The sequence below is a fragment of the Nyctereutes procyonoides genome, unplaced genomic scaffold (genome assembly GCF_905146905.1).
Source record: "Nyctereutes procyonoides isolate TBG_1078 unplaced genomic scaffold, NYPRO_anot_genome, whole genome shotgun sequence".
NCBI classification, from domain to species: Eukaryota; Metazoa; Chordata; class Mammalia; order Carnivora; family Canidae; genus Nyctereutes; species Nyctereutes procyonoides.
In genome coordinates this window covers 6,734,102-6,878,280 of record NW_026575117.1, presented here as the reverse complement: position 1 = coordinate 6,878,280, position 144,179 = coordinate 6,734,102, and the positions used below count along the sequence as shown (strand labels likewise).

The window sequence follows — 144,179 nt, the reverse complement described above, 5'->3', positions numbered from 1 at the left end:
TCTCTAGAATTCCATCACCCACCACCACTTCCTGTCCTCTCCTCACTTTGTTTATCCCACTAGCACCTATTACTATACAACATGCAGGTTTTTTGCATACTTGTTTATCATCTATTTATCTATATATAAGCTTCGCAAAGGCAGAGTTTTGTCTTATTCCCTGCCTTATTCCAAGGCCAAGAACAGTGGCTGGCACAGAGTAAGCAGTAGCTAGAAGAATAAAAGTGACTCCATTTCCTTTCCTAGAGACTGTTCTGGGAATGAATAGCCATTCTAGGCCAATTTGGGGCAATGAGATGTGAGGAGATACTTGCTGGAAAGGAGAAGCCAGTCTCCCTTCTGTTAGGTTTGAACAAAGAAGCATTTGTTCAGGTTGCTTCTGGCAACAATCTCATGACCAGGAGGAAAAGCAGTTTCAACATGAAGACAATACAAGGATGACAGAGCAGAAACATGGCAAAAGCCTGGGTCTTTGTTGATCTTTGAACCATTGAATCAATCTGTGAGACCTCTCTACCTGTGGTTTGTGTTTAAGCCAAAGGATTTTCTATCACTTGCAAAGAACCTTATCTGTTACCTTAGTTCTGCTGGACACCTGCTGTCTTAGGAATCCTCCTCACTGCCTTTCTGAACCTGAGTCATACTTCTGTAGATCTCATGTTTTCCCCTTTTTGTTTATTCTCTTGTTTTACTAGAACACATGCTGGACAACTTTCTGAGAAGTCATTTTTTTCTAAGTTCTTAAATGTCTTAAAATGTTTTAATTTCTCTAATATACTTCACTGATGAGTATATCAGATCTAGAAGGAAATCATAATATCTCAGAATTTGAAGATTTTAATCACTCATATTGCCTTTTACCATCCATTGCTGCTGATGGGATATTTGGGTGATCTAGCTTTATTCTGGAAAACAGGATTACTATGTTTAGCAGGCAAAAATACAGAATATCTGATTGAATTTGCATTTCAGATAAACAAGGAAATATTTGGGACATATATATTCTAAAACATCCATTGCTTATATGAACTTCATATTTAATTGTGTGCCCTGTGTTTTAGCTTTTAAATAAAGAACTGGGAACTCAATCCCAGGACCCTGAGATCACAACCTGAGGTGAAGTTGGACATGCAACCAAATGAGCCACCCAAGTGCCCCTCACAGTATTTCTCGTTGTGAATCTTTTTTAAAAAACTCATCATATTAATGCTAATTGAGCCCTAAGAAAGAAGATATAGTTCTTGTTGACATGTTTAACTGGTGAGTCACAGCCACTTCCACACCCAGCCCTCTGTCAGATTGGATTTGAGGAAATGGAGCAAGAAAAGGAGCTTTGTCAAACTTAGAGTTTAAAAATCTTTAGAGAAAGTATTATCAGAACAGAGGCATAAGAAGACTATGGTGTACTCCATAGAAAGCCTCGTTTTCCAGTTAAATTATCTGGTTTGAAGCCTGGCCACCCAATCATCATGTCACACAGCATCAGTGAACAATCTTAGGAAAGGACTCAGAATTCAGGCTGAAGAGACTTGCTTTGTAAGAGCGAATATTCTGAACACATCCTGAATTTACCATGTAATTGCTCTGCTGTGAACATGGCATAGAGATATATTATCTCCAAAGGAAAAGACGATTTGCTTGTGAGATACATATTTCCTGGGGTTATATCTAAGTGAACTAGCCAGAAAGTAAGTGAAGAGGCAGAGAGATAGGAAGTAATCACTTTGGAAAGTAGTGGTAAAATCAGGCAAGGTAAAAAAAAAGGTCAAAGAAATTAGGAGGAGAGCTGTAGAGTCAAGAGAGAGGAGATTAAAAAATAACTTCAGAATCATTGAACAGGACATGACCTTATAAATCACCTGGGCCAGCCCCTCCTCTTACCAGTGACAATACCCAGGCTGAGGGAGCAGAAGGGGCTTGCCAAGAGTCACAGAACCTAGCAGACCAGTTCTCCTGATTCCCAGTCCAGTGTTTATTCCACTCCATTGACGCTGCCTTTTGGGACCTATTGCACAACAGCCCTATTTAATCATCTTGACAGCCTCCGAGAATGATAAACTTTCTCCGCAATGATCTGACTCAGCTCAGAGTAGCAGCTTCACCAAATGCACCATTAAAATGCAGTCAAGTCCAAGGGGGTGGTAGATCTCAGGGGGCTTGCAAAAGGTTCCTCTGACCAAAAATATTGCCTGCATCCACCTGCCTGTGTGTCTGAAATTAAACTTTGAAAATATCTGTTGTAATGCAAATGACTACATTTAACATTTTACTTCTAACAAAGATGAAGGTCTTGATGGAATGTGACACGGACAAATATGTCTTGATTGGACAGAGGTAGAATGATTAGGCAATGGCCTGAAATGTATTAGGACCCATCAGGTACAAATGGAAGCAGGTGCCTACTTCAGCATCATCATTTCATATCAGAACAAAGCAACAGATTGCTTTGTGCTCTAATCATTTTCCTGTCATCAGATTTCACTTTTGGTGTCTGATGTCACAGTAAGATATTTTAGTAGACCTAGTTCCCTTGATTACTTGAATAATTCACATTTTGTATCTGAATATAGGATGTTTTCAGCAGAACAAAGTCCCTTTAAGTGGCAATTTTGCTTTCAGCGACAAGAATTGCTGTGTCTGGACTCAAACTTTAAATTGTATTTCCCACATGTGAAGGTCATTTGCCTTCTTCTCCTTATGGCCAAAAGTTAAGGAAGATGAAGATTGAAAGATGGCCACTGGTTTTTGCCAACAAAGAGCAAGAGTAATAGAGTGATAGAGGCCAATGACAGGTTGCATGCCTTGTTAAGAAGTGAATGTAGGTGGAAATGTGGAGGAAATTAATGTAGACAACATTTAGAGAAGCTTGACATGGCTACAAAGAGAAAATATTTTATTGAAATATTTGTTTGATATTGATTGGTTAATTGGTTGGTTGATTTTAAAGGTGGGAGAGACTTAAGTGTTCCTATTATCTTGGGGGAATGAGGTAGGGCCTCAGCTTCTTCAGCTGTATATTGGAGAAATGTTAGTACCACCATAAATAAGTCTACCCAAGGTCACCTGGCCAATTGGCCAAAGTATCAAGATTAAAATCCTAGTCCTTTAACAGCTTGTTCTCTTACGTACACGATGTCTCTCCATTTTACAAATGTTATTTTCAGTGGGTCATGGGAGGATGTAGATGGTTATTTCTTTTTTGTTGTTTTTTTATATGTATTTTTTATTGGAGTGGTTATTTCCATACAAATATATTTGGAAAGAGCTATTGTTAGGTCCTCTTGGGCATGGCAGGGACAAAGAAAACAAATACTTGACTAAATAAATGCATCCTATTTGTCAGATACTAGGGTAATCACTTTACATATAACAAGTTATTCAATCCTCATAGCAACTGTACAAAGCAGATAAAGTTACTATCCTTATTTTGCAGATAAAGACATTGAGGCTCAAAGAGATGAACTTGCCCCAGATCACACAGCTAGTAAAGGGCAAATCAAAGAGCCCATGTCTTTAACCACTAGACTATACTATCTCTCATGGGAATGCAAAGTAATACTGATTTATACCACAAACTAGCAAATAATATTTTAAAATGTCACAACTATTTTTTTCTAGGCAGAGTCATATTTATTGTCCTATTTTACCTTATTTTACTTTCAGAGCAACCAGTTGTGAGACAACTAAGGCAGAGAATATCATCTGCATTTGAGAATAGCGTCACTGAAGTAATTCTCTCTCACTCTCTTGCTCTCTCTCTCTCTCTCTCTCTCTCACTCCAACCCCAGACACACACACACACACACACACACACACACACACACACACACACCGAAGTAATGGGGCCTAGGCTGGCTCAGTGCCAAATTCGCTGCAGAGTTGCCAGGACCCTTAAGGGAAGAGATTCAGTCCTCTGCTGTTTTTAGCAAGTAACACCTGGTGTCCAAGGTAGAGAAAATAAACCCATTCCATCAAAATGCCAAAACATAGGCCTCAAGCTACTTTATCAGAGAACTAAGGTGAGAGGGTTCATAAGTAATAACTGTTATTAGTAGTACAAACTCTTAAAAAAATAAATGAAGAGTGTCTTGACCCCTTCTAGACGTCTTCCTCCTTCCAAGTGACCTACAGTGAATTTCTTGGCATTATAGAGCTCTTTCATGAGAGGGTGATTTGTGATTAGCTTTAGGAATAAAAGAGTAAACACAAGTTGGCCCCACATGCTCTTCACATATAACAGACCATTTAGAAAGGCAGTATCATCAGTTATGGAAAGTAATCACTAGTGTGAAGAAGAAAAGTCAGCCCAGGTGTGATTTGTTGATAATGTGGAGGAAGCGCCATGTCTTACTCATATTTGCACCCTGGACACCCAGCACAATGTTTGGTGCACAGTCAGTGCCCAGCAAATTTCGTTTAATGATTGGTGAACATTAGCCAGCATATGACGATGGCCATGTCCACCACCATGATCTGATTCTCAAAACCCAATGATTATGCTTGTAAAATCTACTTAGTTGGGTAGAAGAAAAATCAAAATGACATCAAACAACTCAGATCAGGGGATCCTGGGTTGCTCAGTGGTTTAGTGCCTGCCTTTGTCCCAGGGCATGATCCTGGAGTCCTGGGATCGAGTCCCGCATCAGGCTCCCTGCATGGAGCCTGCTTCTCGCTCTGCCTGTGTCTCTGTCCCTTTCTCTCTCTCTCTCTGTGTGTCTCTCATAAATAAGTAAATAAATAAATAAATAAATAAATAAATAAATAAAATCTTTAAAAAAAACAACTCAGACCGAAAATTCATAGGGAATTGCCTCAACTTTTAACTTGTTTGACTTGTAGCATTCTGACTTTAATGAAAGCAATTCTATCATCGATGGGTAAGTTTCTAGACCAACTATAAAATTCTTGTATCCCAGATGCAGTGAAACGCCGGGACACCTGCACCCTGATGTTTATAGTAGCAATGTCCACAATAGCCAAACTGTGGAAAGAGCCTCAGTGTCCATAAAAAGATGAATGGATAAAGAAGATGTGGTCTATGTATACAATGGAATATTATTCAGCCATTAGAAACGACAAATACCCACCATTTGCTTCGACATGGATGGAACTGGAGGGTATTATGCTGAGTGAAATAAGTCAATCAGAGAAGGACAAATATTATATGGTCTCATTCATTTGGGGAATGTAAAAAATAGTGAAAGGGAATAAAGGGGAAAGGAGGGAAAATGAGTGGGAAATATCAGAGAGGGAGACAGAACATGAGAGACTAACTCTGGGAAACGAACAAAGGGTGGAAGGGGAGGCAGGCAGGGGGTGGGGGTAACTGGGTGACAGGCACTGAGGGGGGGCACTTGATGGGATGGGATGAGCACTGGGTGTTATGCTATATGTTGGCAAATTGAACTCCAATAAAAATAAAAATTAAAATGAATAAATAAATAAAATAAAATTCTTGTATCCCAATGTAGAAGAATAATAGTACTCAACAGCAGCATAGAACTATATTCCCATTGTAGTTGTGTTTATTTGGCAAGATTTATTTGGAGCTCCAATCTGAGATGGCAGAAAGACACATTCTTCTGCTGGAGTCCCAATTTCAGATTTGGGAACTCCTTTTTAACCCCCTTTTAACTCTATTTTACCTTCCATTACCTTTACCCACCTCATCGCTCTGCTCTGCATCCAAATGGAAGGCTCTTCTCTTTTTATTTCCTGAATCTCCATGAATGGCACCATCGTCTACCCAGGAACTCAAGTCTCACACTTTGGAATCATCCTTACTCAACATGCCCCTCATCGCCATGACACACATCCAGAGCCACACATCTTAACAGGCTACCAGGCACCAGTGATTCCACTTTAGCTACTACTTTAGTTCAGGACATTATCTTTCTGAACTACTGCAAAATGTTTCTGTGTTCCAGAGAGAAGAAAGCCATAAGTGCTGTAAGTCTTCTTGCCATTTCTATGCATGTAAAATTAGCTGAGTTCGTAGATTTGTAAGTGTACTCAGGTGAGTACAACACTGAGGTAATAGATGAGACTGTAGAAGGGGATTAAACTCTCCTAAAAGGGCACACTCATTCTTCAGGACCTTGGAGAGAACCAGTGAAGGCAGCAGATAAATACATGTAGGCAAGGGCTGTCAGAACCAGTGCTGTGAACAATGCCAAATGCTGGTAAGAACTCAAGTTAGATATTCCAGTCACAGACTTTCTTTCTGGTTCTTGAAACGTCACATCCATTCCTGTTTCAGAGCTTTTGTGCTAGATGTTTACCCTGACTGGAACCCTTTGTCCTCCTATATTTGCATTGCGGTCTTCTCACCTTTCAGGTCTGCATCTCACCTCAGACGATTCTGCAGTAAAGCCTTTCTTCACTCACTCTTACCCCATTTCCTCATAACAGTTATCACTATTTGAAATTATCCTATGTATTCATTTGTTTACTTGACTGTTGTCTCCCTCGCCTCACTTCCCTAAGCTCCATGAAAGAATGGACCATGTCTATGTCATATCTGTAGTGTTTAAAACATATCCACACCTAGAAGGCACTCTGTAAATATATGACAGATGAGCAAATGAAATAAGACAAGCAATGAGAGCAATTAGATTTGAAGTTGGGGAGACTATTGAGGACTTTGAACTGAATGGTTGAAGCTAATTCCAGACACTTATTATTGGGTTTGGAGAAATAGGACCCAAGATGCCATGTGTAGGCTTGTGTTAGCATGGCATCTGACAGACTCATTTGGTGTAGAAATGGGCATCTGACAGACTCATTTGGTGACACTGCCAACACTACATTTTCATTTCTAGAATAACTAATACATTGTGAAGTAATAAAAGCAAGACAATTCCATATTTGGATCTCTGCAAAAGCAGAAGGGAATGAGAAACATTTCCCCATTTACTTCCTCTAATAAGATATTTTAATTTTCTCACTGACATGAAGTGGAGGCTGACCAAGTAAATCACTGAATGGGTTGTTTAACTGCTCCACGGAGGTCAATGAGTAGAAACTGTTGCCCCTGAGCCCTTATTTAGAGAAGTCTTAGGAAATGAGAGTCTTTTGGCCAGGGAGTTTGGATCCTGCCATCTCTTCCAATGAAGAAGGCAATACCAGGGTGGTGGGTATGTCTGCCCAGGATTTGAATTTGGTAAACAGGTTTTATTTGGCCCACATGGCACTTTTAAGTTTTTTAAATTAACCACCAGCATTTCATTTCATTTTTATTTTTAAAGCAGATTCCACACCCAGCATGGAGCCCAGTGTGGGGCCTGAACTCACAGATGTGAGATCAAGACTTGAGCTGAGATCAAGAGTTGGAAGCTTAGCCAACTGAGCTGACCAGGCACCTCTCGCCAGCATTTTAAAAATCAGAAGAGTTCACATAAAATAAAGATTTCTAGTATATCTTAAAAAGGCAGAAGTTCTAGAAATACTAGCCTTTGAATTCCTACATGACAAAAATCACCTGACACAGCGTCACAGCTGCCCTCTTTAAATGGGATTTGTAGTTTCAGTGCTACCACAGTCGCCAGCATTCTCCCCATGCAACACTGAGCTGCTCCATTTATTTACCTTAACTATGTGGCCCTTGAATGCATTTGAAATACAAGTATCAGACAGTTCTAGGTATTGGGGACATGAGATAAAGGATATCTATAAGGAATCAATGTGTCCGGTTTTCAAAAAAAAAAGCAAGCAAGCAAGCAACAAATCTGTGATACATTGCCATGGGCATGGATCTTGCAACTGAATGCACTATACAGATATTTATGAGGATGTTGTAAACTATTTTGCACAATGTCTCCTTAAAATAAGATCAGATGAAACACGTATATGTGTACATGCTTCCATACAGGGGTGCAATTGGGAGACACTCAATAAATATTTACTGAATAAATTAATGAGACACTCAAGAGTGTTCATCAAAATCCTAAACCCTAGGGGCACCTGGGTGGCTCAGTCAGTTAAGTGTCTGCCTTGGGCTCAGGTCCATGATCCCAGGGTCCTGGGATGGAGCCCCACGTCAGGATCCCTGTTCAGTGAGGAATCTGCTTCTCCCTCTTCCTCTGTGTCTCCCCACCACCCCCACTCATGCTTGCTGTCTCTCCTCTAAATAAATAAATAATCTTTTTAAAAAAATCCTAAACCCTAAAAAATATTATGATCTACTGCTGTACATCTTAAAGCTTCTGAATCCACTGTGCTACCTTTTTTTCTTATTTTCCCCCAGTTTAAGTCCAGAACTAGGAATAGAAGTAAAACCCATTAATTAATTATAAATAGAGCTGATTGATCAATCCCCAGTCTGCTTGCATTCGTGTGATGTGGTTTGATGGTGCCTTCATTACATTAGTGAAGCCAGGGCTTCTCAATTTGGAGATACAAGTCCTGGCCCTGGCTCTGCCACTGACTGGCTGTGGTTCTTTGAACAAGTCACTTGGCTCTCTGGCCAAAGTTTGCTCATTCGTATAATTATATGATCTCCAGGGCGCCTCTCTGCTTTAAGGTCTTGGTGTATGTGAAAAACAGACACACACGAGGTAAGAAGCTGGAAAGTCAGAGGAAACAGAGTCTATCAAGGAAAGACCAAGACGAGATTTTTTTTTTCTTCCCCGATAATTAAGGCAAGGAGGCCTCCAAATGCCTGGGCAGCAATCCGTGGAGGGACAAGAGTGGAACGTGAACTCATTAGCAGGATGTTGAGTAAAACTCAGAGAGGAAAAGAGTAAAGGGGAGGGAGTCCAACTGGAGACTGAGAATTCTAAAGGAAGAATGGAAAAGTACTGCTAATTAGGTCATTTAGAAACTCAACAACTGAATGTAATTCTTGCTGAAGCAATAAGAAAACAGCCAGGGGATGCATAATAGGAACAGGAATACATGCTAACAGACAAAAACAGGATCCCCAAGTAACTCAGGACAATAAGCCCCAGGCAAGCTGAGAGACGTCAGGTAGAAAACAGCACCTGAATTTCAACACAATGTTTAAAACTATCCAGAGGAAGCACATAGTAAGTGCTCAGAAAATATTTGCTGAATTAAATTATGTTATCAGAAGCCCAACTGTGCTTCACTATGTAAAAACTCTGAAATGAAGAAAATAAAAAATATGAAAAGCCTCCCAGTAATTACTCCTTTTTACAAAAGGATTCACTGCCAGGGCACCTGGGTGGCTCAGTGGGTTGAGCTTCCAGCTCTTAGTTTTGGCTTGGGTCATGATCTCAGAGTCATGGCATCAAGCCTCATGCCCCTAATTGGGCTCCATGCTCAGTCGGCTTGGGATTCTCTCTCACCCTCTCCTTTCCCCTGTCCCTCCCCCTACTCATGCACACAAGCTCTCACTCTCTCTCTCTCTTTCTTAAATAAATAAATTAAATATTTAATTTAAAAAAGGACTCACTGCATGTATGTTTAAATGAAACAAATCTTTCACCTTTGAAATGTAAAATTAAACTATTTCTACTTACGAAGATAAGAGTTCAGAACCAAAGCTTTATTTAATTTTGCATCCACTTTTCCTAACAGTACCAGGCACAGAAGGATAGTTAAATAGCTTTAAGTGAATAACCACATGCATTTTGTTTATCTACAGCTGCATATCAAACCTCCCAAAGGATTGGCTTAAAACAACAACCTCCTGGGCAGCCCCAGTGGCCCAGCAGTTTAGCACCCGCCTTTGGCCCAGGGCGTGATCCTGGAGACCCAGGATCAAGTCCCACAACAGCCTCCCTGCATGGAGCCTGCTTCTCCCTCTGCCTTTGTCTCTGCCCCTCTCTCTCTCTCAGTGCCTCTCATGAATAAACAAATAAAATCTTTAAAAAACAACAACAACCTCCTTATATTTCACAGTTCCCTAGGTTGACTAAGATCAGTGAGAAATTCTTCTTATTGTCTCACTTGGGGTCTCTCGTGTACTTGCGGTCAGACACCAATTTGACATTGAGTTCTCCGGAGGCTTCTCTCCTTCCTGGTGTAGTCTCAAGCCTCTCCCTCTCTATATGGACTCTACCTGTGGTCTTTGCAGTAGGGCAGCCAGACTTCTTAGAGGGTTGTGGCTCAGGGATCCCCAAAGTACAAAATCAGAAGCCTCCAGAGCTTCTTAAAACTTGAGTCTAGGGCTAGGACAGTGTCCCTTCCGCCATAGTCCATTGGTTAAAGTAGGGCCTGGGGCCAGCCCATCATCAGTGAGTGAGGAAACAACAAAAGGATAAGGAGGTGTGGCTACTGGGGCAGTGTTTGTAGACCAGCCACACCAGCTTGCCCTCTTTCTGGCCTGTGACTTCCAACAAAGCAGGAAGCAGGCTTAGAGCCACATAGCTGCAAACACGGGCCATTCTTACAAAAAAAGGAAGAATGACTCAGAACAAGAGCCCAGAGGATGAAACCAGGAGCTGAGGAGAACCATTCCTAAAAAGCAAAATTGTGCCTTAATCAAGGAACATTCCCTGCCTGGAGTCAGAGAAATTGGGACATGTGCCAGGCTGGATTTTTCAGAATTGCTATAAATCAGTGACTGCTCATATCTCCCTTTCTCTTTCTTTTTGAACAAGGCGTCAACTGTGGTTTTTCTGTCTCTTTTATTATTATATGATGGGTGGGTGAGGTGCAGACAACCTGTCCTTTGCTGTTTTTTGCCATCAGAAGAAGGACATTTAAGGGAATTTCCCCAGGGAGTCCCATCCATACGAGCACCTGGTTCAGGGGACAACATCCTGGGCTTTAAACTAATGCCATGTTGGGCTGAGATTTGTAGGGGTGAGTGTATTCTTCATGTAGAAAGGACATGAATCAGGGCCTCTGGGTGACTTAGTTGGTTAAGCATCTGCCTTCATCTTGGGTTATAATCCTGGAGTCCCCAGAATCAAGTCCTGCATTGGGATCCTTCCTCAGTGGAGAGTCTGCTTGTCCTTCTCCCTCTGCCCATCCCCTCAGCTCATGCTCTCTCTCAAATAAATAAATAAAAACATAAAAAAAGATGTGAATCATTAAAAGCCAGAGGATGGTAGCTTGTCTCCAAAGATGGCTCCCAATGAACCACACCTCCCTGCATCACACCATTGTGTAGACCCCTCCTTCACTGAAGCTGGGCTTCCCTCAGACTTGATTTAACTAACAGAATATGGCAGAGCTCATGCTATGCCAGTTGGGGCCTTAGTTTCATAGGCTTGGAAGCTTCCACTATTTCATTTTTGGAAACCTTGAGTTTCTCTGGCTCTCCTTCTGGAAAGACCACATGGCGAGATGACATGGAGAGGCCACATGGAAAGAGAGAGGTAAGACCACTTAAAAGGAGAAGAGGCCCAGCTGTGCCAGCAACCCAGCCAAGCCTCCATCTAAGTACACCTGTAGGAGACACTCCAAGAGAGACCAGTAAAAGAACTGGCCTGCGGAGCCCTGTCAACCTACAGAAATTTGGAAGATAATAAAATGGTTTTTAGCCATTAAGTTTTCTCTTTTTTTTTTTTGCCATTAAGTTTTAAAGTAGTTTATTTGTGCAGCTATAGATAACTAAAACAGCATCCATGGGTGAATATGGGCAACTATCTAAGGAAGTTACATCTTCATATGTTATCCATAAGTTTCTTTTCTCTATTTAGAAATATTTGTTGAGCCCCAACATCAGTCAACATATCCTTCTCGTGCATGGAGGAAAATAGAGTCTCCTTTGCCCCAGTTATGTGTTCTGTCCCTCAGAAACCAAGCTTAGATTTAGACTGAGGAAAGCATCTTCAGTTGAAAGTTGAAATGCTTACTTAAAAATATTTCATGTTTGTCACGGGCTTGAGTGTCCTCAGGCCCACGGGGAAGTGATTATGATGCATTAGCCACAGGAAACCATCACAGATTCTAGGGGGAGCAGTGACATGATGAAGTGGTGTTTGGGAAAGTTCATGTGGCAGCAGTGTGAGACAGGTTTTAGGGTGTGCGAGTGGGGTAATGAGGCATGAGCTCACATAGAAGCTGACCTGAGTCCAAACCAAGGTAGATACGAAAGAAGAGAACTTAGTGAACTATAGAAAATGAAGGAAACCATGCCAAAGATTACTGAGACTGGGAGAATAATGATGCTAATAATAATAATAATAATAGAGAAAAAGAAAAAAGGATGAATGTGGGACAAGTGAAATAAGAGTCATTTATATATGGGAAGAACAGATCCATCCAGATTTGGATTTAATCATTTGGACAAGAGGACAACTGAACACAGCTATTTGAGAGGCAGTTGACAGTAAAACAAACAAACAAGACTGGAGCAGGAGACTATGGGTAAAAGAGAGGAAGGTAGGGATTCAGGGCTTCCATGCTTGCCCCACTTGGGACAAATATGGCTTTGCCTCACCAGCCAGTAAACAGTGTGGTCCAGGCCACAATTAATGTCTGGATCTGAGTCCTGGAGTTCTGGTGTCCTTTCTAGTCATCCTCCTTCCTAAGAAGATCCCAGTATATCACAGTGGAGGTAGGAACCCCAATGGAGAGTGGGGTCCTGGCAAGGAAAGGTTATTAAAGACCAATCCTCAGTGGTGGGGACAATGACTAAGCTAGTGAATTTGAACCCAAAGTAGATAATTTCCCGACTTCCCCCAAATTATCTTCAAAGTAGCACAATGTCATTACTTCTTGTTATGGACCGAATGTCTGTGTCTTACCTCAAATTCATTTGTTGGAGCCCTAACCTCAGAGTGATGGTATTAGGATGTGGGGCCTTTGAGACATGATTAGGTTGCAGCGATGTCACCAAGATGGAGCCTCCATAATGGGAGCAGTGCTCTAATAAGAAAAGGAAGAGACATTAGAACTTCCTTTCTCTGCCATGTGATGACATAGCAGGAAGACCATCATCTGCAAGTCAGGCAAAGAGCCCTTACCATGAACCAAATGGTCATTACTTTCACCTAGGATTTCAGCCTCCAGAACTGTCATAAATAAATATCTATTGTTTAAGCTGCCTAGTCTATGATGTTTTATTACAGCAGCCTAAGCTGACTAAGATACTTAACTTTTAAATGGATAGTGTGTTCTACATGAAAGTGGACTTGGTGAACTCCCAGGAAGCTCATTGTGTTTCAGAATAGTTCAAGTCCCCTGGTGAGCAGCCTGTGTCTCCAGTATCCAATACTAGATATTCCTGAATTAAAGCCATAAAGTAAAAATAAACAATGCTTATGAAGACGACAGAACAGAACTGGAGTTACTTCCATTCTGTGACCACTTGGAGCTTTTTATTCATATTGAAAAGTTTTTAAACAGTAAAACACAGGGGCTTAGAGTGATAATTTGAAAATCTGCTTATGGGCCCTCAACTCTATAGTCAACTAATATTCGAAAAGGAGGAAAGACTATCCACTGGAAAAAAAGACAGTCTCTTCAATAAATGGTGCTGGGAAAATTGGACATCCACATGCAGAAGAATGAAACTAGACAATTCTCTTACAGCATACCAAAGATAAACTCAAAACGGATGAAAGATCTAAATGTGAGACAAGAATCCACCAAAATCCTACAGGAGAACACAAGCAACACCCTCTTTGAACTTGGTCACAGCAACTTCTTGCAAGATACATCTATGAAGGCAAGGGAAACAAAAGCAAAAATGAATTATTGGGACTTCATCAAGATAAAAAGCTTCTGCACAGCAAAAGAAACAGTCAAGAAAGCTAAAAGACAACCTACAGAATGGGAGAAGATATTTGCAAATGACATATCAGATAAAGGGCTAGTATCCAAGATCTGTAAAGAACTTACTAAACTCAACAGCAAAGAAACAAACAATCCAATCATGAAATGGGCAAAAGACATGAACAGAAATCTCACAGAGGAAGACATAGACATGGCCAACAAGCACATGAGAAAATGCTCCGCATCATTTGCCATCAGGAAATACAAATCAAAACAGCAATGAGATCCCACCTCACGCCAGTGAGAATGGGGAAAATTAACAAGACAGGAAACCACACATGTTGGAGAGGATGTGGAGAAAGGGGAACCCTCCTGCACTGTTGGTGGGAATGTGAACTGGTGCAGCCACTCTGGAAAACTGTGTGGAGGTTCCTCAAAGGGTTAAAAACAGATCTGCCCTAGGACCCAGCAATTGCACTGCTGGGGATTTACCCCAAAGATACAGATGCAGTGAAACGTTGGGACACCTGCACCCCGATGTTTCTAGCAGCCATGTCCACAATAGCCAAACTGTGGAAGGAGCCTTGGTGTCCAACGAAAGATGAATGGATAAAGAAGCTGTGGTCTATGTATACGATGGAATATTCCTCAGCCATTACAAACAACAAATACCCACCATTTGCTTCCATGTGGATGGACCTGGAGGGTATTATGCTGAGTATAGTAAGTTAATCGGAGAAGGACAAACATTATATGGTCTCATTCATTTGGGGAATATAAAAAATAGTGAACGGGAATAAAGGGGAAAGGAGAGAAAATGAGTGGGAAATATCAGAGAAGGTGACAGAACATGGGAGACACCTAACTCTGGGAAACGTACAAGGGGTGGTGGAAGGGGAGGTGGGTGGGGGGTTGGGGTGACTGGGTGACGGGCACTGAGGGGGGCACTTGATGGGATGAGCACTGGGTGACATGCTATATGTTGGCAAATTGAACTCCAAAAAAATTTTTTTTAGAAAAAGAAAATCTGCTTATGAAATCTAGATGCCTCTAAAAATACATTCTTAAAACCAAAGTGTAAGGCAAGAGCTTGTGTGTTAGGACTCAATTGTGGCTATGCATACCATTAATATTGTTACTCAGTAGTAACAATATTTGTTTTTCCAATCCATGAGCATAGAATGTTTTCCCATTTCTTTGTGTCTTCCTCAATTTCTTTCGCAGTGTTCTATAGTTTTCAGAGTACAGATCCTTTACTTCTTTGGTTAGGTTTATTCCTAGGTATCTTGTGGTTTTTGGTGTCATTGTAAATGGGATCGATTGAACTAGAGGGTATAATGCTAAGTGAAATAAGACATTCAGAGAAGGATAGATACTATATGATTTCACTCATATGTGGAACTTAAAAAACCAAAACAGATGAACATAGGGGAAGGGAAGGAAAGGAAAAACAAAAAAGATGAAAACAGAGGCAAGTCATAAGAGATGCTGTATTCTGGGAAACAAACTGAAGGTTGCTGAAGGGGAGGTGGGAAGGGATGGGGTAACTGGGTAACGGGCACTAAGGAGGGAACGTGATGTGACAAGCCCTGGGTGTTATAAGCAACTGATGAGTCACTAAATTCTACTCTTGAAACTAATAATACAGTATATGTTAGCTAAACAGAATTTAAATAAAGAATTTTTTAAAAAAATCTCCATAGTAATGCCATCATTGTTTAGCACTTAGATAACAATTTTTATTTAGGAAGGAGTATATTATTATTATTATTAGTGGCACATGATAATAATTTTCAAAAGATCAACTTCCAGTTCATTTTATAATTTTAAAAAAAGTCTCCACAGAAAATGCGCTAAGGGGCGCCTGGGTGGCTCAGCTGGTTGAGCATCAGACTCTTGGTTTGGGGTCAGGTCGTGACCCTGAAGTCCTGGGGTAGAGCCCCGCATTGCTCTCCGTGCTCAGCACGGAGTCTGCTCAAGATTCAATCTCTCCCTCTCCCTCTGCCCTACCCCTGCTCTCTCTCTTTCTCTCTCTCTCTCTCAAGATGGGTAAATACAATCTTGAAAACAAAAGGAAAAAAAAGAAAACGCACTGATTTATTACCTACACTGAGAGTGGATCATTCCCACTGCCTTGTCACTGGTATTTCAAACAGAGCTTGATTCTGGAAAACAACAGCATAGGATGTAGCACTAACCTACCTCAGTTCCTCCAGTATGAATGACCACGGACCAGGATGGAGACATAGATTGGAGCAAGCACCTTCTGCATAGATTGCACAACCTACGTGGGACTGTTTGTCTGAGAAATCAAAGAACTTGCTCAAGTACGTAAATGAGTAGCTACATGAGTCAGGCTTCTGGAACTCACCAATATCTGTCTTCTGTCTTTCCGTGGCACACTGCAGGGTTATGTTCCCAGTCCCCTTGCATTCAGGTGGGGTCATGTGACTAGCACTAAATGGAATAAGGGCAGAAGTGTTTTATGCTACTTCCAACCCTGGCCCTTAAAACAAGTCCTACCAGATGCTCCATGCTCTTTCTCTTTTCTTGTCTCCTGGCTGGATGTCAAGGATCCAGTGGAAAGCTCAGAGGAGGCCCTAGATGGAAGGAATCTGGGTCCCTGAGTCTCTACACGGTTATATTCCGGTATGATGAAACACAAGCTGGCGTGTCAGGAGATGAGATACCACACAGAGCAGAGACGAGCTATCCCCCCTGAGCCATCTTCAACTAGCTAGACCCAGCCAACTCTGCAGATTCCCATAGATGTATGAGACACCCGATATATAATTATATAAATGGGCTGTGACATGGGGGAGAAATGCATCTTTATGATGGGAAGCCACTGAGATTTTCATGTTATTACAGCTGTTACACGGCAAAGACACAGTGCCATAATTTGAATCAAGGCCAGTTTGACTCCAAGCCTGTGGTCCCAAAGGGCACAGAGCATGATTGATAACAGATCTTACCTCCTAGCCCAGACTGCCCAAATTACCCCTGGTTGCATGGAAAACTGTCCCTAAAATCCCACCACATACGATTTCGTCACTAGTACAAGACTCCAGGAGAACCCTAAGGAAAATATCTGTGGAGCTTTTGCTACATAACAAAGCACTTCAAAACCAAGTGGCTTACCACAACAATGAAAAGAGGAAAGCAAAGAAAAACATTATTTTAGCTCACAGTTTGGAGAGTGTGCAATTTGGGCCTCCCACAGCTGAATGGTTCTTCCAGCCTGGGCCAGACTTTGTTAATATCGGCTGGGCACTCATGTATCTGTGCTCAGCTGCAGAGCTGCCTGGCAGCCAGCTAGCCCATCATGGCTTGGCTGAAATGACTTGCCTCTGCTCCAGGTAATGTCTCTTCCTCCAGCAGGCTAACTTGAGCTCGATGGGTTGGTGGCAGCAGCAGAGGTCACAAGAACAGCAAGAAGAAAAACCTCAGTGCACGGGTACTTTCAAGCTTAGTCAAATCAAGATGCATGGCTATGCCAATGGTGATATGCGAGGGGCATTATCAATGCTTGGAAACAGGACGTGGGAGCAAACATGGTCATCATCACAAACAATCTACCGCAATAGCCAAGGATCACTGTTTGAAGACCAGAGCACAAAACAGTTGTGTCACTGACTTTTGAGCTCTGACCTCTGAACCCCCAGCAATCCAATAGTAATAGAGTCTGTGGGGCAATGGCATCAGTTGATTTTTTTTTTTTTTTTTTGGAGTTTACTGGGAACCAAACTTGGGAGGAAATGACCGATTCATTGTTCCTGTGGCTTGTTTGGCAGAACTCTGAAGGCAGAGAGTCGTCTTCATCTGACAGAAGGATGGTTCCACTGGGTGTGAGAAATCTTCTTCCTGTAAAAAGTGAGTCATGATAAGAATAGAGTGCCAGACCTCCCTCGTACTCGTCAGTGTGGCAAGGAGAATGTGACCAAATCCCTGATGAGTGTGCACTCCCCTTCCTGAGAAGGAAGGGATAAAGGAACCTGGCAGGAGAAAGAAAAAGTGCTGCTGGGGCAGCTGCCCCAATCTGCTCTCTGTTAACATTTCCCTTTGTCTTGATTTCTATGTTCAAAATCTTCTCCTTGTGGCTTACTGTTGTTTCTATAAAAATGTCTTTTACTTGGCAACATCCTAGCCAAGAAAAGGAAAATATCTAACAAGGAGAAACACAGCTTGTCTGTCATCTCAGGGACTTAGGGCCAGAACAATCCTTTGTTATTGAGTTATTATGGGTTGAATTGTGTCCCCTCAAAATTCATGTGATAAAGTTCTAACTCCCAGGATCTCGGCACGTGACCGATTTGCAAATAGGGTCATTGCAGATGCAATTAGTCAAGATGGGGTCATGCACACAAAAAGAGCAGACTTGTGATGATAAAGCAGAGATCATGGCGATGCAGCAGAAGCTAAGGAACCCCAAAGACTGCCAGCCAGCCACCAGAAGCTAGGAGAGAGGCATGGAACAGCCTTCCAAAGGAGCGAATGCTGCCAACACTTCGATCTCAGATTCTGGCCTCTAGAACTAAGACTGTACATTTCTGTTGTTTAAGCCACTCAGTCTTTGCTATTTTTTGTTACAGTAGCCCTAGCAAAATAATACATGAGTGAACAACTAACTACCCATGTCCTGAGCCATTTCCACTCGTTTTCTTTTCCATTCTCTGCCCCCAAGACTGTTCCAGATGGGAACACTGAGGCTGAGCCAACATGGTCAAAAGCCAGGCTCAAGCCCAGGTGTCCTGACCGTGTCTATGCATTTTCATTTACACAATGTTACTGCGTGTTGGTTACTGGCAAATGTTGATGGCAAGGCAAAGGCTGGAGCAGCAATTCTAAAGGTAGCTGCACCCCCACTGTGCCATAGAACAGTTGCTGAAAGAATTAGTTCTTAATTGATTCCTTATAGAATCAATGATATTTTAAGTGTTTCCAGGAGTTCCCTATTTAAAGGAGCCCTGTGGGAGACCCTTTTGTATAGCAAAGGGTCCTTCTGGGCTGTGAATGGTAACCTTGCCTCCCTCTAAATTCCTTTGCTTTGCAAGCCTAATTGGTTCTCATCTGAGAGGTGTTTGAGTAAGCGGGCCTGCCTTCAGTTCTGCACCTCTGCCTTGGCTGGCAGGGGCTCAGTAAATGCTTGCACTTGCCATTGTGGTTGATAGCAATGAAGGACGCCCACCAGTAGCACTGCCTTTTAAATACACGTGGTGTCTGGAATGATTTCCTCCCATTTCAAGCCACTTTCAGCATCCTCAACTTAAAAATCATTGCTTGGGTAGAAAAGGGGAAAAACATCATTTTGCTAAATGCCAACATTTAGCTATTAATTACTCCCTAACTATTAGTGAGCTTTGTGTTAATTACTATTCCAAATTCCTAGGTGCTTGTAAATTAGCAGATGCTTCATTCCCTTTCCTCAGTCTGTCTTTAGGCTGCCAGGGCAGAAAGACTCCCCTCGGGAGATGCATATGCCCCACCAGAGAAGGGATGGCTGTGGCCAGGGGGTTTAGAATCTTTTCACTTTCCTGACAAGCTCTATTGGGAATGCAGGGTGCCAATGTTTTAGATAACTTTCAAGCTTCTTTCCTGCAATAGCTCTTATTAGTTTGTTAATTCCCAAGCATCAACTGAGTATCTGCTAAGGGCCAGGCACTGTCCTTGACCCTGAAGATGCAGAGATGAACAGAGGAACTCAGCCCTATGGCTCACTCCTCACCATCAAATGGGAAGCTACATGTGTAAGTCAGTAACCACAGCAATGTGGTAAGTGCTCTCTCAGAAGGCACTTTAGGAGCACAGAAAAGAAGCGCCACAGTGCTGGAAATGGCAAAAACCATTTCCCAAGGTTGGTGGCATTCTCGCTAAATCTTGAAGGATGAGTAGGAGTGTGCCAAACGCATAATGTGACAAAGGACATTTCAAGAAGAGAAGAGTAGTACATGTCAGAGGCAGCTACGAGCACCTGGTGTTTGGAGACGGGTGGGTGGCTAGACACAGGAGGTGATGAGGGGGGAACAGGGAGTGAGTTTAAACCAGTTTTCAGGGGGTAAGATCACAAGGGAGCTGGGACGTTAGTCTGCAAGTAATAAGGTGCCGCTGAAGGTTTTATCCTAGAAGGAAGGGTGACACCTTAAATTTGGTGGCACGGAAGGTGGTCTGAAGAGTGAAGGGGCTGGAGGCAGGGAACTGGACGGACAAATATAGTGGATGAAGATCCAAGCTGAGGGAGCAGCAGTACAGATGGAGAGAAGTGCAATGATTTAAGCAATAGTAACAAGGTCAAATTCTAAAAGTTTGTCACTGGGAGATAGAGACAGGAAGAGTCTGGGATGACGACATGTCTCTGGCTTGTGATTCCAGCTACTCTAACCCAAAGTGGGTGATGTAGGCAGAAGAACATTCGTTCCCAGTACTGAGAAAGAGAGGAAGAAATTTAGAGAGAAAGAAAGAAAGAGAGAATGAAAGAAAGAAAGAAAGAAAGAAAGAAAGAAAGAAAGAAAGAAGACATGTAAAAAGAAAGAAATATAGAAAGAAAGAAAAAGAAATAAGCCCAGAATGGAGTCCTTTGCTCCAGTAATAGCAAACCAAGACTTAATTACAATTTTAACCTACCCCAGGGATGTGACCTTTTAAAAGTTAGTCAGAAATTTCCTGGTCAGCACTAGTGAGGTAACCTGCATGAAAAAATAAAGTAAAAAACGCTGCTGTTGCGTATCAACTATACTTCAATAAAAATATGCATTTTTTGAAAATTGTGTTTTTAGCCATAGCAAAAAAAAGGGGGGGGGAGAAAAGAAAAGAAAAGAAAAGAAAAGAGAAAAAACTGCTGTTTCCTTCCCTGAAAAGAGATGTCATGGCCTGAAACAATCCTTTCTCTCTCCCTCTCTCTCATTTTCTTTCCAAATAATTTCCTCACCCCACCCTCCTTCCTGTAAACACCTTCCATTTCAGGCAACTCCTCAGAGTATCTCTCTACTTGCTGGGTGGGATGCTGCCCAGTTCATAAATTGCTTAATAAAGCCGATTAGATCTTCAAATGTACTCAGCTGAATTTTGTTTTTAACAGTATGTTTGGAGTGCACACGTTGCAAGGAAGCTTCCCGAAGCGAGATTTGTGCTCACTCCTTCCAGTGTGGTTTAGGACCTGCTCGCTCATTCTGACCCAGCTCCTGTGGGGAAATCACACCTGAAGACAGAACAAGAGAGTCCTGCTTTCATTCACATAAGCCAGAAGTGTTAGCCCTAGGTTTTTCAATCAGGTTTTCAGGTACACATAACAGAACCCCCTTCAGCTGCCATAAGCAGGAAAATAATAGATTAAAGAATACTGGGTAACTCAGAAAATGTCTGGGAGGGTGAGAGGGCTAGGTCTAGGGGCCACATGACCCGCCCAGGTCAGACTAGAGCCACACTGTGGATGGCTTCTGAGGAGACGCTGCTGGGGGACCTGACAGCACACAGTTCACACTCCCGACCCTGGAAGCCCCAAACCCTCCTGCCCCCAGCAGCCAAGTGCCCCTAGGTTTCCTTCAACAGAATGCAGTTTCCAGCACCTGCTGCCAGAACTTGGATCTGTGAATAAATCCCAGCTACAAGGAAGGCTGGAAAGACTTTCCCTCTGGGGAGGGAAGGCTTGTGTTGCAGAAAATACCCCAAACATAAGAGGGGTTTAGGGCATGTGATTAGGAAACAGACAAATATTAGCTCTAGAAGGCTACCATGTGAAGAAGAAGCTGGAATTAAGTGATCTCTTCCTCCTGGGCTTTGTGAGTCAAGGATTTTGCAAACATTACCACTTTTTACTTTGTGCTATAGTTTTCCTCAGATTGGAAAACCCCCTGTGGCAAGTGAGATGTCATTGTTGGTTTGGGGTGCCACATTGTTGATGCCACACACCCAGGAGGAGCTCATCAATGTGTCTGTCTCCAATGACAACTCTAGAACTCTCTGTGCTTACTTGTTCAGAGAGTACTTGTTCAGAAAGTACTTACCGTGTCCTGATCCATGTTAGTCACTGCAGCTGAGTCAGCAGATGTGCTAGGCACATGGGTACCCACGTGCTGTAGTCCCTGGACCTTCTATGCAAAGTGCGCAGGGATGACGCCTGACGTTTGTCATCACTGTGGTCACCTATCATCCTTATAGGAACAATCACAGTTTGCCCTGGGAAAGAGGCCTTCCTTCATCATCCAGGGAGGTAAGAGCCTCCTGTGGCAGGGCCAACCAGGCTGCACCTTCTTGGCATTGGTTTCTACAGACACTGCCTCAAGAGAAAGAAACCAGAAGGAAGAAGTACTGGGTTCCAAGGATATGTAAGAAAAGCACCTTGTAGGTCACCTAGTCTTTGAAGTGAGGATTCTAGGCCTGGGGGAGAAGCTTAGCCATCTGATAACTCTGTTTCAATCTGTCTTTCTGAGAGGAATGCTGAAGGATGCTCAACCATCCATGCCACCGGTTCTCCTGCGGCCCAGGGAGCTGCCCAGCTCTTATTCCTCACCCCAGCAGAGCCGCTCCACCCAGGAGATCTGAATTACTATAGGGAAAGAAAGTAATTTATCACAACTCTGCCACAGAGTTCATCATAATCCCAAAGGGCAAAAGTGAGGCCCTGGGCAGATGGCTTCACTTCTCAGTCTTGAGTTTTTGTGTTGAGGGGTTAGGAGGCCCCGTGGGGTTATGGCCTGTTTCCCTGGAAACACAGGCAGAAATAGTCTTCAAGGAAGCCAAGCAAATCCACTGTGACCAGGGGCCCAGGCCCGACACTCCTCGCAAACTTCAATAACTTCCAGTAGATTTGAGCGAGTGCGTTCACTGGAATCAAGGGTAAGGTCAATGCCCCAGCTGCCAGTGATAGTGGGGACTTCTATATCTTGTTTGAGTTAAGCTTTCAGAAGGATAGAGCGTGGATTTCTGATCCGAGGCAGTGTAGAACCAGTTATACAGATTTTAGGCATTTGGAGATTAGTCTCTTGCTCCTTACCATACGCCAGGTGTTCATGCTCTAGGTTTTCATGACCATGGCACTATTTCTTTGGATCTGAGCTTCTTAAAAGTCAAGTCTTTAAACAATCTCATTTTAAGTTATTTCATGTCTACTTCAGCTTCCAAATAAGACAGAGTCAAAATGACTGAAGTTACTCTCCCTCCTTAAAACAGCTAAAAAACTGGACAAAGTGTATGGAACAAGAGGTTTCAGACATTGGACAACAGGCTGTAAGGGACAGGGTTCCCTGAGACAGGAGGAACAAATGAAGAAGCCCGATGGTGTCCCAGATTGATGTCTGGAAAGAGTTTCCGGGATATAGAACAAAGAGAAGAGACTCAGGCAAAGAGTCTCCCTGAACTGCGAGATGCAGTTGGGAGATTAAGGAACCCAAGACAGCTAGAGTTCACAGAATCAAGTGTCAGTGGAAACAGACCTGCACAGAGAGAAAACTGCAGATATCTTCAGAGTGTTCCCTTAGAATCTTTGGCTGAATACCGATTAGTGCTTACACGTGAGGAATCTAGCTAAAGCAGAAGAAAGATCCACCAGAAGAGAGAAGGAGAAATAATTCTCAAAACTCACACAGAGCCGGGAATAGTTTGCAACAATTAGAGTGGAGAAACTTGAAATATGTGGGATATCGGAGAGCAAATTTGAAAAACGATTGCCAGACTATCTCTACACAAAAAACTATCTGGTATCACTCAACAAAGTTCAAAAGCAAGCCTCAAAAGGACCATGCTGTTTTTTCTTAACTGCATTCCCAGGACAGAGCACAAAGGCATGTAATGGAGTATCAATAAATCAGCACCCAAAAACATAAAATGTAAATTTATCAGGCATACAGATGAGAAAATATGTATAATCTCTCACGAGGAGAAAAATCAATCAATAGAAACAGACCCAGAAATGGTGAAGATGAAAGAATCATTAAGTAAAGGCAGTTAAACAACTATTATAAATATACTCTATATACTCAAGAAGACAGCACAAATCATGAGCCTGATAAAGAGAGACATGGAAGATATTTTTAAAAGATCCAAATTGAACTTTTATGGGTGAAAAAAAGCACTTAAGATGGAAAAAATACAACTTAGATGAAATGGTACAAATTCCTTAAAAGGTATAATCTACCAAAGCTCTAGTGCAAAGAAGTAGATAACCTGAACTGTCTGAAAGCTATTAAAGGCATTGATTTTGTTACAAAAGATCTTTCAATGAAGAAAATTCCAGGCCCAGAACACTGCTCTGGCAAATTCCACCAAACATTTAAGGAAGAAGTAATACCAATTTGACACAAACTCTCCCCTCAAATTGAAGAAGAGTGCGGTAGGCAGAATAATGGTTTCCACAGATGCCCCTGTCCTAATCCCTGGAACCAATGGATGTGCTACCTCACATGGCAAAAGGGATTTTGTAGATGTGACCAGACTATGGGTCTTGAGATGGAGAGATTACCCTGCATTATCCTGGTGGGCCTAGTATAATCACAAGAGTGCTTGCAAGTAAAAGAGAGAGGCAGGAGGATTAAAATAAGAGATTGGAAGATGCTACACTGTTGGCTTTGAAGAAGGAAGACGACGCTGTGAGCCAAGGAATGTGGCAGTCTCTGGAAGCCAGAAAAAGCAGGGAAACCAACTCTCCCAGAGCCCCCAGCAGGAAGTCAGCCCTGCCAATACCCTGATGTTAGCCCAGTAAGATCCACTGTGGACTTCTGACCTCTAGAACTGTAAGATAATAAATTTTCATTGTTTCAAACCATTAAATCCGTGTTCATTAGTTAAGCAGCAAGAGAAAAATAATACGGGGAACACTTCCAACTCATCCTGTGAAGCCTATATTATCTTGATCCTGAAACCAGATGATGACATTACAATAAGCCACAGAATATTGACACTTTAGGTCATTAGCAAATTTAAGCAAATCTACTCTAACCATATATAAAGAAGATAATTCCTCCTGACCCAATAGTTTTACCCAGGAAAGCTATTATGGCTCAATATTCCATTGCTTTTCCAACCTGCTCCAAATCCCTTTAATAGATCTGGCCCCCAGCAAGCCATCCTATCTCATCCTCCACCTTTCCCCATTCCACTCTTCACTCTGGATTTATCTGCATCAGCCTTCTTGGCATTTCCTAAATATATAAAGTATCTCTGTATGCTCAGGCCTTTGCTCATGCTATTGTCCTGAAAACACTGTGCTCTCTAGTCTTCTCGCAGGGGACACTTATTCACCCTTCACATCCTAGAACAGATCTCTTCTTGTGCTCCGAGGAACCTTCCTCTTTGAACCTCAGGCTCTTGCACCCCATCTTCACCATCTCCCCACAGCACTCCAGGGGGCCTGTCTTATAGAACCTCACCTTCTGTTATAATTCTTTCTTTCCTCCCAGACTGTGAGTTCCATCAGGGCAAGAATGGTGTCCAATTCATCTTTGAATCTTCAATACTTAGCACAGTGCCTGCCACGTGTGAGGCCCTTCATAAATTACTGATCAATAGACACTTTAATAGAGAATAGTTGACAGTCACTTGAGACACAGCCTAGTGTTCTGTGGCACAGAGGGAACTAGTGCACAAGGAAGAAATGAGCCTCAGAGATTGGAAGGGTTCCAAAAAGAAACACATTGTCTTTCCACTCAACATTACATCATCTAATGGACATGTGTTCAGAGCCCTACCACGTTGAAGCGTTTATACATATGATATTCTTCTTGAGGGCCATAAGGAAGATGTGATTAAGCCCATTTTTCCAGGAGGAAACTGAATCTGAGGAAGGATAAATTATTCACCCAAGATTATGGAGTGAGATAGCGGCAGGGCAGTGAGATCCAGTCCCAGGTGGCTCGCAGTACCCCATGCTGTCTGCTCCTCTGAGCATATGCCACAGTTGCCCACCCTGACCTGAAGGAAGAGAAAATTAGTAGGGTCCTGGTGCTGGAGTGTAGGCATTCCACCTGCAGGTCTGAGCTGCTGTGCTCTGGATGATTTCCACTGTAGGTTAAGATGCTGGAGGTCTCCGCAGCCTGTCAGCAGCCCTGGTTACCCCATGACCTTTAGACCTTCTAGGTATTGCTCTTATCTCTAGCAAAGCACTTAGAACACTAACAAAAATGGAAAAGAGAGTATGTTTGAATTGAACATAAGAAGGAACAGCCAACAGCCCAGTGAGCTTCCCCATTTTACATCTTAGAAACCAGGGAATCACCCAGATACAGTCAGCCTGCTCCACAGCCATGGCATCTTCCACCTTCGGGTGTTAGGGGTCACCCACCATTCTAATATACCTGAGAGTGGTCCCTTTATTCTCACTTGACATGTTTTTTCTCACACTAACTTCCCTAGTTGGTCTTTTGGTTTTTACCATGTCTGCTCATATATCTTCAACTTTACATATTCTGCTCAGCTACGTCCTCGTCCCCGTGAAACTCAGGTAACGTAGGTAAAACCTCTTTTGCTTTTGTCTCTACTCCTCACCTTGGGAATCTCCTTTCCGTCCCCTCTTTTCAGGTCCCATAACTCTCTATGTAGAAAAGGAGCTGAATTCCTTCCCACTGTTCATTCATTTTTTCGTATGTCTAATGTAGTATTGTAATCTCTTCCTCTTTGAGGAGAAAATGGCTTAGTCTCCTTATACCTCTGCAGAATTATTCTGTTGTGCATTCATTTTATTTTTTAATTGTTTATTTATTTGAAAGAGAGAAAGAGCACAAGCACAAGCATGGAGCGAGATAGAGAAGGAGAAGCAGAAGTAGACTCCTCCTGGAGCAGGAAGCCCGAGGCAGGGCTCAACCCCAGGACCCCAGGATCATGACCTGAGCCCAAAGGCAGATTCTCAACCAATTGAGTCATCTAGGCACCCCTATTTTTCATTCATTTTAGTTACTACCATAGCATGCTCAGAAAGATGCTCTCCCTAGGGAGTGGCTCTGGATCTTCAACAACCAAAGAATAAACAATAGCCCTTGTGTAATGCTTTCCAGATTGGAAATTGAGTCACAACATTTAGAGGCACAAGCAGAGAGGGCTTTAAGTCCCTACAGTAGTAGTAGTGGTGGTGGTAACAATATCTGATGAGGACAAAGCTTTTCATACTCTCTGACTGCTGGCACTCCTCAACTTTTAACAACCACGTAAGTAAGCATGGCAGTCTCCAGCAATATTAAAATAAGTGCTTACTCCAATGGTAAATGCTCACAAATATTTCTGCCCTGGCATTGTGTTTATTTTTACCCTTTTGCATGTGACCTGGCATTCTCAGGTCTTCCTTCTTCTTGAGAAAGACTGGATTAGCTCAAATGTTTAACCCATGCCCTCAGAAAGTTCATTCACTCTTGCAAGATTTCAAAGCCTCCTCCGACTCTGACATCATGTCACTCCTCAACTGCTGCTCTCCACAATAACTCATACAGTTGTCTGCCTTGTAATCCACCCACATATGGAGCTCAGCATCATTTTTTTAATTCACATACACACATGGACACACACACACACACAGTCTTCATAAATAAGGGAGGCTCCATTAAAGGTTTGGGGACACAGAAGAATGGGTCTTTTACATGAAAAAAATTAATATGAATGAACCTTTTAAAATTGGATATTAGATTTCCCTGTTCTAATGGGTGGATCTCCTTAGCCATCTTGGTAGGCCCTCCACTCTTTCCTTCTCTGTCTTCTCTTCCTATCCCCCAAATTTACATTCATTTTTGTGCGGAAACCAACCAACATCTTTTTACCAGGTCTCAAGCTCCTTGTTGAATTCTCATCTTCTGCCCCAAGCAGTTTATGAAGGTATTTCCCAGAACAAAAACAGGAGGAAATCTGGAGTCAGTCCTGAAGATTGGCTTTTTGGAATTACCAATACAAGCAAGGAAACTGAAGTTCAAAGGCTTTATGTAACCTGCCCAAGGTCAGTGAGTTGATATCTCTTCCAATCTTCCATTAACTGAAACAGACAAAGCCTCAGAGACATAACTTTCCAATAAAGCTCCCTGTGCCAGGCTGTGAGCTTATTTTAAGATACAATCAATTGTACTTCGAACATTTTAGGGAAACGGTATGGTCCTCTTCACCCAGCTCCATGGAGGAGGTGCTGTGAAATGAAATTATGATGTGTGGCCTGCTCGATGCTTGTCTCATGTTGCTACAGGATTGTGGGTGTTGCCAACTGCCTCAGGAAGTGTAAACACTAATGTTATTTTGCTTCCACTGTGTGTGGTTCTTACTGAGCGATACAGATAGAATTAGTTTCTATTCCAGTAAACACAATACCCAATTTAAAGAGATTCTCAGGCTTTCTCCTTCCTTTTTGTACTGTTTTCTTCCTATACTGCTCATTCCCTTTATTATAATGTGATTTGGACTTGCTTTCCATTCATAAATCAATAGTTTCCAGCAGTAATAAATACAAGTACTCATTCCACTGGTAAATGCTCACAGAAATGTGTGCCCTCGTGTGTGTTTATTTAGCCTGGACTGAGGCCCAGGTTGAATTTTCTGAGTAAACACAACCACACACTAGAGTTCCTTACACAATCACTCCCTGGGGATCCTCACGCCAGCTCCTCACCACCTCCTGCTAGATCTCTAGACACATGTCTGCACCTCACATTGGATAGGGCAATCCAGGAGGGGTGGGACTTGGAGCTTAACATGAAAATCCCAAAGGAGGAGTGCCTAGATGGCTCAGTAGCTGAGCATCTGCCTTTGGCTCAGGGCGTGATCCTGGGGTCCTGGGATTGAGTCCCACATCGGGTTCCCTACAGGGAGCCTGCTTCTCCCTCTGCCTATGTCTCTGCCTCTCTCTGTGTGTCTCTCATGAATGAATGAATAAAGTCTTAAAAAAAAAAAGAAAGAAAAATCCCACATTGCTGAGAGAAACATGTCTGGTCCTCCAGGTACAGCACAGTGTCAGGAAGGCCTGACCTCAGGACGAGAGCAGCTCCTGAAGTGACACATGCGTCCTGGGAGGAGGCAAAGCTGTAACAAAGCAGAGAGCAAGATGGAAGTCTGTGAGCAAGTACCAGGTTCAGTCACCAAGGCAGAGTTCAGGGATCTCTCTCCTACCCCTGGGGCTGAGGGACTACTGGTGACATAGGGCAGCAACTCTAGAAGGACTGGGACACTGGGCAGGTTACCAAAACGAGGCTCCCAACTCATCCCACGAAGATTTGTGAATAGCCACGTATGTGTCAAATACTGCTCTGATGCCTGGGAAAACAGCGATAAAAAAATTAAGCATGGTTCCCACATTCATGGAGTTTATAATCTAGCAAGGAGGAGAGATCATAATAAAATAATCACAGAAGTGGTTAAGTAACTCCTATTGTGAGAAGGGCTGTGAGGAAGCGGTAGAGGCGCCGTCCAAAAGCACAACAGTGAGTCCTCGCTGGACCTGGGTGGTCACAAGCACTGCTGAGGGGGTTGGACATTTAGGTTGAGTCCCAAGGACTCATGCATTTGCTACATGAATGGCACCCAAGTGAGAGAAAAGGTAAATGCTGAGCCTTCATGCATTCGATATTTATTAGGTGCCTACTGTATTCTGGGAACCACAGTAAGCATTTGGGATACAATTAATGTATACATTAATGAACAAAAAGGTAAAGACCCTTGTCCTCATGGAGCTGGCACTTTTATGGGATGTGGGGTAGAAACTATGTGGGCCTCAATGTGGCTCCATGTGATGAGGAGAACTGCAGATCATGCTACAGGGTAGGAAGGGGCCAAATTACAAAGCCTTCTTCATCCCCAGGGAGGAGCCTCACATCCCGGTATTTGTGTCTCCCATGTACAATACCTGACTGATGGCTGTTGCTCAGCCCACAGATGAATGAATGAAACAATAAAAAATGGACGAATGGCTTCGGACAGGCCAGGGAACAAGGACAAAGGTGTTTTGGAAAGAGAATTCTCAGTATAATGTTGAAGAAGGGATTGACTGAGACAGGAAACCAGCTAGAAGTTGTAATTGTCTAGTTCAATGATGGCCACGCAGGTTTGCTTATTTACTTATTTATATACTTGTATATGTGAGCACCATGGCACTGATTGATAGGTCCATTAATACACCACACACAAAAATAGAAATTTTGGGGCACCTGGGTGGCTCAGTCGGTAGAGTGTCTGACTTTTGATTTTTGACTTTTGATTTCTTTTGATTTCAGATCAGGTCATGAGATCGAGCCCCACATCCGCCTCTGTGCTCACAGCAGAGTCTGCTTGTTCCTTTCCCTTGCTCCTCCTCCTGTGCTCTCTCTCTCTTTCTCACTTTCTCTCTCTCTCTCAAATACATAAATAAATAAATAAATAAACAAATAAACAAATAAACAAACACATACATACATAAACTCTTCTTAAAAATACAAATTTTAACAGGAAAAGCAGAAAACAGAAATTCCATTATTTTCTTCCTCTGCTCCAGTGGAGATCATTTTGGAGACCTGCGCACTAGACACTGTGGGTGGACGGTGGAGGTGGTGGAGATGAAGAACATTAGCACCTATAAGGAACCAGCGGTGGTTCTGCCCTCCACACGGCAGTGCGAGAACGGAGCAGCCAGCCCTGGGGAAGAGTACCCGCCCATACACACTGACCCTGAGATGCTGCCCCAGCACCCTACATCAAAACTCCACACTCGGACCCATGTGGAGGAAGGTAACACGCCTCATCCAACATTAGTCTGTGCCTGGCAGATAACCCAATGGTGAGGTAAGAAGGAGGGGAGAGAGGAAGTTGTCTAGAAGAAATGTGACTGAAGCCAGAACAAATCCAGAGAAGGTGACGCCTTTTGCTGAGGGTATTCACTGTCCTGGGTCTACCTGCAAATGGATATCCTCACCAGGTCTACCTACAAGTGGTTATCCTCACAGGGTCTACCTGCAAGTGGGTCTCCTCATGCGTGCAACCAATGTACGGCCTATCCCCTCCAGTCTTGAAACCAAAACAGAAAATGGAGAGGCTAAAAAGCCAGGAGCCCAACCACACTGATGATCTGTCCCCTCCTGAAGTTCCTACAGGCAGGGATTATGTTTAATCCATCTGCGCAGGTTGACCCTGGCATCCTCTTCGGTGCCAATGCTCACTGCCATTTACTGAACACCTACCATGCACTGAGCATTGCATGAGATTTACATTTAATTAATGATCACAGCAGCCCCACGAAGTAGACATTGTGTTCTCTATAATCCCATTTGATAGACACAGAAAATGAAGCTAAGGGACACTGAAATTTTGCAGCTAGTTCTGGTCTAAACAGAGATTAGAACCCGGGCATGTCTGACTCCAGCTGCATTAGTGCTTCACTATACCTCCCTCAGCCTCATATAGACCATGGGAGCTGCAGGCCCTGGTCCCAGCTTCCCTCTCTGGCTTCCTCAAACCCTATGCCCATATCCCAATGTACTATGTCCCACTGCCTCCTAAACACCATCCTTTCCATCATGCTTCATGAAATTGGATGCCAATGCTGAGGGTCCTCAGATCCCATTTTGAGTAACAAGGACTTAGAAACTCACTACAGATGCAGTCTCAAGCCCACCCAGACCTACTGAATCAAATCTGCATTTGATCAAGATCCTCAGGGGGTGCCTATGTATAATTTGAGAAGCACTGGTCTCAACCTGAAATGCCCTTTCTCTTACTCCTCACCAGGCCACCTTTTACTCAACATCACTTGAGCATTTACCACGTACCAGGCACTGTGCCTACAACCAAGGAGACAAAGTCAAATTAAATAGGAGACACAAACTCAAGATGATGATAATGTAGTCATGGGAGAGGCATGTAAGTAAATAGTATTTTTAAAAGTGTGAGTGCTATGAACAAAGTAGGAACAGGATGGAGGATCTCATATGCTTCACTGTCTCCAAGCAGCATCATAATACAAGGCACCAAGAGAAGGCTTAATGATATTTCTGGAAGAAAGTAAAGGAGGGAAGGTAATGCAGAGAAAGGGAGGGAGGGAGAAATGAGAAAAGGAAGGAATTGCACTAAGCTATAGTTTCTAAAACAACAACTCAAACAAGACGCTTCCATTGGTGACTTCCCCACTTGAACACTTGGATACCCTGATGTCAAGGTTGCCATAGCCCCCAACCCACCAGACTATCCCCTTTTCCTCTTCTCATGTTACCCACTTGGAAAATGGTGTTTTCATTCTAAGTAGTTAGTCTAATAATCTTAGATTTCTCCTTGACTCTTCCTTCTCCTTTCCTCTTTCGATAAAGCCATTCTAAAATCCTGTTATTCTGTTCATTCATGTGTGAGTTACTCAGTATCCAGTGTGTGCTTTGCGTAGGAGTTCAGGGGTGAAAAAGATCATTTCTGGCTGAAGTGCTCACAGTTTCTATGAGTCAGAGGGTCACAGTGTGTGGGCAGGCAGAGATCTGAATCTCGGCCCAGCCACTTACTAGTTTGACCTGGGGGCAGTCCCTTACTCTCTTTGCACCACCATCCATAGAGGAGGATCGCACCAACTCAGACTCATGTAAGGACTCAGTGAGACATACACGGTTGCCGCCATCATTGTCATCGTCATGGAGCAGGGTGGGCTTTGAACACGCAGTCAAGGACTGAGCTTAAAGAAAGACAGGGATTTGGAAAGGATGAAGCCCTGTTGAGAGAATGGCAAGTCATCTGCTCAGGCTGAGGCCTAGGGTATTTTGGAAGCAGAGACTAAGAAGTCTCAAAATGCTGCTTGGGGTGACATCATGGAGCACTTCAACACCAACCCATGAGACCCCTGGTGAATCTGCAACAAGAAGAGACTGGAAGTTTCTACAATAGGGAGAATCATGATTAAAATTTGCTTTTCCCTTGATGTGTTGGATGCTAGTAGCAAAGCTGGAGAGGGAAGAGCCTTCAGCCAGAAGTGGGGTAGTCAGGAGGACACACTGGCTTGCAGGGAGAGAGGTGCCAATTCACTGAGATAAAGAAGATGGAAGTACTTCTGAATGGAAACTACTAGATGGATGAATGCACTCTCCTTGAATTGAGGAAATGTTTGGGCTGGAGGGACCAACGTGGAAGACGTCCATGGAAAATAATAGTTAAAACCAACAGCATGGGTAAATACCCTGAGTGAGTTCATGTAGGGGAGGAGAAACCTTTGGTGAGACAGGGACGCAAGAGGTGTCAGAGAGGCTAGGAGGAGAGTTGTGGGATCAAAAAAGAGAAGGGAAGTAAACCCTACAGATAAGGACCGAGAAAAAGACTTTGAATATGGCAGACACAGTGACCTCCAACATGATGGCTGAGGAACTAGGGCATCCTTCTTCACAGTCTTTGTAGCCTAAGGTAATGTGAGACTGTTGGTAAAGGCTTGATAGATATTGGCTACGTGAAGCAGCTGTCACATCTCGGGCTGAGTGCCTTCTGCAAAGAGTCCATGGCTACGGTCCACCTCGTGTCAAGCTAAGCCTGCTCTGGAAGAGAAATTGGTTACTCTGACTTGAAATGGTGGAAGCTGGAGCTCACACCCAAAAAGCAGAGTTGTTTCTTTAACTCTGAACTCTTGGACCTGGAGGATTCATTTACCCTCTTGCCTGTCTTCAGGACATCTAAGCTAGGTGGAAATTAATCCCCATTTTTTACATCTCCCGAGGCAACAACTTGTGGTTGTCTGTTCTACAGTTTCTGAAAACTCTGGCCAAGGTCAACTCGAAAATAGGCCCTGGTAACCCAGAGTTTCTAAAAAGCACGCTTGACAAATTGAGTAATGAGTCAACCAGTAGGAAAAATAAAGTCAGAGATCGCCCCACTTCTGGAAATTCTGAGCATGGGGTCATCGGAGGCTGAGGGAGTGGACTGTAGAGGAGGTGCAGAGGCCAGGATCCCAGAGAGTGTGCTCTGGGGCTCTAACTTGGGGGAACTGAGGGTCTCTGTCATGTATAAGACCATCAAACGCATGACATACAAAGAAGCATTTGTGCTGTGCCCCGAGAGTAAACTCGAATGAGCTTATTCACAAGGAATGATTGTCATCAACGTCTTGTCAGTGAAGTGTTTCCCTTTCTTGGTGCCTAGAATGGATAACCCATGAACTGGTGTATAGTGCTCAGAGACAAAGGGTATCACTTACCACCGAGAAGGTGGATGGTGAGGAAAGTGGAAGGACAAAGAAGTACCACGCAGGAAGAATTAGGACAGAAATATACGCTCACTGGAGGGAAGGTGACAGAGCTCAGAGTTAAGTTATGGGAGATAATATTTTATCGTATTAAAAAATAATTTTAATCATTTAATCATTTGTTGAGCATCTCCTAGGTGGCAGGCCCTAGGCTGGGCAATAGGACATGATGGCACAATCCCTGGAGGTGTGACCAGCTTCACTGAAGGAGATCCGCCTGAGCATTCAACTGTGAAATGGCACAAAAGGGGCTAAGAGAGGCAGGTAGATGATGCTCATGGGGCAGGGACTCTCGCTATACCAGGAAAGAAAGAGGAACTTGGGAAAAAGAAAGAGGAATTCTTCCTTGGGAGAGGAATTTGGGAAAGAAAGAGGAACAGCACAGAGACCTCGCAGCACTTCGAGGACTTGCATTCATGCTCCGTGGAGTAGTCCGTTGGCGTTTGCAGACTGAATACTCGTGGATGAACAGTCTCCACTGAGTGGTCTGAAAGGTCCCCATCATGAGGTAATTGTTGAGACACAATTTGAATGGCCTGCCAGGGTGGTGGAGTGCACTTGCAGCCACTTAGCTAGTGAATGGACCACACCCAATGCTTTGCATTCATGTCCCCGCACGGCTTAGTTCTTCTCTTCTCCTTGACATCTGTGTAGTAATTCTCCTACTGTGGCTAACAATTCTTTTTTCTTTGCAGAGCCAGGGAAATGTGGAGTTAATAAGGTCCAGATGTAATGAAGTATGAGTTTATTTTAATGGCAAAATTTATTTAAGTCGCTTTAGAAATCACCTTGGTCCCATATTTATAGAACCATTAAGAGTCTAAGAGGATCCCTTACATTTTTCACACTTTACTGCTTTTTATAGTGGAAATGATATGTCATGGTGACATTCATGATTTTGGAGACTCATGAAGGTCATGGATGAACCCTTTGAGAATGTCAAGGGTCCAGGTCTATGAATAATGAGTTATATTTTACTGGCACTTGACTGGCTATAACAAGGCCTTGTTTTAAGTTTGGAAAGAAGGTATATTCTCCTCTATATGCTTTCCTATAACTTGGAGAAGGCAGCTGTTGCTCTGCCCTGTTTATGGAGGCTCAGCATGTGCTACCAGAAGATGAAGGATGCTACCTGTCCACAACACTACAGCCTGACTAGTCATTCAAACCAACAAAGATTAACTTAATTCCCCCAATTGAGTGCTTTTCTCTCAGTCTATTTCCTGGGGCCTCAAACCACTGAAACTCAAACTCTGGCCCCCTCCCCAAAATACCCTCCATGCACCTCAAACTTAGCATACCAACACACCACCTCAATCTGCTTCCAATTCAGTCTCGTTTTGACTATTAGAATCAAATGTATTTATTGCTGAAGCCAGGAAATTCAGAGTTGGCCAGACTCTTTCCCCAACATCTAATCAGTTACCAAGTAAATCGATTTTTACCTCTTAAATGACTCTCAAATGCAGCCAGGCCTCTCCAGCCCCATGGCACCACCCCAGCTCCAGGCGCATTGTGATCCGTCATCACAACATCCTGACCCCCTGCCTCTAAACTGTCCTTGCTCTATCCTCCAAAACGAGACCAGGTAATTTTTCTCAAAATGCAAATCTCACACTCTCCGGCTTCCCCTGAAGATCAAGACAGGTTCTGTCAATAACTGGTTCCTGGCCAGTGATTCAGATGCCCACGGTCTGTACAGAACACTGAGAAACACCTTGACCGTGAGCTGTTTATCAACCTGAACACGCCACGGTCTTTCATACCTCTACGCATTTTGCATTTGCCAGACTCTTGTCTTACACTGCCCGAACACTCTCCTCTCCCTGGAGAGCCTCTTTCAGTACCTTCAGCGTCCAATTCAAACGTCAGTACTCCGAGAGAGCCACGCACGTGTGCGTCTCTCAGTGGCTGCCTATCTGGCCTTCCCCAGTCCTGGATGCACACCGCTATCGAAGTATGTGTCACAGTTTACACTAACAACTTGTGAACAGGTTTGTCTTCAGTGATCCGTGACTCCTGCTCATCTCTGAATCCTAGTACGTCGTAGCACAATGCTTGGCTCCTGTCAGGAAGTCCGTGAGTGAGTGTTTCCTGAATGAAAGGACCAGTGATGGAGATCTGTAGCTCTGTGGTAAAATGACAGAAGCATATCATCAAAGGGCAAAAACTGCTTTTTGGTTAACTATAAAGTGAATCAAGGTGCCAGAGAAGTTAAAACAAGGATGAAGAATGCTTTTATGTCAACCGATTTTTAAATTACTCATCACATCTGTCCTAGCTGAAGACTAGCTGTAGTCAGCCTCCTGCAGCCTGTTGGTTGGAGTGTTTCACACTTGGGCACCGGATCCTGCAAATGTTCAATGATCACAGAAGAAATACTTAAAGAAAACCTATCGGCTTTTATTTTTTTAAAACTTTTATTTATTTATGATAGTCACACACACACAGAGAGAGAGAGAGGCAGAGACACAGGCAGAGGGAGAAGCAGGCTCCATGCACCGAGAGCCCAACGTGGGATTCGATCCTGGGCCTCCAGGATCGCGCCCTGGGCCAAAGGCAGGCGCCAAACCGCTGCACCACCCAGGGATCCCCCTATTGGCTTTTAAATGTAAAAAGATGCCCCGTAAAGGGCCTTTGTTAAAAAAACCTTCCTGTTTGGTACATTAGACGGCAATATCAGACACATGACTTGGGTCATACTGTACACAACATCCAGTATCTATGGTGGCAGTTTCTGCAGGAGTGACAGTGAGGCTGTTCTTTCTTTACTCCTTCCTTCATTCACAGACAACAGGCTGGTCAGCCCGGACACCCTGTGTTCTGGAGAAGCAAAGACCAGACTGGGCCCCGGAGATCCCAGGCTTCCTACCAGGAAAGTGGCTTACTACAAACCGGTGTCCCGGGCTTGTATCATTAAGCGGTTACTGTTTTGTTGTTTTGTTTTTGTTTTTTGCAGTATTGTCATCCTAGTAATCTAGTCTTTTTTTTAAATTTTTTATTGGAGTTCAGTTAAGCGCTTACTTTAATTTTATTTTTTTATAAATTTATTTTTTATTGGTGTTCAATTTGCCAACATATAGAATAACACCCAGTGCTCATCCCGTCAAGTGCCCACCTCAGTCCAGCCTAGTTCCACTGAATATTCTCCAGTTCCCCTGATACTTAGCAGGTCACAGGTTACCTTGGGTAACATGGGGGCGGGGGCGGCTAGCATTCTAATGCAGCTAGCCGGTCATGCACAATCAGCCTTCAGGACGCAGCTCCCTGTTCATGCACAGCCCTCCTGCAGGACGCAGCTCCCTGTTCATGCACAACCCGTCTGCAGGACGCAGCTCCCTGTTCATGCACAGCCCTCCTGCAGGACGCAGCTCCCTGTTCATGCACAGCCCTCCTGCAGGACGCAGCTCCCTGTTCATGCACAACCCGCCTGCAGGACGCAGCTCCCTGTTCATGCACAGCCCTCCTGCAGGACGCAGCTCCCTGTTCAGGCACAACCCGCCTGCAGGACGCAGCTCCCTGTTCATGCACAGCCCTCCTGCAGGACGCAGCTCCCTGTTTAGGCACAACCCGCCTGCAGGACGCAGCTCCCTGTTCAGGCACAACCCGCCTGCAGGACGCAGCTCCCTGTTCATGCACAGCCCTCCTGCAGGACGCAGCTCCCTGTTTAGGCACAACCCGCCTGCAGGACGCAGCTCCCTGTTCATGCACAGCCCTCCTGCAGGACGCAGCTCCCTGTTTAGGCACAACCCGCCTGCAGGACGCAGCTCCCTGTTCAGGCACAACCCGCCTGCAGGACGCAGCTCCCTGTTCAGGCACAACCCGCCTGCAGGACGCAGCTCCCTGTTCACGCACAGCCCTCCTGCAGGACGCAGCTCCCTGTTCGGGGGTGGGGGGTGGGGGGTAAGCCCACCTCGGCTCTAACTCTCCGGTGTGTGGGATTCTGCTGAAAGAGCATTTTCTAAGAAGGAGAGGGTCTGGATGAAGGTAGGCGAGGAGTAAAAGCTGAGCTGGGGGGGCTACAACCAAAACTCCTGGCATTTTGGTGACGTGGGGTGGGGTGGGGGTGGGGTGTTCTCTGGGCACCCTCCCTACGTAGGGGGTAGGGTGCTTGCAGGAAAAGCTCCCAGAGCAAATCGGGCGCATTCCGAGCCACCGAGGGAGGCTTCCTCGAGATAGGGTAGCAGGGGAGCCTAACTCTAACCCCACAAGCCACGTGACTAATCCCCGACCTGCCCGCGACGCGGCCGCCCTCCCCGACCCCGCGCAGCCCCGCCCCGCGCCGCGCCTCCCCACGTGCAGGGCCGCACCCCGGCGCCCGCGGCCCTTTAAACACCCCCACCCTTGCTCAGCCCCCCCCCCCCCGCCACCCGGACGGCAGCCGGAGAGGGACAAAACTCCTGGCGTTCGGCCAGCGCCCTCCGCGGACCGCGTCCCGGGCCGCCCGGCCCGCGGGGCCCTCCTCCCGCGGCCGCGGCCCCCTGGCGCCCCCACCGGCCCGCGGCGGCCGGGCCCGGGAGTGCGGGGCGGGGCCGGCGGCCGCGCGGGTCTCCGCCGCCGCCTCCGCCTGCCGCTCGGGCCGCCCGCTCGCCCGCCGCTGGGTGCGCTGCACGCGGGGGGCAGCCGCGGTGCAGAGGTTCATGCAGCGGCGGCGGCGGCGGCGGCTGCTGCTGCTGCTGCTGCTGCCGCCGCGGAGGCAGACCGACCGGGCGCTGCCGCCGCCGCCGCCCTCCCCCGGCTCCATGCCGCCGCCGCCTCCTCCCCGGCGAGGGGCGGGGGGCTCCGGCCCCGGGTGGGCACCGCTCCGCGCAGCGCCGCTGCCCGCTCTGCCCTCGGCGGGGGCGCCCGCCGCCTCCTAGGAGCGCACGCTCGGCGCGCCCTGCCCGAGAGAGGGGGCGGGCGTGGGCGGGCGGCGGGCGGCGGGGACCCCGCGCGGCGGCCGGAGGAGGGGGCTTCCCCGGAGGATGCCCGGCGGCGGCGGCGGCGGCGGCGGCGGCGCCCGGCTCCCAGGCGCGAGCTGAGCCGGCCCGGGAGCGGCGTGACGGGCGCCCCCGGCCGCCCGCGCGGGCCCCCGCGCTGCCCCACGCCGCGCCGCGCCGGCGCCGGGCGGCAGGATGGGCTGTATCCAAAGCATCACCTGCAAGGCGCGGATCCGGCGCGAGAACATCGTGGTGTACGATGTGTGCGCCACCATCGACCAGTGCCCCACGCGCATCGAGGAGACCTCGCCCATCGTCCTGCGCTACAAGACCCCCTACTTCAAAGCCTCGGCCCGCGTGGTCATGCCCCCCATCCCCCGCCACGAGACCTGGGTGGTGGGCTGGATCCAGGCGTGCAACCAGATGGAGTTCTTCAACACCTACAGCGACCTGGGCATGTAAGCGACCGGCGGCGCGGAGCCGGAGCGGGGTCCCCGGCCCTGGCCCCGCGTCTCCTCCCCACCGCGACCCTCCTCCTCCCCGGCTCCTTCTTAGCGCTCGCCCCATCCTCTTTCTAAACCTTCCTCCCGCCTCCTCTTCCACTTCCCTCCTCCCTGCGCTTTTGTTTCAGTGACAGGGCGGGTGTAGGGAGGCTCCTCGCGAAGGCATCTTCCCGTGGTTTGCTCCTGACTCCCCGTGAACGCGAGGAGGACGGTGCGCGGCGGCGAGAGCGCGGCGGGGAGGGCTCGAGACACGGGCGTGGGGGCGGCTGCCGAGCGCCCTGCGAGGTTTCGGGGCGCCGTCTGGGCTTCATGGGGCTCCCGGGGGCGAGCGCGGGGAGACTGCGGAGAGAGGAGCGCAGCGGAGCGCCGGGGGCGCACGGGCTGGTGCCGTGCGTCCTTTGGAAAAGCCCGGGAGGGCTCGCGGGAGACGGTCCCGGGCATCCGGGCGGGACTTGCTGGGTCTGTCCCGGTCCCCAGGCCGGGAAGCCTGCAGGCGCTTCCTTTCGGAGCCGCGCACCCGGCGGAGCCGCCTCCCGGGCCCGGCGCCCTCTGGCCGAGCTGCGCGGCGGTGGGGAGCGCGAAGGCACCTTGTGCGCGCGCGGCCTGGGGGCTGGCGCCGCGCGGGGTTTTCCTTGTGCTCGGGGAAAGTACGGGTCTCCTGGCTGTCCGGGGTCCTCACTCGCTCCAGAACTTTACGAGTTGCGGCGCTGGGAGGGATTCCCCGGCCCCCCCCCCCCGCCCCGCCCCGGCGAATCCAGGCGGCGAGCTGGGAGCTCTCCAACTTCTTTCAGCAGCGCCGCTCGGTGCGCGCGGGGCTGGGCGGCTGCGGGGAGACCCGGCATCTCGGCGACCCGGAGCCCGCAGCCTGTCGCTTCCAGGACTTTTTAGTTACTCACTGTTTTTTTTTTTTTAACTCCCTGCCACCCTCCTTGCAGAAGCCGACTCTGAGCAGTCGGCGGCTACAGTGGCTAAAAGCTTTGGGGAGGGGGGGGGCCCGCGTTCTCCCTGGGTTAGTGTTGATCTAGAGCACCCTAATTAGCCCACAGCCTATAGAGGAAACCCATTTCTGGAAATCCGGCCTCATTTCATCTATTAACGGAAGACTCTAGAGCTCCCAAGGTTCATCCGTTGAATATATGGGGCAAGGGAGTTTCTCTTTCGAAAGGCCAAAGTATCTTTTTAATGGCAGTTTTGCACGCTTTTTATTGCACTCTGTGAGCATGTAAGTTAACACTAGTCATAGGTGCTAAAAGAAATCTTGACAGGTTGTTTTGCCCGTGTCTCCCCCCCCCCCGCCCCACTTCCCCCTCAAGAAGTTCGAACTTTCCTCTTCAAGCATAAAAAAAGCTCAGTGCAGGAGAAAGCTCTTTCCCAGTGAAGATGTGTGAGAGCCTAGTTGCTTCCTATGTGACTGTTTGCTGTGTTATCTTTCTGGAAGACAGCTGATTGTAAGAAATGGGGGACGTGTTATTTTGGGTGAATCATGCCCGTTTAAAAAACAGACACACCCTCCAAAGGATGATTACATCTGCACACATGGGTCTCTCAAAGCTGTCTTTTACAAACCCCATTATTTCCCATGAAGTCGGAGAAAGCCCCAGACCAGGCAGAAGCCTTCCCTTTTGTCTCCCTGCCCTGGCCCTGGTGGCCGCGTGCACCTCCCCTGGGTGGGCCAGGGTGGGGACCCTGCAGAGGATGCTGGTGGAAGGGACCTAGCAGAAACAGCCAGGCCTCAATGTTGCTTCGTGTCCCTTGTGAATCAGTAAGTCAAAAACAAATACATAGATCATTTCTTTCCATAAAAGAAAATTTATTCTACCTCAGTTAAAAGCCAAGCTGAGAATCAAACAGACACAGTAGTTGAACTTCCTTAAGTTCCTTCCTTTGTGGGTGAGTGTGTCCACAGCGGAACCAACTTTAATGGGCATGAACTGGTGTTGGATCTGAGGGGCACTTGCTCTCTGACTGAATTCTTGCCTTTGGGGCTTGGAAAAGAGGTTTGCTTTTAAACTGCCACTATCCGTATTTTAAGATTCTTCGTGTTCATACTGATGCAGGGAAGCAAAATAGTGCCCAAGAAATCATGAAGCTTTTATTGTAGAGCTGTGTCCAGAGTCCACCTGTCTTCATGGTTGCAACAATTTCTATGTTTAAGGATACCCTGGAACCCAAATTTGATTGAACCAATTTCCACAAAAATGTTTATGCCCTGAAAACTTAGCCAGAGCAGACTTTTTAATGGGATGTGATAGTGCATAAAAGGCATCACAGTCTGTTAGTTATTATCCACTTTAGCCAGTATCGTGAGTTGGGGAGGTGGGCACTACAAGTTGAATTTTCATCCTGCTGCAATGCTCTTGTTACATGAAGCATGATATGATCACAGAGTATAGGTTAGAAAGCTGCCTTTTTAACATTTTAAAAGGGACTGCCAGGGGAAACCCACGATTTAAAATGGCAATAAACTTCTAGTGACAAGCTTAAAAGAAAACATGAGCTTTTGTGGTTTAAAGTTTCAACATTTCCAAGAAGGAGTAGGTTTCTGAAGGAGCATTTGAAATAGTTGGTGACCATGATGGCCAGAGCTTAATTTGAACTTGAACTCAAGTGACCTGGAACATCTTCATATGATTGCATAGAACCCAGGCTGGCGAATACTTACGTCATCTACTTATTTCTCCTTTGGCCCTGGTGAACCCTGCTGATGCAGCCGTGATGCAAGTCTTCATCTTTCAGGAATGAAGGGCCTCTGGTTTCTTTCCGTCATCCCATCAATAAACAAATATTTATCAAGCGCCTCTCTCTGATACGGGCGCCAGCAAAGAAAGCAAAGGACCCAGCAGGCAGCTTCAGTGTTCCTCAGTGTAGGGAGGAAGGACACGTGCAGAACCAGCCATTGCTCCCAAGTGGTGTAGGAGAGATCGCTGGAGAGACTGAAGGGGGGGAGGGGGGCGAGGAGGAGGAACAGGGGCAGGAAGGCGGGGTTTTCTAGAGGCAGAAGGCCTGGAGCTGGATGTGAGGATTGGATAAGGTTCAGCAAGACAGCAAGGGGGACTAGTTCTAGAGGGGAAAGAACAGCAAATATAAGGAGACAGGAAAATATAAGGTGTTATAAGAGAGCGTAGGTAGCCCTCGCGGAGCTTTCAAGTAGGAGAGCAGTGGGAGATGAGGTCCGAAAGCGGGCCAGGCTCTGTTGGGAAAGGACTAGGACAAAGAGAAGGGAAGGCTGAGGTCAGGTCTCCTGAACCAGACAGTGTCGAGAGGCTCTTGATACTTTATTCATACCTCTGGGGCATGTGGGGGCGTTTCAACAGAGACGTAAACCTCTGTGATGGGACACTTCGGAGTGCTACAGCATGCCACCCGAGAGGTTTCCCGTGTGAGGTTTGAACAAAGAATGGGGTTCATGTGTCAAGATGAATGAGGTGAAGCTGGGGTCAGGGGTAGAATGGCAATGGCTAAAGCTCCCCTCCACGCCAGCCCACGTACATCATCTTCTGGAACTATAAGGAGATTGTGGTCAACCCAGGGCTGGGACAACCTTGGCCTGAGTGAAACTTGAGGAGGTCAGAGCTCACTCCTGCCTGTCTCTACTCCTCCTTCAGAGCGAATGGTAATGAGGATTTGACTCTACTTACCCACCTTTGTTGCGTGTTCAGTCCAGTCCACGCTGGTTTCTATCCATTCCAGAATTGTTCTGGCTCAGTTTGTGATTTCCATGTTACCAATCCAGCAGATGCTTTTGAGAGACACTCACTCTTTCAGCAGTCTTCCACAGAACCGACGGCTTCTTCCATCTTGAATCACTCCCATCTTTTAGCCTCGTGCTATTCTTCTAGCTGTTTCTCTGCCTTACCTCGGAGTACAGTTCATCAGGACATTATTCATCTGATCCTCTCCCTGGGTAATTTTATCCATCCCAGTGGCAGTAGAGGCTCTGTGTGATGTGCGGTCACCAGCGGTAGAGGGGTGTGTGCATCTGTGCACAGTTTCCACTTGGCTGTCGCAAAGACATCTCAAGCTTACCCTATCCAAACCGGAACTCTTGTTTGCCATGACAGCTCCCTCCCCAAATCTGCATCTCCGCCCATTCTTCCCCCATCTTGGTAAAAAGAACATCTCCACCCCCCCCCGCCCCCCAGCAGCTCAGGCTGAAACATCTGTGTGTCATGCTAGGTATTTTCCCATGAGTCCAGTTCATCCTCAGACCCTGCTGGTCCCATCTCCGAAACAGCTCTGTAATCCGTCCAATCCGTCCACCAGTCTGCATCCACTCGTACCCTCCCAGGACAGGTCACCATCAACTGCCACCTGCTCCAACGGAGGATCTCTAGCCAAACCTCCCACCTTCATTTTTGCCCTCCCTCCAGTCTCTTCCCCACACGGCGGCCAAGTGATATTTTTAAAACATAAATGTCATCACTTCCTTGGTTGAACTCTTTTACTGAGTCTTCATTGTAATCAAGAGGCAATGGAAAGGCCTCTTCCCAATCTCTGAATTTCTATCTTTAAGCCATGTTAGCGGGTTTCTATTTCATAAAAACAAACAAACAGCTTCATCCCAATTCAGAACTTTTCCTTGTGGTGCTTAATCTGAAATGCTCTTCTTGCCCAGCCTTTTCTAGCACATTCCTGCTTCTTATTCAGGTCTAAACCATTAGCTCCTCAGAGGCCACCTGAATTTCACAGTTTAAATTAGGGTCCTTTTGTTCTCTTGAGCGAGACACTATTCTTTTACTTGTTACAGTTCATAAGAACATAATGGCACGTTTATTTAACACCTGACCCTTCTACTAGACTATAAGCCCCATGAAAGCAGATATTATATCTATTTTATTCTCTATGAATAATGCTTAGCTCCCAACAGATATTATCCTAGCAGATACTCCATAAACATTCCGAAAGAAATTAATGAGCCATTTTTTCAGCCCTCAAATCAGAGGTCATCTGCAACAAATCATGTCTCACTTCAAAATCAGCTTTTTTTCTTTTTTTAAGATTTAGTTTTTTATTAGAGAGTACACAGGGAGGGAGGGAAAGGGAGATTCCGGAGCAGACTTGGCGCTGAGCGTGGAGCCCAGTTTGGGGCTCAATTTCGACCTCATGACCCTGAGATCATGACCTAAAACCAAGAGTCAGACAGATGCTTAACCAACTGCATCACCCAGGTGCCCCTCAAAGTCAAGTTTTCATTATTACACCTTGGGCTAACCAGACCAAGCCCTTGAACTCTAGACAAACCTGCTGTTGCTCAGCATACATGCAGTTTAACGCTGCTGTGCTTTGTGTCGTTCCGTTCTGTGTTGTCCCAGCAGCTCCACTGCTCCTCAGCACCGGGCTTCCGTCTTGTCACTTGCTCTGCCCCCATGTGGTGACTGCATCAGGAGTAGTGTCCAGCAAACACCGAAGCCTCACTTTCCTGTCACCTGTGACCAGGTGGCACTCAGGGCCTGCCCAAGGAGAGGTAACATAGAGACCGTGTCATAGCGTTGTTCACCTGCATCAGTGACTGCTGGCCTGAATCTCAGGACTGTGGGTGCTTTAGTACCTCACCCCTTAGGGTCATTTCCCCCAAAGCTAGTGCTTCCCTTCGTGTTCATCACTGCATGCTGCCTGCATGTTCACTAGAGCTTTGAGTGTGGCCCTCATCAGTCATAGAGATGCCTCCTTTGGGCATCTGATGAGCCCCCAAGCCACTTGCATCAATGCCCATCCCCCATTCCCATTACATCCCTGACATGGGGGGCTCATGATCTGGAAAGAGCTAGAGCTGCTCTTCACCAGAAGTGTCCGGGACTCCCAATCTAGAGCATCAGATGGGAAACGGAATCCACTTCCCTCATGAGAGTCCTGAGTGCCCTTGAAGGGGAGCTGGCCTAACCTTTTGCCTCTAATCTTCTCCATCTCAGAGAAGTGGAGCAGGGAGGATTAGCAGGTCTTATCAGGAAGCATTAAGCTCACTGGAGATAAAGCACAACTCTGGTGCTGGAGGGGGTGGGAACCAGAGGGGCATCAGGGAAGGGGTTAGGAGAGGGGTTAAAAATGAAATATGGCTGGTGTAACCTGGATGCACAGGGTGGACAGGGACGGCAGGGTGTCAGTTACCTTCCACTGTGCAGCAGAGGCGAATGTCTTTGGGGCCAGGTCTGCAGATGCTTCATGTTCCAGGCTAAGGGAGAAGGGCTGGCAATTGGGTAGGGACCTGAAGACTCTGGTGTGGGGCACAAGATCCCAAATATCCCTTACCCTCTGATTTCTATAGCACTTGGATATTGGCTGACCCTCCTGCGGCCCTGTTGGTGTGCCCATCTTCCTGAGGAGGAGACTGAGGCTCGGGGAGGTCAGAGGACTGGAGGGCACTTGCATAGCAAGTGGCGGCATAGGGACTGTCTTCTGACCCTGTACCTCGCCTGTCTGTAGGTTTCCGCAGCTTGGGCCAGCTGCGGAGGTGACCGGCTAGCACCCCATTCATATCAGCACTAGGAAACCTAGTGGTTACAGCTGCCAGGGCCTGGGGCCTCTCTGCTCCTTCAGTGAGGAGAGGCTTGGGGTTGGGATCACCTGGGTAGGTGATTCCATAGCTCCCTTCTGGTCCAGCCACTTGAGCCACAGATAACAGAGACGCTGCCGTTTCTGATGTGTTAACACTAAATAGGCCCCAGGAAGTGCCCACTATTTATAAATGACTCTCATGAGAAGAGAAATACCATGAAGTCAGTAGCAAGAGAGCATCCTGGTGAACACTCACAGCTGGGCAAGGCCCACGTGGTACTGGGGTCCCTGGGAGGGGTTGGGGTGCACACACCAGCCGCAGAGAAACCCCCACAGAGTATTGGGCAAGCTGCTTGCTGTGCTCACCGGTCCTCCCCCATCAGTGACATACCCTGGGGTTGTTGCGATGGGTTTTAGAACGAGGGGAGTGGTGTGTTGAAGTGGCAGGAGAATTGCTGGCATCCAGGAAGGATGATAAGGAGATAAAGTCTGGGAGATGTACTACTGAAGGGCCGCGAGGGGAGGGGGAATGGTGACATGAAGAGTCTGTGTGCTGAGAGCTTTCCCACGGTGGCCCCCCAGGAAATCTCAGCAGCGAGGGGGGGACTCCCATGGCAGCAGGTTCAGTAGCTGTTCCAGGGCCTCAGGTGGGAAGCAGCCCGACCAGGAGTCCAGGCCTCTGGGTACCATGGACGCACTGCTCCTTCTAACCCACTGCCCCAACTCCTAGGAAGGAGGTGCTCCAAACTCACTCCGCAAAATACTGTTGTCCCTCTGTGGTTTGCTAGTCTTTTCCAAAATGGCCCAAGCTATAGTGATTTCTCTGATTTGCGAATTTCCTCACTCCTTTGGAAATGGAGACAGTCATTCTGAGGTTAGGGATGTGGATCTTTCAGAGCTCCGGCTGACGGTGGCGGAGGATGTGAGCAGTGAGAGCTGAGTCTTTGGAGGGGGGAGCAGAGAAGGCGACCCCCAGCTCTTGGGGACCCCAAGCCGGCCAGTCTGGGCTGCAAGTTTAGCCTTTTGCTGCCTCCTCCAGGAGCTGCCTTGAGAGTCCCATGTCAGCCCTGATGGGCAGCAGGACAGTCACCAGCAGACAGTCACCCGGGCCCCTCAGTTCCTGCACTTCAGAGTCTGCTTGTCCTTCAGACTCTCCAGACAATCACTGTTCGGACAGATGACCAAGAAGAGAAGGAAGACCCAGTTCTGGTGGCAGGAGGACCTTTGGCTCCCTGGACGGACATCCCTCTGGCTCCTGGGAATTCTAGTACTATTATTCCTTTCCCAAGGCCCCCTTGGGCCACTGTGTTAGCCCTGCGGAGCCTTCTCCTTCACTAGGTTCTGGGATGCTAGCCAGATGGAACCAGCTGCTCACTGTGCCAGCTGAGGATACCACCACTGGCTCCCCAGCGCAGGGGCTCAGGTCGGAAGAACCCAGGTCTTCCTGGGTTCGAGCACCAGTCACATGACCTTTGGCAGGTATCTTAACAGTTCAGTGTCTGCTTTGCACACATGTCATTGGGCGATGAGATCTATTCTATCTCGTCTCCATCACTGGGGGGTAGAGACTGTGATAGAGTTCTCCAAATTGAAATGTGCTTTCCACACGTTACTGTTATCACTATGGGGCGTGACTCTTGTCACTAGAGGATGACTCTCGATGAGTCTCAAGGAACAGAGAGGTCTTGGCTGTGGCCCTGTGGCTTCTGGGCAGAAAAGCATTCCGACTCTAAAGATGGACAGGTCCCAGAGGGATCTGCTGCTGCTCTCCGGCCCCACTCGGACCCGGAGAGGAGGCAGAGAAAGTCTGGCTTTTGCACATAGGGATCCAGGGCTACTTTGCACACATACTCGAGGGGGTGAGGGGAGTGGCTACCCCTCGTCCCACCCAGAAGCTGCCCTCCCAGGCCTCCTCTGAGCTGTGGGCTCTGTGGGCGGCATCCAGGACCCCGAGTGCTTCCAGTTCCTGGACAGGACACCTGCGACTCAGCCACATACTCGTGGAGACCCCCACCCTGTCCCAGAGCCCTCCTGAGATGACAGGGTCAATCGGGTGAGTTGCCTAGGACTTGGGGGCGATGCTAGAGCGTGTAAGCCATGCTGTCCTGGCTCAGGAAGGAGCTGTAGCTGTAGACTCTGCAGCCCGGGGAAGACAGACCAACACCTGAAATGATTTGCATCCAAATTATTAATATGTCTGCTGTCATGAATATGCTTTATTCTCTCCGTGGAAAGTGATTTTGTCTCTTTATAAGGAGACCTCACATAATTAGCCTGACGACAGTCATGAAACATCATTAGGGCAACGGCTATTCTCATTTTAGGTAGCTAAGCGGAGGCCCGAAGAGGCTAAGGAGTGTGGTCCAGGTGACCAGGTGACCCCGGCAGGCGTGGGGTGGGTCAGGCCCGGCGCCCGGGCCCCGCGGCTCCTGCCCTCCGGCCTCCCCGTGCCAAGTGCACTGTCAGCCAACCCTGGACAGGAGCTGCGGACAAGAGCCGTGCCCGTTGAGCACCTCTGGGGCAGCCAGCATTTGCAGCCTCTAAAGAGAGAGCAGATAGGAACCTCTCAATGTATTCAACAGAAGCAACGAGAAATGTGCAGGCTGTCAGATTAAAGTGGAATAAATAAGTCCGTGGTGTCTGATACCACCTCAGTGGGGGTTCTGTGACAGGCCCGCCTCAGACAGCCTCTGGCTGGTGCCCTCTCCTGGGGCCTGACCTTTCCAAGCTGGCTCTGGGCCTGTGTCAGGCTGCGGCGCTCAGAGGCTGTCAGAGGTCCGGCTAATGGGAAGCAATAAACCCGCATCCTCAGTCAAGCGGGCCCTGCAGCATCTTGGGAGCAGGCGGGCTGGGGAGGTCGGGGCTTCTGGGCGACAGGCCTCGGCAAGGTGGGAATGGCCAAACCAGGCCCATGAGATGTTGCTTTGCTCTAGACGTGGGGGAAGGGGACCAGGGTCAGGCGTTGGGGTTTGTGGGGACCGAGAGGCTGGAAGGGGACGCAGACAGGCTGGCTCTGGGAGAGCAGGATGCCGCCCTCCTTTCCTCCCTAAGAGCCACCGGCCGAGCCTCCGATCCCAATGGCATCCTCCACACCTGAGGCTGGGGGACTCCATTCAAGACCAGATTTTTTTTTTTAAGGCCCGCAAATAATTGAGACTCTGTTTCCAACTTTCATGAATCACCTTCACATTTTTAAAGAAATTTGTGTCAGAAAACTGTCTTCGTGGCCTTTGGAGCCTGGGAGCCTGTCTGGTGCTGGGCCCCACGTGTGCTTTAGGGAAGGAGCAGGTATTTGCCTGCCGTCTGTCTCCCCATGAGGCCGCCGTTTGTCAAGCACACATCTCGTGCTAACTGCACCATGTGCACATCTGTGAAGTAGGACCGTTACTTCCCCACGTTTGAGAAGAAGAAACTGAGGCCCCGGAGAGGTGGAGTAACTTCCCTGTCATGACCCAGCTAATCAGTGATAGTCAGGATTAGAAACCAGATTTCCAGAGACTCTGACATGATGCTACCTCATGAAGGGGTGAGCGAATGAATGCACCAATGAATGGATAGGGGGGTGTTCGGGATATTGCCTGAGTGCTTGCTTTTGTCCTCACTGAGCAAACCTGGAGAACAAAGGGTTTAATCAGATTGGAAATAGCCAGCCTCCTCGCCTCCCAGCTGGTTTGCTCAGCTGGTCAGGACATGACGTTAATGAGACCAGGGTCTTGGGGTCAGACCCAAGGGACCCTCCTAGCACCTGAGTTAGCATTTGCTACCCTTGGAGCTACCTGGCAAGTGACCACTACCAGCTACCAGTCACAGCAGAGTCTAGACTAAAGAGAAACACCCAGAAAAGTGCAGCTGAATCATCCATGAGTCTCAGGGTGTTAGTACAACGTGGGCCCCCCTCCTTGCTGCTCATCTTACAGACGGCAACACCGAAGCCCCGAGAAGGGCCGTGACACAGCCAGTGAGTGGTACAACCAGGCCACAGACCCAAGTCCTTCTGACTCCGGGCACCTCTAGCCTGGGAAGGAGGCATTGGGTCACCACCTCCCATCTTTTCATCCCTGCCTCCACTGCCCTATTCCCCGTTCGCAGAGGGTCCCCATTTCTGGGCAGGGATGGCTACCTGCCCAAGAGAGGAAGCAGCAGAGAGTACAGGTAGAGCCCGGTCCTCGGCAGCCTGGGGAGGAGCTCACATCAGCCCAGGGGACGTCTACACAGTTGCCAGGAGCAGAGAGACCAGCCTCCTCCCAGTGTCCATAGACAGTGATGAGCAAGCAAGAAAGGAGAGGGTCTCCCCAGAGATGCCCATCACAGATGGCAGGAAACGGGAGGGCTTGGCAGCCTGAGAGAGGAGGGATGTGCGGGGAACCTGAGACTCTGCCTGGATGCCAGCAACTCAGAATCCCTTCCCCCCACCTCCCAGCCCCCTCGCACCCAGGGACTCATGCCGTACATGGGCTCCCTGGCCCCTGGCCCACTGCCCACACACAGGCAAGGTAGCTACATGGCCCCGGCGGCTCCAGAAGAAACAAGATCCAAGTGGTGTCAAAGGTGACAGATTGTGAGGGGCCGGGGGCCCTCCCCTGACAGCAGGGCTCAGCTGGGAGGCCCCTATGGAGCAGAACAGATGGGGGAAGTCTGAGAGGGAGATCCTAGCAGCCTGGAGACTCTGTTTCTGTTATGACTTTTGGTTGGGTTTCTCTCCACTTTTTTTTCCCTTTATTATTTTGTTGTCGTTGTTGTTAACTTGAGGCATCATGACCTACATGTGCTGTCTGCTTACTCTGAAGAAGGGAAGGATAGGGGGAACAGAAGCAAGCCGGGCGAGGCCAATACAATTTGCAGGAAGGACTGCAGAGGGGGCCACGTGTGCCTCCGAGCAGCCTGTCACCTGGGCCAGTCTGGTGGCTCCAAAGCTCTTTCTCCGCACCACTGCAGGCTGCCCATCGTGAGGACTCTGGAAGTTCAGAGCAATGTCAAGTGGTCTGCTCCCACTTATACGGTCCTGTTCCAGCCTGGTCCTCCCTCTCAGCACTTGCACTGGGGCCCAGCTCTGGCCCAACCTGAGGGAGAGACGCCTTCAGATCTCCTGGCCTAGTTGGGCCCCTCACCATCGTCCTGTTGGCCTGTGTGGCCTTGTCAAGTCTACCACGTGTTGTGCCATCTCTGCGTCCATGTCCGCATTTCCCTGCCTGGTTTCTGGTCCTCTGCTTATCTCAGGCCACCCACCCTGTCAAGCTGCTGGAATTTACCCAGAGGCCTGCCCCTACCCCCACTGTTTTCCTGGGTCCTCCCTGTCAGTCTCCCTCTCTCTCTCTGAGGTAGGGCAGAAAAATGCAGAGGGAGTCCTGGACAAAAGAGCCATGCTGTCCTTTGCCCTGGGAGCCCTGAGCCACCCTCCTCTTCTTCATACCCTTGGAGCCTGCACTGGGCTGCCTTCCTCTCATGGAGGGTGGGGTGGGGATTTCAAAAGCCACGGAAAGATCCTTATAAAGAAAATTGTTTGTGACTTACAGAGGCAACTAAAGTAGAGTTTTGGAAGTCTGGCAAGGCAGCTGAAACTCAGGCTAGATCAGAGGACTGGGGACATCGCATGGTGGGTGGGACAGGGAGGGGACAGATTGATTGTCAAGCCTCCAGGGCCAGGCCACTCACAGAAGTCTGTAGCAGAAGGATGGGGAGTGAGAAAAGTTTAAGAAGATGGTTCACTGCCCTGTCCTCTTGGTGGCCATCAGGAAGGCCTGGGTGTCAAGAGCAGACCCTAAGATGCGGGAAGGAGGACAACTGATGGGTGTGGACAGGGCGCAGGGAAGCCACAGCCAATCAGGTTCCTGCCCAGTGAGGCCAGACAACCTCTCAGAGGTCATCTTTCCAGAGCCTGGGGCCCACAGAGAATCTCACCATCTGGTGCACCCGTGGGGCTGCCCAAGACTTTCAGAGATGGAACTGTTGCATAACGAGACAAAGGGTCAGACCTGAGGGTTGTCTAGAAGGGGCCATTGTGCAGATTTGGAGCTAAGGGCCCCTTTCTCCTGCAGATGCCACTGGGTCCTCAGCCTAGAATGGAAGGGGTAATGCAGCATCGGTCCACCTGGTAAGGTTTTCATGGAAACCGTATCGGTCAACCTTGAATCTGCGGATCTGTGCAGATTTTTCCATTAAGCAGCCAGTTCTCTGTAGCCAAATGGTTGAGGGATGGCGGGCCCAGGACTTGAAGCTGAGACACTTGGGCACAGCACCCTCTGGGGATGGATTGTGAACACCTGGATCTTCAGCTGGTTTCCTCTCTACTCACATAGCGCCACAGTTTCTGTGGTTTGTGGCAGTGACTCAGGATGGAGAAGTCATAGGCCAGGTACCCCCACAACCAGACAAGCAACCACCATGGAGCCCAGAAGAGGAAGTATGCTTCTGGATCAGGAGACAGGTGTGTTTAGGTCTTCACTCCGAGAGAGAAACCCATCCTTACTTGGAGGCTGAGAGGGGTTTTTCTAAGAGGTGCTCTCAGCATCTAGTGCTTCTTGAAACGTCTGGGCATCAGAGTTAGAGTCTAGAATTTCACCTTAGTATTTAAAACTTGCCACAGAAAAGGAAAAGCATTTTGGAATGCTTTCATGCTATTCCAAAAGAGCAAAGACATTGAAAAAAATATTCTGTTAGAAACATCTCCGCTTAAATGGAAGCAGAGCGACCAGAGAGAAGGAAGTGGGTAGGTGGCGAGGCGGTCTTCACTGGGACAGGTCAAGGGCTAAGTATATCCAGAGTTCAAGAGCACAGACCTGTTTACAGGGTAGCATCAAACTCTTGAGCTGTTACAGCTCTACCTGCAATCGTTTCCATTCTGGAGGATTCAGCTTCTGTCATGCCCTCCCTGTTTGTTTGATACACGCATGACCCGGGATGGAACTGAGATGGATCACCCTGACACTTGGCTCCTTGGCAAAAACCAACTTCCATACAAGCTCAGAATCTTAGTTCTGGGGTCACTCCATCCAGCTTCTGAATAGTCACTATTTATTTCCCTAAGATCAAACTTGTTAGTTGTGTTGTGCAAATGTTCCGAGTTCTTGCCAAGTTGTATCTGATCGATCTATTAGTTACTGAGAAGATGTGTTGAAATTTCTCTCCGTGCTGGTGCGTTCACGACTCTCTTCCTGCAGGGCGCTCAAGTTTGCTTTAGATATTCCAAGGCTGAGCCAGCTCACTTCTTTGGTTTTGCTTCATCTTCATTTTGGACCTCTGGGGAATCTGTTTTGCAAGCTCAACCATGGATTCCATGAGAGATTTGTAATGGAGGGTTTTTCCAAGATATTTAATTACATTATGACTTCCGTCCTAGGTTCTTTTGTTCCATAACTACAGGCAAAAGTAAGGCAAGAAAAAAATAAGCTTTCAGAGACTACTTTTTTCTGGTCTGAAGGAATATCTTTCAAAGCAAGATATTTTACCGTTTGGTAAAAAGAGCTGAGGCTTCTTAGCACCTCACCATTGGGGAGTGGAGAGAGGAACCAAGGCACAGCAAGGATCTTGGGTTGAGGGAGTCTGGCAAGACCCCTGCCATGCACTGGACACAGGCTTACTGCTGTCTCAGTGACTCGGTGTCTCTGTGGCATCATAGAGATTCTGTGATTCTGTTCAATGACTATGGCATTGGTCCCCATTGGTACACACTTCAGGACCCCAAGGTCTGCTTTGACAAACCAGAATGTTCTGCTGGAGAGGAAGCTGCATTCTTAAGAAGCCTCGAGGCCCTGCCTGAGCACAGCCATCCTCAGCATCCCTCGGTAGCATTAGGAACTCAGAAGGAGTTACAGCAGGTTTCTCCGCTCTTCTCTTTCCCTGGGCCTGACCCCTGAGGCTCATTTTGTACTGGCATTTGGCTTCTGGCAGGTGGTGAGCTTGTTTGCCTCCTTCTCTTCCAGATGGCTCTGAGAAGGACCAACAGGAGGAGGGAGGGTGCGGGGAAGCAAAGCTGTCTGCTGTTTGGAAGGTGGAACCAGGGACCCTTGAGAGGGCGCACAACGCCTGGGATTGCCTGCATGCCCCTTGGGCTGGCTCTCTCAGATGTGGGGATGGGGGTGAGGATCCCCTGCATCGAGCTACTCTGGGGTGTGGGGATCTCAAGGCAGTTGGGGTCACATAAAACTACAATCCAGTAACAAAAGGTGAGGCTGGAACTGTAGCATTTACCAAACTGCTTTTCCATAGTTACTTCTGCTGAGGCTCAGGCTTAGTATTTGAGCTCGTGCTATCATTGTCTGTGGAACAAGGGAGAAAACCAAGACTCCGGAAACAAGTGATTTGGCAAGTTTACACGGTTAGGAAGTGGCCACACTTGCCACCTGATTCCAAAACAATTGCTCCCTTAAGCAATTGCTAAAAAAGAAATGGCTATTGAACTTTAGAAGCCAGAAAGACCTTGGAGCTCCCAATCTGACTACTCTATTTCTCAGGTTAAAACAACTGCACAGATGTGCAACGAGGTAAAGGGAATTGTCTACAGTCACACAAATAGCTAAGAGGCAGACCAGCTGAGATCCTTCAAGGGTTGAGTTTATTGTAACACATGTCTGTTTTTATCACAATTCAGTGAGTTTAATTTTTTATGCAAGCGTTATCATTCCCCCGAGAAACACACTGTGCAATGCAGTAATGGTCGGCAGGAATCACTTAGCCTGGACAGGTGCAATTTTGGGAACATAGAGTCGGAGCCTCCTCTCTCAGCTGGGCCTCCTGGCTCCGAGAGGGAGAATGAGTTGTTTCCTCCATTGTGTGCATGTGGTAGCCATCAGAGAGCTGAGCCGTACCTCACCCATGTGACTGTTAGGCAGTCATCCATTCCTTCATTGATTCGCTACCTGATAGGCATAGGATGAATGTGACATCCTTAGAGGCTTCACACAAATGTATCTCGTTACAACTCGCTTCAATTCCTGTCATCTCTGTTAGACACATAAAGAGACGGAGGCTCTTCAAAGATCATGTGATTTGCCCAAACCAGTGCTAGAACCACAATTGAACACCAGGTTCAAAGGATTCCAAAGCCATGCTTCTGACCACTAGTATCAGTACAGCATTACTAGGACTATTGCTTCACCTAAGAGAGGAAATTAATCTTAAGATTCCAAGCAGAGGAGGCTGGGAACAGCAAATAATTTGAACACCTGATCACAAAACTATTTATTGCAAACATTCTTACCAAACTGCAAGTACGTGACAGGTAGCCCAGGATTTTTCTGTAAACCAACAAAACACTCTTTAAAAAAAAAAAAAATATATATATATATATATATATATATATATCAAGGAGTTGTGCTTTTTATGTTACTAGCTCTTTAGACCCCTCACACCCTACTTTGCATTCAGCTGGGGTTTCCACGTGGTGGAGTTGGGTAAAGCTAGAGATTTGTTGTCATTGTTGTGGATGAAGCATTAAATTTCCAGGCAGAGGGCGCCACAGTGAAGAGGGCATAGGGTTCAGAGCCACCCGTCTCCTGAAACTCACTGCCCTTAACTCCTCTTTGACTGGAGGCCACAAAACATGAAAGAGCACGGACTCTGAGCCTCCATATGGAGGCTCTGTATGTAGCTCCATATGTAGCTCTTAGTAGCTATGTATGGTAATTCAGGCAGTTCAGGTGCCTCTCTAAACCTCTACTCCCCCCATCCATAATGGGGGCACCTACTTCATAAAGTTGTTAGGAAGAGTACATGAGTTAACATTTATAACATGTTTATAACAGTGCCTGATGCATTACAGGCATGCCATGTTTTTGTTTAATGTTTTTAAAAATGGATGAAAGGCACCTGGCTGGCTCAGTTTTTTAAGTGTCTAACTCTTGACTTCAGTTCATGTCATGATCTTAGGGTCATGGGATGGAGCAGGCTTTGTGCTCAGCAGGGAGTCTGCTTGAGATTCTCATTCTCTCTCCCTCTGCCCTTCCCTCCTCCCTTCCATTCATGTTCTCTCTCTCTCTCTCTCTCTCTCTCTCTCTCTCTCTCTCAAAAATAAACAGATCTTCAAAAAACATAAATACAAATGGGTGAACAAATAACTAAATGGACAAAATATTCGTTGAATACATGGTAGATGCCAGGAGCTATGCTAGGAAATCTTTCATACTGTGCAGAAATTCTTGTGGTTGTGTATAAACCCTTCATACAACTAAATCAGCCAGCTGATGTTATTATGCACCTGGGTGCTTGGCACTCAGCGGGGTCCACTGTGGGCTTTGTAGTCAGGGAGGCCTGCCCAGAGGAGGTGGAACTCAAAAGACTGATAGAGACCACTGAAAGACCACCATAAGTTGTTGTTCTGCAGGCAAAACTATACCAGGTCCCTAAAGTGTCCTTACGGGTTCAAACTTGCTCATCCTTGGGACTCTTGTTCCCAGAGAAGGTCTACATGAGTGGGCAACAGCCACAGGAGAACTTCCCACCTAGGCATTGTTATCCTCGCATCATGCCTGCTTTGTTTGAACCCCCAGAACCACAGCGTTCCAGTAAAAGATGCCCGTTGTTACCCTCAATAGAGGCCCTAGGACTGGCCGTCTTTACCTCATGCAGAGCCTGCCTTCCCTGTGCTGGTTGTCAGCAAATTTCCCTTCCTCCTGTCCATTGCTGCACTTACTAGGCTGCACTTTGCTCTTTCCTGACCACATCTCCCAGAATGGCTTTCTCTCTGCTCATCAACCCCTGGATCTGGTGTCTCCTAAACCCCAGACCCAGAGCTCAAAGCCCTTGGATTAGATTATGAGCTCAGAAATTTTAGGAACCCTGATGGCTTTATGTGCATGCTTGACCGGGGATGAGACCTACAGCGACTGAGTAGAGGGGTCATTATCACAATGTCATCAGCTGAGCTTGAGCGCTGAATACTGAGACGAAGGCAAGGGACCCAAAGCTTCAAAGAGGAAGCTCAGGATAACTGCAGGCCCTGTGAGCCAAAATGAAATGCATGCTAATGCTCAGGAGGCCGTTAACCTGTGCTGAGATAGGCGGAGATGTCCCCTGAGCCTCATTCCCCGCGATTTGTCCAGTTTACCATCCTACAGGCTGTCTGGGTTCTGAATTTGAACATCAACTTAATGTGCCACCCTGACCCAATAATCAATAACTTTAATTCACAGGTACAAAAAGTCATTCAGACAGGATCCTAAATAAACATAATGCTCTGTGGTCCCAGATGTCATAAAACCCTGAGCGGAGAAGCTAGAAATTGGCCATTGAGGTCAAAAGCCTTTTCAACAAAGTGTCCGTGGCAGTAACTCTGAAACATCAGCCCATTGTACTAAAGGCCCAGAGCATTCCCATGAATTGCCCTCAGGGAAGATTCTAGACCTTGCAGGCCATGTTAATAATAACCATCCTTCATGTTGGTAACAGAAACTCACAAAGTGCTTTTGCTCATAACATTCCCTCTGCCCCTCAACATAGCTGTAAGACAAAGATAAGGAGGTAGGCTCTCTCCTTTTTTATTTTATTTTATTTTTTATTTTTGCAAATGAAGAAACCAAGACCTAGGAGAGTTAAGTACATGTCCAAGGCCAGAAGGCAAGAGATATGTCTAACCAAGCTTCTTCTAACCCATGGTGCACACTTTGTCCACTTTGCCATCCTTCTAGCCCTCAGGTTCTGCATTTGAGCATCAGCTTGATGGGCAGCCACCCAAGAAGAGCCAGTCACCTTTCATTTGGAAAACTTGCATAGATGGGCTCCATTTGGTGCCAAAAATGTGTCTCACTTGAGCTTGTCTTTTGACAATATACAGATCCAAAACGAGCATTTTGCTGACTTTTGCCAAGATAATGCTTTGTGGCCTCTCTTAAAGTCACAAAGCAGCTGAAAGGGGATTTGAGAAAACATCTGACTCATCGTTCCCTCTCCCCCAGGAAACTCAGAAGCAGGTGGATGTCCTGTACCACACAGGCCCTTCCACACCCCTCCCTTGCCCGTTGTAAAACCTCCTTTCCCTTTGGAAGCCTGAGCAAAGTGCTGATGCCATGGTGGCATCTGGACCCAACCTGCTGAATGCCCTGGTAGGCAAGACACCAGATGCACTCTGGGACAACTCTTTGCCTTTCAGACAGGTTAGTGAGACAGGTAGAAACATCCAATATGTCAAGCCTCATCTTGGTTCCATGGTTAGAACACAACTGTGATTTGGAAAAGCGAATGTGCTGGAAACAGTCTTGGTGGAAAAGATGAGAGTCTGAAACAGGAATGGCGATTCCTGCAGTCCTTGGGCCCCCTGAGTCTGTGGATATCAGACAGGGGTCACCTTCTTCATTCCAGGGCCCTCTAGGGGGCACATCCTTTATGTGGACTTAGATGGATTCAACCCCTGGGGGCCCCCTAGCACCTGTCTTTTTTGGCATACTGTGAGAATCAAGGAACTAAAGTGTGCCTTGGGCCTTTGAAATGATAGTCAAGCCTAGCAGATGGTGTTGAGCCCCCCTCCTGCCCATCCCATGCCTGGCTTTTTCAAAGAAACTCAAAACTTCTCCTTTACATAGGCAGGGGTTGAAATAGAGGATTGCTTTTTTTTTTTTTTTTTTTTTTGGTAGGAAGATGAAGTCCCAGAGCAGCCTCTGGGTGAGGTCAGGGAGGGGAAAAGAGAGAGGGGTTTTTTTTCCACAAAGAAATGGCAGGTCCCTCCTTCTTCTGCAGGCTCTCCACTTTGCTGTCCTCTTTCTCCCTTGAAGCTGGAAATTCTGCCCCGAGGAAAGTTAGTTTACACCTTGTTACTGAAGAAAATAGCTGAAGTTTGAGAGATAAACAGCCGCCCACTGCCTGTCTGTCAAAAGCTGGCACAGCTTCAGATGAATGGGAGACCTCTCTCTGCTCCCCCCTCCGCCCGCCCCTTGAGGCTCTGATGCTCAGTGCTGAGGACAGCCAGCTCCTCCTCCCCATCCCTGCCTCCCACCTCTGGGAATTGAGCTAATCCTTTAGGAAATATTTAGTGTTCATAGGCCTCTCTTGCATAGAAGCAGTTTAAGGGTTCTTGTGATCCTGGATTTAAACCCGTCTCTTTCATTTCCTACAAATTTATTGCCATCTGTTGATTTCATTCCTGTGACACCCACATCAAGATCATTCATAAAGAGGAGCAGAACCACTCCCAGACCCTTCCCTTATTCAGCACTTTCACCCCAGCTGAGTGAGCGTGCCTGGGTCTGTGAAAACATACTCTCCCTCCCTGCTCCCTCTCCCCCTCCCGTTCTCCGTCATCCTCTACACACACGCACACGCACACGCACACGTTTGACAGACTGTCAAGCAGTTTTGAGTTCTGGTGTCCATTTCCTGAATAATGAGAAGCAGATACTCAACAGTCCCTACAGTCCCTTTATCCCGTGGGAGCCCTGGATGCTGGACCTGCTGATTTGGTTTCAGGATCTCTGCACTGCCTTTTGTCAGCTATTTTGCCTCATGTCACTCATTCCTTCGGGAAGTCCCCTTCCTCCTTTATTCTGGTCCAGGGTAAGGTAGCAGGTGGTGTCTCTTCTGTCCTGCAGCCCCTGAGGGCTCCCGCCCACCCTACCCACAGGAGGCTTGGAGGGTTTGGAGAGGGATTGGAGCCCAGCGCTCAGCACAGGCCTGGACTTGGTTCAGGGCTCCACCCGAATTATCGCTGGTGGTGTTTGAGCATCTGCCAATCCTGTCCCTTAACCTAATCTTTCTCACACCTGCCCACCTTCTTCTCTCCACCTGTTCATCTCTCCAGAGAGCTTGTCTGGCATCCTCCCCCCACCCCAAGTCTGGATGAGGTCTCCCTCCCCGTCCCCTGCCCCCAGCCTCTACCACCTATTGATAGCCAGCACGCATGTGTTTCCAGATATTTCATATATCTCATCTCATGTAATTCTCGATCCAACGATCCTGGGAGCTATTATTATGGCCACCTCTAGATGAGGAACTTGAGACAGAGAGAAATTGAAGTATTTGCTCAAGATCACATAGCTCTTTAGAGTTGGGATTTGAACCCCGATCTGGCTTCAGAGTCTGCATTTTCATAACCATTCTGTCTCTTTCATATAGGCTCTGTGGCCTCCTGTACTGTTGATTGAACCATAGCCCTTTCTGGATTGAGCTCCTTGACCTGAGAAGCTGTGTGCTACTCACACTTGAATCCTGGAACTGGCCATGTGGCCCAGCTCCAGGCAGGACCACATCTCCTTGCAGTTAACCCTTCAGCCGGTCCATCCTTCTAGGCCTATGGGACTCTGATTTAAGACTAATCCACTTGATTCAGCCAGTTGCCCACCCGTCACTCTACAACAGGCCTAGAATGCCTTCTATGAGTTAGAACCATGGGGTCAGAGACTTGGAAGACAAAACCTCCACCCTTGGGACACTTGTGTGTTGGTTGAGGAAGTAAACAAGATTATACACGAACCTAGAGTAGGATGATTCCTTAAATAACAAACAAAGCCAGTTTCTTTGATTGATGGTCAGTCCTGACACAGGGTCTCCCCATTGTCCCAGCTGGACTCCAGACCTCTTGAAGAGAGGGACCAAGTGCCTCTCCGTGGGCTCAAGGCTTCTTGCCACCCTGTGTCTTGGCTTCAGTTACATACTCTTCCCAGACCTGGATGGTAGAGGTGACTCAAAGGAATCAGTCATCTGGGAGATCCCAGGTTGGAAGTGGATTTCTGGGGGCAGAGCCCCAAAATGCCATAGACCTGAGTTCAGGACACTAGAACCTCCTTTAAGCATAGTCTGACACCACCTCCCCGACAATTACTTTCCATTATGCAATGTGTCCTGCTGAGCTACCTTTGTAGAGATCTCTAGGCCATGGTCCCCTTCCATGCCAGCATGCCTCGGGTCAGAGCAGGACTGGCTGCCACAGTGCCACTGACCCTCACCACCAGTCTGACCAGAGGAGAACTGTGCCCAGAGCAAAGAAACTGGGATGCAGAGAGCACCACAGCTTTGTAGGACCAGCCCAGCACTGGAAGCCTGCCTGTTCCCCACAGTCTCCACACAATCCAGCCCAGAGCAGTCTCCCTCCTCCAGAGTCCAGGACACTTGCAGACCATGTTTGGCATGTCCAGCTTTGCATCCGTCAGTGCTTGCAAAAGACAATGTGAGCTGTCATGGGCTGTGCATCCAGTTGCTGCCAGCTATCTGTGGTTATCCTTTGCCAGGCCCTATGTAGATATGTACCTATCCTCACCTCCAAGTGGCAACACACTTCCCTCTTCTGTAAAATGGGGCTAAACATGCTTACCTTGTAGAGTTTTTGTGAAGATCCTGCAGCTACTTATCTAACAAACAGTTTTTGAGGACCCATTATGGGCCCAGCTCCCAACACAGAGTAAACAGTCACAACAGCTTTCAGAAAATCTGTCTTTGGGAGTTTCAAAATGATGTGAAAAATGTACAGGTAGAAACACTCCACTGTCTTCCTTCAGTTGTTTAAGGCTCTAAGGATGTTCAGAGAGAGGAATGTCTTGCTCAGTCACCAGAGTAAAACCCACAGAGCAAACCTCTGGTGTGCTCATGATAGGGCATCAACCATTTATCTCGCTAGAATGTAATTGCACGTTGACTTATCCATTTGTCCCACTGCAGACTCTGAGGGCAGAGACCATCTCCATGCATCTTATGTGTTCTGTTGGGACTACCACAGGTGAGCCCTTTGGGAGTTCTCCACCTGTTTACTGGCCCGGCCCTCCATGTCAGGAGAGCACGGCCCACACGTGAAGACAGCATCCACTTTGGGAGTGCTTCATGCCCCTCTAACGTAGCTGCTTTTGGTTACAAGGTGGCGAGACAGCCTGGGCTTTGGTGTCCAAAGACCAGATCATAGCCTGTAGAATGACAGCATGGGCTAGCTGGGCAAATTCCAGGTGTCCTCCTTGCTTTGTGATTCTGGAGCACATTCAGAGAACATCCTGAGGTGGCAAAGGATCGGGATATTCTTCAGGTAATGTTCAAGGGACTGTAAGAGCTTAGGGAGGGAGAAGACATGGCAGGTGTCTTGAATTATTTGAGACACCATCATATAGCAGGCAAAAATGTTTAAGCTCTTTTGAAAGACCCCAAAGGCTAGAAACAAAACCAATTATTAATTAATTCAACAAGTATTTATTAAGTACTTGCCACATGCCAAGCACTATTCTAGGCATTGGAGATGCAGTAATGAATAAAATAGACAAAATTCCTCATCCTCATGGAGTTTATGTTCTAGCGAGTGGAGACAATCGAAACATAAACACGATGGGTGGGAGCTTCTTGGAACCCCAAAATGGGCTGCCTGGGAGCTAGGCAGGTCTCTGTGTTCAAGGATACTTTTAGGACTTATGTGGTTGACTAGACAAGATGAACATCCTAGTTCCTTTCAGCCCTACAATCCTGTGAGTCTGAGGCTAGTTAAGATGGGTGATCTCCCTTTTTTCAGACACCTCTAGGCCGAATCTCTCCACTCTCCAGCAACTCCCATCCTATGAGGAGAGATGAGGTGGATGCAGTGACTATTTTTATGCACAACACCAAAAACCACTACTGGAATACGCACGTGGGGAAGGGGAGGTGGTTGCCTTTCCTTGAAGCTGACATGTTGTTGAGCCTGAAGAGAACCACAGAAGATGGGCATCGTGGTTGGACCAATTAGGGTGTCAGGAGAAGGGAAAGACAGGATTGAGAGCAGTGGAAGCTTACTTACTCCTTAGATGGAGACTTTGATGAGGAGGGAGCAGAAGAAGGAGACAAAGGGGAGCCCGCAAGTGGAGACCCAGGACCTCCAGCCCCCTATCCCCAGGCCCTACTGTCATCATCCTCTTTTCTGAACTGCAGCGTCCCGTTTTCCAGGAGCACCACTCAGTGTGGTGACTAGGTCTGGGACAGCCACTCTGGAGGGCAGGACAGAGGGGTGAGAGGGATATGAGAGGATGCAGCTTCTGGACATCCCCAGAAGCAGCTGCCCCTGGGGAGTCGGCGGGGGGGGGTGCTGCCTCCATTGTCAGCCTTGGTTCTCTTCCGTTCTCCTCCTTCCTGAGCTTCTGCATGTGGGGCTGTGGAGAGAAAGCCACCAGGTGTGGAGCAGATGCAACTGAAGCAGAACCTAGGGCTTCAGACTCCTCGCTTCCCATACTACTACTCTGCATTTTTAGGGCCGCTTCTGCCTTTCAGTGTTTTCACATCTATTGATAGCAACAGGGTGCAGCAGCAAGAACACGGGACTGGGAGCTCAGAGTGCTGGGATTCTGGCCTTTTGTTTGAAAAATTACTTTGGCCAGTAATTCTGTGAGATGGAAAAAACAGGGATGATCTCCTCTAATCTGCAAGTGAAAAAACGGAGGCAGGGGAGAACCCATGCATCCACTTTTATGGGAACATAACTGGTATTAGGACCTGGACAGCATGACATAGTGAAGACGATACTGGACTTGTAGTTCAGAGGCCTGGATTCAAATCTCAGCTCTGCTACGATCCAGCTGTATAACGTAGAATAGATTAATTTTCTGATAAAGTTTATTTCATCGGCTACAAAAGAAATAGGAACACTGGAAAAAGAAAATACAGCCAATGGATGACATCGTGGTGACATCGTAGTGACATCCTGGTCCCATCAGCTCTTTCCGTGTCTGGGGCTGACATGGCTAATCGATCACAGCACACTGCCCCACCAAGCAGCCCCAAGGTCCTCCTGGCTCCTGTTGTAAGGCCACTGCTGAAAATAGGAGTTGGCATATAAAAGGAACTCGCGTGCCATCCCTCCGCTAGATCTCCAGGTTCCTTTCTGGCCATCCTGGGCATCAGAACCTGTTCTGCCCACCTGCACCCCATGCTCTTTTCACCAGGTCAGACCCTCTCTTTTCTGGAGATTAATGAGAGTAACTGAACGAGAAGATGTAGGTGCACGTTCCTCCTCTTGCTCTTTGTCTCCTCATGTTTCACTACAGTGTCAGGGCCCTTACTGGCCTCTACTGTGTGGTAGTTATGGGGAGTGAAGGGGAGAAAGTCAGCAAACACTTTCTAAGCCGGAGAATGTGATGCAAGTGCGACCCCATAGCAGACACTCCAGGGGTGCACCCTGAGCCAGGCGCTGTCCTAAGGCGCAGGGGCGGGCACTGTTCGGTGTGCTCAGGCCAGCACCCTGAGCTCACCACTAGATATCTCCATTCTCTTCCCACACGGAGGCTGAGAAGGGAGCCAGGCCCGTTGATCTGGAACAGACACACCGCCCCGGTTTCGGGCAGGGGAGCCCTGGGGCCAGGGACAGAAGGCGAGACTCATGCTCCATGAGCTCATTGCTTTTTTTCTTTCGGCAGATCTTCCCGTGGCCCCTTTCCCCCCTTCTTCACTCTTTGAAGTCTCTTATTTTGGCTTATTGCTTATCAGCAAAGTCAGGCTGCTGTAAAAAGAGAAAGGTGAGGGTCACGGTTTGTAGTGACCCCGGCAGGAGGGTTGGCAGCAAGGGCAGCAACGGAGCGGAAGGACGAGGCGTGAGGATAGGGCTGTCCTGGTACCCGCACCACCCATCGGCTCTCTGAGGGGGTGAGCACACCCTGGGAGGTCTGCCTCCCCAGCCCCACATCCCTGCCCCTGCGGCCTCCGGCTTTCCATTCCCCAGGCTCTGGGAAGATGAATGTGTCATCTGGAAAACACTCAGCACTTCTCGGAAAAAACCATGCTGTGAGTTCCTACATTGGTAGAAGACTGAACTCTTATCAAATCTCTGCCTTGCTCTGTGCATCAGGATTCTTACAGCCTCGCTCTGTTACATCCTCTGGGTCCTCCGCTAGTTCCCAGCTGGTCCCCTGGACAACCACATCGTTAGCAAAGTTTGGTGAAGACTGCACTTAGCCCACCTAAAAATCCGGGTGAATGGCAAGTCTCCCTCAAAGGGGCTGTTTGAAAAGATATACTGCTGAGGCTTTGCCATGTTTCTTCATTTTCCCCCTCTCCACCTTGTGAGTGCAGGAACCCCTAGGGATTTCTGTGGTCTTGGGAGACTAGATCTCTCCCTAATAGCAAAACCAACTTTTGGAAAAAGGGTTTGGTCTGTACTGACTCTGAAATACCTTGGATGATTAACCTTTGCGCTGTCTTTGCAGAGCACACTCAGAATGTGACTCTTCAGGGGAAAGAGAAACTCATTTAGGCACCGACCACCTCTCCCCTCCCCAATTGACAGGTGCCTTGGTGTTGAGTTAAGTGCTGTGCCTGGGCCTGTGCTGGAGAACCCTGGGCCCATGATGGAAATTGTTCTCTTTGGGATTCCCCCTGGCTCGGGTGCCTCTCCATCTCTCTCCTCAGCTGGCCACAGAAGGAGATTCAGACAGTGCCATCCATCTGCCCTTTCTCTTTGAATCGTCAAGGAGAATGTCTTTACCCAGCATGTCTTGTACCATTGGACTGAATAGAAAAGCACTGAAAGCTTATCCCTTATTGATAGTGAAACAGACATGGGGTGATGCATGCTTTCATTATAAGTGGTGATCCAGAAGGATTCAGGTAATGCAACCTGAAGCTCCATCGGGATGGTGTTTCCTTTGCCATCCCATCTCCCAGCGTCAGCTCTTGGAGTCATTCCCAATACACCCTTTGTTCAGAAATGAAAATTTTGGACTTTGAGAACAAAAGAATGTGTTTTTGAAGATTTCATTGCTGTTACACTGTAGTTGGAGATTATATATCCCTGCCCCTTGGCTGACTTTTTTTCATTTTTCCTCTGGGGCAGCCATAAATCGTGTCCACGTAGGTGACTAAAGAAAATTCCTTAAAAAAAAAAAAAAAGAAAAGAAAATTCCTACCAAAGTACATTCTACATGGAAGTCATTTGGAGAAGGTAAGGCCTGGTAGGTGGCCTGAACTCTTTTAGGGCACTTGTAGGAACCTCAAAATTGACCTAATTAATGTTTTTGCATAGTAATATACCTGTTTTCATTGTAGACTTAATTAGCTTCTTTAAAAATAATTCTTCAGGTGAAAGATGTTAATGACTTCTCATCCTGCCCTGCTGAGCAGAGCCAGAGAACTTGATAGTTTTAGGCCAAATAAAAGGAAGTAGTACTTTACGCTGTAGGTAGTAAATGTGCAAGAATCGTTACTCCAAGAAACAGTATGGGCTGAAATTATAAATAGATTCCAGGAATGAACTTTCAGAGAGTCATGGATGACAGATATAAATGGGGTTATTAAATGGAAGTTAGGGGACATTTCCTAAGTGCTTAAAGTTAACATTCTAGATGTGTCTCCCATATTTTCCCATGATCCTCTGTGATACCACTGTCAAGGGTTCCCTGTAAGGTGGAGTGAATGGTGGTCTGATCTACTGAGTTGTTTTAAATTCTCATGCTCCACTCTTGTTAAGTCAGTTTAACCAGTTTAATCTATTTATTATTATTATTATTATTATTATTTATTTTATTTTATTTTCATATTCTGGTCCCTTTCAATTGGCCACTTCTTCAGAATGCTTTGACATGATTTGGAAAATATAGGGCGTCCTACAGGCCAGCCATGAGATGGGAAACCCCTGAGCTCCAGTCCTGCCTCTGCTAACTCATTGCCTGACCCTCGGGTGTCACTGTACCTCTCCTGCCTGGTTTATCATATCACGAAGAGAGGGAGTTGGATGCAAGCTCCCCTGAGGTCCCACTGGTGGGAAGATTTAGAAATAAATTCGATATGCACACTCATTCAGAGAGTGCCTGGAATGAAAGAATAGGAGGGGGTGGGGGGACTGCTTCGCCTTATTTTTCAAGAGGGATCAAGTAGAGGACTTCCCCCTTCTGGGGGGAAAGGAGCACCATAGAGACAGCACCAAGAAAGACCTGTCAGCATCAGGGAAACCCTGGTATATTCCTCTTCTTTGAACCTGGTAGAGGAAGTAGGCGACATGCAGGGGTGAGCCTGGTGTGTGGGGGTCGTTGGGCAAGTCCAAGTTTGGATGTGGCTCTGTCACCAGCTGAGTCCATCTCTCACTGGTAAGACAGAGATGATAATGTAGAGCTTGTGGGATTGTGGCGAGGTGGCAGTGAGCGGCACGAAGCCTCGTCCAGTTCCTGGTATAAAGGGAGTGCTCAGTACATCATAATGCTCACAGAAGGTGGCAGGGGTTCCGAACAGGATGATTAGGGTGGCAAGCTCCTCCACACCAGTGGCCAGCTGAGAAACAGCAGCCTGCAGCTGTACAGAACCCACTCCAATTAGACAGGCCTGGGGTTTGCATCAGAAACCATTTCTAACCAATAAAAGTCAGATTTGGTGTTCCACATCGTATCCACGGGGTTCTATATTCTTTAAGATTTCTCAGCTTGGCGGATCTATGTTGCTTTAAAGTTGTATACATTCTCCTAAGTCCATAGAGATAGCAAAAGCACACCTGTGGGGTTTGGGGACAGATCCCACAGGAGGTAGCGGGTCTTCCAGTCTGGGTCATGTGACTGTCACCTGCCAGCAAAATTTGCAAATTGCAGGTTTTTTGTTTCACTAAAGATCTTGTGCACACCTCTAGCGTGCATCTTTGGGAAGGTGTAACTCTAAACCTAGAATTCTGAAATAACAAGCATTCTCTCCCTAGAATTTGCATAACCTACCCTTGCAGAAGACCTATGGGGGCCCTTGATAGTAGGAGTTTCAGGCACTGCATGCAGCTGCTGGAGCAAGGCAGTCAGCTCTGCGAAGCTCTGCCCTTGTTCCCCATGCAGGAGGCCAAGAGAAGAACACAGGTGCAGACTCCAGCAGGTATCCTATCCTCAAAGAGAAGAGGAGGGCCACTTGGCCATTCCCAGAGTCAGCAATGCCTCCTGCCCTGCCAAGATCCTGCCAGGTTCACACACACACAATCCGTACCTCCGCTCATCGTTGGCAGTGCAAGTTCTCCAACAAATTCCCAGCACTGCTGGTGACCTGAGATCGGCCCCAGAGATTGTTTCCATATCCCAGAAGGTATAAGTAGCACTGTGGACACCCCTACAAACTTCTCTTACTGCTTTCGCCATGGTTCATGCAGGAAAGCCGGCGGATACCACAACGCACACCACATATATATATATATGAAATATATTATTAATATAATATATATAAATAATAATATATTATAATAAATAATATATAAATAATTATTATTATTTATATATTTATATAAATGTATATAATATATATATAAATATATTAGAGTGGTTCCTTTATGGAAGGCAACTAGAAGCAAGAACTTGGTCGACTTCATCCTAACATGAGAGTCCTTGTCTAATTAAGTAGAACAATTTGGCAGGAGGGAACAACCGTGAAGTTGAGAATCCTACACTGGAGTGGTGGGGGGATCTCCTGCTGCAGTACCTTATGGTGGTACCTGGAAAAAGAGGTGACATATGGGAAAGCCCTTCGTCACGAGGGCTGACGTTCACCAGCCACTTACTGTGCGCAGACCCTGTGGCAGGCACGCCACAGTCATCTCGCTTCATCCTCAACTACTACCCCGCCAAGAGAAGTAGGAGTAGGAGTATGCCCCCGTGACAGGTGAGGGAACGGCCACGTGAAATTTCAGTGACTTGGCCAAGGTCACACTGTTCAGTCATGGTGCCAGATTTTGGATGTCGGTCAACAGCCGGTGTTGCAGTCCTCACCCTGTTGAGTGTCGGGGGTAGAGCAGAGGTCCAGAATTATGCCCTCTAAGTCGCCAAGTGAGAACAGAAAACCGAAGCACCTTCCAGTTATACACGTGAACTGCTTCACCCCCACGTAACACAATGGTCATGATACCACTGAACATCCCATATTCGTTTTATGAGAAGTTTTATTTAATAGCGACAGCTACTACGTGCCCGGGCTTCACAGCCTGTTGCTCTCACTGTAGAGACATCTGCTAACAAATTTTAGAACCTGGAGAAAACCGTCCATAGGTGAGTGATTATGGCCTTCCTGACTTTCAGCCTCGGATTGAAGGAGTCTTTCTCAACCGAAGTCGACGGCTCTGATCCGAGCCCAAGCAATGCCTGTCTGTCACTGTCGCTGGGAGGCTGAGGTCTTCTGCATCCAGCTGAATGTCTCCTGTGATGCGGGGCTGAGTTTTTCCAAGTCCTGCCTCCCATCCTAGGCAGCCATGCTGCTGAGGATCAGGCCCTGTAATCAGCACACAGCCACCACCTTTGCATTTTCCTTCATCAGACATAGAGGATCTTGGAGGTATCTGGTTAGGAACTTCTTGAACATGCTTTAGCGATCACACAGCTTACCCCAGATCCCAGGGACATGGAACTTCATGTGATTTTATACTGTTGTCCTCACATTGTGCCCAAATCTGCCCAATGTTGTCTTCTCCAGGAATTCAGCTGTGCCCACTGGAGCCCCCAAGATAATCCTGCCAGGCCGCCCTGCAGGCACTTTCTGAAGTGCTTGTGCCCCCAGATGCCCACTGCCCATCAGTCTTCTTCAACCCCTTTCCATCCCATTGCTTCCCCACAGATGGCAGGTTCTGGGACATGGGCCCAAATACTCAGAAAAGTGGCATCTGTGTCTGTTGGGCCCCTCCTCCTCCGTGCCAGCATGCTGCCCTTCTGCTCTCGAGTCAAGGAATCCAGTAACCACAGCGTCGTGTGGGGTTTCCCAGCATGGCATTCCCACCACTGGATGCCGACTCACCATGGGCTGCTTCTCAGGCTTCATCACCGCGCTTAGAGTGGGGAAAGCCAATCTGGATGCTCTTGGGTCTCAGCGAAGCCACTGCGTCCTCAAGGGCTTAGCTCTCCAGGGACAGGAAGGGGAGGTAGCTTCCTTTCCCTGACTCGCTTCCCAGCATGGCCCCGTGGAGTCGCTTCAGTGCCACAGCAGTCTGGCCCTGCCTACTAGGATGAGGGTTCGCTGCCCGCTGGACCTCTCGTTTGGCTTTCCACTGTCATGTGTAATTTAGAGGGACTCTAAAAAAGCATCCTAGCTCCGGAGAGGGGTCTATGGGCCAAATAATTTGACCTTGGCCCACATCCCTGCAATCATTTTAACATCTACCAGGCTTAGTAGCAGCAGTCTCAGTTGGGTCCAGTGCTTTTGAGTTTGTGCCGTGGTGTCTGTCTATGCAGATAAGTCAGGAGAAGAGACACAGCTGGGAATCAAGGAGCCTGGGGGTAGATCTATCTCTGCCACTTAAATAGCTGTGTTATCTTGGGAGAGTCTCCTGCCATGTTTGTGCCTCAGTTTCTTTAGCTCAGTCACGGGGTTAATAGTGCCTATTTTACAATAGTTCAGGGTTTCTCAACAGGAGCCTTATGGACACTTTGGCTTGAATGATTCTTTGTTGTGGGGGCTGTGAATTGTAGGGTGGTTAGCCCCCTCCTGGGCCTCTACCCACTAGATGCTAGTAGCACCTCCCCATTGTGACAACCTGAAGAGTCTACAGACATTGCCATGTGTCCCCTGGGGGGCAACATCGCCCCCCAGCTGGGAGCCACTGCATTAGCTCCTAGGATTACCGGGATACACAGAATAACCACCGGTGTAAATGCGGAACATCCTGGTGCCGCCATCAGCATCCGTTAGCATTTTGGTCTTCTCTGCTCTGACCATAATTATGCAGAAGCAGAAAGAAGAAACCGCGTATTCTAAGCCAGGCCCCTATGTGATCCAGCAGGAAACGTGGTATGTCTGCCTGTGCTTTACCTTCGTGCAGTTCAAGTGTCTTTCTTTTCATGTGTGTAATATCTACTGTGTGTGAAGTGAAGAGCCAAAGAGATGAGGAGCAGTGCCTGTTTTCATGGGTGTTAAATTCTAGTGGGAGGAATTTTTCAGCAGAGAAGTGACTGGAATGCAGAGCTCCCTTACCTGAGACCGGGAAGCGGTGCTCACATGGCAGAGAGGAAACACTTCATGGGAGAGCTGATGTTGGGGATGGGCCCTGGGGGTTGAGTAGGATTTCAGCAGGCAGGCGTGGGACAGCAGACACGGGACAGCGCAGCTGGCAGGTGTTCTGAGCACAGGGAGCAGTGTGATGCTCCTCAGGGCAGAGAAGCACAGAGGATGAGAGGACGAGGCAGCCAGAGATGAGACCTGGTGGCCAGCTTCTGAAGGCTCTGCACATCAGCTGTGCCAGCTGCCCTTAATGTTGAGAGTGGGCAGCCATGGGAGGTGTCTGAGCAGTGGAGTGGTGCGGTCAGAGCCGTGTTTCAAGCATTTGGTGGCAGTGTCTGGAGTGGACCGAAGTGAGGGGAAGCCGAGAACCAGATGCCTGGCGGCCTGAATGAGAGTGATGGCCGTGGGAGCGGGGAGCAGAGGGCGAACGAAGGAAGAGGGACAGGGAAGCAGCAGGACTGGTGACTGGTGAGGGAGGGTGGGGAGGAGGCAGAGGGACAAAAATGTGGACTCTGGATCCCTGACAAAGATGAGGCCGTTAATAGAACAGGAGGGACAGAGGAAGGACCAGGAATCAGGAACCGTGGGCCCTGGTGAGGCACCGGGGAAGAGCATTAATCATGTGAGTTTGCCAGAGGCTTCCACTCCCGTGCCTGGGCCGGGCTCACAGGCTTCCTGTGGGAAAAGGCACGTGCTTGTTTGCTCACGGCTTTGTTTTCTTCAGTGGGGATGGGCTTCTCAAATCTATTTATAATTTTTTTAGGGACTATTTACGTGACCCTCAAAAAATAACATTCAGTGAGAGAAAAAGAGAAGCTCAGTCTGGGGCCTTCGTCCCTGTGCAAAGCACCTTTTTATAAGCAGAAAGAATCAGAGTTTGGAATTAACTAAGTTAACAGCAGGAACAGAATCGCATGCGGAGCATGTGCCATATGCTGTTTTTTTCCGAATATTCTAACAATACACCAGGACGCCCTGAGTCTATATACACTGGCGTGTGCCCACAACAGGGGCTCTGAGCCCGAATTGGTACCGCTGGGCTTCCTGCCACTGCTCACACCACCAGGCAGGAAAAAGGAGCCAGGACTCTTGGAGCAGGAGCAGGGTATCCCCACCAAAGGCTTCTGCCCTCCAGGGCCACCTCAGCCACATTTGCATCGTGTCCTCTCCGCAGGTGACCCGACTGGTGTATTTTTCCTCCCTTGGACTTCGCTTTACCCCTCCCTAGGCTTTTTATCATTTTGTTCCAGCTCTCTGTAATTATCACGTTGATCCTTAAATGTGTCCAAGGAGGGACAATCAAAGCGATGGCTCCCAGGACACCCATCCATCATCCATCCTACATACATTTTTAGTCATTAATATTTATCTGCTAACCAGCCACAGGGATGCTGTGTGCTTCTCTGGGGCCACCACAGGGGAGAAGGCGGTCTTGGCTGACAGCCCTGGCCCGGGTTTGCTCCCAGTGGGAAAACAGGAGGAGAGGCCCAAGGACCAGGTCCCCCAGGCTCTGGCTTGTGGATGTGGGCAGTGGGATCCAGCTGGAAACCACCTCTGCTCTGTTCTCCAGCTGATACCTGAAAACAGTGGCTTCCGTGTGTGTAGCTTTTCACAATTGAATGAACTTTTTCATCAGTATGAGCGCAGGCTGTTGCCGTGACGGAAACTAGCGTGGGTATTAAGCCCATATTTCAGGGAAGACTGGGGTGCACAGAGGTACGTGACTTGCCTGATACACTTTTGGTGGCAGCAAATCCCATTGCACTATTAGTAACAATAGTAACAACCATTTATCGAGCACCTATTGCGTGTCCAATGCTTTGAGCAGAACTCTGCGCACATCCAGCAGGGCTCCAGCTGATGGAAGAGGAATAGTAGAGACTCAAGACTGGAGGCCTCCGGGGCACCAGACCCCGGCCCTCGGGGAGGACAGTGGGCTTGCCGTGTGTGGGGACAGGTGGGGGGGGCGACGCTCCACATTCCCAGCAAAATCCCAAGCTCCGCCCTTGATTGGTGGTGATTGGGTGGAACTTGCTGATACAGATCCTGTCCCCATCCGGGGCAGGATGGAGCTCAGACATGGTCGTCAGTGACTGCAGCCCCAAGAAGCAGGGGGAGGAGACAGGCCAGGAAAGGGAAGCTGTCGGTACTGTCACAGCCCTTGTGTACACATCATTTCATTTAATCCACGCTCCCTCCGAGGAGGGGTGGATGTTTGCATTTTGCAGATGAGGATACCTGTCCTATTTGGATATCCCGTTGCCCAGCAGGGGAGGAGTTGAGGCCTCTGTTATTCTCCCCGCGGCACCAGAACTGGATGAGGAGATCTCTGGGATTCCTTCCATCTCAGACTTTTCTGAGTCTTGGGTCCCCTCAGGCCTAACTTGGTTGACATAGGAGGACATCAGGAAGCTTTGGTGTGGGGCGCCTGGGGGGCTCAGTCAGTTGTCTGACTCTTGGTTTCAGCTCAGGTCATGATCTCGTGGGTCGTGAGTTCGAGCCCCACATTGGACTCCACACTCAGCAGGGAGTCTGCTGGAGATTCTCTCCCTCTGTGACTCCCCTCCATGTGCTTGTGTGTACTCTCTCTTAAATAAATCAATCTTAAAAAAAAATAAAAATAGAAACCAGCAGCAGCAGCTTTGGTTGCCGTGGAGGGAGAGGGGGGTCTCTAGCATCAGGATGGACACCTGGCTTCTGATGTAGAGTCCTCCCTGCCCCTGGGGTCAATCTCAGCTCTGAAACTTGCTACTTTTAGGTCACGTCACATTTGGCATCATCTTGCTCTGCCTCAGTTTCCTCTTCTATGAAGTGACTTGTAACTGTGACCTGCAAGAGCCTGTGCGATGTGGCCCCTCACTACCTCTGCTGCTTATCTTCCCAGTGCTCACACCTCCCCCACCTCCCCAGCCTCCTTGCTGCACCCTGAGCACCCCCTGGCACACTCCCACCTTGAGGCCTTCCCACTGGCCTTTTCCTTTGCCCAGAATCTTCTTCTCCCATTCTCCACGTGGCCAACCTCCTCACTTCCAATAAATGTTTGTTCAAATAGCATCTTCTCAATAAACCCTAGCTAGATCATCCCCCCCGGCACTCCCGGCCACTCGCCTGCTCTACTGTTCTACCCGTATTTCCCCTAACCTACGATGTGGTTTACCTTGTAGTTTACTTGTATTATGTCTACTGCTTGCTCTCTCTATTCAAGTCAAAGATCTTTGTTTTGTTCTCTACTCAGTCCCAAGGACCCAATACAGAGTCTGGCATAAGTGGGTGCTTGTACCGTTGAAAGGATTGACACAGATTCACAAGGATTAAATTAGATGGTACTTGTTAATAGCTTAGCTCAAAGCCTGACCCATGGCAAGGACTCAATAAAAGGCTGCGCTCATTGTATCTGACTTTCATATTAATTAATTTGCTGCCATGTTGTAGTTTGAATTCAGGCCCTACCAGAGGGAAACACTGGCCACATGTAGTGACCCGTCCATTGTGGTGGCAGCCCCTCCTTGGCCACATGCCTTGCTAGTAGAAACAAGTGGACCCTTTTACTGAGCCCCAAGGCCCACTGAGGTGGGTTATTAGGGTCAGCTTCATCACAACTGGAGAAATCAAGTCAGGGCACGTTTGATCACTTATTTAGGGGCAGCAATGAGTTACCACTGGGCCAGCACCTGACGGAAAGCAAAACTAAAACAAGGAATGCCCTGGCTCCAGGTGAAAATCTCCAGGTGAAAAATCACTGCACACCCCAACGCTGGCCTTATCATGTTATGTTAAGGAAAAAACATGACTGTGAGAGCTCAGTTGTAGAAGCCTTTGTTCATGCCATGAGGTAAGACTCTGTTAACCACAGAGAAAACCAAATTCACTTAAAGAATATAGACACAAGGTGCAGAGAAAGTGTGGCCGAGCCAGCCAGAGGCGTTTGGCAGAAACAGGCGGTGGGCAGCGGGGCTCTGGCCAGCTAGTGTGGTTTGCCGGGACACGGGTAGTTTGGCCTCTGACTCCATTCCTTTCATGGGTCTGCAAAATCCAGTTCCATGGAGTCTTTTCTCCTTCCCTCCTCGTCCTCTGGCCGCCCAACGGAGAAAGTTCTATTCAGTTCCATCAGATCCACCAGACGGTATTTTGTTAGTGCGGACTCTGTCATCGCCAGGAGTGAGGGTGACTGTCGCCGTCCCTGCCCTGGAGGGCAGACTGCGGCCCGTGAAGCCTTTTCTGGTCACGATAGCTAGGAGCACAGGCTCAGAGTCATGGGCCCCGGGTTTGAACGCGGCTCCGCTGAGTGCTAGCTTTGCGATCTAGCTTCTGCGCCTCGGTGTCTTTGCTTCATAAAAGGAGGATGAGCAGGATGCCTGCCTCGCAGGGTTGTGGTGAGGAGCAAATGGATTCAAGTGTGTCACTGCCTAGAACAGCGCCTGGCACGTGGCAAATGAACATTATACAGGTGTGTCTTTGCTGCTATCGTTATTGTTGTCCAGGGACATTCTGCGGTAAGCCGTAAGGTGCGCAGGTGTGCCAGCAGCTCAGGAGGGACATCTGATCTACCCCAAGGCTCTAGGAAGGATCCTGGAAGAGGTGACAAGGCACTGAATCTACGAGGATGAGTAGGGGGGATCCCCGGGTGGCTCCGCGGCTTGAGCGTCTGCCTTCGGCCCAGGGCGTGATCCTGTGGTCCCAGGATCGAGTCCCACGTCGAGCTCCCTGCATGGAGCCTTCCTCTCCTTCTGCCTGTGTCTCTGCCTCTGTGTGTGTGTGTGTGTGTGTGTCTCTCATGAATAAATAAATAAAATCTTAAAAAAAAAATACGAGGATGAATAGGCACTATCCACACAAAGAAGGTATAGACCTTCCAGGAAGGGGGTGTTGAAAACCCTGAGCAGGACACAGGCGGGTGCGAGGGAGTGCAGGAGGCTGGTGCGGCCAGAGCGTACGGTTCCAGGAGGGACCCTGAGTAGCGAGGCGCTAAGCTGACGGTGAGCTCAGATCCTGGGGGGCTTTGGTCTTTACCCTTCTGACTTGTTTTTCGCCCAGATCCCACTCTTCTCCCCGCTTTGGTAGGCCCAGGAGTGGGGCTCAAACACCACTGCGGCCAGAGTGCAAGAGGGATGGACGGACGGGTGACCCGAGCTGGCCAGTCCTCCTGCCCCCCCCCCCGCCTTTCACCGGAACCGGAACTGGAACCAGCTGGGAGGGGGACGCTTGACCCCCTGGTGCGTGGCTGGAGGCATGTGCTTCCGGGGAAGCAGAGGCCACGCCCCATGGAGGAGTGGTTTCGGGGGGGGGTAGTAGAGGCCCTGCCCATGGAGGCATGAGCTTCCCGAGGGGGGGGGGCGGGGGAGGAGTAGAGGCCCCGCCCCGTGGACGTGTGTGCTTCCTGGGGGGTGAACGCCCTGCCACATGGAGGCGTGTTCTTGGGGGGGGGTGGAGGCCCCGCCCCGTGGAGGAGTGTGCTTCCGGGGGAGAGTGGAGGCCCCGCCCCGTGGAGGAGTGTGCTTCCGGGGAGAGTGGAGGCCCCGCCCCGTGGACGTGTGTGCTTCCGGGCGAGTGGAGTCCCCGCCCCGTAGAGGAGTCACCGACCCTGGTTCCCGTAGTTCTTCCTTCTGGGCTGTGAAATTCCCCGTCTCCTGCCAATAAACCCTTAAAAAAAACAAGCTCTCTCTGGTTGGTCTGTGACATTTGCAGAGGAAGCAGGCCTGACTGCTGGGCCGCCCTCGGGGCCGGGATTTCCTCGTCTGAGCCGCGAGTTGCTGCTGCAGGCGTTCAGTTGGGGTCGGCGTGCGTCGGGCCCTGCACAGCGGGAGGGGTCCGCCCCGGGGGCAGCAGCGGCGCGGGGGGGGGGGCCTGGCCGGCTCCTCGGGAGAGCACGGGCTCCTCCCCTCGGGGTCCGAGCTCGAGCCCCACGTCGGTGGGTGCAGACAGGCCTCCAAGTAGCAAGAGACAAGGCGGCGGATTCTAGAAACGCTGCGGCGCCAGGAGCCCCCGCCACACCGACTCGGGCTGCGGAGCGTCCGGCCCCGCTCCTGGACCCGCCGGGCGGGAGGGGCCGAGCTGGCGAGGAGTGCGCAGGCGCGGAGGGAGCCCAAGCTGGGCCCCGCCCCCTGCAGCCGCCCTGGTGCCGGCTGTACTGTTCCGCTGTCCCCGCCCGCCAGGGGGACTTCTTTTATTTATTTTTATATATATATTTTTTTAAGATTATGTCTATTTATTATGAGAGACACAGAGAGGCAGACACAGGCAGAGGGAGAAGCAGGCTCCTCGCGGGGAGCCCCATGCAGGACTCGTCCAGGGACCCCGGGGTCACGCCCTGGGCCGAAGGCAGACGCTCACCCGCTGGGCCACCCCAGGGCCCCGGGACTTCCTTGAGATGCTTCTGTCTGGTTTCCCACCTTCCTTTAGAGCGGCTCCTGATCAAAAGCAGACCCTGCCCTGTGCTGCTTTTGTGCCTTCCTCCTGGGGCTCTCAGCTGGACCTCAGTTCCCCACCTCGCGGCATCCCTGCAGAAGAGGGCCTCCCGCAGCTGGGACCAACTTGAACCCTAGACCCTGCACCCTGGACCCTGCACCTGAGACCCTGGACCCTGCACTCGAGACCCTACACACAGGACCCTGCACCTGAGACCCTGGACCCCAGACCCTTCACCCCAGACCCTGCACCTGAGACCCTGAACTCTGCACCCGAGACCCTACACACGGGACCCTGCACCTGAGACCCTGGACCCTGGACCCTGGACCCTGCACCCGAGATCCTACACCCAGGACCCTGCACTTCGCAGAAGCACAAAGGCTCCCAGGAGGGCCTGAAGGGGGGGGGGGAAATGGCATGTCGTCCAAGCACATTCTATGTCCCAGAGACTTTACAAATGTGACTTCACTGAATTCTGACGGTGATCCTGGGAGATACTTTTCCGTTGCTACATTACAGGCTAGAATGCCAGGGTTCAGAAGGTAGAGTGGCACACAGCCACTAAGGGAGAGTAGGAGCATTTGAATCCAGATCTGTGATGCTTCTCATCTCCAAACTGAATTTTTTTTTTAACCATTTGTGAGTGGGTCCCAGCTGTCTCTGTCCTGATGTCCGTTATGACCTGAGATACCAGCCTGTTGACACACAGTTGGATGACACACTTTACAAACATACGTAAATATCACACTCATGGGGTTTTTCTTCCCCTTCATGATCTGATTCAGGTAGAGGTGGGTCGGGCTTCTAAGATGAGGTGCAGTAGCTTCCTTTTCTTTGGCTTGGATCTTCCCCCAGTTCAAGGGTGGCTACCATCGCCAGCTGCTGGAACCCTCGATCATCCACCTTCTATGTCTTATGCTTCAGGTGGACCTGGGCAGCGCAGCCTCCTCCCGGTTATCAGCTGTGGCATCAGCCCACAAGTGCCCTCCAACTGGGCCTATCCTCTCCCGTAGGGATGATTCCATTCCTTATTCCTGGAGGAGGCACACACACCCCATCCACTAACTCACTACCCGTGCTTCACACCGATGCCTCAGCAAATCTCCCTTCCAGGTCTGGGAATTAATCTATGATTCAGCAAAGCAGAGAGATGGGGGTGTGGGAGAGTTGTCACAAACATTCTGGCCTCGAGTATACAGCAGGCACTCTATCATGCCTCATTGGGAGCTGTCTCGTGGCTCTGTGTCTCTCTACAGGGGCTGCTGCTTGAGCCTCACATGACCCGCAGGTGAGCACTTCCATGTGAGGAGGCTGTGAGGGGTAGTCGATAGGGCAGCCAGACAACCTGGCTCCATCCATCACTTGTCACCTTGGGCATGCAGTGGCTTCCCCGCTGTGTGTCACAGGGTCCCCATCTGTGGAATGGTGATAAGAATAGTACCTATGTCCTGGAGTTGTGAGAATTAAATAAATTAGCCCATGTACAATGCTTGGGATGCCTGTTAGTATGTGGCACCCCATGGGGGCCAGCGAAGGGCGTTACCACTCTTGCACCCTTGTCCTGGGCTCCATGCCTTAGAGGGCCCACGCCACAGGGCATGGAGTTCTGAATGGCCAAGGAGACATACGTGCCCATACTCCTCCTTCTAAGCCATGCTTCAGGGATCCAAGACCCCAGAATTCCCCACTGAAACTGCTTCAAACCTGCTTCCAGGACCCATGGGGAGCTTTCCCCCCAGGTCAGCCTCCTGTGGGTGGCCTCCACTGCCTTGGGAATCAGAGGCCCCAGGTGGACTTCGATGTCCCACCACGTGGGTGTGGCCCCTCCCCGACCATGAGGTCCACATCCATGGGTGTGCCATCCCTTGCCACCACGGCTCAACCTGGAAATCTGTGGACTCTGAAAATTCTAAACTGGAATCTGCTCTTCCAGATAGGAGGATGTATAATATCCCAGGCAGGAGAACAGCACATTTTTTACCTAGCCGTTTGTAGGCCTGATTTATAACTCTTCAATATTTACTGATATGGCCTGTGGGCTTTTTCTGTTCTTGCCCCAGACCCTGAAGATTTTCGCAATGGGCCTGGTGGTAATACTTGTAGTGAGGAGTGAGATCAAGAGCAGGTACTCTGAGCCGAAGCTCTGGGGTGTGTCTGCCTTACTGTAGTCACTTCCATCCTCACTTCCTCCCTCCACCAAGTGTGGGTGAATAGATGGAAGATAGAGAGGTGTTGGAGACTTAGTTGCAAAGGACAAGAGAAATGGCATTTGCATACATGGCCGGGGGTTCCAAGAGTCAGGCTGACCCCTCTGCCCCAGGGTGCAGCCACTAATCCGGGTTACCTGTCAGCTCATGGTGGAGGTCTTCAGCTCACTGCCCACCTTTTCTCTCAGAAACAGCTCTCAGGTCCTGTCCTCACCCGCCTACCTCACTCCAGATGCTGCTGGAATCTTGCGCTTTTGCTGTCTTTGGCAGCCCTTGCAGTGGCCCTCGGGGACATCCCTCCTCTGTTCAGGAGCCCCTGGGGCCCAAGTGAGCACAGTTGTCTGTACATCTGGGACTCTCACCAGCCAAGATCAATCCCAATAATTCACACTAACATACACAATTGTATTTCCACACAAATCGGGTTTGTTCTTCCCTCATTTCCACCCTCTGCCCTCTCCTCTCCAAATAACCTTCAGCTTTCCAACACCCTGGGCAGCACATCCAGTGAGTTTGTGTCTCCGCCCATGTTTCTGCAGCCGCTGGGCACCCACTGGCGGGGTGATGCACAGCTGGCCAGCAACCGCAGTGAAAGACAGTCCCCAGGCTTTGGAGGCAGCATGGTGTGATGGAAAGCACACAGACACACACAAGTTCAAAGCCCAGCTGCCTCACTTACTTCCTGCGTGTCTTTGGACCAGTTGCTTAGCTTCTCGGAGTTGGCGATGCTGCGTGTATAAAACACGGATAATCTGATCTTCTAGTTGTGTGAGGATTTAAATAGGCCATACAGATAGAACCTGGTCCAGGTTCTCAAAGAATGTGAAGGCAAGGACTGTCTCCAGCTTCGATGGCCAGCACCCCACCCAGTGCCTGACACCATACACGTCGGTTGTCTTCTTTAAGCCGTGAGGAGTTGACTCCACTGAGAAGGGCGGGCTGAGTTCAGAGGGACAAGGAACAGGGGACCCAATGGCTGAACTCCACACAAACCTGGCTCTGGTGACCAGTCTTCTCTCTCATCCTTAACTTTCCTCCCTTGGCTGGGAAATGTGACTCTTGAAATTCAGACTCGTGTCTGAGCTGCTCAGGAGCTCTATGGGCCCAGGGAACCTAGCACCTGTGAGACGTATGGCCTTGGCAAGGCTTTGGGGTAGGGAGGGTGGGGGTGTCCCTCATGTTGATAGCACACACATCCTTTACTCTCTTGACCACTTATATTGGGAATGCCGATGGTCTTTAACTTCTCCTGCGACTATTCATTGGTCTCTGTCCAAGAGGGATGTGTGCTAGAAGTGGAAATGCAGAGAATGTAAAAGCTTGTAAATGGTCAGGAGGAGAGAAACAGCCCTCTGAGGGGACACAGTTGGGAGGAGGGAGAAAAGGAGGGTCAGCTTCCACTTGATAGTCTTCCGGGATAAACGTTAGATCATTCGAGGGGTGAGTTGATCTCATAGCTCTGAGAAATCTCCCACACAGAGAACAGAGGCCCATCGTGGGCCTCAGATTGGAGGTTTGTACTCTTAAATATGATTGCGGGTAGATAGGGGGCTTTCCCCCTCTGCACCATCTCATTTGGAATCTCTTATTTCCAAAGAAGCTAAACATCAGGTATTCATGTGCTCTGCTGCTTGTAGCAGATGCCACGGAAGGAGCTGAAGGCGACTGGGTGTGTTAAAATCATTTTAACCCATCAAGGCCACTTGGAGTAATTTCCCTGGAAACCTGTGAAAAGGGTTTTCAAGTCGAACTCCAGACAGTTGTAAATGTGTCCTTTTGTTGGCTAACAGAAGGTGAATGCTAATGCTGAGAGGGGATTGGGGAACCAGATGAGTTCTAGTCCTAGAAGCTCTTAGAAGCTCTTTCTGCTCTCCAAGGCCTCAGCCTTCCTGGGAAGGCAGTTGGGAGCCAGCCCTATGTGATGGGAACTCAGGGAAGGAGCCCCATCCTGCGGCCAGGTGACCCGGGGCCCATCAGTTCACCTCTGGCCTTGGGCCTTGTGTCTGTAAAATGAGCACAAGGTATGACATGAAGAGGAACACCTAAAGAGAGCGGCCGGCAGCAGGATGCTGTGAGCCGAAGCTGAGAAGAAACACGGGCCTGGGCCTCTGCTATATGGTTCTTATCCCCTCTCAGCCACCGATTCGCTCAACCTAAAGGAAGTCTCCAGATTATGTCAACCTCAGTTTTCTTACCTATGAATTGGGTGATTAGAATTAGATAGACGGATGGCAAACTTTTTCTCTCAAGAGCCTGATCATAAATATATTGGGCTTCCTGGGCCATATGGCACCACCGTAACCACTCAGCTCTGCCATTGTGGCATGAAAACGGCCAAAGGTTACATGTAAATGAATGTGTGCGGCTGTTCCAATAAAACTTTATAAAAACAGGCCACAGGCCCTAGGTCCTGGATTAGAGAACCAATAAGTTTCTTTTTTTTTTAATTCACAGTATTTTTTTAATTAACAGCTTTACTGAGCTATAACTGATATATGAAAAACGGCACATATTTACTATATCATTTGATGAGCTTGGACATCTGCACAGACTCATGAAACACACCATCGCCACAGTCGAGGTAGTAAACATATCCAATAAGCTTCCTCTAGCTTAATAAAGTTATATGTTTTATCTAATGAAGGCATAAAGCCCATTAGAATATGAAATTGTTGGTTCTTTTATTCACGATGTAATGCACTGAAATTGTATATTAGATGACTATCTTTGGAGATACTTGATGAAAATTTCATAGAATGTCAGACTCTTAGCACTCCAGGGGATCTCCAGGGTCGCAGAGTGCCCCTGGCCCACCTGCTAGGAGCCCCTCTCCCCCTCCCTGAGCCCTGCTTATCCCTAGCCTGCAAAGGGTGGGTCATCTCAGGCAGCAGCCCCCTCTCCCCAAACCTCTCCAGCAGTGAAGGCGGACTCTGAGTCCTTGTAGCTTTACCCATTGGTCCTACTGCTGTGCGCTCCTTTGTTCTGCCTTTTTCTGAATTTTCTTTCCCCCTCCTGCCCACAGAGCCTCAGAGGACCCGTTGGGCTCTGCATCCCCCAGTGCATTTCTGGCCTGGCACCGCTGGGCCCCACACCCCTCGCCAGCTCCCTGGGTCTGCTCAGCCCAGCCAGCCAGCCTTCCTGTGAGACCCCACGTAGTTCAACCCCCATGCCCTTCCCAGACAATCCAGAAAGCTCTGCCCATGTCCCTCCCCTGGGCCCCCATTCATCGAAGAAGAAGGTTTACAATATATGAGAACCCCTTGGGTATTTTAAATCTCATTCCCCAGACCAACCAGACCCCCAGTGCCTTCGACCTACTTCTATACCTACAATTGAGCCATTCCTGCCATGAATAAAACAGCCAACTGCCTTCTCGACAGAAATCTATGCTCATGAAAGCACATATCTGGAGAAAATCAGTGCCATTAAGACTGGGATGAAACAAGCCCTCGGAACTGCACTTCTCAGGTGGGAGCAAATGGATACGTATGTTATTAGCACATTGGAGAAGCAGCCACTTGCACTGACCAGGAAATGTGGTATCCGGGGTGCCAAGGCCGCAAGGGCTCATCCTCTAAAGGCCCGAAGGCCAACTTGCGATTCAGGGGTCTGTTACTCTACTGTGGTATCGGGGGCACCAGGAGCAAGCTGCGTGCTTCACAAAATGCCAAGTTAGGCAAGAATCCGACCCAGGACCACGTGTATTTCCCTCAGCTGCGGAGGGAAGCAGAAGGAGAGCATGGAAACACAGAAGTCAAGATAAAATGCAGGGACCTTGTAGATACCGAGCCAGGAGAGATGGCCGGGTGCTACCGTTAGAAACTGAAGGTCATGGCACTTTGGGGTGGATGATTGTCACGCCCACCTTTTTTTCCAGATAGTCTTGAATGCCCAAGGGGGTGGTGCTCGGGGTGATAGAACAGAAGCAGTGCTTGAACCCAGCCAGCGTCTACCCCCCCCCCATGAGGCAGAGGTGGGTGTCGCAGCTGAGGAGGGGAGCTTACAGGAGGACAGTTCTGCAGAAAACAAACACCAGAGATGAAATACGTAAAGCTCGGGGCTCAGTGAACAGACACCCGTCTTTTCCAGAGGGACCTGGAGATGAAGAGCTCTTTGACTCTGGAATGGGGCACATGCAATGCACTTTGTTCTAACTCCATTTGGGGTTGGTTTGGTGTTCAACCTGGACCGTGCCAGTCTGCTGGTGGGAATTTACTCCTGAGTGTCCCTTCTTCATAGAGAGCACAGGCTCTTTTCTTTTCCCGGTTGAACACCTCTTGCTGCAGAGACATGCAGCTCTGGTCAGAGCCACGCATGGCCTATGTGGGGACAGCGTTCCCCCCCATGGATGCAGATGGATCCGACCAGGGCAGGGCGGCCTCTTGGCTGGAGCCTGGGGAGCAGGGGCAGGGTGCTCTGGTTCTGGTGGAAGAGGACAGAGAGTCCAGAAGAGAACAGGAGTCTGAACACCTGTTTGAGCAGCTGGGCTCCAGGAGGATGGAGAGCGGCAGGAGCCTGCGCCCTCACGCAGAGTCACAACATGCAGGGGGACAGGAAGCAGCGTGGTGGGATGGTAGCGGCGTCTTACATCCATCTGGGGCTTCACAGTTTTCAAAACACTTTCACACCCAGGGCCTTGTTTTCTCTTTAGAGAACGGGTATTGTGATTCCTGGGTTTTTGTTTTTTTGTTTTTTTGGGTTTTTTTGCACAAGGAAGGGGAGGCTCAGAGAGATCAGGGGACCTTACCGAGGTGGCAGGTGGGCGGAACACAGCTGACCTCCGGCTTGCTTCGCAGCTGCCCTCACTGGCTCTGAAGTGCTCTCCCCTGGGAGGCCTTCCGCGTGCCCCCCGCCCCCCAGCACTGACCACAGGGTCCCAGACTCCTCTCTCTCTGTTTGCCATCACTCGCTAGATCCTAAGCTGTGTGAAATCTTAGTATCCCCAGGGCCTAGGACACGCCTGGCACATAGAAGATGCCCAGGAAATACCCAGAGTTCATTGAACATGGCTCCCAGGGCCCACCAGCTCTGTCCCACTGCTGCGTCTACACCCTCTTCGGCCTCACGTCCACCCACCTGCCACCAGCCGACCTCAAATGCATGAAGTGCTTTCCTACTCCAGTGCCTTTGCCCTTGCTGGCTCCTCGGCTTCCACACATCCATGCGTTTCTTTCCCTCCCTTCTTCCAGGTATTTGCTTCAGATGACAATGGGACAACAGTCTCAAAGAGGCCTGCCCTGCACTTGTCTTACCCTCATTACTTCGGTCCTGTTTGTTGTTTATTCCCCCAACCGTCCAAGCTTCCTGAGGGCAGGAGCTTTGTTTGGTTCCGTGCGGGGACCCCAGGGCTTAGAATAGTCTCTGCCACTCAGCAGACATTGTGGAATGAATGAACAAGCCATGTGTTTCGTGTTAAGGCACCGAAAGCTGCTTTCGGCCACGTCTTGAGAGGACAGTAGTACACATGCCCCTCCTAAATGTCTCACGCCTCATCCTTCCTCCCAAAATTTAAAAACTACCATCTCTAGGCTATCGAATGAGGAAGGCTGAGAGGAACCATTGATACAAAACCAGACTATCTCCCTGGGAGTCAGGAGCCCCTGGTATAGACGTGGGTCAGACACCATCCTAACTGTGAAGATGTTGGCCGACTCAGAATTGGGGAGGAAACAGCGAAGAACCTACACTATAGTGTAGTTTTCCTACATTTAGGAATCCACATTGTTATAGTCTCCTGGGCAGGCCCCATGTTGCCTCTTCTGTGTCCTCGGAGGTGACTGGCACAGAGCTGGGGAAAGGATGAGTAAAGGTCACCTTCCCACCCCCACTCTGTTCTAATGCAGGATGGACTAGAGATTTTTTTTTCCCAAGTCCTGCTGGAAATCTCCTGGCTGGAAACCTTCCCAGATACCCAATTTTCTTGCTTGAAGTGCATTTCTTTTCTCCTTGAAAATTAGTGGAGGAGAATTTGTCTCTGTTACAAACCCCATCCTGGTGCAAAGTGCAGAAGGTTTACCCTTTATGCACAAACTTTCTGAATGCTCAGTGTGTGCAAAGCAAGTGCAGGGCCTGGGGCTCCTGGAGGGTGAAGGGGATGAGAAGGCCCCGGGGAAGGGGCAGTTCAGACAGAGAAGTTTCCATGGACTGTGCCCTCAGGGGACATATAAACTGACTCCTCTGTGTCAAGACATAGGAAAAACCGTCCACAGGCCTCATAGGGCTCTCTACGGGACACAGAGGGACCAGGGCTGCATCTCATTCCTTATTACCACCGCTTTCTCCCCTCACTCAGCAAAATAACGGGGCTTGGGCCCTTCCTCCAGTGAGACCCAAGGGCGTTCAGAATTGGCTCTCCCTCTGTAGGTGCAATGACTCAGACCTCAGGAATGTCTTCATACACACACAGGGCAGGAGATGGGGTCAGAACATGGAGAACTTTGCAAGCCTGCTAAGTAGCCCGTCCCTCCTTCTGTCAGGGATGGGGAGCCACTGATAGGTTTTGAGAAGAGGAGTGGTGTGGTTGGATTCTCATTTTTGAAAGCGGGTCATGAAGACGTTGGTTGGCTTGGACTCGTCCCCGAGGTCCCAAGCCCCCCAAACACCACTTCCCCACCTTCCCCAGCTGGGCCAGGTGTATCTCCGTGTGCTCACACTACAGCTGGACTATTCCCTGCATGAAGCACTCATCCCATGTGCTAGGCTTGCCTGGCCTCCTGTCCTCTTCCTCCCTAGAATGCCAGGCCCTGGGTCATGCTCAGCGTCATTCCCCAGCATCCAGCACAGAGCCTAGAACACTGCCGGTGCTCACAAAGTGTATACGTATACATATGTGTTTTTAACAGATGTCAAAGGGATGATTGAGGTGTTGCACGGGAGAGGAACTCGGGGTCTGGGTGGGCTGGAGCGCTGACAGCAGGAACGCAAATGGGAGGGAGAGGCTGGATGGTGGGCAGACCCCGTAGCCGATGCAGCAGGACCCAGCCTCCTGTTCCTCTCCTGCTTTATACCTATGGTGAAGTGGGAGGTTTTAGCCCTACTCACGGGTATCGTAGGGATGAAATGAGAGTGTAAAGTGGCAGCTTGCCACCAGTATGATTATAGGCTGCTAGGCTGCCTCAGTTTCCCCAGGACCCAATGAGATCAGGCCTCAGACTACTAGTTGCTGAGCAGAAGGGGGTACAAGGAGGTAAGATTTCCCTTTTCTACCATCTGCACTTCCTCCTGCCAGAGTAGCCACTGTCCTGGGGAGGCCGCCCCAACAAAGCTGGGGAGGCCGCCCCAACAAAGCCCTGGACCGTCTGGGCTCAACGGCCAGACTTTTCTAAAAAGTGGCAGATCTGTACTAAAATTAATTCTGAAAAATTGTGACTGACTGACAGGTGGCCCCCAACCCTAGCTGTGCCATTGACTCTGAGCTAGAAAACCTTTCCTCCCTGGACTTGACTTTCCCCACCACGGAATGGGCATTAGACTGTGTTTTGTAGAGGCTGGCTTCAAGAATTTGGTTTGGTCATGCCAATGTGAGCACCTCCCGAATTCTAACATGCAGCAAAAGTGTCCTTTTACTGGCACATGTGGTAAACCACCCCCCCGCAACAGGTGCCAGTGTAGAGTGTGCACATAGGAGGCCTGTGGCCAGTGTTGAAAGGATAAATGGGGTCCATGACGTCGTTACCATCCCACATCTTGTTCTATAAAGAAGTAGCATGCCAGCGGGTACCCGTGGGGTAGTGGATGCCATGGTGTCCCCAGTGCCACTGGGCTACCTGCTTTTGGCCACTCTTCGGCCTTCGTGGTTTCGCCCCGGTTTGGATCCTGACGGTGCACCTGCTGGAGGAGCGTGTTCCTTCGGTTTCCCCTCGTATGCGGCGCTGACGAGGGCCGGGGCTCCCTGCACACAGGCCCATCTCCTTGTCCCCCTCCAGCAGCCCTCTGGATGGAGCACAGCTGAGGGAGCTTGCCGGGGGTGGGGGCACCTAGAACAACAGAAAAGGGCCGGAGCCTCCAGTCCTCCCGCCAGCTGGTAGGATTTTCTGATGCCACATCAACACCCCACTCATGTGAGTGTCATCTAGTTTGATCCAATTCCTCTTTTGAAATGCAGGAGGGTAGGGGCGCCTGCGTGGCTCAGTCGGTAACGTCTGACTCTTGACTTCAGCTCAGGTCATGATCTCAGGGTCTTGGGGTCAAGCCCCGCATCTGGCTCTATGCTCAGCAGGGAGTCTGCTTGAGATTCCCTCTCTCTCCCTCTCCCTCTGCCCCTGCACCCCTCACACTCTCTCTCACACACTCTGTCTCTCAAATAAATAAATCTTTAAAAACAATGCAGGAGGGCAAATCCTAATGGTCCTTCACACCCCGATGAAAATAAATTTAGTTACATAATTGCCAGCGTGTTACAAGTTTTGTATTTTATAAGCTTTGACATGTCTTTTGTCATCACACATTTAATTTCATCTTCATAACTCTACGATGTAGCTTCCAGCCCTGTTTCACAGCTGAGGAGGCCGAGGCTGAAGCCGTGGAGTCATCTGGACACAGCGACGTACAGCCTCCCTTGGCTGCCCCACAGGGTCTCCTCGAAAGGCTGTGGGGGCAGGATCCTGGGGGCCTGGGGACTCAGGACCCACTGCAGAGGTATCCTGGCCACAGACAGTGAAACAGGCAGAGGATGACAGTGACAGCCAGCCGGCTCACTGTGGCCCCCATGCCCACACTGTCCTGCCTGAGGCCAGAACAGAGCATGCAGGTCTGGGGCCACTGACCATCTGAGGCCTGAAAAGACTTCAGACCGGGCACAGCTGAGCCTGGTTCAGAGCCTGGTTCACTACAGTTTGTTTCTGTAGTGTTTTTTATTTCATTAGAAAATGTTTTTCTAATTTTTTACTGCTTTTTAATCTCTCATATCTGTAACTTAGACAGTTGAACAATGCACTTTAGATGGATTTCCCAGGGGTGCGTGGGTGGCTCAGTTGGTTAAGCGTCCAACCCTTGATTTCAGCTCCAAGTCATGATCTCAGGGTTCTGGGATGGCGCCTGCAGTGGGCTCCATGCTTGGGATTCTCTCTCTCCCTACCCCCACTTGCGTGCAAACATGTTCTTGCTCTCTTTCTAAAATAAATAAATCTTGGGACACCTGAGTGGTTCAGTGGTTGAGCATCTGCCTTTGGCTCAGGGCATGGTCCTGGAGACCCGGGATCAAGTCCTGCATCAGGCTCCCTGCATGGAGCCTGCTTCTCCCTCTGCCTATGTCTTTGCCTCTCTCTCTCTCTCTCTCTCTCTCTCTCTCTCTCTCTTTCTCTCATGAATAAATAAATAAAATCTTTGAAAAATAAATAAAAAATAAATCTTAAGATGATAGATAGATAGATAGATAGATAGATAGATAGATAGATGATAAATTTTTCCAAGAATACAGACTTCAGAGTCTAGTGACTTGGGTTCATGTCCCAGATCTGGCACCTGTTAGTGATATGGCCACAGGTTAATGACCTAGCCCCTCTGGGCCTCAGCTTCCACGTTGTGAGGTGGGAATAACCCTCATACGTACTTCACAGAATCGTTGCTAAGAGAAGGGGGGTGCCTGTCCAGAGTGCCGAGCGTGGGGCCTGGCGTGTGCGGAGCACTCATGGAACTGTGGGCTGTCCAGGGCCCTGCTGCACCCCCATCCTGCCTGTTTTGAGGGCAGGAGCTGGGAAACACCTGCCTCTTGGGTGATAGAGCAGCCAGTGTGTTCTGTCCGCCCCTTGAGGAGGGGGCATCTGCAACAGGCAGAGCAGACTCGGGGGGTTAGGATGCGCTCTGCTCTTCATCTGCAAGCTCCAGGACACAGGGTCCCCCTCGCAGTCCTTCCTCAGCTCCTTAGATGAGGCGATGCCATGAGGGCCTGAAGCGGGGTCTTGGCCGCAGGTGGAGGGCTCTAAGGGAAAAGTGACCTTTCTGGCTCCGTGGCTCCTCTCCTCAGCTAATTCAGACTCTGGACCCAAAAAACCAGGATTCATGCTTTTATAGAAATTGGGTGAAGTGAGCTGAGGATGAGAAGCCAAGCAACAGGCTGGACTTCACAGAACCCTCTTTGGGCTCCCACCTGTGTTTTCCCTTGACCTGCCTCTGTTTTGTGCCTGTCTGGGGACCAGAGTTGTGAATACAATTATAATAGAAATGTGATCAGTGACTAAGAAAACTAATCCCTTGTAAATACGTTCTGAAGATGGGAATGACTCAGCTGAAAGGGAATTGCAGAGGCAGTGGAGAGAGACACCCCAAGAAGTGAGACAGAAGCAGCAGTGCCAGGGAGGCCTGACTGTCTCCAGACACGAAACTGCAGAGTTCGAGCAGGGAAAGGCCAGGCCACTGAGTCCCGTCTCCTGATGGTATTCAAGTCCGTGAGAACCTGGATGATCATGCAACTTACTGAACTCAATTTATATCCTCTTAGGCAAAATCACTATGACCTGGATGGAAATGTAGCCAGAGAGCAATAAAGAACAGTAAGCCACAGGTAATGAACTAGCCTCTGGGAAGCCAGGAGCCCTGCTCTGTGGCTGGTTATATTTTCAATATTCCAGGAAATTAGATAATATTGAACATTGACCGAGTGCTTATTAGGTACCAGGAGCTGGGCTGCAAACCTTAATGTCCTGCATGCATTGGGTCCCCGCAAAAGCTCCGTGCAGAAGGTGTCCCAGACCAGTATCCACTTGATAATTTTCTGACACGTAAAGACATCTTCTTGGACCTTGTGAGTTTGACTTTTCTCCCACTTCAGGTGGCCAAAAAGCAGTGATAATCCCAGTTGCCTGTAATGAAAGCAAGAGACTTACTACATTTCCAGAACAGACTACAGGTATAGCAAGGACAGTGTACATGAACCTCACATTCAGTGTGTCCTTGGTGGCTCCCAGCTCTTCTGGCCTCTGTAACAGGAAGCCCTGGACACATCTGAACATTTCTGGCTTTCTCTCTGTGTGCTTGAGATCATTCATATCAAGTGTCTTGACTTGATGGCTAACCTCTGAACGCAGAGGCCCATTTATTGGGGTGCAGAGAGCAAATGTGAACCCATTATAACCCTATCCTTCCCATCCCTGCCCATCAGTCTTGGAGAGAGGCCTACTTCTAACAAACTTAATAAATGTGGGATCTGGGACACCTGGGTGGCTCAGTGGTTGAGCATCTGCCTTTGGTTCCCGGGGTCTTGGGATCGAGTCCCACATCAGGCTCCTTGCGGGGAGCCTGCTTCTCTCTCTGCCTGTGTCTCTGCCTCTCTCTGTGTGTCTCTCATGAATAAATAAGTAACATCTTTTAAAAAAAAGTTTAAAAAAATAAAAATAAAAAATAAATGTGGATCTCCTTGATGCAGAGAACAGCAGGTGCACTGGGCAGGGCCCTCTTGGGACCGATCCCAGCCACCTGGACCTTGCAGTTGCTTGATCCAGGGGACATAGGAAAGAGAAGCCTCAGGTCCAGGCCGGCATTTCTGAGATGGTCTGGAGAACCCTGTCGACAGTGGCCTGTAACTGGTCTTCACACAGCAGCCTTTTACTTTCCGCCCTCTAGGTTTGGTCATCGAAGAGTTGATACCAGTCACTTTGTTTCTTTCCACTGCTGGGTCCTTCTTATTTGCTCAGCAGGGACCCTTCAGGTTTCTTTGTCTTTCCTAAAATTTATGGGGCACAGGGCCTCCCCAAGCATAACTGCAGGATAGCACAGGCTCTCCTTACAACTAATTCCCAGTATTATGTGCAGAGGCCCTTGGACCCTGCACCTGTCCTAGGACGGTGTCATCCCAGGGGCTCTTTGGGCTCCTGCCTCGCAGTATCCCGGAGCCCTGCTATGTGAGGTGTCAGAAGCTATGTCTCTCACACTTGGGGGCTGCAGTTCTGCTCTCCCAAACTCCCCCCTTGGGTTTTCTGTGTGACTGGGTTCCACATGTCATGGAATCTGAAGTGACTGATGCCCACCTCACTACCAGCCGACGTGCATGTGACATGTGCTCCCTATGTCAGTGACTGGCCAAGCAAGAAAGGAGTGAGGGCGTTAATGATCAGCTAGGCTTGGGCAGTGACTCAGGGGAGGAAAAAAAAGCCTCTGATTGCTCCTCACTTGCTCAGGCCTTGGCCACAGGAAGAAAAGATAATGAACGGTGTCCAGAACAGCCGAAGGAAGACAGCAGTTACAGTCTCTCACCGCCCGACTCTTCAAAGATGCCCAGCTGTGCCCAAGGAGGACGTGAAGTCAGGATTTCATGACACCCAGGACCTGGGCCAGTGATAAATCCCTGCTCGTTTTCTTTTGAAGACAGCTCTTCATCTTCTCTGGATCCTAGAACTCCAGCCTGGTTTCCCCGGTAACGAGGCTGACGTCCTGTGGCAAAGGTCAGCGTGCGGTGGGGGTGCGGGCGGACCTACCCCAGTGGTGTTCGGGGACCAAGGCCCCCGGGCGGGGACAGGAGCAGGAGAACATGAAAGCAGCCTTCTTGGGCTGCTTCGGGCCAGTGAGAAATAGTCTACTCCTTAGTCCGCATCTGCGATGAGGAAACAGGCATAAAGTGGCCAAGTGACTCTCCCCGGTCACGTGGCTTGGACTCTGTAAAACCAGGAATTAGATCTCTCGTGGGGCAGGTTTTCCTTCCTTCCAGAAACCACCGCCACTGGCCAACCATGGGGAAGTGGTGCCCTTAAAGCTGTTTCTCTGGGAGAGCAGGTGGGGGTGTCTGGGGGAGCGGGCCCAGCTCTCCGCCCCCACCGGAGCCATCAGCCCAGTGCCCACGACGGTTGCCTGTCCCCAGCAGTGGTTTCCGAGTCACCGCAGAGACTCGAGGGCCCAAAGGGGGACTGGAAGGTCCAAACTTGAGCCCTTCCTACCCGCCAGATCGACTCAGGATGAAAACTTGCTGAGAGCAGCAGAGGCTCCCAGGACGGCTGGCAATTTGAGTTTCTTGGAGATAGACAATATGTTGGTACCAGATGTCATTTTAAGCTATAAACCTATGGTTATGTTACTTAGATGATCTTCTTTATTTACTCTAACCCATAATCCAGAAGCCATTCTCGATTGAACGTGGGCCGCTGAGCATTCCTGCGAGAACCACAGCTCCGTATTTTTAGGTGTTACCATTCCCAGCTGGGGAATTACATTTCTGTCTGCAGCTTGCTGCATTTAGGGTCTGTTCATCTCTGTGTTTATTCTGTCACTGGTCCTCAGGAGTTAGCATCTCACTCCTCTCTGCTGGGGGAGTGTTGCCCCCCCCCCCAAGTGGGTCCGAATTTGCTCCCCTACTCCAGCCCCAGAGACTGTCCCCTCGGGGGGGTCTGTGCATCGCTCACCGTATCTACCATTTGGGCAGTTCCCTGCTCATTTCCTCCTTTTGGGTAGGGGTGGGGAGGGGCATGACTGGGGAGCCTGAAGGGCCCTAGGGCAGCTCAGGAGCTCTGGGCCAGGGGCAGGGAAACCCCTGACAGTGCATGGAGGTCCAGGCTGTGTAGCTCTGCTGGAAAACGGCGGTGGTGGCCTTCCTATTGGTGCAGTCCCTAACCTCCCCTACCCTGGTGGCTCTGACAGCCCTGCAGCAGCAGCAGGAAGCTAGGAGGTGCGCCCACGCCCCCAGCCGCGCCCACACCACGGGCTGGCACCAGTGCTTGTTATGCCTGGACGTGCCTCTACCCAGGTCCTTCCGGCCTGGCTTCGCCACCTGCCTTGGCCTGCCACGTCTTGTCGGACTGGGTCAGTAGGAGGGCCTGTCATCGAGTCGTTCATGCTCAAAGGAAAGGAAGCTACCCCCCAGGGAAGCCGCCTGCACACGGGGCCTGGGCAAGCCCTCTGGGGAAGGGGAAATGTGCCAGCCAGCTAGCTCCTGCGGGGCCGCGCCAGGGTGCGTGCAGAGGCCTGGAGCTCACCATGCCTGATGAGGATGGGCAGGAGGCTCTGGAGGGTCAGAGCACCTGCCGGTTTGGCCACCTCTGATGTGTCACCTTGGACAGGTGGTATTAGTGCTCGTGTCCTTCTATATTAAATGGCTCTAATAATATCCACTGTGCAGAAGGGTAGCCATGGGGATTAAGTGCATCAAAAGCACTACACTCTGTGCCATGGAATACTGTGGAAACCACAGCAAGTAGTCCTGCTGTCCTTCTGGCTGTCACTACAACAGAAGTCTCGTCTGGGCCCCCTCCTGCACACGTCAGCCTCTGCAGCTCTAGGGTTCCCTTCAGAATACGTAGCCATTCTGATTCACGGCAGCATCCGTACGGGGCCAACATGTTCACCTGCAGAAGTAGTAGGGCGCATCCTGTCCCCACAACTGTGGGACACGCCGGCACAGTCCGCCTTCTAAGGAGGGTACAGACTGGAGCAGAAGGGAGTCTGTCCCAACAGAATGAGAGAGCGCGGGGCCGGATGCACCTGAGCCCCGGGGCTGCACGGCCACCTTGCCGCTTTTGGAGTGCAGGTGCCCACATGGCACATGCTTTGTCCGGAAAGAAGACCCACCGCGGCCTGGGGGTGACCTCCTTCAAGGAGCACAGGTCGCATATTCCCTCCAGAGCAGGGTGGAGGTCATCTACTTCTGGGTCCCCCAGCTCCTGGCTGCAGCTTCCCCCTCCATTGGGGCCCACGTGACTTGGATCCCCGGCACTCCTGTTCCTGCTCTTTGGGGGCCACCGTCTTTTCGCTGTGACCGCAGGCCCTTGCCTCAGCACTGTCCAACCCACCCCACCTCCCGCCCTGGAAAGCTGCTTCTCTGGGGCTGCATTCAGAGCTTCCTGTGTGAGGTCAGCCCTGATCCCAACCTCTGCTTCCTCCCAACCTCTGGCTCTGTGAAGTGTGGCCTCAACACACACACACACACACACACACACACACACACTCACACTCACACGGTCACATTCCCTGAACACCTCTCCCCTCACCTCCCAGGCCCCCCTTTCCTGTGGCCCTCCTTGCTCCCCCTTTCCCTACCTCTGTTCCCTGTGCACCTCCATCCCCCATACTCCCTCCTGTTCCCTGTGGTCCCCCCACCCCCCAAGCCTCCCACCTCTGTTCCCTGTGCACCCCCCCCCGCCCCATGCTCCCTGCCCTCCCCAGGGAGTTGCCACTGTTCCCAGGACCAGCAGTCTCCCCTCCCAGCAGCCCTGTCCCTGTATCATCCCAGCCAATCAAGAGCATCAATTCTTCCCTAAAAATCAATGCCTGCTTTACCTCCACTGCCTCACCTACTCTGCTAATTTTGTTCCTTTCCTTAAAAAAATAACAAAGAACACTTTCCCTGTGACCCCCCCTTGCCTGCCAATTCCAGGCCCCTGAGAAGTCTCTGCTGAACAAGATTGCCTTTTTTTCTCAAGAAATTGCTCTGACACACTTTCCTCTCGTGTTTGTCTTCCGTTAATTCAGTGCAGGCTTGATGTCTTAGAGCCTTTACACGTGAGAAGGGACAGAAAGACCATTAATGTAAAAGAAAGCCCTTTGCTTTAAAGTGGGGGTCATACAGGGCCTGGCATGTCATGATATTTTGATTCTTCTTCTGCTTTTGGCCCAGGAAAGAAGGGAATGATCAGACCCTTCTTGGTAAAAGTATGACTATACACCCAACTCCCCAAACATACTGCCTTCAATTTGGTGCCATCTATAATGGTAAAAGTAATGGGAAGGGCAGGTACTTGGGATACCTGCATAAAAATTAGGATTTATGACCATCTGCATGTTTGTGCTGCCGTTCACAACTGCCAGGTGCAACTGGACTTGAGGCACCACCTAGCTGTGTGTTCCTACCACCCCTTCACGCCCAATACCTCTTCTGGGTCTTTCCCTACAAACTGATGTGCCCCACTTTAAGAAACTGGATATCTATTTTTAAAGAAACTTGTAAAATAGGAAAAACAAATGGGTACTCATTTATCTGTTACATCAACCGTTTTCTGTTCCAAAAGTGCTTCTTTGCAAGGCTCCTTTAATGAATAGCTGCCCCCGTATGTTTATTTCCTGGCATATTCTTAGCTCCAGCGGAAGTTTGCAAGTGGACTTGAAGGAGCATAGGTTTGGGGCTCAGAGAGGTCCGGCTTTAATCTTAGCATGGCTGCTTAGGGGCAAGGTGGAAGATCTCTAAGATCCAACATGTTCATCTGCAAAGTGGGCATCGTTGGAGGATTCAAGTTACTTATTTCTTCATTTGTCAAAAATGTGGATTAGAGTGACATTCCTCAGGGCCTCTTCACTCTCACCTTATCCTGCAAAAATAATCAGATAGATGGCACCAAATTGAAGGCAGTATGTTTGGGGAGTTGGGTGTATAGTCAAAGCTGTGCTGCCTATACAGAACGCCCTTTGGGGAGCCCTTCCCCGGGGGCTCCAAGGGCCAGGACTGGGTTTCCAGGTGGGCAAGGCTGGCTCGCAGCTGAGGAACACCTAGGTCTGTGTCCTGGATGACAGGCTGAAGGAAGCCTGAAGCTCAAAGACCAACAGGCAGCCAATAGGCAGAGAACCAGGAGTGAGTCCACAATGGAGAGTCTACAGGATGGGAGGGTGGGAGAGGGGAGAGGACCGGGGAGAGCACTGACCACCCGGAGGGGTCCCTTTACAGGGGTTCCTGCTGGGGAGGGTTGAGAACCGCAGGCAGGATTGGGAGCACAGGCTGCACCCAGGGCGACCTGCCCAGGATCCCCTACTGGGAGGAGGCGCGGGGCCATGCACCCCCATCACGGGGACGTTTTTCTCACTGCTCTTTATTCTCCACACCAGTGCTCGCCTCCCCTGGCACAGATAATTAGCACTGATGGCAGCTTATTACCTAATTATTTCTGGCCCATGTTTACTAAGCGTATTACAGGCAGTTTGGACAGATAGTCTCCCCAAGAGCCAGGGTTCTGGAAAATTCATCAGAAACATAGAATCTTGGTACGTAAGCCTCCCACCCTTTCTGTGTTTCAGGAAAATGGTAGCTCACCCACGTTAACCCCAGTTTCTGGGTTCTCCACCTATCCTGCCTCAGTGAGAACTGAGGTAGGCAACGTGCAGAATGCAGATGGAGGTTCGGGACCGGTCTCATCTCATCCACTTACTCGCTGTGGGACCTTAAAAAAAATCATTTAACCTCTCTGAGTTTTGGTTTCCTTGGCTGTAAAATGGAGAACATACCATATCAACTTCATTGGATTAGTGTGAGGATTAAGTGAGCTCATTGAGGAGTATTTGGTGAAGTGCTAAGCTAGTACTTGGCTACTATGATTTTCCCATTGGGTCAGTCACCAAACATTTGTGGAGCATCTCTGTGGCAGCAGGAGGTGGGGGTCCACTGAGAATTATGCTCGAGAGCCCACATCCTTGCATCAACCTGACCATACCGCTGTAGGCGGGTGGGCAAGGCCACCCCTCCCCTCCCACTCCATCTTCCCTCACACTTTTTTTTTTTTTTTGTAAAAGATTTAGAGACAGCGAGAAAGCACAAGCTGGTGGAGGGGCAGAGGGAGAGGGAGAGAGAGAATCTCAGGCAGACTTGGGGGCACAGACCGATGCAGGGCTCGATCCCAGCACCCTGAGCTCATCACCTGAGCCAAAATCAAGACTCTGATGCTTAGCCGACTGAGCCACCCATCTTCCTTCACTCTTGGCCCAATTTTATGCTCAAGTCATTCAGAGGCTACTTTCTGTGCCCTCTGTGCCCAGGCCACACCTTGAGGCCACCACTCATGCTGCTCCCTCCTCTGCCACTCATTCTTCATCCAGGATTCCACGCAGATGTGTTCAAATCCCGCATTACCCCAGTCTTGTTCGTTCACCTCCCAAACCTCAGGTCCATTTAAAACAGGACAGTGCTACTTCCAACCTCACTGGGTGGTTGTGAGGATGAACAAGTGAATGCGTGCGAAGTGCTGGGAAGGACGCCTGCACAGAGCAAGCCCTCAATCAGTGCTGGCTGTCATTGCAGTCGCCACCTGCTCCTCTACCCAGCTGGCCTTCACGCTTCTCCTACCTCCCCTAGGATGACATATCTTTGTCCCCAAATATCCCACAGTGTATTGAAGTGATCTGCCTCGAAGCCTGACCTCCTCAAGTAATGTCGACGTGGCCTGGGGGTCAGCATCCCTACCTTAAGTCTGGGTGACCCCTGCACCCAGGACCGTGCCAGGCACATGGCGGTGCTGCAGAAATCAGGGCACTGATTTAAAATGAGCCATATCTTTGAGGTGGTTTTTCTTTATTATTGATTCTGATTGGGGTGACATGCCCTTCAGTGGGGCTAGGTGTAGCCGTAGAAGGATGGACTTAACCTGTGATGCTGGGAAGCTGTTGTCCTGTTGTCATCATTCACGTGGCCTCCTCCTTTGGCTCATGGCATGTACTTCCCCTGTGACTTTTTCAGGCCAGTCTTCCTGTTGAATAAGGGGTCAGTTTCTATGGCTGGGCATTGCTGTGCCTGTCCAGGGGCTGGGCTGACTCACGTATCGGTGAATGGGCAGATGGTTGTGTGACCCTGGCTTGGAAAGTGGAGCGAGCGTTATCTCCAGGGTTGTGAGCTCAGGAGCTCTGAGAAGTGGCGCATTCGGGGTAGGATTTTCTGTTGCTCAGTTTTCGTGTTGACATCCTTCAACCCACATGAGTGCACAAGGTCAGAAAGTGGGCACTGGGAATGGCAGGGCCTGGGAGGGGCAGAAGGAGCCTTGTATAACTGACCTTGGTACGAACCTTTGTATTTAGAAAGAGCTACTTCTGCAAGTGGCTATTACCAGTTTCCTGTTTGGCCCTCCCTCCCTGCCTCTGCTGTTTGGCTTTACACTTGCCCCCAGGAGGACGGAGAGCCTCACTGCGGCTCAGGAACGGTGTGACCTGGGTCTCTCTGAGTCCACGCAGCACTGTTGACCACAGGGCTCCAGCCCATAAGGAAAAGCTGCTGTTCAATCAGTCCCATGCCTCCCAGTGAGCTCCCTCCTGCAGAGTCCCAGGCATACCTGTGAAATTCCAAGTATCCCTCAGACACCTGGAGGGCAGGGCCACCCCTGCCACAGGGACGTGGGCAACATGAGCCCCCCCATGGAGCCCTGGCCTACTTCCTGGTCCATTTCCCAGCTCCCTGGGCACTCTGGATGCCTCCTCTGCCCATCCATCTGGGCGGCTCGGTGCTATGGGAAAAGGTGACAGAACCCTCCAGAAGTCAGGTGAGGTGGGATGGTCAAGAAGCATGTCCCAGAGGACTGTGGGGTGGAAATGGCTTGGCCACAGCTGGGTGTCACTTGATGAAGCCCCAGAATTGTAATGGGCATAAAACCTAGCATTCTGCATACTTCCTGTGTCACCCACACAGTGGCTCAGGCGTTACTGTCTGCATTTCACTGCTCAGGCAGCACAGGCCAAGGGGAGCCAGGGCATATCTCATGGGGTTGTACAGCTGAGTTGACAGACCGGGATGCAGGCCCGGATCTTCTGACATCAAGTCCAATGCTTGGTGTGCGCCACCAGCAGGGTCTGCAGAGAGGGAGATTCCCCTGAGAAGAGAATGAGGCCAAAGCGGAGCACGGCGTGTGGGTGTGACGCCGCGGCTCCTTCTGGTTCACACAGCTCTGTCGGCCTCCCAAAGACAGGAAGGGTCATGAAGCTCTGGATTCCAACTTAACATCTAAAGCGTGTGAGGTTCCAGAGGTTTCTGTTGTGAGTCACCTCCCCTGCTGGCTCTCAGGCTGACGCCAGAATCTTCAGAGCAGAGGTGATCCATCCAGGGGCAAGAGCCATCCCCTGAGTGTTTGATGGGGGTGACCAGCAGCTCGAGCAGCACTGGCTCAAATCATCTGCAGCCTGGACCCCACGTTGCAGGGAGGCTGACTTCAGAGCCATCCTCCCCAGAGCGCAGGACACAACGACAGCGACACACGCGCTCCCTAAATCTGCTGTGTTTCTGTGCATGAGTATCAAACGCTCTGAAAAGGAAATTAGGAAAACAGTCCATTTTACAATAGCATCAAAAAGACTAAAATACTGAGGAACAGGTGTCCTCCGGCATCCCCAGCAACCAGAAAGTTCTCTGGCCCGAGCGCACTACTCACCTTCCTCTTTGCATCGAGGTCATTCGTGTACGGCTTACCCGGCCCGGAGCCAGGCCACAGCCAGCGCTGGGTCCCCTCCTTGCCCCCTTATTGCCTTGGACACAGAAGGGCTTCACAAATTATGTGTTAAAGGATTTAATCGATTAACAAGGAGAGCGGATGGAGGGTTGTCGAGAGCAGATAAGTAACGTGACTTTTTAAAATTGAAAGCAGGGTCAAGTGGTAGGCACCCAGTTTAGAGGGAAAGAGCGTGGGGGTCTCTCCTGGGTTGAAACCCCAGCCCTGCCACTTCCCAATGGGGACAATACAGACAAGTTACCTAACTTCTCAGCCTGGGTCACCCACTTCGAAAGTCAGGGCTACCGACGCCTCCTTGACGAGGAGGTTAAGAGGACCACGTGAGTTGTTGACTCAGAAAGTACCGAGCACAGCAGGCATAGTAGGAGCGTGAGAAATGGTTGTCTCCTTGCATCTCTGGAGAGCTCAGTGCCTCAATTCGGGCCACAGAGGCGACTGGGGTGTGAATCCTGGCTCCATGGTCTCCCAGCCGCCTGATTCCCCGGCGTGACTCCATCTCTCTGTGGCTCAGTTTCCTCCTTTGCACAACAGGGTGGCTAATCGCGGCCATCCGGCAGCGTTGTGACAGGCCAAGCGAGAGCAGGTGTGTGAAGCGCGTACCTGGCTGCTGGCTGAGGGGCACCCCGCCTGGCCGTGCACACCTGGGCAGGTGTCTGGGCATCTCTCCGCCCCTGCAGGAGGGTAACACCTCCGTGAGTTCCTCGGCGCTCACAAAATGTGTCCACGTCCACTGCCCGGCAGATGGGCCCCCCTTCTGTGTGCTAAGCAGGGGCCTGCCTAATGAAGCATTTTCATGGCCCTGCCACTGGGACACACACTGAGCTGTCACAGCCTCGTGCTGTCTGCCCCCCACGTGGCTGGTGCCCACATCTGCTGCCCTGCTCGGCGTGCAGTGAAATGCGGCGCGTGAGGAACACACAGCGGAAAGTTAATGAAAACAATAAACTGGTCTTAAGAGTCTGTGGCGCTAGGGCACGCCACTTCCGTCCTCAGCCTTGTCCCTTCCCCGGCGTCTGCCTCCCTCCCCTGTGTAGCTCCGGGGGCCTGGCCAGTGCCGCACCCTGCCCCCCCCACCCCTGCTGGGGGGTTACCCTGGGAGAACTGGGACCTCCGTGAAGCAGCAGCAGCAGCTGGGAGAAAGGGCACAGGTTCCTCGTCGGCCCTGTGCCAGCGAGGGAGGACAGCTCCCAGCAGCACCTCGCAGAGACTTGTCCCCCTGCCACCACGTCCCCCACCCTCACTCCCAGGGACCTGCCTCAGCTGCGACGTCATCTGTACAGAGAACCAGGGCCTTGGGATGGTTGGGGGAGGGAAGCAGGTTAGGGCACTCAGCTCAGTACCAGCTGCCAACAACAGCCTTTGGTTCTGAGCTGCAAGTGGGCACAGGTGCTGGAGAGTCAGGGTCGGATGAGGTCGGCTGCCTGCTTGGCTTTGTGACTTTGCCCAATGATTTGAGCTGAGCCTCAGTCCCCTAGTTGAAGAAAAAAAAAAAAGTCAAGGGGAGTAACCTGGGCCTGCTCTGAGGTTGCCGAATCAAGTATTTAGTAGAGAGCTTGGCGCACAGGAAGCCCCCGGCAAATAGCCGCCACTCTCGCGGGGAATAGCAGTACGAGTAATACTTTTGAGAGTCCCCTCTGTCTGCCTTGATTCCTACCTTGTCACCATCGCTGTTGTGCTCAGTCTGGCTCCTTTGGTCTTGTTCGGGTTCCAGTATCTTTGACTTAATTTTCTAGTTTCCAGTCTCTATGCCCCACAAGAGCGCTGAGGCCAAGGAGCTTGCACCCCAGACCCTGCATTGACACCCCCACTCCTGGTACCCATACCCTTGGGTCACTCCTGAGTCCCACCCTTGGCTTGGTGGCCCAGACCAGCATCTGTCAGCCTCCCCCTTGGTCAGTTGGCCTTTCTAGCTACCTCTCCATGTCTAACCCCCAAAGTGGCCTGAGCCCTGTGGACTGGTCTGTTGGGCTAGCAGATGGGGTGGGCAGACTGGGAAGTGGCTCTTCCAGCTCTTCCCCAGGCTGGAGTCAGTGAGGCTCAGACAGCTCTGGAGTTGGTGGTGCCCCTGAACTCCTGCTCAGACACTTGTGCCTGGGAGCCCTGCTCTGGTTCATCCGTTCATTCATTCCCTTTTTTTTTTTTTAAGATTTTATTTATTCATGAGAGACACAGAGAGAGAGGCAGAGACACAGGCAGGAGGGAGAAGCAGGCTCCCTGCAGGAAGCCCAACGCAGGACCCAATCCAGGGACCCCGGGATCACACCCTGAGCCAAAGGCAGACGCCCAACCTGAGCCACCCAGGTGTCCCCATTCATTCATTTAGTTGTAAATATCTAGTGACTTCCTATTCATCTTGGGGAAGATTTAGCAAGTGCATCATTACCAGTATCTCCTTGACCTTGAGGAACTGTCCTCCATGATGGTTCCCAAACCAGATGGGAAGGAATCACAACTACTGTCTAGGCCAACACATATGAAGAGCTCGGAGTTCTGGCCCCAGCCTCCATCAGCATTAGGTCCAGATGTCAGAGAGGATGGCGGAGAGGTTGTCTCCTCCTCGGAGCTGCCTGGGCCCCCCGCCAGCCAGGCTCAGTGTTCCTCGTCTCTGTCTGACACATGTGCCATCATTAGATTCAGCCTCCAGAAAACCAGTTGTGTCTTTATAAACAACAATAAAAGTTGCAGATGTTCTGTGCTAAAAATGAGTGAGACTGCAGAGCATGCCGGGCCAAGCTGTCGGTTCCTGAGACTGCGGAAATGGGAGGACCCCAAGGTGTCCTCCCCCAGGGACCCACCAGAAGATTCTGAACTAGGACTCTTACTTGAATAACACAAAAATAAATAAGCAAGCCACACCTCCTCCCAGTCAGTGACGGAACAGGAGGAGCAAATGCTAAGCAAGGGTTTGAGTGCTCACAGGGTCAGAGGCCTGTCATTGTCATGGGAGCCGGATTCTAGATCATAGGAGTTCCTGGCAAGCCTGGCCTGGGGCTGGGACCAGGCGGGGTGGAGGTAGGAACCATGTCTCCTTCTGCCCCAAATGCACAGGTTGGAGGAGGGCAACCAGCAGATCAGAACCACTTGTCAGGAGCCGCAGCGGCTCCCCCACTGCAGGTGGTGTCAGAGACCCTATCAGGAGGCTGGTGGAACCCTAGAGGGGAGAGTGAATGGGGACCCAGGCCCAGCTTAGATCCAGGGCAGCCACCTGGAGTCTCCAGGGTCTTTGGAGCCCCGGGAAAACCAACTGTGTGGGGTCCTGTGTTCTGGTAGGAGCAGCTCGTCCCTCAGGAATACACACTGCATTTCTCTCTTCTGAAATTAGACTTCTTCCCTTTGAGCCCCTGAAAATCCCACTAGCCATCAGCATGAGTGCCTCAATGTGACAGCACCATCCATGAGCTCCAGCCCAAGGTCCTGGAAGAGGCTGGAGGGGGTGGGGGTGCTACACACTCCAGCCATGGCAGTCAACTGAATCCCCTGCTTTCATCCCTAGAAGCCAGACAAATGATGGACAAGAGGAGAGGGAAAGTGAACATAGGTTTTCTTCCTCTCATTTTGGGATTTTGCTACTACAGATGGATTATTTGTTAAAATTAAGAAAGACATTGGATGGATACACCAAACTGTTAAGAGTAGTTACCTGTGATCACAAGATTATGGGTATTTCCTTTTATCTTTATTTTGTTCTCATTTCAAAAGAATTAATTCTGGGGCACCTGGCTGGCTTAGTTGGAGAAGCATGCAATTCTTGATCTCGGGTTGTAAGTTCAAACCCCGCCTGGTATTGAGACTACTTTTAAAAATAATAGTAGTTTGTGTTTATTCTGTAATAGGAAGTGATGAGTTATTTAACAGGGTTGCAAATCATAAGTGTGACGTATTTTGGACGTGAGCTGAGCAGGCTGAGGGGTGGGCTGCCATTGACCTGAGGAAGCAGGGCAGGGTGGGGGCTCACACTGACCTGTAGGCAACTCTGAACATTGCACCTGCAAACCAGCCATTTGGTCTTAGAGCCACAGCATGAATTCAAGGCTACATCCCTGGGGCAGCCTTCGAGAGTGGGAGGCAAAACCGTCATTCCAAGGACAGGAGGAGGTGAAGAACCTCTGAGTGCAAGGAAGCTGTGAGCACTGGAGGCTGGGCACAGACCCCCGCCATGCCTAGCACAGTGCCTGTGCCTGCACAGCAGACACCCTGCTGGCTCGGGACACAGCCTGCACCTGCATACCTGCCCCAAAGACATGGGTGAGGACATTCGCCATTTCAGTCTGCCCTGGCCTGCAGCCGTCTGTGAGGAAGGGCGCTTTGCTCCGAGAAGCTCAGAATTGTAGTTGGAGGAGACCCATCCTCACACATGACCCAGAAGCCTGGCCACTGACCTGAGACTTCAGGACAAGCCAGCAGAGGCCTCCGAGAACCCAGCTGGGCTAGGGGTCCGCCAGAGAAACTGACCTCCAAATAGTGAAGGATAAATAGGTAATAAGAAGGTGTCCCCAATGCTAGCGAAAGCCAGTCTGAGCAGAACGTGAGTGTGGCAGCAAGAGAAGCGTTTCACTTAAACATGGAGCCTCTCCCAACACGGAGGCCTCTTTAAAAACACTGGAAATTGCCTTTTCTGCTGTGGGAAAAAATACCTCCCTGCGTGCCAAGAAAAAAGGATGTGGTCAGAAAGGAAGGGGCGGAGGAGGAGGTGGGAGGCTTCTTGGAGTCTGACATAAACAGTGCAGAATGAGGAAAAACCTAATTTTAAAACTTACTCTGTAATCATGGTGCAAACCATCTGAGAATTGGGACCCATGCCAGGGCCAGGGCTGGGACTGGTGTCTGAACAGGCTGAGAGGCTGCCTAGAGGCCGTGGGCGTCTGGACTCACCAGGTGACATGAGGCATTGACTTTGAACTCCTCTTCCCCCACCTCCCACCACAGCCCTCTCCCCAGCCCTGAGCCCTGCCCCCACCTGCTCCTTGGAAGAGGCTTCTCTTCCTTCTCTCCTCTCCCTTAACCCACCTGCCGTGGGCTGTTACTTCAGCTTCTCGTGTGGAGGGGCTTCAGGGAAGCAAAGGTGCTGGGCACTGCCTCTGCCAAGTCAGAAGTGACCCTGAGCCACAGACTCTCTGGGACGTGGCACATTGCTCTCCCCAGCCCTAGATGGAGAAAAGCCTGAATCCTCAGAAAGACATGATATTCTCTTTAATTTTCCACATTCTCGACTGGTAAGGCCATAGGTCTGAACCATGAAGAGAGAAGACAGGAGCACCTTCCCACCATCAAAGTGCAGTAAAGTTCACCCAGCAGCCAGTTTCCTGTAAGAGCAGGCTCAGCGAGGTGGAGAGACCACAGACTCCCAGAGCAGTGAGTGTGCTATGATCAGGGCTGCTGTCCAGCCTTGGAGCGGGAGCGGGGTCTCCGATGTCCCCTGTCCTGCCTGCTGCATTAACCCTTTGGTCAGTGGATTTCAGAGATATCCAGGCCCCCAGGCAGGAACCTGGGTAGCTAGGGAGGAGGCATTTGGGCAGGTTGAAGGGTGTCTGTTTAGCAGTTATTTAAAAAGGCATTTCAATATTTTAACAACTGGTGTGGTGATAGTGAGCGTCTATCAGCTAATATCACCCATGACTATTATCATCATATTTTTCAGAGCCTTTGGGCCACTGATTTAGTACCAGGGAGTCATTGTGAGGAAAGCATGTGATTTTGAATCAGATCCTGGATTCACAACTCAGCTCTCCCCATCGCTAGCTGGGTGACCTTGAGCAAGTTCGCTATTGTGTAGTGGAAAGTAGAATGATACCCACTTCATGAGATTGATGTAAGAAGTAGGTGCAAAGCTATTTCTGAGAGTACTTTGTAAATGTTAAGACTGAACAGATGTGAGTAAAAAGCATACAAACCAAAAGAAAATGCCGGTTTGGAGCTGTCCGGGGTTCTGAAGCTCTGGGTCGCCGGCTCCCCCCCCCCCCGCCCCCCACCCCCCCCCCCCGTCCCCAAGCGTTTGTTAGGTCCAAGGCAAGGACACAAATATAGGCCCATATGCCTTATTTCTAAATATTAATTTTAATTCTAAGTAAACTAATGGAAAGCGAAGGGCGTAAGTCAGACTAGCAGTGCTAAATCACATGAGATCTGTCCTCCTACCTTGACAGATACACCTTTAGAACCACCTAGAAAGCGAGGTTCAAATTTCAAATTCTTGGACTCCTCAAAGTTCTGTGCTGGAGTGTAGCAGCAAAGGAATAGCCAACCCCCAGCTGGCCCCACTCCTCTTCCCACCCTGGCTCGTTACCCTTTGGAGGGATATGGACCATCACACATATGCATGTGGATGCTTAACACACATGTCCAAACTCCATGCGCACCCCCAACAAACAGCCAAGCTCTGGCTCACACAGGTGGAGTGGACTTCACTCCAGTGCAGGAAGACAGACCAGGGGAAAGGCCGGCATCAACCCGGAGGCATGTTTGGGGCCATTTGGGCTGGGAATACTGAGATCCCAGATACCTAGACTGGTCCAGAAGGAGAGGCACGGGCTCCAGGTGGGCATGTCTTCTTAGTCCCACAGGCCCCTTGCTCAACATGGACTGGCATTGCCAGAAGATACCAGAGTGGGTCCCTTAAAGCAAAGCTTAGGGCCAAGCAGGAGCTCCTCTCACCTGGGCTGAGGGGCAGTGTCATCTTGGATCCCAGGGCCTCCCTGGGAGCTTGAAACAGGCTTGAAACCACCCATCAATCAGGAGACATCCATGTCAGCAATGCCTCTGAACACCTGCCTCTCCCTGCCCTCAGAAGTGCTGCTGTTGTGCCCCCCTCCCCCCAGTGACCACAAGGCTTCAGAGAGAGCAAAATAAGGCTCCTTCAGAGAGGCTGCTCTGCCCCTCATGGGCACTGGGAGAACTCGCTGGGTCTGGGTGGAATCTGGACCTCAACCCAGGGACCACTTACTTGAATGAAATGCTTCCCATGAGCTTGTTTGAATAAAATTTGCCTTTTTCTTCTAAAGATTGGGATGCAGAAAGCATGAAGGTTGCAATAATCGATGTGTTCATTATTAGCCCCATTGGTGAGGCCATTAGCTGTGAGCTTTGGGTCAATGACTGATTGTCTAAAATGAAAACACTGTGTTTATCACTGTGAGGAGAGGGTTGTAGAAGGAGGGGAATGAGAGGAGGACCTAATGTGGACCTAGCGTGTTAAAGTTTACAAAGTATCTGCCCACATACCATCATTCCATTTGATCCTTGTAACACCTCTGAGAAGGAAGAGGCCTGGAGTTACTTTCCTTCCCATTTTACACATGAGGAGCCTGAGGCTGACCGGAGCAGCCTGTCTGAGGCCAGCCAGCTGTTACCTTGGGACTGACACCGAACCCCTGAGAGCAGTGTTCATGCATGCTCCACTCACCATGGCCAAGACTTCCAAGAGAAAAAAAAAATGAGATCAAGAATTTATTTAAGGTTAAGATTAAGGAGCTTTCCCACACGTTTAGTGAAGGAGAGAAAGCAGGCTTTGAGGTCAGAGAGACCTGACCCCAGATCCTGGTGCTGCCCTTCCTATCGATAAGCCCTGGTACGGTTCACTCTGAGCTTTTTTTCCTTGTGTGTGACCAGCGTAATCATCATCCCTGCCTCACATGGTTGCTGTCAGGTACTTGCCAATGGAAAGGTCAATGGTTGTTAGTTTCCTTCTTTCCCAACCCTGCCCCCATCTCTCTTCCTTACTGATACCTAAAGTCAGATCTCAATTCCTTGTGCCACACGCCATGCTCCATAATTTGCACTCACTACCTTACTTAATGCTCACATCAAGTAAGTCCTATTACTGTGCCTGTTTTGTAGACAGGGGAACTGGTACAGAGAGGGCAAATGACTTGCCTAACTGACACAGCCAGTAGGTGGTTTACAAGCCAAGGCAGCCTGGCTCCAGAAATCCCTTTCTCGGCTACTCTGCCTAACCAGTTCTCCACCTCACTCTCCTCTCCCCTTTGTTGCCCAACTTCTTGAAGGAATTACCTGAACTTCCAGTTTTTTCTTGTGCTTGTCCATTCCCTCTATCACCCCCCTACAGGATGGTCTCTACCAGCAGATCTTCCCTGCTGTCTTGATAACTAACAAATCTCTTCAGTTCATGTAGCTTTTGACAACAATGACTTCCTGAAATTCTCTTGACTTTGGAAGTGAGTTGTCCCCATTTGCTGGCTCTTCTGCTTCTTAGATTCCTCTTTGTCTCCTGTCATCTGAATGGGCCTCCTAAGGTGTCTCTTTCATCCCCAGTGATCTCACCAGCACCATCAGGTCAGCTGATCCTCTCCATGCAGATAGTTGCCAAATTGACACCTTTAACTCTGACTTTCTCCTAAGCTCTAAGACCCAGCTATGCAATTCCACAAAAGCAACGCCTCCCCGTTAAAACTCATTCTTTTCCTGTCTTTCACTTAAGATCATTTCAGTACTTACCTATTCAACAGATAATTCAACAGATATTTTATGTGCTGGGCACGGTTCCAGGCACTGGAGATATGTCAGTGAATAAAACAGGAAATTCCTGCCTTCTGTGGGGTTACATCTGGGGAGTAGGGTGACAGGAGAGAGACATAAGCAAAGTAAGTAATACAGTGTATTAGACAGTGGAGAAAAATAGAGTCAGAGGATGGGGAGTGCTGGGGCAGAAAGTTGTGATTTTAAATATGATTGACAGGAAAGTTTGCACTGAGAACGTGATACTTGAACCAGGAATAATGCAGGCAGGCAAGGGAGAGCAAGCCCTGAAGAGCCTGAGAGAAGAATGCTTCAGATAAAATGAAGAGAAAGTGCAAACTCCCATGAGGGGGGAGTTTGCCTGGCATGCGCAGTGGGCAGCACAGAAGCCAGAATGGGCAAAGTGAGAAAAGCTGATGGCCAAGAGGAAATGGAGAGCCAGTTCATGTAGAACGTGGGCTTTTCCTGAGTGGCTTAGGAGCTGTGGAATCATTTTGGGCAGAGGAATGACATAATTTCACATTTGTTTAACAAGATAACTGTGATTGCCATGTTGAAAATAGACCAGAGTAATAGAGCGGAGGTTTTAGCAAGGAGACTAGTTAGGAGGCTAGGGCAGCAATCCAGGAGGGACAGCTGTAGCGTGGACCAGGGTAGTGGCAATGGAGGTGATGGATGGGCAGGAGTTGAACTGTGGATAGATTTTTGATAGCATCAACAGGATTTGTCAAGAGGATGTGGAATGTGAGTATGGCCAAGAGTAATTTCAAAGTTGTTGGCAGGTAGACAGCGGGGTATGTGAATCTGGAGCTCAGGAGAGCAATCTGGACTGGAGATATAAATTTGGAGATCATCAGAATGTAGATGGTACTTACAGTCATGAGGCTGGGTTCAACAAGGAAACGTAAGTAGACAGAAAGAAGAGGACCAAAGACTGAGACCTGGTGCCCTCCAAAGGTAAAAGGTTGGGATCTGAAGCAGAATCAGCCAAGGATGGTGAGGATGAGATCATGAGACACAGGGGCAGCAGGAGTTATGTGTGTGCTACACATCCATGCCCATGCCACCATGGGCAAGGATGCAAAGACAAACATGACTCCATCTTCACACCCTCATGGAGGAGTCAGGATTTTGCATTCTTAAATACCACTGTGGGCAGGTCCAGGGATGGCTGTGGAATGACGGAGGCAGTGAGACCACACCTTGTTACTTCTGAGAATTATTACACACACATACACACACACACACACACACACACACACCAGTCAACCGTGTGTGGCTCTTCTGCATGACTGTTTTATTTTATCCTATGTGATAGGCAGTCAGTTACCAAGCCATAGAGTATCTACCTTTGCAGTATCTCTTATATATGGCCCCTCTCCTCTGTTCCTTCCAGCCTATATGGAAGCCTCATTACAGATCACCCAGAATGTTGCAAAGGCTCCTGAACATCCTGGATCCCTCCTGCTAGTCCTCTTATTTTCCTTCTTACATCACTCTTCTTCCTGGCACATGGTCTCCTGCTCAAAAGTCCCACCACCCCTGGGATGAAGCCCAGAGCCTAAGCCCATTACTTACTACTTCACAGACTGATGCTGCTCTGCCCACCCAGCCTTGTCTCCACTCTTCCCAGGTAGCCCCTGTTTCCTGGACACTCCATGTTCATGCTTACAGCTACACATTTGCCCATAGTAGAACCTCCCACCAGGGTGTGCTTTTCTTTGCTTCCTATGGCTCATAGGCCATTTCCTCAGCAAAGCTCTCCCCCTATAGTCTGAGTGGATGTCCATGTCTCCAACATCCCATATCACTCCAAGTCTGTGTTGTCCATTTTTGTATGTAGGTATATGACAGCAAAAACAATCACTAAATATATTTATATTCACCAGTTCATTCATTTTTATTTGTGTGTAGCTTGTCTGTATCCCCCTCAAGGATAAATAACTTTCAGTGTTAAGCATGGTGCTATTCTAATAATAAAATACATGAATAGTAGATGTCAGGGTTTTTTTAAGGTGAAGGAATATATAAAGGGTAAAACTGTGATAAAGCACCTTGTTGTATACAAGCTCCAGGTAAATAGGCATGAAAGTGATTCGAAGAAAATATTCATTCCTTCAACAAAAATGTATCAAGATTTACTATATGCCAACAATGTGCTAGATGCTAATGATTAAAAAATAAGCCACAACCCCAAGCCTCAAGGAAATCATAATCTAACAGGGAAAACAGACACATAAGCAAATAATTATAATATAAACTGGTACCTGTAAAAAGCTGGATATATCCACGGGAGCATGGAAGAGAAGGCTTCCTGGAGGAGATGATGCAAGTAATGATTCTCAAAGGACAAGTAGAGCCAGTGAGACTTTAGCAGGGGAAAGAATGTTTCAGGTAGTGGGCATGGAATGAGCAAAAAAGGAAGAGGTGAATACAGCATGGTGTGTGGAGTGGGGAGACCAGACCATGGAGGGCCTTATTTTAAGAAAATTGAATCTTATCATGTGGGTGATGCCAGGGATGCCGATATAGAGGAGCCCTTGAAGGGTGTTAGGTGTAGAAAGGACAGAATCATGGTCTGCATGTTTGAACACTAGAGCAGCTAAAAGATAAATTTGAAAGGGCTCAAGGTTGGATACAGAGAAGGCAGTGATGGACCATTATCAGTAGACCAGGTGGGAGATGGCAAGGGCTTGAATTTAAATGAGGGCAGTAGGCAGCCCGGGTCACTCCACAGTTTAGTGCTGCCTTCAGCCCAGGGCCTGATCCTGGAGACTCAAGATCAAGTCCCACGTTGAGCCCTGCATGGAGCCTGCTTCTCCCTCTGCCTGTGTCTCTGTCTCTGTCTCTGTCTCTCTCTTTCTCTCTGTCTCTCATGAATAAAGAAATAAAATCTTAAAAAAAAAAAGGTAGTCCTCTTAAATGGTCACAGAGTGACTCCAGAGTACTATGACTCTTGGAACTTATCAGGGACTTCTTTGACAACCATTACCAAAGCCAGTTTATCAGCTACATAAACCAGTCATGCATTGTATAGGCATAACTCTTTGGGGGGAGACCAAAAAAACACCACTACCTCGAATGCACATTAGTACCCATTTTTCATAAATAAAAAATGCATTTTTGAAAAATAAACCTATTCACTAGACTTAAGTCATAATCAATTTTGGTTACTTTCAAAACCAAACCTTCTGTTAATGATGGAGTCCTTTGGTCCCTGGGGCTGTGGGAGAGAATATGCTTCAGACCCAAAGGATTCCCAATAGAGCAGTGTCAGAAGTCACAGCAGTGCGGATGGACAGAGTACGTAGGCTCCCAAGATCACCACTCCCATTAGCTACACTCGGCTAGGGGCCTTTGTTTTCAATGTGATGATTAAGACGCTTGTTTAATTTCTCTCCTATTCCACAGAATCCTCCAAGAAAAGGGTATCTTCCTTCTCTCCCAAGACAGGCACAAGAGTGCAACTTACTGTATTATCTCTGTTTGCAGAAAATCTGGGACCAAGCTAAGCTTTGTAAATTTCTCACATGACTGACCTCTAGAACCCTAGGCTTAAGACTGCTCACATAGCTCTAGGCAGGAAGGTGGGGACAAAAATATGAACTGTGAAAACTCTATAGACAAAGTATCTTCATCAACCAGCAAGATAGCCAGTCCTAAAAAGGACAGTGTTATAACAGAATCAAAAACAGAATCAACCAGAAAGAGAAAATTCCCCAATGCAATACGCCACAGTTGGCAGTGTCTAAGAGAGGAGAACAGGTACAATTTTACACTGCTGAGAATACTTGCCCTCCGGTCCCACAAAGGAACCCAAAGCAGGCCCGGTCACTGTAACTTAAATGGAGAACAGAGTTGAGGCAACATAGAAAGTAAATGCCTAGTGACTTACTAATTGTCTTCACACTTTGGCTGGGGGCAACAAGCTGACTCCAGTCTGGCCATTTCCTCAACCCAATAAGCTGATTGGGTCTCACTCGACCTCTGACCCATATGTCATTATCTCCTGTTCAAACAACGTTTACACCCTTTTGTACAGGAAGACATGGCTGTGGCATTATTGGGGAGCTACTCATCAGTGTGGCTACAATGAGCATGTGCAGCAAAATGGGCTCTCTCTGACCTTCTGCTTGAGTTCATTTTCCTCTTCTTCATTTCTGCCAATCATGATACATTGCAGTTACTCCCAGCAGTTACCAAGGGCATGGAGACAGGAGAAAAGGTTCTTGCAGCTGTGGGCTCACCTCCTCCCCAGGCAGCCCTGCCTTCCTTTCTCTTCAGATTGGGGCTGACTAGCACAGGGAGTGCTGTAGGGATGAGCCAGGGGCAGCAGTTAGTATCTCCATGTCCTGGTGTGATGATCAAGGATGCTGAGATATTTCAGCATCAACTTGACAATGCAGCTCTCTCTTAAGCTATTCTTATAAAGCCCTGTAGGACCTTCTGTCACTTCCTAAGAGGACAAACTTTATATCAAACAAGGCTACCACGTCGTAGCTGATGAATGGAGCATCTCATTTTTTTAAATTATTAAATTCTTCTGCAGTGTCACTGAGAGTCATTCCCAGTCCTAGCAGTGGATATTTGGAGAATAAATAGGCAGGCTCAGCTGACTAAACTTCCGCTTCTATCTGGGTTCAGTCCAGCTCCCTGTGGCTGCTCTGGGAGCTGCAAGCACACTGGACAGCCTGAGTCCCCTTCACTCGGGTTTTCTCCAGAACCATGAAAGGGCATTTCAGGAGTGGTAAGGTGTAGTGGTCAAAAGATAGACTTTGGAATCAGATAACTCCCAACTCCAGCTCTCACAATCTGTAGAACCCCTGATGTGGACCTTAACATCTTTATACCTCCATCCTCTCATGTGTAAAATGGAAATAGAAATTCATTCATCTTGTGGAATACTTTGTATATTAACTGAGATAACATAATTAAAGTACTTAGCACAGCGGTTAGAATAAAGCAAGTGCTCAATAAGTTATCAGCAATGATGATGGTGCTGGTGCTAGTGGTGGTGGTGATGGTGATAAATGAAGAGCAGGAGGGGATAGACATGGGTTAATACATGCGCTAATGTCAGGGGCAGCCAGGAGGAGTTGCAAAATATCCAGAATGGCAAGTTTGCTAACCTAAGCAATTGGACTTCCAGGCTGGACCTGAAGTCAGTGAGAGAACAGCACATTACAGTGTGTCTCCCAGCCTACGGCACAACATCCGCATTGAGGTGGTTTCCAAGGTGACCTAAGTTATCTCCTTGTATCATCAGTTTCAACGTCTATTTTCCAAGTTCTAGATGGGCCTAGGACTAGAATTTAAGCAACCTTCTTTGTTGAGTAGAAATTCTACTACTCTGATTTCCTGGGAAACTGTTGTAACCCTTGACTTTGCCTCCTTTTGCCCTCCTCTCCACCTGATATTTCCTTCCAAGTACTTAAAATTGTCACCATCTCTTCCCAACAAACAACCCTTACACGTACTCATAATTCGCAAGAAAGTGGTTCTTGCAGTGGAATGCCTCTAAAGAGCTGATTACAGTTAACACCATCCCAACTAGTTGATGCCTCTGTGGGGCTCCCAAATGCCTCTTTGAGCTTCCTGTTTCTAGTTGGACGAGCTCCGATTTCATTTAACTTGTTTCAGTATTGCTTGTTAATCTTTGTATTGTTTAGATTTGCCCCTCTGTAATCTCGGAGCAGCACAGCATAGAACCTTCTGACCTGAATTCCCCTCTGAGCTTCCCATTTTGCCCATTTTGACTGTGTTAGTAAGTGGTGGGCACCTCTCCAGCTTTTGAAAAATTCATTTAGCCTCTTCTTTTCTTGTGCATCTCTTCTGCTTTGCCAGGTCAAGCTGGGAACTACCTGACTTGAGGGAAGGGAGAGTAAAAGCCATCAGTGACTCAGATGGGGTGAGCTACCCTTGGTACGGGAACACCACAGAAACTGTGACTCTGGTTGGTCCCACCAACAAGATCTCCAGGTTCTCCGTCAGCATGAATGACAACTTCTACCCAAGTGTGACGTGGGCAGTGCCAGTGAGTGACAGCAATGTGCCACTGCTCACAAGGATCAAGAGGGACCAAAGTTTCACTACCTGGCTGGTGGCCATGAATACCACCACGAAGGAGAAGATCATTCTACAGACCATCAAGTGGAGGATGAGGGTGGACATTGAGGTGGACCCTCTTCAGCTCTTGGGGCAACGGGCCCGGCTGGTGGGCAGGACTCAGCAGGAGCAGCCCCGGATCCTGAGCCGGATGGAACCCATCCCCCCCAATGCACTAGTGAAACCCAATGCCAACGATGCCCAGGTCCTCATGTGGAGGCCCAAGCGAGGACCACCTCTGGTTGTGATCCCTCCTAAGTAGAAGCAGACTGGCCTGACTGTGTGTGGAGCACATGACGCTATGACACGCAGTGAGGTTGCCAGGGGTGGCAGGAGCCAAACTGAGTTTCTGAGCCAAAGCAGACCTCTTGGTTTGCCAGCCTTTGCAGCCACTTATGAAGAGTAGAGCTGCTTCTTGGGTGGTAGAACCATAATCCTTAGGAAAAGTCCCTTCTTTTTAGGAATAAAGAAATCACTGATATGACAGACTTGCTGTGATTACCATGCAAGTAGCCATATTTTGGAGCTGACCAGGATGATTCTTTTATCTGAACTATTGACCATTTCTTTCCTGTGAGATGCAGGGGATGGAAACAAAATTAAACAGTGCCTGTGGCAAATGCTGCTTCCCAACCAATTAGAAGTGGGAGTGAAAACATCCACACCAGGTGTTTGTAAGACAGTCCCATTGTCTGATGGGAGGGTGCTCGGGGAAGGGGGTGGAATGAAAGGTAGTGAAGAGAATGGGGAGAGGAAGGAATATGTTGTTATTACAAATTAATACCTATGAACTTATTAGTAGACTATCAGACTTTCAACATACTCAGTGGAATGAAAGGTACACTTGGAGAACTAGAGCCTCCTGGGAACTGTCCAAGGTTCTGATGTGAACAGACAGGTGGTGCCTCGATGGTTCCATCTACCCACGTCTTCCCAAAATCTGATTGTTCCAAGTATCCTTTTTCTTTTTTTTTCTTTTATGTTCCGAGTATCCTTAATCACAGTGTTTGGATAGACAGTTCCTGTATTCTGCAGAAGCTATGGTATTTGGGGCCTTCACCATGTTTTTAGTGAAACCTTATTTGTGATTTTGTTTACAGCTGCTTATCCTGTTCCCATTACCAGCCCTAAGTTTACAAAAAAAGATAATTGTTTATAAACCATGGAATCCACGTAGGATTTCAAGAACATTTTAACAAATAAGAATACTATTTTCATTCTTTTGGGGTCTTTTCAGCTTCTGAATGATGTGAAGGTACAGAATGCACATATGTATATTCATGCACACATGCAAGCATACACACCAGGCTGCTGATAGCGTGACTAACACATTTGCCAGCAGTACCTACGTATGTACTTGTGGCCCAGTACATAGACTTCCTATATGTTTATTTTAGCTCGGGTTTCACAGAAGCTCAACTTTAACTGCATGAGCATTAGTGAGGAAGTGCTTCATAATGCTTAACTTCAGAGCTCTTTAATGAAAATCTGAGCTGCTCACATTGTGCAAGACTATATGGCTGAGATCCAACCAGCAAGGATGAGAGACCATATTTCCTTTAGTCAGGCCAATATCATAAGTTTTAAAGAGTTTCCAGTCTTTATAGTAAGGATTTTTCCCAGCTCTTCTAGCTTACATCACCCCAAAAAGAGCCTTTCCTTTTATTCTCAATCATGCAAATTGTGATACACACACACACACACACACACACACACACACACACACACACACACATGGTTTCTTCATTCAAAATCCCCCAAGCAGGGAATCCCTGGGTGGCGCAGCGGTTTGGCGCCTGCCTTTGGCCCAGGGCACGATCCTGGAGACCCGGGATCGAATCCCACGTCGGGCTCCCGGTGCATGGAGCCTGCTTCTCCCTCTGCCTGTGTCTCTGCCTCTCTCTCTCTCTCTCTTTGTGTGACTATCATAAAAAAAAATCCCCCAAGCAAAATAATTATAAAACTGTCACAATGTCATTGTGGGTTTTATGGATGGATACTGGCATCCTAATTTCAGAGGCCAAAGAGTAGAAGTTCGGAGGAATTATCACAGCCCTATGGTTGGCTCCAGTGATGTCTTCTGCCAGAGTCTAAGAATGGAGAAGGAAAAGCAGAAGAACCTTTTTTTATTACTTTTATCAAAAATGCAATTAAGTCTAATTTCTCTCAGGTTCTTGTCCCAGGGGATGGTGCTTATTTGCAAGAGAGGGTTCACAGATCCACTTGAAATCATGTAGTGTTAACCTCACACCCCAACCACCAACTCCTCTCTTATAGATTAGTTATTGATGGCAAGCTGAGCTATTTATAGCAGCACATTAATGACACATCAGTGACTCACAGAAGACCTGGAGACATTCCATTTTAAAATAATTCAGCTGTTACATTTGGATTCCACTGTCCTTCCCATGCTTCCTCATTTTTTATGGGAGCTCCAAAGAGCTCCATTGCTGAAATAAAGATGCCTATTTTCCACTCTGATGTCCAAAACAACAAACCATCCCTCGGATTGATTTAGATGCCACCCTTATGGGATGCTGGGACACCGATCCTGGAATCTCACCCGTGGGGCCCTATCCTGAGAAAACCTGATATTTAAAAATCCAAAATTGTAACAAACAACTGATTAATGAGAAATGATCATTGTAATTACATAATCCGACACAGATTTCTGTTTTTAAATTCCCCTTGCCCATCCATTAAAACAAGATATGACTTCCACAATCACATTTATATAACTTTTTCAAGGGTGTATCTGTAGAAAGCAAAGGATAGCATACACAGCTAGACTTGTCCCTGCTGAAAAGAAATGACCTGGCCAGTTTTCTGGAAAATTATGTAATAACAATATGAGAAAAATAGCGAGGAAAGTGCTTATAAAAGTTAACAGCCCTTGGGCAAATGTGCATTATGATTATTGTCGGTGATACTGTTGAGAGCTGTGCAGTTGGGTCTCTTGGTTCTGGAATGATCCTGGAAGAATGCTCCATTGCCCCGCAGCTGATTATTTTAAAGTTAAAGTGGTTTTACAATGAAACAATCCCTTTTATTTCTGTGATCCTTAGATCGTTACCTTTCAGCTTAGTCAGGATATTGCCCAATGAAAGGCTGTCCTCCAAGAGAGAATTCACCTTGAAATCTCTGTTGGGGTCACCCCACCCTCCCAACAGGCTTTTCTTCCCCTGAGAGTCCCTGGGTCTGATGCCAGATGCCATCAGTTTAGAGAGGTTCATTCGGTGCCTTGATCAGGTTTTAGTTGGTGGTCTTAGGTCTGTACTTGAATTCTGAACACACACATATGCAATGGTCTCTGGTGGCACAAGAGCTTTTAATTCCCTGTGGAAAAGAGCATTTTGTCAGGTAATAAATCTTAAATGGCATCACCTTTGAGATCTTTTCTTCTGCAATCTCAAGGAAATTGAGGTCCACTTAAATTAGCTCATCTATTCAGGATCACAGACCTAATTAGCAACAGAGCCAAGAGAAGTACCTGGGTCTCCCAAATCTTCTAGCACAGCCTGGGCACACTTACCGGAGACCCATGGTCCTCTCCTGTCTCCATCCCTGAACCGTTTACCCTCCCAGCACTAGAGATGATTGAATTCATCCTTTAAAAAATAGGGTAAGATCTTTGTTACCATTATGTCAACAAATGAATATTCCAGACTCCCTTTTTTCCATGACAGCTGCTTTGAGATTGAACTCTTAATCCAGGCCCTTTGCAGCATGGGTTTTATCTTCCCAGGTCAGTGCCTTGGTCCACAGCCCATTGGAAGGCTGGAGGCTAGTCCTCTCTCCATCCCGTGGGCCTTTTTACAACCCCCTATCTCCTGGTGCTAAGAATAATATCTCATAGGTCAAAATCATGTTCTAAGCAGCAATTCTGAGCAGTAAAATAAAGGAACTGTGATTTATAGAGTATTTTACGAAAGCCTTCCACTTGCATCTTCTCATCCTCAGTCTTGTGGCGAGTGTAACATTGTTGTTGATATTACTATCTCCATTTTACAGACAATGAATTGAGATCCAGAAGGGTTAAGTGACTTATCCATGGGTACACAAATAGGAGAAGTTAGGAACTAGGATTCAAACTGGGATATTTGGCTCCAGATCCCACGCGAGGACACCGTACTGCTCAGCCTCCCTGGGTGTTCCCTGCCTGGAGGGCACAAAAGAGAACGAAGCAAGGGAGAAAGCAAGTCACTTGCACCTACACGGTCCTGTTGTCCCTACCAACTATTAAGTGGATATATTAAAAATAAGAGGATGAACACTGTTTTCTTATGCAGAGAACTTGGTAATCCCCAGGGAGACTGACCTCCCAAAAAATGCCTGTTAGGGGCTGCAGTGTGGGGGCACTGCTGTCACTTGGTCGCTTCTAGCACAGCATGGTAATTAGTAGAGTAGGAAATGTGCTCTCCTGGTCTCAGAACCCCTTAAACACCCCGTAAGCACAAAAGGAGGAGGAAACTGTGCATCCCGCAGCTAAGGGTCCCAGCTGAGCAAGGCCCGGCCACCCGCCACCCCTCAATGCAGCAGGAGCAGCCCGTGGGGCGGAAGCAGTGCAAACAATGGTTTCTGAGCTCTGGTTGGCACATTGAGCCATTCTTGTTAGAACTGAGGGCACAATTAAACATTACCAGAGCCAGCTCCCAACTGAGTTGCAAAGAAAGATGTAAACACACACACTCGCACGGACCCACTACACTCACACACTCCTCAAGCTGAAAAGAAAATTAATCAAAAAACCCAATGAACGCCTGAACTCTATAATTAAGCCTAAATGATCCTCAGATAGAAAGGGAGCTGAGTGAGCAAGCTCAGTGCACACAGATATTTTTACCCCAGAGTCTTACTGCCATTAATTTCTTTTGAGATCTGGAGTACATCTGGTTCCAGTTTCCCTGGTAGGACATCTGCCTATGGAGGGCCTGCAGGAGCATCGCCAGCTCAGTGGCCGGAGGACAGCCAAGGTTGTTTGGCCATCCTCAAACACTTTTATGGGAATGCTTCTGGGGTGATGAGTGCCATTGCCCTCGGTGAGCAGCCCTGCTCCCTCCCACGGTGGATCCAACCCTAACTTAAATCCTGCTAACAATCCCTTCCAAGTGCACCATGCTTAACAGCTTACAAAGGGTTTTTACTGTCCTTTACACAAAGTAAAAAAAAAAAAAAGAGCTCTGTTGAAGACAGGAAATCTTAGTTTTAGCCTTATCTTTCTATCCTTATTATTATTAACAACATTGACTCCCATTTGATTTGATTGACTCCCATGTTACACTTTGCACAGCACCAACACAAACATTCTGTCATTTTGTTCTCAATTACCCTGTAAGAGCTGCCTTATGTCCCCATTTTACAGATGAGGGATTTGAGGAGAAAGGTCAAGTGACCTGTCCAAGATCACCTTGATGTTAGTAGTGCGTGGAAGACTTGAGCTTTAGTCTTCTGGCTGCATATTTTTACTCCATTCTCATGGAATATTCTTTACCTTGTTAAAAGCAAGCATTTTTCTGTTTGTCTAGTTACTGCCGTTCCTTGGGCAGGGCTGACTAACTAGGAGATGGAGTCTTTGCAGGGGTGCAAAGATTGATCCTTTTTGATTGATCTCTGAACTCAGTTTGACAAGATGGAATCAGCTCACCTGAAGGGTCTGGGTTCAACTATTGCAGGCTCTATGGCTTCAGGGGATTTCCCTCCTATTCCTCATCGGAAGGGAGGCCCATTTGGGTGCTCTGATGTTGGAGGTCAGAGCCCAGGACCTCAGTGTGACTCGGGATCCAGCTGCTGAACTAGACCTTAAGCAAATCATTTAATTCACCTGGGCTTCTGTTGCCTTTTCCGTTAACTGAGCCACTAATACCCAGTCAACATCATAGTCAGGAAGACACAGTAGGATGATATCTGGAAACACTCCCAAAATTTCTTTTTTTTTAATTTTATTTATTTATGATAGTCACAGAATGAGAGAGAGAGAGGCAGAGACACAGGCAGAGGGAGAAGCAGGCTCCATGCACCGGGAGCCCGATGTGGGATTCGATCCCGGGTCTCCAGAATCGCGCCCTGGGCCAAAGGCAGGCGCCAAACCACTGTGCCACCCAGGGATCCCTGCTCCCAAAATTTCTAACCTGCTGCCTGTCGTAAGGTATTGTCACATCGGCAGAATCACATGGCCCAGAGCTAGCTGCATGATCTCAAGTTTCATCTACTGGGAAGCCCAAAACCATTTTCAGGAAACCCACTCTTCCTGCCAAGTAAGCCTGGCCTCAGTGGAGGGTGATGGGCTTTGAGCTCCCCCTGCCCCCAAACACCTTGCTAGAGAGGCCTGGACCCTGGCAGTCAGAAAAAGAAAGGAGACCACTAGGTAGCCCTGCAGAAAAGAGCTCCGGGCAGGATTTGTAGCTACAACTCCAAGAAGCCTTTTGGCAAGGAAAGGATGCTGAACATCAGATCTGGGCCAGACTTGAAATCCCAGCACACTTTGCCTGGTTTAAGTCTCCTGGAGAAGCCAGCCAGGGGCAGTGGCATTTTTCCTGTTGTGAGCTCAAGCAAGAGACAAAGGCACAAAATGAGAATAATAATTTTACACACACACACACACACACACACACATACACACATACCTCTTTTGTGGGTTGCACTGATACAGAGGCAGAAAGTAATTATGTATATAGTGTGTGTGTTGGAGCTGGGGGGGATCAACACACACTGGCCACTGGCCTGTCTACACGGTCTCCAATGCCCCAGATCTTGGCTAGGACTCCACAGTTTGGAGGTTGCATTACAGATTTGGCCCTGACGGTACACATAAAAAAAGGTTATACTTCTCCAAATGTTCCACACACACACCCCCCGGGCTGTCCCACCACATGGCAGGCATGTTTGTAATGGCCCTTCTCTCTCTGCCCACCCTGCCCGCTGTGGCCGCACGTGGACCAGCCACACAGCTTGCCTCAGGTCTGCTTCCCAAGGCCCCTGGCCCCACATGCCACTGCGCCTCTCTCCCAGCTGGGCCCAGCAGCACAGGCCCCCTGAAGAGAGAGGTCATCTTGCACCACCACCCCCCGCCACCCCGGGGAGTTGTCCAGAAGAGAAGCCACCCACTCTTCTCACCAGGATAAAAATGAAGCCAGGCCTCTGGGCAGCAGGCCACATGGCCACACACAGGAGCCTGTCCTGGCCACACACAGGAGCCTGTCCTGGCAGCCAGGCTCCCAGGGGTCCTTAGCTACCCAGAAAATGTGGCTCAACCCTTACAGCCGCAGAGTGCTGCGTCAGAAGTGTCCAGGAGAACGGAGAATAGACATTAGCATTACAGGCAGGAGGCCGGACTACTTTGCCTCAGGCCAGGGCCAGGGTGAGGGTGAACCAGCCAAGGTGCCCAGGGTACCGAATCTCAGAAGGCCCTTCATGCAGGTTTGTACAAAGGCCGACTCCACACCTGCTGAGAGCGAACGTCCTGCGGTGTCTGCCCCGGACACCTGCTTCCCTCACCCTGCTCCCAGCCTTGCTCTGCGCCACCGTCTACGCAGCGCTGCTTTCTTCACATGAAGGGTGGGTGGAGGAGGGTCCCAGGAGGCCCCTTGGGACGCCCATTCTTCCAGCATCTCCTGTGAGCCGGACTAAACGGAGGCCCTGCCCAGAGGGAGACGAGGCTCACAGGAAGCTCTGGGCATCACTCATGTTCCCCTTCGGTGCCACACATCACAAGGAGCCCCAGTTTAGCAAGCGTTCCCTCAGTCAGCCTGTGAAGGGAAGTTGCCTTTCTGGCCCGAGGACTCGGTGAGGACGGACAGTGAGGACGGGTGAGGTGACAGGCAACATTGTGTCATGTTGTTTGATCTCTTCCAAGCAAAGGCACTTGGGAGGACCCACAGCCTCATCCATACAGACGCGGGCACTGGAGACTGGAGAAACAGCTGCTTATCTCTCCATCTGCTCTTGTCCCATCACCCCCACCCTTCAAGCCAATTAGAATATTCCACACAGACATGATCCAATGAAATGTTAATTGGAAAAATAACAGGAAAGATAATACATGCACTTCAGGCTGAGAACTATTTCATTAAACTGGGCTTTGAAAGCAAGACAGCCAATTAAATTATTTCCCACTTCACTCCCTCACGTACCAGAAACTATAGAAAGCTATTACTTCTAATTAATTAGGAAAGAAAGAAGGGCCCTGCATATGCATATCAGATGAACAGGGACTGAGGAGCTACACCACCTCGTTGTTCGTGGGCAGTGCACACACGCACACAAACACACACACACACACACACACACACACACACACACATCCCTCAGGGACTGAGGCTCATCTGCTGTCTCACCTGAAGAATTTCATGGGTCTTCTGAAAACAGCAAAACAAATCAAAAAAAAAAAAAAAAAAACAAAAAAAAAACACCTGCTCCTCAGAGTCACTCACAAAATCAAACAAAGGGAAATGCCTTCTCTGGGCACATTCATCAGAAAGGAAGTAGGGCCTTTGTTGCGAGAGAATAAGCAGCTCTAAACTCAGCTGGATTCCAGACTTTTTGCAGGACAGATCTTGTCTTTTCCTCTTCAGGAAAGCAGTAGGCACGTCCCAAGCCAGCTCCCTCTTTCAAATACTCAGGGTGGTGGCAGGGACCAGGAGACCGGAGCGCCCCCCCCCCCCGCCCCCAGCCTGCTTTAGAATTGGCATTATTATGCAGGTCTCTTGTGCAAGAGGTCTCTTCACTTCTCCATCTGTGAAATGGGAGGCAGGCCTGTTCTCGGTGCCATAATCACCTCCTCAACGTTTCTAAGCTTGTGACAATGCACCTACAGAGCTGCCTTGGGGAAACAGAGAGACAGAACTCAAGCACGCAGTTCAAAGATTTCCTGTGCAAAAATTATAACCCAAAGGCACCCCTAACTGTATAGTAAGTTTAATACCATTAACAGAATGTGATTATTATAATAATGAATACAATGGTCCTATAAAGCAATCGTCATGATGATGTGACTTTTGCACACAGGCTTCTCTCCAGTATGGTCCATGAGCAACAGACAGATCTGGGCTTGTCCCAAGGCTTCTGCAGACATGAGCCCACACCGTGCCCCATCCTCCCCCATCAACCACCTTGTCTGTCATTCTGTGCCATGCAAGGTAACAAGGGCTCCCAGAGCCTGGCTTCTTCAGTGCCTCTGACCACTCACTGCATGACAGGGAACAGACATTCGTTGACCCTGGAGCATGGCAGCTAATCCAGAGTATAGGGTGGATGGAGGAACCATTTCTGGAATGGCTTTTAGGCTATTAAGTCCCCATTTGTATGTATAATGAGGTTGTTTGCACACTGCAAACAACTGGAAGAAGTTTATTTGACAATCTATGTAAGAATTTGAGATTTGTTTTGTTCCTGAAATTGAAACCACGCCTAAAAATCTGAAAATGCAACGGTGTTCATTTGTTAGCATAGAAACTTGTTCTGCCATTATGGCAGTGCACCCCCATGAGCAAAGCCAGTATCTTGAAAACCCAAAGGCACAAAATGAAAAAAAAATGATCAGGGAAGAAGGAGGAGGATGCCTGGTGCTTGGGCTTTACCTCAGAGCACTCCTTCCGTCCTTCCATGCATTCAAAAATATTCTTTTCATTTGAAAGATTCAGTTTGCCCCCTTCTTTAGGACCATAACTATTACATAAAGCCATATATACAGATATCTATCCCCAGCACCCCCACAACGAAATAGTGGCAGCAAGTTTTTTAAAAAGAAAAAATGACTGACAACTTCCCGTTGAGTAGTATAGACCCACACTCAAGGAATCCTAGTGCAGTTGGAGTGTGCGCCCTTGCACAGGAAAGCGGGGTAAGCCACAGGGTTCTGGTCAATCAGCGATTATTGCACATCTCCTTGTGTCTTCAGCTGCTGAGACACAAAGTCGTGGGGTGGGGGGTGGGCATCTGGAATTCCCACCTGTTTCTTAAGATCCCTTTAAGCCTTACTGGTGGGTTACACCTATTGATGATCGGGGATCCCTTAATATTGTTAGTTTTGGTAATTTTTTTAAAGACCTGCATACATGCTATAGACCATCTTTGCAGAGAAATGCATTTGTAAACAAGTCCCAGTAACTCTGCATAAAATGTCAGGGTCGTTGTCCCCTTGAAGTCTATTTATGAAGCCCAGATTATAAACATCTGCTTCTAAGGAATGACATGCGTTGGCCACTGTCTTAATGCCCATTTTGTTTACATGTTTCCATGTCCACATACAGGTCACCTAGTAGGACAAGGCACGTCCAGCAAGCAGAACCACATGGCAGAGACTAAAGAGGAGGAAACGAGCCATGGCTGGTGGCTCTAGAAGCTGAAGACCTGGACAGCTGATTTCCCATTAAAACGAGTGCCATTATACCTGTCTCCTCACATCCTCCCATCCTGTGATGTGCACCCCCTCCTGCCCCACCATGTGTCACGCAGCACCCCCCATGGACTGGCTCGGCTGGCTGTTTGGCTCTCGGTGGGCTGCGCTGAAGTGGGAGCTATGCCTGCTGTAGCTTTTTGTGTGGAAAGATTGGGCCCATCCATCCAGATCTCAAGTCCATCCCCAACCCTCTAAGCGAAGCCACCCAGGGAGAAGGAGCTGGTCAGCCTGGACTTGAGACACCTAAAATGGCCCAGCCTTGGTTCCCAAACTCTGCCTTCCCTTCCCTACACTTCTGGGTGGGAAACAGAGGGAATGCGTATCTCCCCTTTACCTCCTTTCTCCACGTGGGTGGCCAGTGTTGATACTTTCTCGCGATTTCTCTGATCCTTGGAGCCAGGGCCAAAGCAGTCCCACTTCTCCAGCATGACCACACTAGGTGTCTTCAGGTGACCAAGGGCAAAGTGTATGTCAGCAGGATCAGTGGGGTGAGGGGAGAGCCACCCTAAGAGGGCAAAAATGGTGTGTAATGTTTTATTTTGGTTTATTGATTGGCTTGCTCACCAGATGATTCATTTATGAAATATGTATTTATTATACAGCAGAAAACCCACTCCCACCTTTGAGGCACCCAGCCCCAGAATTTGTCTTCTTGGCCCCAAAGAGCACAGTGAGTTACTCCTCTCTGAAGCCACAGAAAACAGAGGGTGGAAATTCCCTCTGTGCCCAAATACTTCCATCCCAACCAGATTTTCAGCCAGAAATGGGGTTAGAAACCACCAGCTACAGTGAGGGGATAAAGCCACACAAATTAGCAGAGGTTCAACTGTCCAAATGGAAGCTCCCAGCATCCGGCCTTCCCTTCCCCCTCCAAGCAGCACCCCCTCCACCTCCCCTCCTGCTCCGTGTGCTGGTGGGGCAGGGGCGGGGCAGGGGGTGCGGCGGGGGGGCAGTCAGCTACAGCCTGGCCACTGCAGAACCAGACTTCTCCTTCTGCTCTGGTGCCGCCTTCTGAAGGCTACATGCACATTAGAGACACCCGAGGAGCTTAAAAACCATCCAGACCCGGTACCTGCCCCCCTTAGCTCATTACAGCAGAATCCAGGGATAGAGCCTGGGCACTGGTGTTTTTAAAAGTACCCTGGATGATCCTAATGTGAGACTAGGGTTGAGAAACACTTCTAGTGGTTTTTCCCTTTGTCCCGCCCACCCAACCATCCACCCACATCCTTTATCCTCTCTACTTCCTGAGCTTTCTGCCAAGAATGGGAGAAGCCACTGGGGAATGAGAACTCTCTTCCCATTTCTCCAGCTCCTCCTCCTCACTGAACCTTACCCATCAGGTCAACCAACCTGAGCAGATCCCTGGAGAGTTGGCAGGTCCCACCATTTGCACCCAGATGCTGATGTCTGCACCCGGCCCAGGGGCTCTCATATGGTGTCCAGCTTTTCTAGGAACAGAAACTTACTCCCTGTCAGATGCTCTCTGCACCTGCCCTAGACTCCCCAACTCCAAAGGTTTAAAGGGCACTTGGTGACATTTATGTCTCCAAATCCCAATCCTGTTGGGAAGGCCCAGGCTGAGTCTTGATAACCCAAGCCTTGGCTATTTCTGCAGAGCCACCTGAATTGAATGGGGGTCGACTGGGAACAGAAGGAGTCTCATTGCCCCAAGCCAGTTCTTTTCTCAACAATTGCACAGCATCCAAATCCCAAATGGCTGAGAAGAGACATCTCCCCCTTTACACTTACAAGACCTCCAGGGCTGAGTGTGAGCAAACACGTGTGTGAATGTGTGTATGTGTGTGGTGTCCATATGCTGCATACAAACCACCGAGATCCGTAGAGATGTACCATGTTTATAATGGGGCCCGGTGAATTCCATATTAGATATACACACAAGAATGTTATAATATACACAAACTGTCAAACACACAGAGGTTTTTTTAGTATTTGACTTCCCTCATCTGAGTAATTTCCTGGGGCAAGTACTAGTTCACACACACCCTCTGCTGCCAGCCTGTCCCCTCCCGCATCCCATGCCACCAAGCCTTCTTTCCTCATTAGTTAGAATGTCCCTACCCCATGTCCCATCTCTCAGGGTCCTACTCTCTGATAGGTGACACACGGTTCAGTCAGTGGGTGCTAAAGAGTTGAGTGTTACCCCTCCCAGGTGACATTTATGTTTTAATTGGGGCTACAGATAATGCCTTAATCCGAAGGAGTGGCTCTAATGGTGGGTATCTCAGGCACAGCCTTGGGCCAGTAAGGGAGATTATTTTTTATCAGGGGAGGTTCTTAGGGCCTCCCCAAACCATACCTATCTCTAAGATCAAGCCTTCCTAAGTACATGAGCACAAGCAAGCACACTTACCTACATACACTTTCCAGGATTTTGAGACACCTCCCTTATATTGGCCCAAACTTTACAAATGAAAAAAAAAAAGAGAGAGAAGAAGATGAAAAAGAAAAGGAAGGAACAGCTAAATTAAATTAAACCTCACTGGGAAATGTAGCCTATTTTTCACTGGCCGCCAGCCATCTGGCCCACCCCACCCTGGTCCATTTACCTTCTGCTCCTTCTCTTTTCTGCTACCACCCCATCAGTTAATTTACTCAAAAGCATCCTCTCTGTACCCACCCCCCACCTCTGACAAATGTATTTCCTTCCTTCACTGTTTCCCATTTGGAATTGTGCTGTTTTTCAGTGTTGTCTGGACAAAGAGCAGGTTAAAAGCATGAGCATGTGTGTATCGCTTGGAAGAAAGAGAAACCAGGTATTCTGCTGCAGTTTGGAAAAAAAAAAAGCCACCGGAGGAAGAGACGAAAGCTGGCTCTGCAGAGTGCCTTAAAAATGACTTTAATTAGGAAATTCTGAGTCGTCAGTCTTTGGATGTTACATAAACTCAAACAGATGTTGCATTTCACTTCTCTGGGATTAAAAAAAGTTAAATACAGTATGTATTCAACAACAACAAAGTATCTTTTCTCTTTAATTCCGTCATTAAAGATGCAGTGGCTGGTTTCCTAAAAAGCCTGGGGGAGGCTCCAGAGCAAGCATCTCGGGGACGTACAGAGGGCACATGCAAGGATCCTGCCCACTAAGGACAAGGCTAACTTAGCGCTGCAAAACTGGGGAAAGGAGAACATTCTAGAAACACAGAGGGCAAACCTTACCCTTCACCCATTCCCCATCACTCCTCCTCTCCAGAGCACCCTTTGGCTAGTTTCTGCTTTGCTTCCGCTAAATGATATCCCTGTAGCTCAACACTTGCCACTTAGGATTTTACTAAAATAAGATCATGTGAAGAGTCTGCATACTTGAAGGTAGTTAAGGCTTCTGGGGTATTGCTTGCTTTCCCTCAAGGTGCATTTTTTTTTCAAAAAGGATTTTCTTTTTTAAGGTTTTATCCATTCATTCATGACAGTCACACAGAGAGGGGCAGACACACATACAGGCAGAGGGAGAAGCAGACTCCCTGCGGGGATCATGCCCTGGGCAGAAGGCAGATGTTCAACCACTGAGCCACCCAGGCGTCCCACATATTTTAATGGTCAGTTCTTAGCAACGGTAGGCAGCGTAGTTGGGATGGAGATCTTGACGTGCACGTGGATTCTGAACACTCTGAGGGCGGGAAGGAAGTGAGGGACACAGCTGTCCAGCCCTGCCCACCCCCCCCCCGAGCCCCTCTGCCTCTCCCGCCTCCTCCTCGCCCCGCTTTCCAGCCTGAAGGAGCACCTGGCTGGCAAGCGCAGGGTGTCAGCCGGCCACAGCTGTTCTCTCTCCTGGACCTTTTATTCAGAGCCATCATGGCTTTTGCCACAATCTCTCCTGCCACTCTTCTGAGAGGTCAGCAGTTTTAAGAAGGCTGGAGTTAAAAATGCATATTCATTCTCTCTTTCTTTCTTGGACACGGACACACACACACACACAGACCGTTCAAAAGAGGAAAATCAAGGAGACTCAGATACTTAGAGTGGTTTCCACTACTGGAAAAAAATAATTGTCTATCATGCAACTCATGGGGCAAGGGGGGTTCATTTGTCAACAGACGGATTTATAACAAGGACACCCCCCCCCTTACCAAGTGAGCTGAGCAGCACACTCGTAATTCTATGGGAGGCAGCCTTACAGGCACATTTCAGAAAAGGGATTCCTCTAGCTTATCCATTAAAAAGCATCATCTGAGGTACACACTGTTGTGGCAATTAGCACTTTTTTCCTAATTAATTTAAGAAATAAACAACGTGCTGGTGATGGCTGAACATGTGTGTGTACATGTAAAAAGCTCAAGTGGATGAATGAGGGTTGGGAACATAGTGACAGTTAAAGCAAACTTGAAAATAAGTGGCATTTCTTTCTCACTAAAAGGAACCATAAAATTCTATGTTAAACTCTGTGATGGTTTGGAAAAGGAAACAATGATGTAAATGATGTACGTGATTTAAAAATATATATATGTATATATTCACACACACACTCTTAAAGAAGAAATGTGGGGGAACAAATACAGAATATTCAAATCGAAACTACATATTTATTGTTACCTACATGAAAAAATGGAACAACCTGCCTTATCAACTTATGGGTACAAATATGGTCACATTTCTTTTAGTTTTCAAATTAATTACATGAACTTTCCTAAGAAGTCCCTGTTAGCAGAGAGTATGATAGTCCCTTTTGAGGTCCCACAGCCCACTCACCCCCAATTCGTCAGGAACCCTGTGTCCTGAACCCATCCCAAAGAGAGCTGAAACACCAGACAGAAAGAACAGGGTCATATTAATCCATTCCGGCAGAGGATGCCAATTCCCTGCTGCCAGGATGCCCAGGACACAAGCTGTTACCTTGGTACATCCCTGGACACCATACTTTGCTCAGTCACTGTTCTCAATGAACAACGATGCCAAGGGTGCTGGGACTGGAAGCCTTTCTAAAATCCATCCCATGTTGTGCTGAAACCACCTTCAACAAATTTCTAAACCTCTATGTTACACTCAGTTTAACAATCTACAACCCTGTGCTCTCCAGGTCAGTGACCTTACCATGCTTCCTGCTCTAAGCCCAGATGTGGGTCCCATGGAGTGCCCCACAGGCATCCCTGCGGAGAGGAATTTGCTCTCATTCCCTGTCTTACAGAGAGGCCCTGATTCCTCTGCTGTGCCCCCTCCCTGAGGCCCCCATGTGCATAACTAAGGAGACCACTGGAGAGCTCTGCAGAGCAGGAGATGTATTATTTCATGTACCAGACACTACTCTAGATGCCGAGCATTTCTCAGGACCACACAAACACCCATTCCTTCTGGAACTGCCATTGTAGTGGAGGGAGAGATAGACAATGGACGTAATGAATAAGGAAATGATATGTTATGTGGCAAGAGGGTCAATGGGAGGGGAAAGTGTTCAGGAAGATCAGCTTCCAGGTGTTTTTCGGTCTGGACCATATAAGAAGAAGCAGCTGTCGATTGCATTTACTAATAATGACAATAGTAATTATGGCCTCTCCCATTTAACCTCTGCATCAGGAGGCATCCTGGGCCATGGAAGGCTTGAGATCTACACTTCACACATTCCAAGGCAGTCTCAGGTTGATTGTCTCCTATCTTAAGCAATGGATGAAGCCTTCATTTACTGCTGCTGAGAAAGGTGAAGTGACCCCCGAGAGCCACATGGCTACTAAGTGTCATGGTGAGGACTCCAAGGATGCCCTTGTGACTTCATTGTATAATTTTCCTGATGCACTTGTAAAGAGCACAAGACATGAAGCCAGAAGATCCAAAACTGAGACCCAGCATTGCCTCTTACAAGGTGTATGAAACCTCAAAAAGTTCCCTGCAAACAGAAGATGCGACTGGATGTGAAATTACACTATAAATCAGGAGGCATGGTACGAATGACGCTTTTGGGCAACTCTGCAGGCTGCCTCAACACTCCACTTAGCTACTATCTGTGTGATTCATTAAGTAAATAAATATAATTAAAAGGAGTTATTTTTATAGCATTCTGCACACAACTCCCAAAGTAATCTTTACTCAAGTTGGAAAAATTAAAACAGTATATATTTTCTGTCTGTAAACTAATTATCTGATTCCAATTGGATTCAAAGCAAGCCCACTTGAAGGTATTCTAGAAAGCACACAGATGACCGCACTACATGAGCTGAAAAAGCCCTGGGACATGGTCTGTGTCAGGAGCTTCTGAACACTGTGTGTGGAGAAAAGGACATTTGTGTGACGGATCCCAGGGCTGTGGGTGTGGCCATGAACAACCAGTTGGATTTATTGTCCCATTCAGTCCTCTGGTTTCCCTCTGTTGTGCCAGACGTTGGAGAATGCCCACCACGGAGCGGAGAGAAAGTGTCACACCGGCCTGAAAGGTAGCTGGTGCTGAGCCCATCAGTCTAAGATAGGAAGGAAGACTGAATTCAGCTTCTGGGAAAGCTTAGAAGATAAAAACTAAGGGCAGGAAGCTGCCATGCACTGGGTGGGTCCTCCAACATGTGTAGGTTGAAGGGTTAATCCCCAAAGTTGATGGTATTTGGAGACTGGGAGGTAATGAGGTTTGGGGGTATTTTAGTCTTGGGGAGGTGATCAGGTTTGGATGAGGTCATGGGGAAGGAGCCTCCTTGACGGCAAGATGCCTTTATAAAGGGATGAAAAGACCCCAGCTCACTCCCTTGCATGTGCTCTCTTGCACGGGCTCGCTCTCTCTCGCTCTCGCTCTCGCTCTCTCTTTCTCTTCCATGGGAGGAAACCAGGAAGGACTCCCTCACTAGAACCTCACCATGCCATCACACTGATCTTGAACTCCCAGCCTCCAGACTGTGAGAAATAGACCCTTGTTAGTTAAGCAATCCAATGTATGGTGTTCTTACAGCCGTCCAAACGGGGAAGACAAGAGGCACATTCTCTTTTCTGAAATGGTTCATGGAGTTGCCAGATGTTGCCTGCCCTTCCCTTCCCACGGGCAGGGTGAGAGACTTTAGAACAACAAGGGAAGATGGTAAGTAACCTCTTCACCTGTCCTCCCAGCTTGGAGGAGGCACAGAAGTGTCCTTTCCCTGCTTCTGCGGCTCCTCGCCATCAAGATGCCAAGGGAAGCTGGACAAAACCACCCAAAACACAAAGACACTTGATAAGCCCAGGGTCACGATGAAGGACACGAGCAAGTCTCATTTCTGTTGGGAAGGGTAGTGAACGAACCATGACAGAAGGTGGAACCAATCCCAGAATAAGCAGGAAGCATGTGGGAGATGCTAGAGTCATGATGCCCATAGCCCGACAAAGACACAAAATAGTTTAAATAGAATCTATCTGCAAAGTTCTGGAACTTGTCTGTGTCTCCACCCAGCAGCATCTTCTGAGGCGGAGCAATTGTTCACTCTAGAGAGATTATCTACATTGAGGATGATGGGAACCAATTATGTTCCTATCACTGAGGAAAGACAGAGAGAAATGGGCTCCAACCGGAGCTGCAGGGACCTTTTGCTAAGATTCTGAGAGAGTGAAAAATGGTCTTTGGTGAGGAACCAGTTCTTCCCTTCATAACACCCCTCTCCCACCCCATATAGAGAGGACCATACAGCAGCCGCGAACACAGCAGGCTGGCAAGTTTGTCCCCAGGCATTTCTGAGTTGACTTGGGCTATTTCTTCTGTATTCCAATGTATTAAACTGATATCTATAAAGACAAATCCCCCAAATCCCACACCCACAATCAGTGCCCCTTAGTAGGAAATAGAGCTTGGGAATGGGGGGGCTCTGGGGTGCTGAGTCGCTCAGTAACCACACAGCCTGGGGTCCCAGGGGCAGGGAGGCTACCACCAAAGCTGTGGGAGAAACAGCAACAAAGCTGAGCAGGGACCCCAAGTCCATACTGCCTCCTTCCCCTCTAGGGACAGCTCTCCCTGCTGGGTCCTCTCTGAAAGAAGACAGAGGCCGGAGTCAAGGGATCAGGGGCTTGGAAACCAAGCAGAGGAGTTTCCCAGCGATTTGTCCTGTGGTCTGCAACCACTATGCAACACCCCCCAGCGGAGGTGCAAGAGGAACCTCCCTTCGGTCCAATTAGTCCGCAGAAATACCCATTTCTTCGCTACTTATTCAACAAACATGTCGGGCACACCTGCTCTGTGCCAGGCACCGTTTAGGGTGTGGGAGACCCAGTAGTGAACCAGGCAGGCAACACTCTGCCTTCCGGAGCTTACGTTCTAGTTGGTGGCTGGGGAGTGATAGATGATAAAATCAGCAGGCAAAACAGAGGCTATGTTCGTGATAAACACTCTGGAGGAGACTATGGCAGGAAAGGAAAATAAAGATTGATGGGTTTAAAAGAGAATGGTCAGGGAAGGTCCACGGAGAAGGTAGCATTTAAATATAGGCTTGAAAAAAAATAAACATAGGCTTGAAAGAAATGGGTGTCATGGGGAAACCTAGAGAAGTTGCTTATTATCAGAAAGGGAGACAGAACATAAAGACTTCTAACTCTGGGAAATGAACTAGGGGTGGTGGAAGGGGAGGAGGGCGGGGGGTGGGGGTGAATGGGTGATGGGCACGGAGGGGGACACTTGACGGGATGAGCACTGGGTGTTATTCTGTATGTTGGTAAATTGAACACCAATAAAAATTAATTTATTAAAAAAAAAGAGAGAAGTTGCTTATTAGGAAGAGGAAACCAGCAGTGAAAAGGCCCTGAAGCTGGAGCTGGGTGTGGACATGATTGAGGAACTACAGAAACCCAGTGGGGTTAGAGTGGAATGAGCCTTGTCTTTCACATCCAGCTTGCCAGGAGCTCATTTGAGCACCCTACGGAGTCTGAACTGGCCTTGCCCACTGGTCTTCATCAGAGGTGAGCATGTCCTGGCTGGGTAGCCAGTTTCCCCGTGGAAATTCTTCAGTAGTTCGCAGGTCTTTGACGGAGGTGAGTTCGTACTGGGAAAAAGAAGGAAGGAAATAAGGAGAAGCAGGTATAGGACACATGGGGTCGTGGAAAGACCATGGACTTCTAACCAGGGCTGTGAACGGGTCATGCTATTTCCTTGGCAGCTCTGCACCAGCTGCCCCTGTGCGAATGCCCATCCTCCCCTGCCCCTTCTCCTGCACCTGCTCAGTCATCCTAGGTACTGGCACGCACCCCTACACTCACATTGGGTGCTCTGCAGTTGGCCTGTGAGTTTCTTGAGGTCAGGAGCAATACCATAATCCCAGGACCTAAGAAGAGATGGTCCCTGGGTGGATGAATATGAGATTCTAGGATCCTTGCTTTCCTTAGAACCGAGGGCTCTGAGGGCAGTTACTGCAGCCTCATGGAGGGAGCATCTACACTGGAGCAAAACAGTTCCTGTGCAGAGAAACTCTCCTATTGCATCTGTGAGCTGGCATACGGGCCTGCATGAGGGGAACCAGTCAGTCCCACTACCCCCCCCATCAGCGGGGGCCTGGAGATCCCTGGGGTGAGGGCTGAGTCTCCCCAGAGCTGGAGTCCCTGAACACAGCCCAGCTCCCAGTCTTCATGAGGCCCCAGAGGGAGTCACATGGCTTGGCCCTTCCCTGGTGGGGACAGGATCGAGCATGTGGGGGCCGCGGGGGGTCCCATGACTGGTGCCAAGTGCCTAACCCAAGCAGGACTCTACATCAATGCCATTTTTAGGGGCCCAGAGGGAAAGAGGTAATTGTCACTGGCTTTGCTTGCCTATCTGTGCCAAAGTGAGACTTTAGCCATGGCATTTGCTGCTTCAAGAGCTCAGGGTTTACTCATGAATCACCATGAGTTTACCCCCATCACCACAGGCTGCTTCACTGGAGCCCATTGATTACCAGTGCAGGTCATGATGCAGAGAGAAGGGGCGGTGGCCAGGGTGCAGGTGCAGCCACAGCTCCCCGCCAGCCCACTCCCACGAGGCGCTTGCCGTTCACACCTCACGCCCCGGGTCCGGCCTCACGGCCACCGCACACAAACACACCAGCGGCCGGTCACGGTGCCAGCGAGGCAGATGTATTTGTCTGGGACACCGGGGTGTGAGGAAACAAATCCTTTGTAGAACAAATGTGGAGAACACTTATTCGTGTGTTAAGACATTTCAAATCATGTTTTCTGCAAAACTGGCTCCCAGATAAGCGAAGCTGCATAGAAAATCTTGGAGGTCGAGATGAGTTAAGCCTAAGAGGGAAGTAAGGGGAATCCGAAACACAGCCCTCTCAACAGAGAGCGAAACTTGATCATCTCTAGGGCGCCTATGTGGCTCGGTCGGTTAAGTATCTGCCTTCAGCTCAGGTCATGATCCTAGGGTCCTGGGATCGAGTCCTGCGTTGGGCTCCCCTGCTTCTCCCTCTTCCTCTGCCCCTCCTCCTGCTCATGCTTGCTCATTTAGTCTCTCAAATAATAAATAAAATCTTAAAAAACAAAAACAAAAAAACAACCAAAAAACCCCATGATCATCTCAAGGGAGAAGGAACCAAGAAGAGGCAGAGAAGGAACCAAGAAGAAACGAAGAAGGGAATCTATTTTTGCATAATATCCTTTAACCATATTTGATTTGTTTGTGTGCATAATCTCTTCAAAAAGTTTTTTCCTCATCATATTTAATATATATAGACCTTCCCACATTTTGCACTGATAGTCACACCGTTGCTATGTATTTCCTTTTCAAGAAACATTGAAAAATATACTTACCAGACTTATCACGTGCCGAGCGCTGAGACACCCCTCATTCCGCCTTCACAACAACCCTGCCAAGCATGGCATGATGCTCTACATGATGAAGTTGGGGTTCACCGGCACTGAGGACATGGTACCCCAGAGTATGTGGTAAGTGGGAGCTCGATGCTGCGCTCCCAGCCACCTGACAGCAGGGGTGGGCTAGGCCACCTGCTTGCCTGCTATATGCATCCCGAAGAATGGCCGAGAAGGCTCTGGAGCATAGGTGCTCCGTTGAATGCTGGCTGAGAGGCATGATGAGGAAATGGACGATCTCCTCCCACCTCTGACCTGAAAATAGTTCTGGTTGTCTCCCAGACTGTGTGGACAAGACAGCAACTAGCTATTCTCACCTCCAATGAGCTCCTTGGTGCTCAAGTCTCTCTCTCTCTCTCTCTCTCTCTCTCTCTCTCCTCTCTCTCTCTCTCTCTCTCTCTCTCTCTCTCTCTCTCTCTCTTCTGCAAAAAAAAACTTTATCATTTCCATTTGGAGAGGGCTCCAAGGCAGTTAAACAGCTGCCTAGTGGCTGCAAGGAGAGGCTCAGGCACAAGTCCTGGTACCAGGAGGGTGCCAGAGGGGCCCCTCATAGCTTGGTTTTGACTCAGGTCATGGTCTCAGGGTGGTGAGATCGAGCCCCGGGTCCGGCCCTATGCTCAACACAAAGTCTGCTTGAGATTCTCTCTCCTTCTCCTTCTGCCCCTCCCACTCATGGTCTCTCTCTCTCTCTCTCTCTCTCTCTCTCTCTCTCTCTAATAAATAAATCATTAAAAAAAGGGAAAAAAAAGAAGAAGTAGGGCCTTTGGGAGGTAATTAGGTCACAAGGATCACAAGGGTGGAGCCTCATGAGTGGAATGTGTCCTCTTATGAAAGAGGCCCCACAGAGCTCCTTGGACCCTTCCACTCTGGGGGACATGGCAAGATGGCTGTTCCTAATGGCAAGAATCAGCCCTTATCAGACTCCAAATCTACCAGCACCCTGATCTTGGACTTTCCAGCCTCCTATGAGAAAAGAATACTGTCGTTTATAAGCCACCCAGCCTATGGTAATTTGTCAGAGCAACCCAAGCAGACTGAGACACCCTCCTAAAAAATGCCTATTCCCTACCCCCAGTGGGCAAAGCCGTGACTTCCTTTTGCATGAGGCTTTGATCCTATTACAATACACTGGCCCCTGGAAGGGCAGCCTGGGGTAGTGGTGAAGGAGCCCCCTCCCCACCTCCCCTAGGGCTGCTATATGCTGTGCACTACACGGCTCTAGGGGTGCCGTTTATATTAGAGTCCTCAGGGATTTTTTATATTTTTGTGAGAGTTTTCTGGCAGATAGCAGGCAAATGTCTAGGACTAGTGTCACCCCCACCACCACCAGGACAGATCCCACTTTATCCAGACCACCTCACTGCCTTGACTCACTGGAGGGGGAGCAGGTATCGTGAACCTTGTCTGCCCTGGTCTACTTCTTTCCACCAGGGCTTGTGCTCCCTCATGGCTGTTGTGAGCACACACATGCGCACACGGTGGGGGTGGGGGGCAGAGGGAGACAGAGAATCTCAAGCAGGCTCCATGCCCAGTGGAGCCTAATGCAGAGCTCGATCCCATGACCCTAAGATCATGACCTAAGCTGAAATCAGAAGTCAGACGCTTAACCGACTGAGCCACCCAGGCGTCCCTCTTTCTGCATCTTGATGGAACCAGTGTCCTACTCTTCACAGGAGACTAGCCCGGGGACTCCAGCCCAGTCACAGGATAGGGAGAAGGGGTCGGGGAGAGCAGTCAGATCCAAGGTAGCTCACACTGTCTCCTCATTGACCACCATAGTCTCCGGCTGTCAAGACGCTCCCACTCCCCAGCCTGAATGCCTTCCGCTGCTTCTGCAATGTCCCCACTGTCCCTTGGCTCTTCTCATCACCACCAGACTTGGATCCATGGTTGGATGACCGCAGCTGTCCACTCAGACAGGGCTGAGGCTCTGAAGGGTTCTGCCCTCACCTGTTACAACTCTCTCTACTCTTCCAGTGGGCTCTCTCAGCAAACTTGGGACATGGCCCAAGACCTAAATCAAAGACATTGGTAGGGTCCCCACATTCCCACCCCAAAACTGTCCCACCTCCAATCAATCCACCCCAGGACAGATCCAAAGCACCTCTACTCTCAGTTGTCCCAGGGTGAATTCCCAGGCCATCCAGGTCATCCTTGGGAAAGCTGGGGTCCCCTCTTCATCAGAACATCCAGTGTCTGGAACTTCACTACCAGCATCCTCTTCACCCATGAAGTGCTTTTCTCCTAATAAGGTTGGTTTGTTTAGTTTTACTTTAAAAAGGCCCTCCTCAACCCTCCCCTACTTTTTCCTATGCCTGTGTAGATAGCAACATAACCCAGGCAGTCCTTTGGACTTGCCTGGAGATAGGGTCCTTGGCAGGTGTCTAGACTCCCCAGGTAGGATATAAAGCCAAGCCCCACCTCCAGCTCCTTCACTGGGGCTTCCCCCTTTGTTTCTCTCTCTCACATACACACACACCCCACCCTACCCCTCCAGGGAAAACAGAGCGTCTGTTTAGGTGGGGCACATGCCTCCAGGGCACCTCTTCCTTCAGGCTTTGGGGGATTATTATTTACAATTCCTTAATGCTGCTTTCCATGCCTGGCTTCCTAGGAAGCAATAAAATGGGAGACACACTTACACCTGCTCTAAATGCTCACCCTGCCATAAACAATGGCTCCCGGTGATTTAGGTCTCATCCTCTCAGTGGGCCCGGGCAGGGGTTCCCACAAGTCCTGTAATTATGCTTCTTTTTCCAAAGGGATCTGAGGCAGCCCTTTCCAACTGTCTAAAACAGCGTGGTATATTTATGTGTAAGCAAGCCAGCAAGCAAGCAAGGGCAAACCCACCAACCTGGGAGGGTCGAGGGCCCAAGTGTATGAATTAATCCCAGAGCCTGGCAGCACTCAGGGCAGGCAAGCCATCAATAAAACATCAAAGGCCGATGCCATTAGAGGAAGGAAAGCAGGATATTTTATTCATGACTGTATTTTGAAGGGGCTTGCTCATGACTCACAAATTATTCATGAGCTTCTTTCTATTTTTAAATGCAAATTACAAGGGTGTTTAAAGGGGCAGAAGAGCTACGCCCTCCCCCTAGTACCACTCTAGGCTATTTTGGGGAAAGACTGTCCCACTTCAGGCACGGAGCCACTTTCCTTTTTGGGTCCTGTCCCACAGGGCGGTCACAGTCATCACGGTTTCCCTCTGAGGGCCTCTCCCCGTCAACTGCTCCCCAGGCCCACCTTCTGCCACTCACTGTATCAACAGCTCCCTGCCGACCAGAACCAGAGGCCAGGCCACATCTCCTGCCATGTGGATGAACTGAAATATGATCTGGAGATGGATCCTAAATCTCCCAGGGTACACACTCCTGGGCTTCCCTGACTTTCAGAATCACAGCTTCTGCAATGGGGTCTAGGGACCTTCATTCTAAGTTCCCCCAAGTGATTTTTACACAGAGTGCAGTTTAAGGAGCGCTAAGCTAGGCCAGAGGTTTTCAGACTTCAGCATGACAACTTGTTAAAACACAGGTGGCTGAGCCCCACCCTCAGAGTTTCTGATCCAGTTACACTCAAGGGAGATCTGAGAATCTATATTTCAACCAGTCCCCAGGTGATGCTAATGGAGTCTGAGAACTCCACTTTGAGAAAAGTGATCTCCTGAAGATTATCTAAAACATGCATCTGGGTAAGAGTCTCACCCAGAAGGTCTCCCAGCAGCCAGGTCTATAGGCCACGTAGACCACCAGGAAGCCAGGAAGACTTGTCAGAACGTGGCCACAGCTGTGACATAATATAAATATCATGACAGTTTTAAGAAAAATGTGCAAAGTCCTTTTCTTCAATCCACATTTATTGCAGAGGCATCTGCTTGATAGAGCACCCTGCCTGCATTTCTTGATCCAACAAACACCAATTAAGCACTTACTAAGTATGCACTGGGGATGAAAAAACACAGAGTTCCTGACCTCAAAGAAGCAAGAGTACATAAGTTCAAAAACAAACAGTTCTGGGCAATGGTGGCATTTATGGGAACTCCAAGAGAGACACATAACACAGCCTGGGCTGGGGGGAAGGGGTCCCAAGGGAGAGGCAGCACTGGAGCTGAGTCTAGATGGACATAAGGAGTCAGCCCTGGGAGGAGTGAGAAGGAGGGAAGATCAGCTTAAGCAAAGGAACAAAGGTGAGAAAGTATCGGGGCGTGGCAGGTCCAGGAGCATGGCAGGTGTGCTTCTCAGGTCTTCAGTCTATGGTGGTAGCATCTTTGACACTTAGAGTGATTTATCCAGACCCTGGAGAGGGTATGATGGGAAGCAAGGAGGTGGCAGGAGTTGGAAGTGGAGAAGTTCCTCAGCATCTGTGAGATGGGCCAGAAAGAAGATGGTGGAACTGTAAGCCTATGACACTTCAAGAACATGACCTTAAGCATCAGTCTCCAGAGGATCACTGCTCAGGTTGGGAGGGAGTGAGAACTGGGGCTAGCAAGGCTTCTGTAGAGACTTTGCCGCTGGCCTCAAAGAAGCTGGGGTCCCTGATTGGCCCTTAGGAGAATGTTCTACAGATTCACCCACACAATGGGCTTCTTCCACTTTCTGCCTCCCAACATCCAAATTAAAGTCATCTTCTAAGTCCAGCTTAACCACGTCCTTACCCCAGAAGACCTCCCTGTCTCCTCATTTAAAAGTGTTTTTCCCCTCCTGTTATATGAACTCCTGCAGCATTTGATCTGTGCCTCCCTCATAGCACATAAGACTCTCTTATATGCTTGTCATTTCCTTGACTAGACCAAGATTCTTGAAAGCAAAGGCCATGTCTTATTCATTCATCACATACATAGCACCTGGCATAATGTCTACCATGTAGTAGGGTCTCAAAAGATGTTGAATAGATGAAGGAATGAATTGAATGAGTAATTGAATGAAATTATTTCCCATGGTGGCCTCATTCCCAGAAAGCAGGCTAGCCACCATGTGGTTGGAATGAATATCCAGGAAAAGCGTACTCTTGATTACTGGGTGTTGCTCATTGACAGCCAGCCTCCGGAAGGAATGGGGCCCTTACTGAACCTCCCACATGCCAAAGCCCTGAATGAAAAGTTCAAAGCTGTCCAGCCAGAGCTCCCGGTCCTTAACCAACAGGCTAGGGCTGCAGAGCCCTGGATCCATCAGAAGCCGAGAGATCACTTTGTGCATGCTCTGCAGATAATTAGCTGTGTGCACTGGGGACTGCAGGCACTTTGGGAAAATAATTACAACAGGTCAAGGGCTCAGCCAAAGCATAATCAAAATGAAATCATATGGATTGCTGAGGTCAGGAAAAGATGATCTAGTCTTTGAAATCCCATCAGAGTAATTACAAAAGGAAGGTGGGAGTGAGGAGGAGAAAGGATGAGAGAAGAGGAGCAGAAGTAGGATTCCTGCCCCTGATTAGATTGGGGGGATTCTGGGTAGGTGTGGACCAGCCATCCAGAGAGCATTCCAGTTCTGCCTTCTTCCACAGCTGGGGCGGGGGTGGGGGGGCATGCAGGGTTCTCCCCTGGTGCTTCCTTCTTCCTTCACACACAAATGCCCACTCACTCTGGTCTCTCTCCTCCTTGAGGCCAGTCAGAAGGGATGACTTCAAGGGAGATTAGAACCGCAGTGCACTGCTGTGGATGCTGGGAATGGGGAACCACTCCAATAATTCGCTTGCGAAATCAGGCAGTTACTTCTTAAGCCATGACTACGTGCCCAGGCTCAGAAGGGCTAGCTAAAGATTAGTTAGGACTCCTCTCAGCCATCAACGGCTTATGCTTGGATTGGGGGAGAAAACAAAGGCTCACGCAACAATCAGAGAAACGTATGGCAAGCCGCGAGGAACCAATAAGCCATGGGTGCGTTGGGGCACCCATGCCCGGGCAAGCGATGAGGAGATAGATATATTGTGCACAGAGGATTTACAATCAGTAGATGGACGAAAAGAAAGTCTGCTTGTTGCTATCATCATTGCTGTAACTCTAAACAATGTCATAAATTATTCCTCCCCAGAGGTAAAAATGGCTCCTACCCATATGCCACTGCAGTGAAGATGAAGATCCCTGAGCAAGAGGAAGTTAGCACAGGTTAGAGTTGGTTGGGAAGATTTCACAGAGGAGACAGGTCCAAGAGTGAACCCTGATGTGTGGGAAGAACTTGAAGAGTGAGGGGTAAGTGTAGGGAATCCAGACAAGATTCCACTTGTGTGTCTGCCACACTGAGAAGCTTCCCCACCTTCCCTGACAAAGATTTCCTATTGGTAACCTGTCAGTGAATCAGCAGAGGAGCCCCCTGATTGAGGCTTGGTGCCCTGGACCTTGCCCTCTAACAGAGGAAGGAAGAGCAAGCAGGTATGTGTCTGTGGTATGTGCCAGCAGTGAGTCTGTGGTATGTGCAAGGTATAGGCAAGACAAGTAGGGTGTACTAGAGAGCTTGTATTGGGGTCCCAGGGCACTGAAATGAAAAGAGAAAGCATTTTTAAGAAATAGAAAATGGGGTCAGCAGCAGAGTTAACTTCCTGACATCCGCCCGAAAAAGCAACAGAAATTGAGCTATCAAGAGAATCTGGTCCTCCAAGCTTTGGGGTGAGGCTGCTGTTCTGAGGAGGACTCTACTACTTGAGGTTCAGAAGCAGTGTCACTTCTCAGCAGGGGGACCTGGGAGGAAGCTCCAAGTAATTGAAAGGCTGTCACGAAGGAGGGAGATGAGTCTAACTGTACAGCTCCAGAGGCAGAATTAGACTCAGTGGGTAGAAATTATACAGAGGCAGATTTCAACCCCACATTAGCCTGATGTTTTCTTGCCATTAGAGATGTCCCACAGTAGGGTACGGTGCTTGAGAGGTGGTGAGCACCCAGTCACTGCATGTGATCCAAAAGTGGCGGAGGGGCTGAGAGGCACCTGGGTTGCTCAATCAGTTAAGAGTGTGACTCTTGATTTTAGCTCAGGTCATGATCTCAGGGGCCATAAAATTGAGCCTCGTGTCCGGCTCTACACTGGGCATAGAGCCTGATTAAGATTCTCTCTCTCCCTCTGCCTCTGTCCCAGGTTGCTCTGGCTCAACAACCTCTTACTAAAGGATTATAAGGTGCTCTGGAGAATATTTTAGCAATGAGCATGGATCTTAGGGGCACCTCTTTAAGTCTGAAATTCTGTAATTGTGAGTCTCCTCCTTGACCAAACTCTTGGATTTCAATCATGCAACGCAATATCTAGACTCACCCATCAAAGCCACTGTGGAAATATCAGTAACAATCCCCAGGGACACACCTTCCTGGTAGCCTACCAGAGTCCAGCCAGCCATCCCAAGAGAGAAAGCATCTCCACACCTCTCCAAAGTCAACTTCTCTACTTGTGCTCTGGACTTTGTGTGCACTGGAGCACCGTGGTCCTGAAAATCATTCTCTCCTTTTCCTGCAAACCAATTTTGCCCTCCCTACTTAGGGGAGCACACACACGTGCCAAAATACCAGGACATGATACATGGTATGGATCTTATTCAGATCCTGATTTGAAGAAATCTATTCCACAAAAACATTTGTGGGACAACTGGGGGAAAGGTGAACTCCAACTAGATGTTTGATAATAGTAAGGAACAATCTTTACATTTTTGGGTGTGATAGTGATCTTGTGATTGTGTGTATGTGTGTGTGTGAAGTGCTTTCCTTTAAAATAATCCAGGGGACTGGAGGCATAGAGTTATGAATGAAACAAGATTGGATATGTATTGATAATTGGGGTTTTTTTAAGATTTATTTATTTATTCATGAGAGACACAGAGAAAGAGGCAGAGACCCAGGCAGAGGGACAAGCAAGCTCCCCATAGGGAGCCTGATGTGGGACTTGATCCTGGATCCTGGGAACACGCCCTAAGCCCAAGGCAAATGCTCAACCACTGAACCACTCAGGCATCCCTGTACTGATAATTGTTGACCTTGAGGACTGAGTACACAGGGTTCATTATACTATTTTCTTTGTGTTTGTATTATGTCTGAGATGTTATTTAACAACTAACGGGCAAAGCTTTCAGCAGGCATCACACCACACCTTGGTAGCACCTCCACCCCTCCCGCCTCAGGGTTCCAGATGCCCAGTTGGGAGGAGAGGTGGGGGAGCTCTACAGATAGGAGGACTCATCCCCTCATAGGCCAGTCCTATAAGCAGAGAAACAGAGATGGGGAGTCCTGAGGTGGCAAGATCCCAAGGACCACCAGCAGGGGGAACAGTCGGGCCTTGTGGAGAGAGGTTCACCAGGGGGCCCCAATTAATGTACCCCTCCTCTCAACCCACCAGGGGGTCTCAGAAAAACTCCCATTTAGAGCTTTACCGCCTCCTGGAAAAAAAACAAAACAAAAACAAAAAAAAAACCTCCTCATGCCTTATCTCATTTCCAGTAGCCTCACCATCCTTTTGAGGCTGTTCTCAACCTCCTTTATTTTCTTGAAGAAGAAACAGAGGCTCAGAGTGGAAAAGTGTCTTGCCAGAACCAACACTTGAACCTGTCTTCTCTCTACAAAAGTCATATCTTTCCCTGTCTACTCATTGCGAATTCCTCAGAGATAGAAATACTTTTTAGTCCTTGAATCTCAACCACAAGAAGCATTCTAGATGGAGCATGGGAGGAGCTCAGTGTTTGCTGAATGAAGGACTAGGTGTGAGCTGTGCACCGTGTTCACTGTAGAGGCTTTTTCTCTTAACACGAGTGTTCGTCACAGCCTGTGTTACAGGGATGAGGAGCAGGCCTGGTATCTCCCCTAGTGGGTTGTGAGTTCCCCAGGGGCCAGGAGGAGAGACCTTCCACATTTCTGTGGCTCCTCCTTGGCCCTAGACATGAGCCAAGAGGCAGTCTGGATAAAATGGCTCGGGAAGAGAGACAGAGCTTCCTTGGGCACTGTAGTGGTAAGTGTCTCCATAAGAAGACACTCTGTCCATTTGCTGTGTTCTCTCTCAGTGAAAGATTACTGTTTATTGCCATAGAACAAATAGAACCATATTTATTATTCACATGCTGATTTCTTAAACTGTTGACATATATGGCTTTTCTGACTTTTGTAAATTATATTTCCTCTCTCTCATTGAAAAGCCAAATTGATGGGCAGCCCGGGTGGCTCAGCGGTTTAGCACCGCTGTGATCCTAGAGACCCGGGATTGAGTCCCACATCAGGGTCCCTGCATGGAGCTTGCTTCTCCCTCTGCTTGTGTCTCTGCCTCTCTCTTTCTCTGTGTCTCTCATGAATGAATAAATAAATAATATTTAAAAGAAAAGAAAAGCCAAA

General features: G+C 48.8%; 1 protein-coding gene across 1 annotated transcript; it reads left to right on the top strand.

Moving 5' to 3' along the window:
• The first annotated feature begins 38,821 nt into the window (after positions 1–38,821).
• FAM78B (family with sequence similarity 78 member B) lies at positions 38,822–114,244 on the top strand. Its single transcript, XM_055334336.1, has 2 exons — positions 38,822–39,134; positions 113,503–114,244. Exons 1-2 carry the CDS (start codon positions 38,872–38,874, stop codon positions 114,023–114,025), a joined length of 786 nt encoding a protein of 261 aa, XP_055190311.1. The 5' UTR covers positions 38,822–38,871; the 3' UTR covers positions 114,026–114,244.
• The last annotated feature ends 29,935 nt before the right edge of the window (positions 114,245–144,179 follow it).

Excerpts from the sequence above, each read along its gene's own strand:
- FAM78B (XM_055334336.1), top strand. The coding sequence starts at position 38,872 with ATGGGCTGTATCCAAAGCATCACCTGCAAGGCGCGGATCCGGCGCGAG. Across the intron at positions 39,135-113,502 it reads ACCTACAGCGACCTGGGCAT|GTCAAGCTGGGAACTACCTG; the intron begins GTAAGCGACCGG and ends CTGCTTTGCCAG.